Source organism: Panthera tigris, chromosome C2, assembly GCF_018350195.1.
Source record: "Panthera tigris isolate Pti1 chromosome C2, P.tigris_Pti1_mat1.1, whole genome shotgun sequence".
Lineage (NCBI taxonomy): Eukaryota > Metazoa > Chordata > Mammalia > Carnivora > Felidae > Panthera > Panthera tigris.
In genome coordinates this window covers 150,534,205-150,649,364 of record NC_056668.1, presented here as the reverse complement: position 1 = coordinate 150,649,364, position 115,160 = coordinate 150,534,205, and the positions used below count along the sequence as shown (strand labels likewise).

The 115,160-nt window shown below is 44.1% G+C and overlaps 1 protein-coding gene across 1 annotated transcript; it reads right to left on the bottom strand.

The window, feature by feature from the left end:
* Positions 1-262: 262 nt before the first annotated feature.
* On the bottom strand, positions 263-94,553 carry SCN11A (sodium voltage-gated channel alpha subunit 11). Its single transcript, XM_042999271.1, has 27 exons — positions 94,254-94,553; positions 85,143-85,453; positions 81,926-82,044; positions 79,773-79,874; positions 71,895-72,023; positions 70,492-70,595; positions 66,434-66,607; positions 65,417-65,480; positions 60,033-60,174; positions 59,270-59,467; positions 58,262-58,435; positions 55,058-55,187; positions 53,736-53,974; positions 49,449-49,631; positions 46,661-47,029; positions 44,089-44,520; positions 34,175-34,288; positions 33,329-33,443; positions 31,175-31,329; positions 28,068-28,241; positions 22,509-22,610; positions 21,774-22,043; positions 21,035-21,088; positions 18,125-18,262; positions 10,102-10,206; positions 4,817-5,087; positions 263-1,896 (listed from the first exon to the last, which is right to left on the bottom strand). The coding sequence occupies exons 2-27, from the start codon at positions 85,413-85,415 to the stop codon at positions 866-868; spliced, it is 5,361 nt and encodes a 1,786-aa protein (XP_042855205.1). The 5' UTR covers positions 85,416-85,453; positions 94,254-94,553; the 3' UTR covers positions 263-865.
* Positions 94,554-115,160: the final 20,607 nt, after the last annotated feature.

The window sequence follows — 115,160 nt, the reverse complement described above, 5'->3', positions numbered from 1 at the left end:
ATGTCGGTAGCCTGAAATCAGGCCTGATGGGAGAGTTCACCGCAGAAATCAGTACATGTTACAAATCGTGGCCCTTTTTTTTTTTTCCGGAAGAGCCAGTTGCTATACATTTATCAGCAGATGACTGGCTTCCATCGAAATTCGAAGCAAAGCACCACTTTTAAATGACTCCTTAGACAACGGCCAAACAAGATGTTTTTTCAGTGTGCCATCTGAATGAAAGGCCAACTAAAAGTCTCATTTGTTTATTTATTTTTTCGAAATGTATATAACGGAGATTGCAGCTGGTGAAAGATAGGGTGGGAACTGAGAAGTCAAGATCGTGCCTTAGGTTCAAAACAAAACCAAAATACTAATGGCTGGTAAAAAAAAAAATATCGGCAATAGGTTATTTATTTATTGGCAGGCTTTGAATTTTTACTCAGCATGCAAAGGAGTTATATGGGATAAGCCACATACTTGCATTGGGGAAAACACGGAACGAAGGTATTGAACAATGTGCTTAGAAACAATATGGAAAAACACCATCTACAGTTTTAATGCGGTTTTTGTTTTGTTTATTCTTTTGTTTCTCCATGATTTGAACTGTGTTTCAATCCTAACATTGGTGTGTCCTCTACAGCCCTTCTAGTGTCTTCCTGGCTAAGATACTGCCAGTGGTTCATAGTCAGGCAGCCTTATCGTCTATCTCTGTAAGAACCGTTTGAAATAAACATTGACGTATCACTTCTTTTAGGCAGAAAAAGAAATGGGATGGCTATTTTGGGGAGCCAGTTGCTCGTTCACACACCGAGCTGTGGACCCCTGGAGCTGAGAGGCCGGAGGCAAGGTGGTGAGGCTGTGAGGTAAGGGTGGAGGTAGGGGCTCAGTCGTAGTGGACCTTGCCCTCGGCCACCCCGGAGCTGGAGAGGTCTCCATTGCAGAGTGTCTGGAGTGGTGAACGAGGCCCGTCTTCTAAGGCACACATGGACATCTTCAGCTTGTATTTTCGAAAGGCCTTTTGGATAACAGCAGCACATCTTTCCTCTTCCTTCCTCTTGGTGGTGGTGACTATGGGTTCATACAACTTCTTGGAAGGGTTGGCCTCCATGAACTTCTCCTCCATCATTGCTTTCATACTGTCCAGGCCGCTGGAGTCACCAAGTACCCTGGTGGTGAACGCGAAGAGAATATCCAGGCAGTGGAGGCGATCTCCACTCACCATGGGCAAGTCCATCATTAGGAACTGAAATCTGTTTGGCTTTGCCACCCGTAAAGGCTCAGGAAGGGCATCGGCAAAGTCAGAAAGGGCAGGATACTTGATAAACTGTGTTGCTTCTGGGTCAAACTTTTCCCAGACTTCATAGAATATTTCAAAGTCATCTTCACCCAAAGGGTCCTCGCTTTCTTCAGTGGCAGTATTGAAGTTCTCTAAGATCACAGCAATGTACATGTTGACAACAATGAGGAAGGAAATGATGATGTAACTAACAAAGTAGGCTATGGCTATGGCAGGGAGGTGACGGCTGTCTAAGTTGGGGTTGCATGAATCGTTTGATTGCAGCATGGGCCTGAGGAGGGCATCCCAGCCTGCCGAGGTGGTGATCTGGAAGAGACAGAGTATGCTGCCAACAAAAGTCTTGAAGTTGAATATGTCATCAATTCCAAACCCTTCCTTCACTTTGCAAAAGCAGTTCATACCAAAAATGGCATAGATAAACATAACCAGAAAAAGCAGAAGACCGATGTTGAATAGAGAGGGAAGGGACATCATCAGAGCAAAAAGGAGGGTTCTAATTCCTCGTGCTGCCCGAACAAGTCTCAGGATCCGACCAATCCGAGCCAAGCGCACAACTCTGAAGAGCGTTGGAGGGAAGGGAATGTGCTGCTGGTTCTCCAAGGCAGAAACCATGGCACCTTAGGAGAAGGAGATAGGTCGATTAATTTCCAGCAGGCACACTGCTTTCAGATCCAGCTTGTCGCTCCTGCCTTGGAATCTTAGCGTGACCGACTTTTCTCGGTACTTTGCAATTTACGCACCGCACACTTACCAATATCAGGGCAATATCTACCTGTGCCTTAACTTGGAAAATAGTTTCCAAGCACCGTACAACTTTAAGATGGGACTTTGGATGCAATAGGAGATGATCTAAAATATTGAAGGCACCCAAGGAATGGAAAGAGAATGCAGTTTATAAAAGGCTATTTTGTGAGTTATCTCATACACTCGAAGTACATTTTCTGTGCCGGGTATTGAAAGTCATTCACGGGATAAATAGTTTTCCATATTTGTTGGAAATGGAAGTGGAAAACAGATGGAAAACAGATAAACTAAGGATGGAGTCCTTCAGATTAGAGAGCAGGGAGAAATGTCTGTTACTGAAGGTTGGCTTGAACCTGAGCTGTCATCAGAAACTGTGGAAACCCTAACCCCAAAACTCCTTAAAAAGGCCAGTTCCTATTTGTGTAGGGGAATGTGAGCACAGCCTGCTACAGGTGATGACAGGGCTGGAGGGAGAAGGTGTTGGGAGGCTCAAATCTGGGCGGAAGCTGCCATGGGCGTCTCATCTTTGTCAATATGCTCATCCCAAGGAAGGACTCCTGGGGTCTGCTCAAAAAGCTTGAGGGACTGGAGATACTTTCCGTATTGCTGTAGACACCCCCCAAAAGAGCATCTCGAGCAGAGGTTTCCGCAAACAGCTGAATATTTGCCCTAAAATGTCATCCTGTTCTCTCATCGCCTGCTCTGCAAGGAAATGATACAGGATTTGAAACAGCTCACATTTTGGCCTAAATATTATAGAGCGGCTGGGACCTGCTTACCCTGTGTAGATATGGCCTTGGTCTTGCTCTGGGGGGTCCTCTGAGGTCATTAGGGGTGGTGGGCAGCCCGAATTGTCTGCTATCGCCTAATGACTAAAGAGAAGTGGTGGATAATCTACTTCACCAACTGCCCTGTTGTGCCAATGAAGTTAAATTCACATGTTAATTTTGCAGCCAACGCTGGTAGATGTGGAATTTATTAAGTTCCAATTTAGCAACAACTGGAGGAGGTCCACCCTTTAAGGCCACCTCCTCCACGAATATTTCTCTGACTAATCGAGCCAACAGTAATCCGTCCTTTATCTGAGCTCAATTCCGTGTACCATGAGATTTGGTGTGCAGCTCATTTCTCGGTTTCTGACTCTTTAAGGTGAGTCTCAATACGTCACCTGCCTCGTTAACTCCTAGAGAGATTCACTTTGCCTCACACTCATTTTGTATTTATCTAAAAGCTTAGGAAAGAGCTTGAGAAAGCATAGAAGCTTAGTGTTGGGTGGGATATCTATCTACTGGCAAAGGCAGATAAAATGCTGCCCACATCGGCGAGTGGGATTTGGCTCAGCGCATGCATTTTCTCATCCACTGGAGCAAAATGCGATACAGTGCTCTGCTGGGGTCTGTTCAAATTGCCTAGCGGTTGTTCCAAGGACAGAAGTAAGAGATATTCCCACAAACTACACAATGGCTGGCACTGCCTGGAAGGAGCTCAGTAAGGGGTGGGATAAATGAGCTGCTCTCTACATATTGGAGGACGGGCTCTTCAAGTTCTCCGAGGGCTGTGCCAGACCCATCCTTACCACAGTTTTCTGGGTTTGCTGTTGCTGTCAGTTTCACCGGGACTTGGGATTGGAATTGATTGACGAAGATAAGCGATCCATTTCACTGTAGGCGTGTGGAAGGATCTATTGCTAAACTTTATCTACATAAGTTTCATGGCTTAGAAGCCAGAACAGACTATCATCTGTACCGTTTTCTCGTTCTTGGAAACATCGGCATTGCTGCCGTAGTGATAGGAACCAAAATATTTTGATCTCGCATATCTGTTTAACGCATCCTTTCTGAAGGAGCACAAAAGCTCCCACTTGTGAAATCAGTTTTCATTATCTTCATTGCTTTTTGAACTACGAGAATGGCCTCTGGGTGGTTGCACACAATTATAAAGAGTCAAATTATCGGTTTAGTTAAAAGCAAACTGCAAAAACCCAGAGTGTTAACTCTCACGGTTTAGCCATGAAGAATTTAATTTCAAAGTTGATGTGTGTGTGTATGTATGTGTGTTATAAAAGGTATACAGCAACAGCTCTTTTTTTTCTGTATTCTTCTTCCATAAATCTTATAGGTAATCCTGCTTATGTTAAGAAAAATATACTGATTATAGAGTAAGGCTGGTTGGTGAATGGGGTCCAAGCAGTAGAGACAAGCATCGTTCATGCTGTGGTTTAGGTTAACGTGGGATTCAGAATAAAGAGAAAGCTCTGTTTATCTTTAGGACACACTCTTGGAAGCCCAATTTGGAAGCCATGGAGGCCCTGTATAGGAGGTGAGAGAGGGCCTAGGAATGTCCCAGGGATACAGTAATTGTGATCTGATATCCACATGGATTTTGAACTAAGGAAAACGTGGGAACTAAGTGCCAAATCCTTCGAACTAAAAGATGCTGACGAGAGCTTATAGTTGCACAGGAAAGGTAGAGCTTTGGCTCAACTATGTGACTGTACCAGGTACCCCCACAGACACTTTAAGGTCATCTTAACTTTGTCTCTCTCCACTGAATAAATGGATCCGCACATTTATTGGACTCTCTATTTCACTCATGTAAACAGTCAAGAGAATGAAAATTGCTCCGTATCTCCTAGCAACTTCCCAGGAGAGAATGGCATCACTACACCTATTTTTTCAGAATCCACGTTAAGCCTAATTTGTTGCGTTGCGGATAGTCTGGACACGCTACCAAATGATAAGATTTACTTCTAGCTCTCAGATGAAGGCCCCTCTGGCTTCTGATTTTACTTACTAACAATAGAGAGAACCACGATCACACAGTCGAATAAGTTCCAGCCATTGGTGAAGTAGTATTGCCTCAAAGCAAAGATTTTGATGAGACACTCAATTGTAAAGATGACCACAAAGGCCAGGTTGAGATCCTCAAGGATGGCTTTTGTATCTTCGGGATGGTTATTTGATTCAGCCATCATGATAACCATGTTGAGGAAAATGAGGATGATGATGATGACGTCAAAGACCTGGTTTGTGACCAGGTCGAACGCGAGACCCTGGCATTTATTCTGAGAGGGGGAAAAGAAAATAAATCTTAGATCATTTTGCATTGTAAGAACGAAGTCACGTACATAAGGAAGACACACACGACAGAATTTGTCCTCCCTTACAATTAAAGCAGTTTCTTGAAAAATGAACACCCTTTTTAAACAAGAAATTCTTGCATATACATGTTCATTTAAATTTAATTACATGACTGCTTTTAAGCTGTAGGCTTACAGCTTTAATTCCATTTTAAAACACAAAAAATTAAAAATTCTTAGTAACAGCATAACTTTGATATGATGGATGATGTTTTGCTGAAATAGAACAGCTCATGTTGGATTTAATGACAAAAAGATGACCTTTGGTCTCTATACCTCATCTGTTTCTTTACTTTGACTTCAATAACACCTGCTCACATAAGTATGCTGGACAAAATGGAATTCACATCCCCAAGGCTCCGTTCATTAATTCAGAATAGTCAGACCTTGTACTTAACCCAAACCCTGTATGCGAGCAGTTCTTGAATGCCAATTTTCCACATGTGGCTCACTTGAAAATAAGGCTACGTAAATGGTATTGTGAGGCAATGATTACTAAAAACAGAAATGGAAAAATGATTTCATTTTATTACTGATGGTGAACTTGCACAGTTGACTGGTACACAGATGGCCATCCGATGCACAGTTGCTCTGGTACAGGTTCTATCTAGCTCAAGTTTGCACACCTAACCCACCACACGCAGCGATATGACTCAACTATTCCACTATATTTTCCGTAATCTAACGGCTGTGAAGCACTACTTTGCTCTTAGTGGAAAGCTATTCTTAAACACAAACTCAGACACTAATTATGCTTGACTATAAATTGATTGTTTTATAATATATGTATATGTTAAGGTATTTTATATTATCATCCAATCAAAATATACACACGCCAGTCTACTTGGAAAACTCCTAAACCCCTAAGAATCATCGTTAGAACGCTAGCATCCGTTACGGTAATCAGGCAAAAGATGATGGTGGCTTGTGGTGGTAATAGTGGAGAGAGATATAAGCATTTAGGTCGAAGAGCTAAGAGGGAAGTAAATGCAGAAGGAGAGTTTTCATGGCGGTGGCTGCGGGAAAATGATAAGCTGAGGCTATCATCTCAGGCTGGTGGAACCGGGCCAGCCACAGAGCAGACAATGCGGAATTTCGGAGGGAGATGATAAGATCTGTCCTGAAAACACTGAGTTTGAGGCACCAGTGAGGCATCCGAGGGCCCTGGGCAGGTAACGGTATGGGTACGGAGCTCAGGTGCAGAGCTGGAACGCAGATGTGGAGTTCAAGGGCACCAGTGCCGACATGACTTAAAACCATGAGAGTGAACGGTATCAGTCAGGAAGGGCGAGAGCAACGAGAAGAGGGGTTAGGGACAGCACTGGAGGGATACTACACGTAAGTTGGTGTCTTCCAAATTTTGTCCCCGAATCATTAAAGGAGTCTGGAGGAGAAACTTGAAAGTCAATTGCATTTGCTATGGGAGAATGCATCTGGGAAGTCAGAAAGGAACTGGAGAAAAGGTACTTTTAAGGGCGCTGTCCGGGGAAGCCCAGTGAGTGGCAAGAATTAAGAGTGAGGGAGGGTAAGCCTAGGCCTAAGAGTTCAACTCTGACAAACAGAGGAGATCAAGAATACAAGGTAGCTAAGTTGGCAGATATAAAAAAGCATTTGCATGTACAAAAAAGCATTAGAATGTACAGTGAATCCTGCACCTCGGTATCATTTTTAAACCGGTAATGGAGCCCCCCTACCCCCGCCCCCCGCCACTGTGTGGATGGTTCAGGAAGAATCAGAAATGACTCCAGATCCCTTCCTCTACTGTTAAAAAGAAAATGCATCACTGCTCAGGTAAAAACAGTTAGATTTTCCCCCCATGCAATTGTTATTCATCTGTTCCAAAGATAATATTTAGATTTTAGAGATTAAAAAAAGTCAGTAGGAGGGGCGCCTGGGTGGCTCAGTCGGTTGAGGGCCAGACTTCAGCACGGGTCATGATTTCACAGTTTGTGGGTTCGAGCCCCACGTCGGGCTCTGTGCTGACAGCTCGGAGCCTGGAGCCTGCTTCGGATTCTGTGTCTCCCCCGCTCTCTGCCCCTCCCCCACTTGTGCTCTGTCTGTCTCTCTCGCTCTCAAAAATAAATAAGCATTAAAAAAAATTTTTTTTAATGTCAGTAGGGAGGTCAAGTTGCAAGTTAAGTGCTAACAGCTGATGTAAAGTCTTAAATTCAGGGACATCGGGGAGTATGTATTTACCTCTTGCAAGACTGCTGTCTGGAACATAGAAGTTAACGTAAACGTGATGCGTTAACTGGGGAAATGATACTCGGTTGTTGGAATCGCTCGGTGTGAAGCTATGACTGGTAAGCTGCAGCTACACAGGGGGTTACGGGGTGACACCTACCCGCAGACAATCCATGGGACACAAACGCCATAAGACATGGTTCAAGCACGGAGGTGGCAGCTTCCCTGGGGTAAAGTAGCTCGTGCCCACCGGAAGCTCAGCGCTTGCAGCCTAGCATGCCCAGGGCAGCAGAAAGGCCTAGAAGCTGCATCTGTGCCCTTGCAACATCTGTCTGGCTGTGTGCTGCCTTGCTTGCTTCGTACCCTTTACGAGGTCGACGGGTAAATACGTGGGAACATATTGTGTCTCTTGAGTCTTCCAGTTAATTTCAAACCTAGGACCAACCAGTCCCGAATCAGCGGTTGCACAACACCCACGGGCGAATAAAAATTCTCTCTGTCTTTTTTGTTGGCTCGAGGTCAAATGACAACCTCCTCAAATATAGTTATATCATTAACCTCCCGGTGAAAAATTCTTCCTGGTATAAATTCTAAACCCTTTGCCCGAACACTCACAGGTATTTTTAGCGCAACGCAAATATTTAATCCTAGTGGGGTGGACTCTGTGTGGACCCTCGAACATAACCTCTCACTCAGCCAATGGTTACGGACAATACACGCTGTGCCACGCTCTATTCTGCGTCACGGGAATAGCAGTAAACGAAACATACCTTTGATAATTTGGGGTCTCGTGTTCGAGTGAAAGTCTCTATGTCCTCTACATGCTGCAGATATCAAGCCCCTCTTCCATATTGCCTTCCTGAACTTTTCAGCCCCCTCCCTACCTTGAAACTCACTTGTCAGAGCTGCTAACTATGGCTAGCCATCCCTTTTTAATCTGGTGTGCCCCAATTCCAGAGCCTCAATCAAGCTGCAAGCCTGAGACAGCCCCAGACTACCTGAGAAAGCACGATTCACAGAGAGCAGGGGTCAGATCTGGCCCGCAGTTGGCTTTTGTGTCGCCCGGGAGCTCAGAATGGGTGTCACATTTTTTTTAATGTTTGGGGGAAAACTCACGAGAAAAATAAAATGTCAGCATGTGAAAATTAAAGAAATCCAAGTTTCAGTGTCTATAAATCAAGTTGCCCTAGAACACAGCCATGCTTTATGACCATTAGTTCAATACTGTCTACGGCTGCCTTTGTGCTAATGCCAGAGTGGAGACCACACGGCCCGCAAAGCCTGAAATATTTACTATCTGACCCTTTGCGGAAAAAAGTGTGTCAACTCCCGACACAGAAACTTCGTGGTAAATGCTGGTGAGGCGGAAGCCGGTAGGCATGGCCTAGACTTCACACCAGAAAAGACCGGTCAAGGATAGTATAAATACATTTTAAACTGGTCAAGATTTAGTCAAAACTACAGGGAGAAATCACCTCACACTTGTCACGGTGGGCGGAATTAACAACGTAAGAAACAACAGGTGTTGGTAAGGACGTGGGGAAAAAGGAACCCTCTTGCCCTGTTGGTGTGAATGCAAACCGGGGCAGCCATTGTGGAAAACACTATGGAGTTCCTCAAACACTTAAAAGCAGAACTACCTTAAGGTCCCACAATCGCACTCCTAGATATTTGCCCAAAGAACATAAAAATACTAATTTGGGGGGATACATCCACCCTGATATTTATAACAGCCTATCTACAATAGCCAAATTATGGGAACAGTCCCAAGTGCCCATCAACTAATGAAGGGGCAAAGATGGATATACACAATGGAATATCACTCAGCCATAAAAAGAATGAAATTTTGCTACTTGCAACAACATGGAGGGAGCTAGGGCCAAGTGAAATAAGTCAGTCAGAGAAAGACAAACACCACAGGATCACACTTGCGTGGGGAATTTAAGAAACAAAACCAACGAGCAAAGAGAGGAAAAAGAAAGAGAGAGAGAGAGAGAGAGAGAGAGAGACAAACCAAGAAACAGACTCTTAACTGCAGAGAACACACTGAGGATTACCAGGGGGAGCTGTGTAGGGGGAGGGGTGAAATATAAGTGATGAAGATTAAGGAGTGCACTTGTTGTGGGGCACCTGGGTGGCTCAGTCAGTTAAGTGTCCACCTCTTGATTTCGGCTCAGGTCACCGTCTCACGGTTCGTGAGTTTGAGCCCCGCGTTGGGTTCTGCAATGATAGTGTGGAGCCTGCTTGGGATTCTCTCTCTCCCCCTCTCTCTCTCTGCCCCTCCCCCACTTGTGTTCTCTCTCTCTCTCTCTCTCTCTCTCTCTCAAGAAATAAACGTACAAAAAAAAAAGGGGGGGAGTGCACTTGTCGCGATCATCACCAAGTGATGTACGGAAGTGTTGAATCACTATACTCTACACCTGAAACTAATATAACACTGTGCGTTAACTACACTGGAATTTAAAATTAAAAAAGAAAAAAAGATTTAAACTGTTAAGTTCACATCATTGCAATGAGCATATACTAAACACCTATTGTGCGCTTACCAAAAAGCAAATGAAAGGTTTTTTGCCCAAGTTCTTACTATTGAATTTGAATGTCTCATTTCCTTAAAGACACTAGTGTATCTGGGTTTTTATGGAGTTCTTAGATAATGTGTGTAAACTTAGAAAATAAAGGAGAATGGCACAGTAGACATCTGAGCTCAAGACTGCTTAATAGATCTATGTGTTTAGAACAAATCAATTGCTCTCACCAGAGGCCTCGGAATGGGCTTTTGAGGTTTTTTGGATCCTAATTTTTTCATTGCATTATAGTATTTCTTCTGTTCTTCTGTCATAAAAATATCTTCACCACCTAAGTATATGGAGAAGATGAGAGCTAATTATCATTAACAGTATTTTTTTTTTTTTTGGAAACAAGTTCTAAATTTTCAGAAACAGTTTCAAAGTTCTACTACATTCCATCCTAAAATTCCAGTGGGAAGCAAAAGAGGCGGGACTCTAGGGGAAGGCTGAAAGGTAACAGGGTTTAAATTAAGGAACGAGGAAATAATGTTACTTTTATCAGCTATATTTTACTTTTTAGAATGTGAACAAAGATTACTTACTCTTTGCAAACAGCCATGGAATCTTTACAAGAACTGAATATATTTCAGGTTTCATAAATCAAACACAGGGCAACAAAAATCTAGTAACAAACATTTAAACAAAAACTCTCACGAAGTGGCAATTAAAATTCTCCCGAATAAGTGTATAAATGCATCCATTAATAGGATTTCATAAGATTTGTTCCGACCAATTCTCAGAAAACAATAACAACTAGAGAGCTTTAAATGTCACTCTTGAGCAAGAAAGAATAGAAATATGAACAAGAATTTCTGCTTCTGGAAAATTTGGGAGGGAGTAAAATATCTAGAAATGCTGGGTAAATCAGAACAAATTCTTTTGAAACGTACAGCTAAACTGGCACAAAAGACAGGAAAATCTCCAGGGTCTGAAAATCAATAGTGATCAAAAAAGACAGAGAGTAGGAAACTAGCTTGAAGCCATTGTGGGCCAAGAGCATTTGCTAATCTCTGTAAAAACTAGAATCTTGGGACTTAATAAGTATAAGGGAGTCATGAGGGAAAAAAGGCAGTGGGCTTATGCCAAGATGCCTCCATGAATCTGGGACTCCCCAAGTGCTACCAATGAAAGGGTGAAGAAGAAATCAGAATCTGTCTGTTGGTGGAGGAAGATAAGTAGGAAACTTAGTTCGGACTCTGGGTAAAAATCCAGTCTTCCCTGATAATTTGTGAATCCAGGCCTGCCTTGATGACAGTGTGGGATTTGAATTTTCACCACTACCAGTGTGGACCAAAAATATACAGCCTTATGGCAGTGTTTTCAACAATGGTGCTGGGGAAACTGGTTATCCCCAATTTTCCCAGCACTAAGAATAAAGGTAAATCCTTACTTAACACCACACACACACAAAAAAATAGCTCAAAAAAGATCAAAGACATAAAGGTAAGATCTAAAACAACAAAACTCTTAGAAGAAAACATAGGACAAAAACTTCACAACGTTAGATTTGGCAATGATTTCTTGCATGTGATGTGAAAGGCACAGAGAACAAAATTAAAAAGAGACAAATTGGACTTCATGAAAATTTTTAAATTTTGTACATTAAAAGACATTATCAGTGGAGCCAAAAGGCAACTCACAGAATGGGGGGAAATATATATATATTTTATGTATGTATATATCATATACATATTTTTCTATGATTTTATTTTTAAGTAATATTTATACCCAACATGGGGCTCAAACTCAAACCCGAGACCAAGAGTCGCATGCTTCACTGACTCAGCCAGCCAGGTGCCCCTTATATATCAGAAATCATGTATCTGATAAGGGATTAATCAGAATATATGGAAAACTCCTAAAACTTAAAAACAAAAAAACCAAACAGCCAATGTCAGAGAAATTACTATCCGTGTTCTCTTCTAGAATTTTATAGTTTTAAGTCTCACATTTAGGTTTTTGATCCATTTTGAGTTTATTTTGGGGTATGGTGTTAGAAAGTGGTTCAGTTTCATTCTTTTACGCGTAGCTGTCCTGTTTTCCCAACGCCACTTATTGAAGAGACTGTTTTTCACCCATTGTATATTCTTGCCTCCTTTGTCACAGATTAATTCACCAGATAAGCATGTATTTATTTCTGGGCTCTCCATCCTGTTCCATTGGTCTGTGTGTCTATTTGTGCCCCAGTGCCATGCTGCTTTGATTACTACAGCTTTGTAGCATATTTTAAAATCTGAAATTGCAATACTTCCAGCTTTGTTCTTCTTTCTCAAGATTGCTTTGACTCTTCAGGGTCTTTTGTGGTTCCACACAAGGTTTCGTGTTATTTGTTCTTGTTCTGTGAAAAATGCTGTTGGTATTTTGATGGGGATTGCATTGAATCCATAGATTGCTTTGGGTAGTATGGACATTTTAACAATATTAATTCTTCCAGTCCATGAGCATGGAATATCTTTCCATTTGTATCATCTTCGATTTCTTTCATCAATGTTTGTAGGTTTCAGAGTATAGGTCTTTCACCTCTGTGATTAAATTTATTCCTAGGCATTTTATTCTTTTAAGTGTAATTGTAAATGGAGTTGTTTCCTTAGTTTCTCTTTCTGTTACTTCATTATTAGTGTATTAAAATGCTACCAATTGGTGGGTATTAATTTTGTGTCCTGCACAATTACTGAACTTATCTATTACTTCTGGTAGTTTTTTGGTAGAGTCTTTAGGATTTTGTTTGTATCATTTCATGTCATCTACAAATAGTGGCAATTTAACTTCTTTAACAATATGGATGACTCATTCCTTTTCTCTTGTCTCACTGCCATGGCTGGAACTTCCAGTATTATGTTGAATAAAAGTGCCAAGAGTGAACATCTTTGTCTTCTTCCTGATCTTAGAGGAAAAGCTCTCAGTTTCCCCTCCACTGAGTATGATGTTAGCTGTGGGCTTTTCGTATATGGCCTTTAATATGTTGAGGTATTTCCTTCTAAATCCCCTTTGTTAAGAGTTTTTATCATGAATGAGTGTAATATTTTTGTCAATATTTTTCTAGATGTCTCCTGAGGCAAGGAGAAAAAAAAAGCAAAGATAAATTATCAGGAGTACATCAAAATAAAAACTTTTGCACAGTGAAGAAAACCATCAACAAAACAAAAAGGCAACCTACTAAATGGGAGAAGACCTTTGCAAATGATTTATCCAGTAAGGGTAAATATCCAAAATATATAAAGAGCTTATACAACTCAACAACCCAATTAAAAAATGGACAGGGGACCTGAATAGACACTTTTCCAAAGAGGACATACAGATGGCCAACAGACACATGAAAAAGGGCTCAACATCACTGTTGGGATCTTGATGCAAATCAAAATCACAGTGAGATATCACCTCACACCTGTCAGAATGACTAAAATACAAAGGATAAGAAAGAACGAGCGTTGACAAGAATGTGGAGAAAAAGGAGCCCTCATGCACGTTGGTAGGAATGCAAAATGGTGCAGCCACTGTGGAAAACAGTACGGAGGTTCCCCAAAACATTAAAAATAGAAATAGCATATGATCCAATAATTCTACTCCTGGGTATTTACCAAGGGAAAATAAAAACGCTAACTTAAAAAGATGCACACACCTCTATGTTTATTGTAGCATTATTTATAATAGCCAAGACATGGAAGAAACCTAAGCATCTATTGATAGACGAATGGATAAGGAAGATGTACTACAGGGGCGGATGCCTGGGTGGCTCAGTCGGTTAAGCATCTGAATCTGGCTCAGGTCATGATCTCACGGTTCATGAATCCGAGCCCCACATCGGGCTCTCTGCTGTCAGTGCAGAACCCGCTTTGGATCCTCTGTCTCCCTCTCTCCCTCTCTGCCCATGCTGGGCGCTCTCTCTCTCTCTCTCTTCCTCTCTCCCTCAAAAATAAATAGACATTAAAAAAAAGGGAAGATGTGGCACACAGGTGTGCAATATTATGCGACCATTAAAAAAGGAGGAGTTTGTGCCATTTGTGACCACCTGGGTGGGTCTCGAGCGTATTATGCTAAGTAAAATAAGTCAAACTGAGAAAGACGAATACCACATGATTTCACGCCTACGCGGAATCTAAAAACCAAACGGATAAACAAACAGGAAGCAGAATCAGACCTAGAACACAGAGAACAAAGTGATGATTGCCAGAGGGAAGGGGGGGGGTGGGCAAAAGGGGGGAAGGGGAGTGGGAGATACAGGCTTCCCGTTATGGAGGGAATAAGTCCTGGGAACAAAAGGCACGGCATATGGAATAGAGGCAGTGATACTGTAATAATGTTGAAGAGTGACAGATGGCAGTCACACCGTGGTGAGCACACCGTAACGTATAACCTTGGCAAATCACTATGTGCTATACCTGAAAGTAATGTGATATTATGTGTCCACTCTACTCTAAATAAATAAATAAATAAATAAATAAATAAATAAATAAAACAATAAAACAATCCAATTCAGAAACTGGCAAAGGACTCGACTAGCCATTTGTCTAAAGAAGCCCTATAAATAGGCAACAGGCCTATGAAAAAAAAATGCTCACCACCGCAAGTCAGAGATATCTGCACGCGATGTTCACAGCAGCTCTGGTCACGAAAGCTAAAATGTGGAAGCAACCCAGGTTGCCTCACCGTCCATCAAGAGCTGAGTGGCTGGGCAAAATGCGGCATATATACGCGGGGGAATATTCTTCAGCCTTAAAAAAGGAGATTCTGACATATGCTACAGCGCGGACGAACCTTGAGGACACGATGCTGAGGGAAATAAGTCCATCCCAAATGGACAAATGCCATATAATTCCACTTACACGAGGTACTCAGAGCAGCCAAATTCAGAGCAAAAGGAAGTAGAACGGTAGTTGCCAAGGGCTGGGGGAGGGGGAAGGAAAATGGGGAGGCAGGGTTGAACAGGTACATAGTTTCGGTTTTACAAGATGAAAAGAGTTGTGGGGATGGGTAGGGGTGATGATTGCACAACATTATGAATGTACTTAATACCCCTGAACTGTACATGGAAAATGGTTAAGGTGGTATATTTTATGTTATGTATATTGTACCACTGTAAAAAAAATAAATAAATACATTTTTTTTGTAAAAAAAAAAAAAATGCAGCCCTAGAAGTTAACCAGATTGTCTCAGGATGCCTGGCAGATATGCGTCTTCAGTAATCATATGCATCATGACAGTATGTATTAGTGCTGTTATTCTGAGACTGTCCTGTGTGTGTGTTGGGGTATAAAGCAAAAATGAGTAATCATGGAAAATGTTAATTCTATCATTTCCTGTGCCCGTGAGAATCGGTTTTCTCAGCATGGGAAAGAAGAGATTCAAGTTATTATCAGAGAAGAGGTTACGTGAAAACCTTACAGTTCTCAACTTGAATGACCAGTATTCCTATTTCTACGTACATTTCCTTGAAGTTCTAAATGTGAATAGCTCTGGCCACTGAAAAATCCTAGAAGCAATGGCAATGAGCGTTCCAGGTTGTGATCTTGGGGTACCACCTCCCCACCCCACCCCCTGCAAAAAAAAAAAAAAAAAAAAAAAAAAAAACAGAACTCCTTAGAGAAATGGCTGATTCTTGATCTGGCACAGGAGTGATACCACTTAGCCCTGGAACATCTTGTCATTCCAGATGGCAAGGAAGCTGTCAAACGGGAGGACCTGATTTTAATCCTGATTTGAAAAGAAACAAACTTTAAGATCACTTGATCAAAGGATGAAAGATAAATATTTTAAGAAAATGAAAGACTCAAAGAAATCTGAATGTTGACTGGGTACTTGACAAGTTTAAAGATTTCATGTTAAACTTTTTAGGTGTGATCATGGACTGTGTTTATGTTTAAAAAGAGATATGTCTTGAAATATCGGTGGATGAAATGATGTGCTGTCATTTGCTCTGTTGAAAAACCTGGTGGCAGGATTGGATAAGGGGAGAGATGCCATAAAGATGTTTTTTTTTTTTAATTTTTAAAAATGCTTTATTCACTTTTGAGTGAGAAAGAGAGACAGAGCATGAGCAGGGGGAGGGGCAGAGAGAGAGAGAAAGAAATAGAACCTGAAGCAGGTTCCAGGCTCTGAGCTGTCCGCACAGAGCCCGACGCAGGGCTCGAACTCACGAACAGTGAGATCATGACGTGAGCCGAAGTCGAACGCCTAACCGAATGAGCCACCCAAGCGCCCCCATAAAGAAGCTCTTAAATCAATAAACATGTTGGGTGATGGGTAGTGTAGGTTCATTTTAGTAGACTCTTGTGCATGTTGGAAATCTTCTATAATAAAAAGTAAAGATAAAACGAAATGCCATGGCCTGATCAAAACAGTGATTTCAAATGTAAGCTGAAATCTAAAATCACAAGGCCTTGACATCCAAATTGTAAGTATTGACTGCAGTCAAGCCGCATATAACAGAGGTGACTCCACACCACACACCTCCAAGTAATAGCAGCAGTAAACTTACAGAAGGACAATGAGTGACTTTCCCCGAAGTCACTAAAGGCTAATCAGGGGCACCTGGGAGGCTCAGTCAGTTAAACGTCTGACTTCGGCTCAGGTCATGATCTCACGCACGGTTCGTGGGTTCGAGCCCCGCGTCAGGCTCTGTGCCGACAGCTCGGAGCCTGGAGCCTGCTTCGGATTCTGGGTCTCCCTCTCTCTCTGCCCCTCCCTTGCTCTCTCTCTCTCTCTCACTCTCTCTCAAAAATAAACATTAAAAAAATATTTTTAATAAGTAACAAAGCTAATCAGTATCAGTCTACATTTTGGATAGATTACAAGAGTTGAAGAAAAGTTGAAAAGAACCATAAAAACAGTTAGAAAACCAAAGGTGAATATTTAGTTACCTGATTTTAGGATTTGGGGATTCAGTTCCTACATGTAAGAGAAGAAGCCAAAAAAGGACAAGATTGGAGTTCGGCCCCATAAAAATACTAAATGCCTACAAATCAAAAATGTCATTACAGAAATATAAGAAGCAAGTCACAAATTGGACTTAATATATAAAAACATAAGAAAAAATGACAATTTCCATTTGGAAAAGAGACAAAGGGAGAAATATAACCATCAATCTGAAAAAATATATAAGCTCACAAATGATTAAATAAATGAATATAAAACAATGAGATAACACCTTTACCCATCAAGCTGGAAACGAAAAATTATAAAAATACGAATGATGAGAACAGAGCAAACAGGCATTTTTATATCTTGCAATCCTGTTGCAAGGAGCGCCGAGCACAGCATTTCTGAAAGGTTATTTGACAATATATGTTTAATGCCTTAAATTCTAGAAACTTATCCTGAGAAAATAATCACAGATACAGAGAGAATTTCAAGAATGTTCACGATTGTTTCAGAAGAGCAAGAAATTTAGAAATGACCTCAATGTCCAAAAAAGAAGGGAATGATTAAGATAAATTACTATCTATCTATAATATGAGATGCAATTCAGCCCTGAAAATTCTCACAATAGGGATGATTTCATCACATGGGCTCAGTACTAATGGGCAAGGGGGGTGCTACAAAATTAAAAATATTCTGTCATCTCAACCATGTACAAGGAATACATATTTAGTGAGAAAGTAACTGACGAGGCTTACTCTAAAACTGTTATCATCTAGTGACCACCTTAGTGGCGATTAAATTTTTTTAGTCTTCTTTTATTTTCCACATTCACTAAACATCCCTTATAGATTACAGAATCAGAAAAAAAGAATACACATCTGTTTATTACAATGCATGACGAAAAAAATCTCCCTAAAAAAACCCTGCCTCTTTCCCAACCAACTTGTTTCCAAGTAAGTTCACAAAATCTGCCGAGACTCGCGTGCTGGGAGCCAGGACACAAGTTTGCTGGAAAAGGAGAGTTCTTCTTTTTATCTTGGATTACAAGGTACACTTGAAAGGTTACTTAAATATGACTGTAGAGTCATAAATACTAATCCTAGTACGTGTTTTTCTGTTGGGGTTCAACAATGTCCTCTGTGTAAGGGGGTAGAGTGGAGAATAAAAGCAGCGATTTAATAGAAACCAGCTATCCTCAATCTCTTTTCAGCCATATCTCCAAGAATCTTCTCCAGGTGGCTTTGTTCCCATGCAGATGATGCTTTGCACCACAATCTACATCAGCATTGTGTTCCTTCCAAGCCCTTTGGGGAAGACGTAAAACCACCAAATCAGAACAACCCCCATACTTATCTTTTTCTGCTGTTGGTTGAAGTTGTCGATAATAACACCGATGAAGAGATTCAGAGTAAAGAATGAGCCAAAGATGATAAAAGCCACGAAGAAAAGGTAGTTTTGTGGGTTCTCCTCAAACCCTGGCTGTAGTTCTTTCTGTTAGGGAGTTTTTTAAACAAGAAAAGAAAACAATTACCGGAGAAAATTAGAAGCCATCTTAACTACCTTATCTAAAAGACCACAGTGTCTCTCGGCAGGAGCTTTAGCTCCCCAGCCTCTGCCAACCAGCCATGGCTCGTGCAGGGAAACCCTCTTTAAGCTTCCCCTTGAGGGGCTTAAGTGGTACCATGCAATGGGGTGGGCATGTGAAAAGAGGCGTAGGCTTTTTCTCCTAAGCAACAGAGAATCATGAAAGGGTTGTAAGATTGGGGAATGGCATGACCACATGTGTCCTTTGAGAAGGTCTCTAGAATGTCTATATGGACACATAACTGGAAGGAGCCAGACTGGAGATAAGGCCACTGGAGAAGGTGACTACCAACACTTGAACAGCTACATCCTTCATATAGAGCCCACTGTTGTATTTAGTCTGTGCTTGTGCCCTGTCACTCTCGAATTCCCAGTGCCTGGCGTACTTTGTGACACGTAGATTCTCAATACACCTTGGATGGATGGATGGATGGATGGATGGATGGATGGATGGATGGATGAGTGAATTAATAATCAAGCTCTAGAGCAGACGCAAAAATGGACCACAACTAAGTTCCCCCAACTCAAGGTGTGACCAAAAGCATCCAAAATCCCCTTTGTCCAAGTTCTTCACATTGTCATTGGCTTTATGCAGTTTGGGAACAGGTGACAGGAAGATTTCTCTTTTCTTTCTCCAGATGACATGCGAAGATATATCTATGAGTGTTGATAGCTCTGTCACTTGTTGAATGTTTTTATGATGTTTGTTATTTAATACCCACCACACAGACTAATGTAATGAAGGTAATATTTGAAAATATTTTTGTCTTTTGCCTTGAAGAGTACCTGGCCTTGGTCCCAATTGGCTTGAGATGTCCATTTGTTTGAACTAAGGGTAGCCATTAGTACAAAAACTATATAATGGAAAGAATCATTGCTTGAGATGTCCATTTGTTTGAACTAAGGGTAGCCATTAGTACAAAAACTATATAATGGAAAGAATCATTGCTTGAGATGTCCATTTGTTTGAACTAAGGGTAACCATTAGTACAAAAACTATATAATGGAAAGAATCACCACTCAGCATCTGACATTTAAAATAAGGTTATAATGCAGGCTAACCATCCTGCAAAGGGAGGTTCAACTAGGGAAAGTAAATGATAAAAGCTCACCTCTCTTGTACCCAGAAAAAGCAGTAGAGCGACAGAGAACATCAGAGTCATGAGATGTGTATCCTGATTCTCCCTCCACGGGTTTGGAGAGGGGACTTGGGATTCAGTAAATTGAAAGGAACACGAAGGGGGGAAAGAGGGTAGTTTTGCTCAACTTCTGTATTTTTCTAAAAGGAAGCTGCTGCTGGGAAGGCCTGGGATACATTGTGCAGGCAGGATGACTGAAGAGGTTAGAGTGGCATACTTGGACAGAAAGAGTCTCTCAGACTTTTCAGTTTTCATGAGGCTGGGACATGGAGTTGATAGTCATGGGCCCGCCCTGACGGGCTTTTGGTAAGTGATGGGAGTAGCCTGCTGGGCCAGGGAGCCAAGTAGAGGACATGACAGAGAGTCAGTGTTTAAGGCCAGGAAGAGTTAAGGGGGGAGAAAGGCCCATGTTTTCACCGATATTTGAGCCCCGCAAGATTCTCTGTGACTACGCAGACAAGGGTATCGTCATGCTAGGTGCCAGCACATACCAGCTATAATGTCCCAGGACCAGCATCAGGATAGACATCCCTCCACCCACCGCCACCCACCTATCATTCGCTCAGGGAACATACGTGAGTCACACTTCCTGCAGACTTCTGCATCAGATTCCCTCCCCATCCCCCATCTCCACCTCAAGGCAAATGGATGCCTAAGGTAAACTAGGGTGAAGGTCATATACTCAAAAGACAAAAATTAAGCACATCAATACTTTAAAATCCTGCGTTTGTTATAATTTACTACTGTACCACTTCTCATACCCCCAGTGCTGCCTCTACCAGCTCACATGTATTGAACATCTACTATGTGCCAGGCATCAATTCTGCAGACTCTCAAACAGAACAACATGTGTGTGACAACAGGAAAAAAATTAATGCTGGCTCCATTCTTGATTCAACCATTTGCTTACTCCATGGCTTTGGGCAGCATTCTTCCCTTCTACTCCTCAGTTTTCCCTACTGCGAAATAGAAATGGCCTAGATGGCTGAGTACCCTTCCAACTTTGGGAATCCATGATTTTACTTCTTACTTAACTAGAATTTAACAGGTGGCAATCGCCAGAAGCCCGTTTAGTCTCTGGGGAGACTGTAGCCATGGGAAGCCTCTCTTATCAGACGCAGTCCATCTGTAAGGTCTTCCCACAGCCCTTGGCTGGCACCCTTTGAAATCTGGCTTCTGCCTGTATACCCATTTGGAAAAGAAGTGAGACAGGAAAATCAAGGCATTCTGTGATTCTGTTGCTTCTGGCTCCAAAGCATCCCAACTCCCCTTTGTCCAAGTTCTCCTCCGTGAAAGGTTGTTCCTTGGTCACTATGGAGAAACAGGAACGGGCTTTGGAGCAGAATGGAATGGAATGCTCAACAGAAGATGAATGGAAACTTTTTTTTTTTGATCCCTATTTCATAGTGTTTGTCCCAAGGAAAACAGGGCAAGAACGCTAGCCAGTGGAACTAGGACGTGGGAAGTTCTAGACCGTGTAGTGATGACATCCCTGATGTGACCCTGGCACTCTCTATAACATGGCAGAACACGAGCTCACCCCTCTGGAATCGACAGCTGCATACATGATATCCATCCAGCCCTTAAATGTTGCCTGTAACAAAAGCAGAGAAACAAGAACACAGAGACTTGCCATCTGCAGATAAGTGCCGTAAAACAGCAAGCGAGGCCCAGTGGGCAGATGCGTCTAAGACGATGCCCCACCCTTCCAGGACGGAATGGCCAGGTGAAAGAGAATTCCTTTCCTTTACAAAGGAATTCAGACTATGGGTGTCTTGTGGGGTTTTTTTTTTTTCTTCTTCATTTATACAAAATAAAGAGTTTTTTTTTTTTTTTTAAAGACATTCCTGCCTTAAAAATTTCTGGAGAAGCTGTGTTAAAGCTGCTGGAAAGAGCCTGGCCGAGGCTTCCCTCGTGCCTCATGTTTGTGCTGTTCAAGCCCTGGCAACCGTGGTTTGACCAGAGGACTGACTTCCAACCAAGAAGTGCTGCTTAGCAACTGAGTCTCCGCCCCTGTTTGGCTCTGGAGCGTAAGGCGCAATACGGGACAGCATGAGAGATGTACAGGGCCTTGCGTGGAGGTTGAGGCTCAGGAAACAAGAAAGTTGGAGACACTCGGTGGGGGGCAGTTCCAGAGGGCACTGGCTTCCACATGAGGAACTGGGAGTCGATTCTACCAGCTCAATGCAGTCACTGTGTTTTTCATTAACCCGAGAAACGATTTATGCTTCTTTAAAGGTTTCGCTCCTCAGGGTGAAAAATATACCAACGGCACTTACCACTTGCAAGAGGGCAAGGTAAGCCATTCCCACATTGTCAAAGTTGACCGGCGGGGTGACCCAAGAGAAATTTCCACTTTCGCATTGACTTTGGTTTGCGACGACGCTGTAATTTATAACTGAGTTTGTATCTGATACATTAATGCATCTTCCAAATTTTCCAGAGAAGAAGTTTACTCCCAGGATACAAAATATGAGCCAGAAAATGAGGCAGACAAGCAAAACATTCAGAATGGCAGGTATAGCACCTATGAGAGCATTGACGACCACCTTAAAAAAGAAAACGGAAGAAAAACGTAACAGATGTGTAGGATTCACCAAGCTCTGGATCTCAGGATGGGCCTGATGTGCAGGACTGGACCTCTTAGGGTCTGTCTTTACTTTCTACCCTCAAACTCCCAACCCCGCATCCTAGGACAAGCCCTGCTCTCGGCTCCCTATGGACCCGTTTCTCTTGTCACTGAGGATCACTTGAGAAGTGTCCTCTGATGACAGTGTCACAGACCTATGGGACACCTGCCCTAGGATTGAAGGAAAGCCGGAACCCATCTTGCCTACCACAGAATGCACGCCACATCCTAAATTTTTCATCTCTCAAATTCTAAACAGCGCGTTAGGTAGGAAGGAGTCCAGAAACAGCTTGACAATTTAAGGGAAGCCCAGCCCAAGAAGAACGATTGGTGTTTCCACCTCTCCCTGACAGCTGACCTTCCTCCCATTTGCTGAAGAACGTACCTTCATTCCTTCAAACTGGGACAGTGCGCGCAGGGGCCTCAGTGCTCGTAGAGTCCTGAAGGACTTCAAGCTCTTTAGGTCAATGAGACTGGTCACAGAGACCTGGTGGGAAGAGAAGCGATAGGTAGTGTACCTGACTTGGCTCCCAGGGAAGCCAGTGGGGGGCTGGTAGCCCTCATTCCGAGAGGCAGACACAGGGTGTCCTCAGTGGATTATCCAGAAACAGAAGCCAGCCAGCCTTCTAGAAGTTGGAAGGCAAGTGAAGAGGCTATTTTTGCTCCAGTCTGCCAAAGCTACAACCCATGCAGGTGAGGGCAATGCACTTACATGATTTGTTTAATGAAAGACAAAGAAAAGTGAGAAACTGTTAAAGGAAACCAAAGGACATGACAATGATGTGTCACTTAGGGTCCTGAATTGGATCCTGGACTAGGGGGAGGTGAGGGAAGGTGACACAGGTGGATAGAAAGAATTAAACGTAAAGGACCTTATTGAAACGATTGACAAAATTAGAAAGTGTGTATGGATCTTACTACTGAGTCATGTTAAATTTCCTAACTTTGATAATTGTGCTGTGACCACGTGAAACAATTTCATTGTTCTCAGGAAACACACACTGGAATGTTTAGGGGTAACGAGGTGTGGTGCCTGCAACCTAATCTCAAGCAGTTTAGCAAGAAAAATGAAGCGAAAAGGACAAAGCAGATGGGGTGAAATGTTAACAACTGGTGAATCTGGGGAAAGAGTGTAAGGGGTTCTTTAGGTTGTTTCTTGCAACGTTTCCGTAACATCCTCAAATATCCGTTTCAATATCAAAATTAAAAGCTACAATGAAATAATAAATTGCTAGTATTTCCCCTCACTCAGTTAAATTTGGGGGGGAATTCAATCCAATTTTCTCTCCCAACATACTTCTTCCCAATGAGTCAGGACTAAGGACTGGAAAGCTCTATAAACACACTAAATTGAAACTTAAATATAATGGGCTTAAGTTGCACACCACCATTTGCGGATTCCAGTCACTGTCATCGATTATGCAGAGGCTCAGCTTGCAAGACGGGTTGCCCAGCGGGACAGGAAGTGAGTTATCCTACAACTGACTGTGCTGACATTAGAGTTCACTATTATCTAAAACCATTCCCCACTAATCCTGTCAATCTCATCGTAGTAGTAAAATACTGGCAAATTCAGAGGAATTAAGTGAGTTGGTATGGTAGAATGGCAAAATTTTTAGATGGGTAATTCAGCTTTTAAAAAATTATCGATTCAGAATGCTCTTATTTATAAAGGTTTCCTAAAATAGGCTGTTTGCTTGTAATGGCACTGCCCGTCGGGAGAGTTATTTCAGCAGCTTTTCCACAAATACTCCTTCTACCTGGTTCCTGGCGAGAGGGAAAAGAAGAGCACAGCTTAACAGTTCTTCTGGCTTTACCCAGTAGCTGTTATCATGGGTGGGGAAGAAGGGTCCCTAGAGGGACATTGTCCACCTTTTCACCTGGAATCCGATCCCCAGTCTCCGTTCCACTAGATTCAGAAGCACTGATGAGACACGCAGACATAAAAATACCCGTATTCTTTCCCACTCCACAGTCTTCTGCTGCTTTTTATCTTATCTTTTTTTCCTATCTAACTTGCATTTATCAGTCTGCACCGTGTGAACAGTCACCATTTTGATACATACCTTTTTTTCCTTGTGGTTTATTCTTTTAACTGTTGTAAAATATTACAGTATATAAATATTCATATTTTATGGATCCATTCCCCCTTGGTGAGTATCTAGGTTATTTCAACTTCTTTGCTGCTATGAACAACACACTGGACAGCTGTATGCATTTTTCCTGCCTACGTACTCAAGAATTTTCCTTACGTGTATAACTAGAAGTAGTATTTCTGGATAGTAAATTACAAATTGGGCTCATTTGTAATTTTACTTAATAGTGCAAAATTTTTCTGGGGCACCTGGGTGGCTTAGTTGGTTAAGTGTCTGACTTTTGATTTCAGCTCAGGTCATGATCCCAGGGTTACAGGATCGAGCCCCCCATCAGGCTCGGTGCTGAGTGTGGAGCCTGCTTGGGATTCTCTCTCTCCTTCTGTCCCTCTGTCCTGCTCTCTCTCTCTCTCTCAAAATAAACAAATAAACATTTTTTAAAAATACTGCAAAAATTTCCCTGAAATTTTATTACATTAGTAGCAGTGATTACAGATTCCATTTTCTTATATCTTTCTAAGTATTAGAGATTATCCAACTTTAAAATTTTTGTCAGTCTGACGAGTAACACAGTTTCTCATTTTAACATGTACTTCTGTGCTAATTGGTGATGTAGCTAGTATGTATTTCTTCATATATTTATTACAACTTGAGTTCCTTACGTGAATTACCTGTTTGCATCCTTCTCCCATTCTTACATTGGGTTGTCTTTCTCTTGTTGAGCTGTAGGGAGTTTTTTATACTATGGATAATAATTTTCTGTTATGTATATGGCAAATACTGTCTCCAGGCCCTAGCCTGTCTTTATAATTACAATTCTATTGAATAAAAAAAAACAGAGGTTTTACATTTTGGGATAGTTGAATTCAATTATGTTCTTGTGGTTGTGTTTGTATTTTTCTTTTTACATACATTTTTTTTTAAGTCCGACCATTTATTTTGAGAGACAGAGTGCATGCAAGCAGGGGAGGGGAAGAGAGAGAGGGAGAGAAAATCCCAAGCAGGCTTCTTGCTGTCAGTGCAGAACCCAGTGCAGGTCTCCAACTCACAAACTGTGAGATCATTACCTGAGTCGAAATCCAGAGTTGGATGTTTAACCGACTGAGCCACCCAGGCGCCCCTCTATTTTTCTACTTCAAAATTATAAAGATCATTTTACACAATGCTGATTAACAAGCAGTGTAAAAGGATTATTCACAGACATTCTCTTATTTAATCTGCACAATAATTTTCTGAATTAAGTACATTTTATATCACCTACCATGTTACAGACAAGGAAACCCAAAGCCCAGAGGATTAACAACTTACTTCAAGTGGAATTGGCATTCACACCCTAGCCTATGGGATGCCAAAGCTAATAACAGCAATAGTGGACCACACTTATCCAGTGCCTTGTCTGGGATTTATAAAGCATATAATTATAAGATTATTTCTTTCCTTGTTCTACTCATTTTTGTTCCGTTCATTTTGTTATCAAGGTTATACTTGTCTCATTAAGTAAAGTTTGTAAGCTTCCTCTCTTTTCTTATTCTTTGTAACAATTTGAATAAGGTTGGGGGTAACTGCCTATCTTAGTTCAGGCTGCTGTAACAGAATATCATAGCCTGGGTTGCTTATAAATAATGGAAATTTATTTCTCACAGTCTGGAGCTGGGAAGTCCAAGATCAAGGTGTCAGCAGAGTCACTGTCTGGTGAGAGGCCACATCCTGGCTCACATATTGCTTTCTTCTCCCTGTGTCTTCCCGTGACAGAAGGGGTGAGGAAGCTCTGTGGGGTTCTCTTTTATAGCAGCTGTAGTTCCATTCATGAGGGCTCTTCCCTCATAACCTCTGCTCGTAACCTAATAAACCCCTCTAAATAGGAACACATTGAGGATTACGTTTCAACATATGAATTTTAGGGGATGCAAACATTCAGTATATAGCACTACTCCTTGAAAGTTTGATACAACTTGCCTGTAAGACCATCTCGGCCTGGTGCCTTTTTTTGACAGTGTGTATTGAACTACTGTTTTGGTATTTTAAATGGTTATTGTTAGATTTATGTTTTCTATTTTGTTTCTGGTCAAATTTTGGCACTTGGTAAAAAGTCTATACTCTCATTTTTATTAATGTGAAGATTTATGTCAAAAGAAGGAAGCACTTTGCTTAAGGTTGCACAGAAAAAGCACAGACAAGAGAGCTTTAGGATCAGTTTCCTGAGTTGAGGTCAGTGGACCACAGGTCCCTAGAATGTAGATGCCAATCATTTGTCCACTGTCTTATGGGTTCTTCACTATAATATAAGAAGACAATGGATTCAGAATGATTTGCACCCTGGGAAGTGACAGGGTTGACAGACGTGGATATATTTATTTCCTTTTATCATTCCTGCTGGAGCTCCCATAGCACTGCTGCCTTTCTAAAATGCCTGAAACACATGGCTACTTGTGTCCACCAATCATTTTTTTAATTTTTATTTAAACTCTGGTTAGTTAACATACAGTGCAATACTGGTTTCAGGAGTAGAATTCAGTGATTCATCACTTACATACAACACCCAGTGCTCATCCCAACAAGTCCCCTCCTTAATGCCCACCACCCATCTAGCCCATCTCCCTACCCACCTCCCCTCCAGCAACACTCAGTTTGTTCTTTATTGTTAAGAGTCTCTTACGGTTTATTTCCCTCTTTCCCTTTTACCCCCTTCCCATGTTTATCTGTTTCTTAAATCCCACGTATGAGTAAAACCATATGGCTTTTGTCTTTCTCAGTGTGACTTATCTCGCTTAGCATAATACACTCTGGTTCTATCTACATTGTTTCAAATGGCAAGATTTCATTCATTTTGATGGCTGAGTAATAGTCCACTATGTACATATATACCACATCTTCTTTATCCATTCATGAGTCGATGGACGCTTGGGTGTGCCCACCAACATTAGCAACATTATGGTTCTTCAAATAGGTATGCTGACCACGTGGGTTATGCACATGTCGTGTCTGCTTCTTTAAATAGTAGGGACAAAGTCTAACTAGTTAGCTCATGGTAGAAAGGATATCAATGTTAAAATCAAGGGCTTTAGAGTGAAGCTTACTGGGTTTTTGAGTTTCACCTCCACCATTTCTAGCCAATCTTTGACACGTTTCTTAACTTCTCTATGACTTAGTTTCTTCCTGCGTATATGAGAAAAGTAATAGTGCCTACCGTACTGAGTGGTCGTGATAGCTAAAAGAGAGAAGGCATATGAAGCATATGGCAGAATACCTGGTACAGACAAGGCATTTGATAAGTGTGATCTACTATTATTAGCTTTAGCATCGCACAGACCAAGGTGTGAGTCCCAGTTTCATCTGAAGCAAGGTGCTAACCACCTGAGCTTCAAATTTCTTTGTCCGTAATCTGGTAGGTGATGTATAACTCTGCTTAAGCCAGAGCATTGATGTGCAGATTAAATGAAAGAATGTTCTTATGTTGCTTGGCAATCAAAAGGGAGACCAGCTTAGTCTACTGGCTTCTGACCTGCTTTGAGAAGTCTTCAGAGAAAATAGAAAGTTGGAAGGAGAAGGGTAGGACACTCGATATTATTCTAGGCATACATCAGACATCAGCAGGGCTTATGGAGAGAACTGGATGAGTCATCATGGAAAGGGCTGGGGTGGTGAGAATATGAAGTGCAGTGTGAAGAATGTGACCCAGAACAGACGGGACTGCTGATGGGTAGATGACGACTATTTGCAAGTACTGTGAAGAAAAATATTTTGGAGAGGCACCCATATAAGGCACACAGGAAAGGCAGCTCCCGTATGACACCCACCCCTCCCCTCCCCCCAACCCTTGCCCGCATGGCACACAGAGATGGTAAACTTACAATTACAATGATGAAGTCAAGCCAGCACCAGACACTGGTGAAATACTTCCCAAATCCAAAGGCTACCCATTTTAGACCCATCTCCAGGATAAAAATGTAGGTGAAAATATGGTCAGTACAATTAAGTAATGCTTGGATATTGGGTCGTTTCTCAAGGTGAATATCTTCAAATACCTGAAATGATAAAGCATAGCCATGGGCCAGGTTGAATATTTGCACAGAACTGCTTGAGGACTTTACTTTTTAATTTTTCTTCCTTATTTGAATAAACTAGTATCTGTTTTGGTGACAAGGTTTTGCTCAAAAGGTATTAAGGATGAAATGTCTCAGTGGAATCAACTCCTTGAGTAAGTAAAACCACAAGAAGGAAGATCCTATTTCTAGACTTGCATTGCCACAAGAGCTCCCTAGATTCTCATCACTGACCCCTGAAATGTGAAAACATCTTCCTAACAGATCACCACACAATTTCCTGATCTTCCTGATCCTTCCAACTCTTGTCAACAATATCTTGCCAATGTTTCCAGAACCACTCAGTGAAATATTCCATCTCTCTCATCCTCCTAGTTACTTTAGTAGCCCTATTCAGTGGCTCTCCATTGCCTGTAACACCTTAGGTCCAAACACCTTAGCTCCCACTCTAAATCCTGCCAACCCTGATGCCAACGACCTACCACAAACAGCCTTACCACTTACCCCTGTGCTCACGATGGATGTGCTCATTTTTATGCGTACCAACACATGCAAAAGTTGAGGAAGCTCTGGGCTAGTGTAAATTACTTTGAACGTGAAACATTCGTTCAGTGTGATCATGAAAATGAGACGCCTTAGCTTCTGAAGAGACACTTTTTCATGCTGCATGCAAGCATTTCCCTCATTCAAAGTGCATATGTGATTCTTCGGGGTCTATATAACTAGGGTAAAAACTGAGAATGAAAAAAAATAAGGGGACCTAGTGCTGAACCTGTCAAGACATCTGGGCAAACACTGAAGGCAAGAAAGAAATCGGTCCTGCTGTTGAGTACGAAGGTAAGCCCACGGCCCCATGGCCCTAGGGAACAATAATGCAAAAGAATAAAACAGTCTGACTTTCAACTCCTAGGTGGGCTTTGACTGGAGAAGACCCTCCACTTCCTCCTGTCCCCTGTCATCTCCTCATCATTTTTGAAGTCTCAGTTTGGCTGATATTTTCCATAGGAAACTGTCCTTCTTCCACCAAGAATGAGTTAGATGCCCATTCTACATGGCCCCATGTCATCCACTGCTTCTCTGAGTGTATCACTATGGTCCTGGTCTATAATTCTTGGACCCCATCTGTCTTCCCTACTAGACTCCCTGCTCCTGGAAGTCAGGGACTTATCTGTGTGTTTGCCTCTTAAAGACAGACAAATGGGAATGGTGTGGAAGCTCAGTTCCTCTGTCATTTTGGAAGCTGAGCAGCAAGCTGGCTCAGCAGATCTGTTTGCTCTGCAGAAGAGTAGGCCAATATTAGCAACCGAGCTTTGGAGGCTCCCACATTATAATGAGGACATTTCCTTGTCCAGGAAGCTCCCATTATTACACAGTTGTCCAGACCAGAGCTTCCCAAACTCTCATGAGTCCTGAAGCATCTAGGTTCTGATTTCAGCAGGCCTGGGGTGGGCCCAAGACTGCATTTCTAACAAGTTTCCAAGTGATACTAAGGCTGCTGGTCCACACAGCACAGACAGTGGCAAGAGACCAGATGTTTCCTGTCTTCCTTTCTCTACAGATACGTTAAGTGGAACTAGACCCGAGTCCCTCTCCTATAACCCTCAACATTGTGTGTTCAGTCTTGCTTTGTCCAACCTACACTTCTCTTAACATAACAAAGATGAGAACTAGAAGGAGGGTACCATGTCTCCCTGGCCTTCTGACAACACCGTGCTTTCCCACTGAGTAACACAGGGTTTGGTAGACACCAATTATCATCGTGGAATAAATCAAGAGCCCCATTACTTGAATAAGGTAAATAGCCAGTGAAAATGTAAGCCCAGAAGACTTCAGGGGATCCTAGACCAAGGGTTCGCAACAAAAAGTAGGAGAGTTCTCTGATACGGTTTAGAAAAATTTACTTCTCTTTTTCTTGAGGAATAATTTGTACTGCAAGTAGATAATTGGAGATGGGTGCTGATCATAGGGTCTGGGGGGCCCCAGCGTGCACTCATCTGCTTTCACCTGGAGATCACACAAAGTAAAGCACTAGCCAGGAAAGCAGTGGTGACGAAGCAAGACATTTCCTTGTCCCTTCCAATGGCTAGTGACTTAATGTTCTGTGACCCCAAATCAATAAGGGAGAACCTAAGGTTCCATTCACTTACATACCAAATAGTAAGAGAGTTTAGTTATATATTATGTCCATTTTAAGGGAAAACACAAGATAGAAGGGGACGAAGGGAAAGAGAGAGAGAAACATGTAGGTAGTAAGGAAGAAGATACTATCACTCAAGGGTGGGGGGCAAAGAGAAGGCAAGGACCAAAAGGTGAGGAGAGAGAGCAGGAAGGATATATGCTATGGAGGCCAATGGATTTGGAGTTATTTCCAAACCTCACTGGGACACACCTGACACCTCAATCTAGAAGGATCTGCCATGTACATAAAGCATTATCTCTTTGTTTCTCCTCCCAAGGGAACATGAGTGGTGGAAAATACCAAGACAACATATTATATCCTCATCTGGTCCCTGTAGCCTTTCCCTCTTAATGTTTTACCTTTTGGAGAGCAGCTCTATGTTCTTCTGGAAAAGAGAGATAGAAACATTGCTGTCCAGAGGAAGAAATATGTAGGATACAGTGAAAATGTCTAGAAATTGTCCAAGAATGAGGGACAGGCCTGGGGTCAAGGGCAGGCTCCAGTAGCCACTTTAAAGTGCTGATTTGAATCACGCTTCCCCACAGGTAAAGTGTCTTTGGCTTGGGGACTTGCCAGTTGGAGCATGACTCTAGAAGTTGTGTAAAATCTTGCCCTTGAGGGGACCCAGCAGCAGAGATCCCGCTTCTGCCTTGTCTCCCCACATTCACAGTCCCATGTCAGAATGTAGCCCAGCTGCCTTGATCCCCAATGTCCCCACAAGACCGTGATAATTTACCAGTGCCCCACTGCTCAGCAGAATCACAAAGATAACAAAGCTCTCAAACCAACTGTGTTTCACTATTTGGTAGCAGGTTTTCCGCAGGTTCCACCAAATGATCCAGTGGGACTTTCTCTTGTCCGTGGCACAGCATGGGAAGCAGTGACCCAGGCCTGCAAGAAATAAGCAGTAGCATTATCATTAGTGCCTGCCTTGAACTGTATTAATAATCCTAACTCTTCATCCCTGCCTTTATGTTTATCCCTTACCTTTGCAATTTTTCCCACTGAAGAAAGAGGTGAAGTCGCTTTCCAACCCCTCAGTTCTGGGCTTGGCCATATGACTTGATTTGGCCAATAGAGCAGAGTGAAAGTCACACATGCCAGGTCCGAGCTTCGGCCTTAACAGGCCGTGCATGTTTCCACTTGCTCTCCAGGACCATTTTCATAAGAAAGGAATATTTGGGTCAGCCCACTGGTTTCAGGAGAAGGAGGATGGACATGTGGTACAGAACCAAGTGGCCCAGGTAAGCCCAGGCTAGGTTGGCCAGCTCCCAGTCATTACCACTCATATGAATAAAGCCAGCCAAAATCAGCAGAGATACCCAGCCTAGATGAGTGGAATCATGTAGATGCATGTTTACTCTTGTGTGCCACTGGGGCTGCATGGCTGTTTGTTATACTGCAATTTCTTTTGGCACTAGTAAGCTGTGTCCTAAGGACTGAGGAGAATGAGGTAAGGAGGGGCACAGGCTCTGTGAACCACCCAAACCACACAGGGGAGAATCTGATCCACTGTCGAGGTGCTTACACATAGCTGGACGTTTGCCTTCAACACACACGAGCCCTCGGCATGAATCACGTCATCCTTCTCCCCTTGTCTCCTCCGCCCATCCTCCAAGTCCTGTGGATGCTAATTTCACAGTGATCACAACATTCCACTCCCTTCCTCATCATCTTCCTAAGCAACCGTGAGGTCTCCTCAGTCTGCCCCTGCCATCCTCCATTGTTTAGAACACCAATAGGTCAATCTCCCTGAAAGGTTATTTCTTCTTTTATGCCACCCCTCCCTTCTTGAAACCAACCTTTCTTCTCCAACTCCACTGTTGACAACCTGTGCATACCTCAAAGACCAGTCCAAATGTAAGTCAGGAGAACAGTGATCTATTCCTAGCCTGACTTCTGACCCCGTGGGAAGTTGGGGGGCCGTCAAATCACCTGGAATATGTTTGAAACCATTCTTGGTGTCTTGTCTGAGACCAGTCTAGTGTCAAACTTATGGAGAAATTTTTAATTTTTAGATTCATTCATTCACTTAAGTCTCTATCTATCTATCTATCTATCTATCTATCTATCTATCTATCATCTATCTATGTTGAGCCCATAATCTAGGAAAGATTCCATTCTCACCCTAGAGATACAATATTAAGTCACTGCCTATGTTTTTAAGGACCTCGCAAGAGAGACAGACACAAATAAATTCCCCACATGAATATAGGAAATAATAAAGGCACATAGGAACGAACCACTGTAACTACTCAAGGAATCAAGAGAGACTGCATTTACTGATTGCTTATTATGTGCCAGATACTCTTCTAGGTGATTTACATTCACTCATTTAATACTAACAATAACCCTTTGCAGTAGATACTAGTATTATAGCCATCTTATAAATGAGGCACAGAGTGGCTAAGTAAATTAAGTCACACAGCTAGTAAGTGGAGAGGCCAAAATTAAGCTCAGGCAGTCTGGCTCCAGAGCCAAAGGTCCTAACTACAATGCTATCTTTCTTTCAGAGAAAAATCTTGAGGGATGGCAGGGCTCCATTCAACCCTGGTCAGGTTCCCTTTTCTACCACCTCGTCTACGTCCTGACAATGGATGTACTGGGGGTCAGAGAAAGTGGAAGACATATTGGCCCAGCGGGCTCTCTAGGAAAGTTTTCTAGAGTTTCTACCCTAGTGGTTAGGTTATATAAGTTGAGCCCACCTAAATCAAGAATTTCCTGAAATCTCCTTTGCCTGGATCTGATAATGGCCCCAAGAATTGATAGATGCCCTCCCTTCACTTTTGTCTCCAGTAGAAGTAGAAAGAAGGCATCTACAGAGCTTCCAAGAATAACAGAATTTCCTCCAAATGTTCTGCGAACTGGATGCAGGAATACTGCCACTTACCTTTGGGAAAACATCTCTCTGGTTCTTTTTTGGGAACCATTTCCGGTATCCTTGCAAAAGGATCCTGTGGATCAATGGTGCTACATTCTGAGAAAACACTGGTGGTATCAGACTTCTGCACATGAGAACAAAGGAAAAAGGGAATCATTTACCAAGACTGTCTCTCACCATGGTAGCACCTAATACCTTAGTGTGTGACATTTTAGGAATAAGGCTAGCTAGACAAAGATTCCAGGTATAGGGGTTTCTAGAAAATGTCCCTCTCATTGGGTGTTTTTAAAAAGTGCTCTGAGTAGCCCTGACATTAGGAGAGAATTTCCTAACTACTCTCCCTTGGCTGAAAAAAGACAAGGTATATGAAGATACAGTGTCTCAACATTCCCCCCTCTACAAATCATACCTCTGATACACTACCTAACTCCAAATAGGGAAGCTGGGTGATGAGGTGAAGGCTACTTTACTGAGACTAATTTTCAGCTCTCTCAATCCCTAGAAGAGTAGGCCTATGTTAGTGGCTCTCATTGATTTTTGTCTTCCAGGATACATTTTGACAATGTCTAGAGACACTTTTGATTTCACAACTGGGGGATACTATTTGCATCTAGTGGGTAGATGCCACGAATGTTGCCAAACATCCTACAGTAGACAGAAGAACCTACCACCATGAGGAATTATCGTGCCCCAAATGTCTTAGTGGAGAGGTTAAGAAACCCTGGCCTACACCTTTGCTTAAGATGGGACTCTGGCAATTGGTTCCGCATTAGTCTTGATAGCCATAGTGACTGTCTTGGAGAATGTGTATGGATAAGCCACAGGTTCCTCTTGGGAGCACCCTGGGAAAATTACCTTTCGGGGGTTCTGTGCTGACAGATAAATGTCACCTTCAGAGAACACATCGATTTCCACACTTTGAGCTCCTGGGCTGGTAGACGTCTTGGTCTCCCGAGGGAGTTCATAGGCCTGACACAGAGGAGGCCAATTAAGTACAATTAATATTTCTCCTGGACAGCTCACTTGAGATAAAACAACTTTGAATTATGATGTTTTACTCCTTTTCTTTTCACTTTTTAAAACTCTCCTGGAGAAACTCCACACAAAATAATTCTGGGAAAGCTACCATAGGAAACAGGTAATGAAACTTATCCAAAAGTCATTTAAGCAAAACTATATGGTTTTGGTACAAAATTCACCAAATAATTCAGAAGGGAATGACTAAATAATAAATTATTTAAAAAGTGGTACTGGTATAATTATCCCTGAAAAAAAATAATATAATACAGAATGCAGTAAAAATAAAATCCATAATGATTTGATGTACTAATATAAAAATAGATGAGTAGAAAATGTTAGAAGAATAATTTGGAAAATAATTTTTTTTATTCTTTGGGGTACAGAGGGTTGGCTTAGTGAAATAGAAAAGGGCATAAAGAGACAAATGAAGATGTATTACTACAGAAAAATAAAAAGTAAATTTTGTGTGACAACCTGTGGGTATATTCAAGAAAGATGTACAAAGTCATGCAGGTATATGTGATTACACCTGCAGGTATAATCAAGAAGGATGTCACGGTGTATGTAAATATTCCTGTGGCTCTGACTCTCTAAGGTCATAATTTAAGAACACTTCTCCCATTCGAACACATGCATGGACACATTACACACACACACACACACACACACACACACAAACACACACGAAACACAGGTAAATGTATCTATGGACCAGACACAGAACAGAAATATGAAGTAGTAACAATTTAAAGTGTGTAGCAGAGAGGGGCGCCTGGGGGGGTTCAGTCGGTTGGGTGTCTGACTTCGGCTCAGGACATGATCTCATGGTTTGTGAGTTCGAGCCCCGCGTCGGGCTCCGTGCTGACGGCTCGGAGCCTGGAGCCTGCTTCAGATTCTGCGTCTCCTCCTCTCTCTTCCACTCCAATGCTCATGCTCTGTCTCTCTCTGTCTCTCAGTCATAAATAAACATTAAAAAAAAATTAAAGTGTGTAGCAGAGAATGATAACTAAAAGTGCCCCATATGAGGAAGGGAACCACAGCTATGCCCAAAGCTTGAAACTGTGGACTGGGTTGAAGTTCTTGCACGTAAGAGAGAAGGCCAAAACAAGTTGTTGTCAATGCTTGGAATTACAATTATACACAGCTGCCTGTCTAGGGAGGCAGAAGGAAGGAAGGCCTCAGCAATGAGGCCTGAGTAAACGTACCCACTGGGTCTGAAATACGCCTAGTGTCACTATGAGACAGGAAGCTCAAGTTGGCAATTTAAGACTTGGTTCTGCGCTGCTTGCCCCAGAAGTATCTATTAAAGACATCACAGAACTTAGACTGCAGAGGGAGTGACAGATCCTCTCACTAAAGATGAAATTTTATTTTATTTATTTATTTTTTTCAACGTTTTTTTTTTTTTTTTTTTTTTTTATTTTTGGGACAGAGAGAGACAGAGCATGAACGGGGGAGGGGCAGAGAGAGAGGGAGACGCAGAATCGGAAACAGGCTCCAGGCTCCGAGCCGTCAGCCCAGAGCCCGACGCGGGGCTCGAACTCACGGACCGCGAGATCGTGACCTGGCTGAAGTCGGACGCTTAACCGACTGCGCCACCCAGGCGCCCCTAAAGATGAAATTTTAAACGAGGGCTCCGAGATACAGGAGGAGACAGACAAATCAGTAGCCCTGTAAATTAACTACTAGCAGGTGGATTTACCCGAGAAAAAACCGAAATCATATAATAATCTGGAAGGGTCATCAAAATGAGTGAGTTTAGGATTTGATCAAAAGTATACAGAGCTTCACTTCCTGAATGGCAATGTAAGGAGCTCCGTGGACGTGTTCTCCAGAGAAACGAGCCTCAGTGGGGGAAAATATTTTTAAGAAATCACTCAGAGTCCCTGGAAATTGTCCTCAGGGCATACAGCCAAGGAAGAAACACTTATTCAAAAAAATCTTCAGAATTCAGTAACAGCAGCAGGAGTCCATGGCGATCGAGCCATGATGTCCCCTCTCCCTCTCACCTTCCAGCTCAGTTCGATGGAAGCCTTACTTGAGGCGGCTGCGGGGAAGATGAGGCTCCCTCTACCCTCAGCCCCCAAGGAAGCGAGATGTATCTTATCAGGAGGTGGAGATCACTAGCTTTCCTTATCCTCTCCAATGCGGAGTTGACGAGGCCACGTTCCTGGCGAATGCGGCCAAGGATTTGGGCTCTCTTTTTCAAACCAGTCTCCTAGGACAGAGACTATGCCAGGCTCCCCAGCTTGAGAATACTGGAACCCTGATAAGCCTTACGCCAGCTAGTTTGGAGGGAAGAGCTTCCCTCTTTTGACAAAGAGGGAAGCTGAGAAGATGTGAGACTACTGCCCCTCCAAGCACTTGCATTAGTAGCTAAGGGCTTTTGCCTATGGTAGGAGGCATTCCAGAAGAAACGAGAACTTTGAAGCTCTCCACAAAAGAACCGACTTTATCCGACACAACGTGAGGGAGTCCAAGCCTAAGGGTATTCTTGAAAACAACGGAGATTTTGATGGTAAGCAAGGAAGAAGAGACTGGTAGCTCTTCATGAAAAGCAACAAACTCTAACTGATTTGGATGTAAATCTTAAAAATAAATAAATTAATTAAAAAACAGCAACAAACTAAACCACAGGTCAGCAAGTTCACCACAGAGAACCGAGGAAAGAGACAACTGAGAAGACTCTCCCTGGGTTGGGGGCGGAGGGGAGGGACCCGAGTGGCTCAGTCAGTTGAACATCTGACCTTGGCTCAGGTCATGATCTCACGGTTTGTGAGGTCGAGCCCCGCGTTGGGCTCTGTGCTGACAGCTCAGAGCCTGGAGCCTGCTTCAGATTCTGGGTCTCCCTCTCTCTCTGCCCCTTCCCTGCTCATGCTCTCTCTCTGTCTCTCAAAAATGAATAAACCTTAAAAAAAATATTTTTTAAAAACCAATAAAAATTCTAGAGTTGAAATGTGTAATAACAGAAATGAAAAACTCACTAAGTTGAGCAACAGTACATCTAAACTGGCAGAAGAAAGAATCAGTGGCCTTGAAGAGGGATCAGTACAGATTGTGCAATCCAAAGAGCACAGGAAAGAAAGAAGAGAGAAAACCTAAAGGAAACTCAGAGGAATGTAGGACACTATTAAGCACACCAACTACAAAGAAAGGAGAGAGAAAAAGGAGCAGAATAATGGCTGAAGACTTCCCAATTTTGACCAAAAATATTAATCGACACCTTTAAGAAGCTCAGAAAACTCAAAATAGGATAAACACAAAGGGATCCAAACATAGATATACCATAGTAAAAATGCTGAAAGCCAAGGACAGAGGAAATATTGAAAATAGCAAGAAAGAAGCCATTCATCATGTACCATGGGATTCCAACAAAATTAACAGCTGACTTCTTATTAGAAACAACGGAGACTAGAAAGCAGTGGAATGATATGCCGTGAGTGCTGAAATTAAAAAGCAAATGTGAACCAAGATTTTATTATCCAGCAAAACTATCTTTCAAAAATGAAGGTGAAATAAAGACATTCCCAGATTAACAAAAAGGAAATTCTTGGCGAGCTGACCCACCTTACAAAAAAATGCTGAAAAAGATCTTTCAGGCTGAAAGTAAGTGATCCTAAATGATAGTAAAAGTACACACAAGAGAGCAAAGAGCGGAGGTAAAGGTAAGTCTGTAATTATAAAAGATGAGAAAAATGCGTATTTCTTTTCTTCCCTTCTGATTTCAAAAGAAATCGTCTGAAACAGTTTAAAATTAACGTATTTTTGGACATGTAACATATAAAAATAAAATATATGTGATAATAATAATACCAAAGAGGCAACCAGGAGCACAGTTTTATTGTAGTAAGGATATGACACCTGAAGGTAACTCACATTCACAGAAACAAATGAAGAGAGCTAGAAATGATAAATGAGAAAATTAATAAACTCTATAAATAGATACTTGTTTTCCTTCTTTTCTCAGCTTCACTAGTAAACATATAATTATATAAAGCAACGATAAAAATGTATTGTTGTGTTTTTAACATATATGAATGCAATATGTATAATAAAAATACTACAAAAATGTGGGAGAGGGAACAGAGCTACACATGAGTCATGTTTCTGTATCTCATTAGAACTAAGTTAACTTATCAGACATCAATTCTGAAGAAGTTAGATGTATGTGGCAGCTCCTAGAGCGATCAATGAGGAAGTAACTCAAAAAATGATGTGAAAGTCATTAAAGGAATTAAGATGTTCTATTAGAAAATACATGGGGCGCCTGGGTGGCTCAGTCGGTTAAGCTGACTTCGGCCCAGGTCATGATCTCGCCGTCTGTGAGTTCGAGCCCTGCGTCGGGCTCTGTGCTGACAGCTTAGAGCCTGGAGCCTGTTTCAGATTCTGTGTCTCCCTCTCTCTGACCCTCCCCCGTTCATGCTTTGTCTCTCTCTGTCTCAAAAATAAATAAACGCTAAAAAAAAAAAAAAATACTTAAATAATGCAAAATAAGGCAATAAAGGAGGAAAAGAGGAATAAAAACACATGGAACTTATAAAAACAAAAAGTAAAATATTAGTAGATAAACTGGATCAATAATAATGTTAAATGTGAATGGGTCAAACAATCTAATAAAAAAGGTAGAAAATGTTAGACTGGATAAGAAAACAAGATCCAATTATGTACTGTCTACAGAAGAGACATTTTAGATTCAAAGATACAAACAGTTTGAAAGTAAAAGAATGGAAAAAGCTATCATACAAGCAGAAGCCAGAATAAAGCTGTAATAACTATATTAATATCATACAAAACAGACTTTGAAACAAAAAAATTTACTAGACATAAAGAGGGACATTTTATAATGACGACAAATCACTGTATCAGAAAGATATAACATTTATAAACATGTATGCACCTAACAGAAGAGCCACAAAATATATGAGGCAAAAACTGACAGAATTGAAGGGAGGAATAGACACTTCAATAATAATAGTTGGAGACTTCAATAACCCATTTTCAAAAATGAATATAACAACTAAGTAGAAGATAGAAATAGAAGACTCGAACAACATGACCTAGCCATTATACTGAAAAGACACCTGTGGAACCCTCAACTCCAAACAGCATAATATACATTCTTCTCCCATGCACACAGAACACTTCCAGGATAGACAATATGCTAGGCCATAAAACAAGCCTCAATAAATTTAAATGTATTGAAATTGTACAGACTGTGTTCTCTGATCATAATGAAATAAAATTGGAAGAACAAAAAGACACTTGAAAAATCACAACTATGTGGAAATTAAACAAAACATTCCTAAACAACCAATTTGACTTGTAGTCAAATGAAAACATCACAAAAGATATTAGACTTTAAGGCTTAAAGTATAAAAGACTTTAAGATAAATGGAAATAAAAATATTATATGCCAAAACTTGTTGGATACATGCAGCTAAAGTAGCACTTAGAGGGAAATTTATAGCTATAAATACCTACAATTAAAAACCATCTCAAATCAATAACCTAACCTTCCACCTGAAGGCACTGGGAGAGGAAGAGAAAACTAACTCAAAACAAGCATAAATAAGCATACAGTAAGTAAAACTAACTCAAAACAAGCATAAATAAGCATACAGTAAATACCTACAATCAAAAAACATCTCAAATCAATAACCTAACCTTCCACCTGAAGGCACTGGGAGAGGAAGAGAAAACTAACTGAAAACAAGCATAAATAAGCATACAGTAAATACCTACAATTAAAAAACATCTCAAATCAATAACCTAACCTTCCACCTGAAGGCACTGGGAGAGGAAGAGAAAACTAACTCAAAACAAGCATAAATAAGCATACAGAGATTCAGAAAATAATAGATATAATCAACAAAATCAAAAGTTGATTATTTTAAAAGATCAACAAAATTGACAAAACTTTAATAAGACTGACCAAGAGAAAATGAAAGATCAAATTGCTAAAATCAGGAACAAAAGGGGACATTGCTATCAACCTTATAGAAACCAAAAGGATTCCAAGGAAATATTATGATTAACTATATGTTAACAAATCAGATAACTTCAAAAAAAGGACATATTCCTAGAAATACAAAAACTACCAAAACAGCCACAAGAAGAAACAGAACATCAGAATAGCCCTGTAATTCCTATAACAAAGTAAACAGATTTAATTTGTAATTTAAAAACTTCTCACAGAGGGGCGCCTGTGTGGCTCAGTCGGTTAAGTGACTTCCGCTCAGGTCATGATCTCAGGGTTTGCGAGTCTGAGCCCCACATCGGGCTCTGTGCTGAAAGCTCAGAGCCTGGAGTCTGCTTCAGATTCTGTGTCTCCCTCTCCCTCTGCTCCTCCCCTGTTTATGCTTTGTCTCTCTCTCTCTCTCTTCCAGTTTCTGGTCTGACATGTAAGAAGGCCTGGAAGTCTCCACTCCATCCTAACGTGTGAAAAGCTAAACGAACTGGAAAACCAATAACTCTTCTTAGAGCCATAAGAGAAATAAGTCCAGGGCAAATTATTGTCCCCCAAATTGGAGAGAAAGACAGGATAATACAGAGAATCACAATTTACCAAAGCGGAAGCCCAGGAGCAAAATCCTCCGTGGGAATCAGTCCCCGAGGAGGGAAACCTAAACTGTAATTGACAAACTGCTGGAGGCTCAGTGTGGACAAATCTAAGAGATAAAAGTCCTAGGGGACCCAGTCAACAGAGGCCCCCACACGTTTGTGAGTTTTAACTCTTAGAGCTCTACCAGGTTCTCACAGTAAATACAGGAGAAAAATCCACACTTGCTTCCAGCAGGGGGAGAGTAAAAGGAACCATTTTGAAACATGCTAGAGAATTCTATTCTTAACAAGCCTTTCCCTCAAGAGAAACTAACCAGAGTCTAACCTGCTGGGGTTTTATCAGGACCTAACTGACCCGGGGGTGGGAAATACCCGACTCTAGCTCACGCTAGCCACCTGAGGAGCACTGTTCACGGTCCAGAAGCACAGGCTCACTAAAAGACTGAGACCTAATCATAGGACCACAGAGCTTCTTCATTCCCCTCAAACCTCACCAACACATTGACAAAGGCCCATTTACAGCATTTCCATCTACCCAGCACATCATGTCTGATTCTGAAGAAAAAACAGAAGGCATACTAAAAGGCAAAAAATATAGGTTGAAGAGACAGGCACGCATCAGAACCAGTCTCAATATGGCAGTGTTGTTGGAATTGTCAGACCAGGAATTTAAAACAGCTATGATTAAAATACTCAGGGCTCTAATGGACAGAGTAGACAGCATGCAAGAACACACAGGCAAATTGAGCAAGAGAGATGAAAATTCTCAGAAAGGATTTAAAAAATGCTAGAGATCTAACACATTGTAAGAGAAATAAAGAATGTCACTGATGGGCCTGTTAGGAGACTGGATACAGCTGAGGAAAGAATCTCTGAGCTTGAGGCTATCTCAGTAAACATCTCCAAACCTGAAAGACAAAGAGAAAAAAATACGGGGAAAAAAAGGAACAGAATCCTTAAGACCTGTGGGGCACCTACATAGGTGAAACATACATGTAATGGGAATACCAGAAGGAGAAGAGAGAAAAGAACAGAATATTTGAAACAATACACACAATGTTCTAGCCTCAATTATAACCGATAATATTTGGATGGACCCCAGGACATCATGCTCAAGTGAAACAAGTCAGAGAAAGACAAATACAGCATGGTATCACTTACGTGTGAAATCTAAAAAAGCCAGATTTGCAGAGACAGAGAACAGAATGGTAGTTAACAGGGGCTGGGGGGTGGGGGGTAGGGGTAGTGGGTAGCTGTTGGTCCGAAAATACAAACTTTCAGTTAGAAGATGAATAAGGATATGATGTACAGTGTTGTGATTATAATTAATAATACTATGGTATATACTTGAAAGTTGCTAAGAGAGTAAACCTTAAATATTCTTACCACAATAAAGAAATAATTATGTGACATGATGGAGGTGTTAGCTAATACTACGGTGGTAATCATATTATAAGAAGGCCCATGTTAACCTGATACCAAAACCAGGCTGACACATTATAAGGGAAAAACCTAGGGATGCAAAATCTTTAACAAAATACTAGCCAGTTGGATGCAAATATACATAAGAGGATAATAACATACCATGCTCAAATAGGGATAATCCAAGGAATGCCTAAGTGATTTAGCATCCAAAATAAATGTTAAAAATGATTATCCCAATAAATATGGGAAAAGTATTTCAGAAAAATCGATATACATTCATAATTTAAAAGAAAAATAAAACCTCCTGGCAAATGGAATGAAGGGAACTTCCTCTCCTAAGATCTTACTTAATGGGAAAAGACTTTATGTTTCTACCTAAGACCAGGAGCAAGGCAAGGAATACATTCCCATGATTCCTATTCAACATTATACCAAAGGTTCTAACCAATGGAATAAGGCAAGAAAAAAAAAAAGCCCACATAAAAAAAAGAAGTTTTTATTTACAGATGAAATACTTATATGCCTAGAAAATCCTAAGGAAACTACAAAAAAGCTATTGGAATTAATAAGTCAGTTTACCAACACTGCAGGATAGATACAAAGTCAAAACACAAAAGCCTATTTATATCCATGTACTAATACCGAACATGCAGAAACTAAAATTTTAAAAATTACATTTACAATAACATAAAAATATTAACAGATAGAGCCAATTTGATCTTTGACAAAGATACCAAGTTGATTCAGTGGGATAAGAACAGTCTTTTCAAAATACGGTACTATAATCACTCATATATACAGGAAAAAATGACTCAACTCATATCATACACAAGAATTAAGTTGAAATGGATCATAGACCTGAACCTGAGAGTTAAACCTGTAAAATTCTCAAAGAAAACATATGGGAAAATATGTCCAGTTTTGGGTTATACAAAGATTTCTTAGAATGGAATGAAAACCCATGAACCATAGGAATAATATTGATCAGTGATACTTCACCAAAATTAAAAATCTCTCCTCACTGAAAGATACTGGGAAGAAAATAAAAGATGAACCACAGGCAGTTAGAAAATATGTGCAGTGTTATACCTATCAAAGGACTTGTATCCAAATATGTAATAGACTCTTACAACTCAATAATAAGAAATAAAGATGGACAATAGATACTTTACCAATGAAGATATATTATGCAATATCATTATTTATCAGTGACATGAGACTTGAAACCACAATGAGATACCACCACAAACCCGTCAGAATGATTACAGTGATTGCTAATGGGAATGCAATATGGTACAACCACTGTGGAAAACTCAGGAATATTGAGACAGCCCAGCTGCATCCAGAATGAAGCCTGTAGTTGTTTATTTAGGGCGCTCAGCTCCCTGCCACTCCCTGACCGCCTCATCTCCCACCACTCCTCGCCTACTGGTCCCTTCAGAGACTGCGTTTGTTCTCACCACCGTCTCCTTTTCTGTGCTGTTCGGTTCACTTCCCACCTTTCAGCTAATCCAAACGTTACGCTTCTTTTAGGGCTCAACCACAGTCACTTGATTCCCCTGTCACCCTGGCCCACTCTGATCTCGCTCCCCTCTGGACTCCTCTGCCATCTCTCCACCTCCGTACGTGCGGGAGCACGATTCGAACCGGCACTAGGATGTGCACGCAAATACCGCATGGTGCTCAGAACAGGGCGGGCCACCAGTGCCCCATGGCAGCTCTACCTTCATGTGACCTCTACGTCTACGTATCAAGCTTCGTACCTGTTTTCCAGCCTCAGGTGGTGCAACGCACTGTGCATTGATTTTGCCAGAAGATTCAAAATCATCCTCTTCCTCTGCAAGTGGGGCCAACCAAGTCCGGTCATGGTCTACACTCAAGGTCTTTGGTGCAGACGTGACTACACCGAACTCCTCCCAGGTCTCCGAGCCCCTTTTCACCCCTGCGACCAGTGGAATGATGTCTTTGCTTTTGGCAGGAGGGCCTCCCGACACCTCTTTTTGCTGCGGTAACGTTTGCCTCCTGCACCACGTGTGACAAAAACGCACAAGAGTGTGGATTACAAAGCAAAAAGCCCGGTGGAACCGATCCAGGGCTAACTGGACTTTGGTTTTTTTGGCCTCTCCAACCAAGCTTCCATCCCTCTCCTCATTACTGAAGGAATTGAGCAGCAAGGCAATGAAGAGGTTGAGTACCTGGGGCGGGGCGAGGGGAGGGGAGACACAAGGGGAATAGGAAGTTTAGCAGATGGGAAGATACAGTAGGTTTCCGGAGCAACTTCTCCCCCCAAGACCCAAAACTAACTCAAATGAGAGTTCTACGTCCTTCTGGTATTTACCTATAAAAAAGTTTACCTATAAAATGAATAAGAGGAGAAAAATTGAGGAAGAGAGCAAGGTAAAAGAAAAACGGAAGGGAAATGGTGCAAACAGCCCAAGTCTGCCTTGTCTACATACAAGCAACAGATGTTGTAAACCCTGGCCACGGTAAAGCAGAGCTGTGTGGCCATGTATATTCCTTGGGGATCCGTCGAATCCTGACCTTGGTTTTCCTGGAATTGCCCACGGGGATATGGGTCTGATGTCTCATACTGCCGTGGAGTCCTCTCCTGTTGGTACAGTTTGAGAGAGGATGTGCTTTGGGCAGGCTTTTTAGGTCCTGTTGCCTGAACCACAGCAAAGTGTTGGGACTGAGCCGGAGGGGTTGGAATCGAATCTGCGAATCTGCGACTCTTCTGTTGAAGCTTGGATCAATTTAAATTCAGATCATCTCATCAGCTTCCTACTCGGGGTTTTTTTGCTGACACTTACACACCCTCCCATTCATCATCTTTACCTCCTCAAGCGCCTTTGTGGCTGTCACCCACTCAAAAATAGACTGCCTTCGGGGAGGCGTATCTCATGAGCTCGAATGGGTCTCATCACTCTCCCTCAGCTTCACCGTAAGAATTCCCACCTGTGGATCTTTGCTCAAGCTTTCCTCTCTTTGCTAAGTCCACCTTGCCTCCTTTTTTTTTTTTATAATTTTTTTTTTTTTGGAGAGAGAGAGAGTGTGTAAGCAGGGGAGGGGCAGAGAGAGAGGGGGACAGAGGATCCGAAGCACTCTCTGGGCTGACAGCAGCGAGAGTGACGTGGGGCCTGAAATCACAAACCGTGAGATCATGACCTGAGCTGAAGTTGGACACTCAACCGACTGAGCCGCCCAGGCGCCACCTCCTTGCCTCTTGAGTACCCTTCTCAAGTACTGTATCTTCCACACATCCTTTGTTAACACTCCGTTCCCACTCCCATTGGTGATACCCTGTTCCGAAACTTTTGTATCACTTATTGTCTTTCTAACAACGCTGATCTCATACATAGGATGAAGCAATGGTGTTCATGCGGATGGTTCATTATATTTGCACGATAGCCCCAACTTGATTCTCAAGACCTTGTGGTCAGATGTCCTGTGTGTCTCTTGTCTCTTCATATCTTTACTGGGTACCCAATTAGCTAATAGTGTCTATGTTTCCGGCTGCAGGCAATAGACTCAAGGTAACTTACACAACGAGAAAATGTAACACAAGACACTTGAAAATAAAACAAGGGGATGGGGTGTCTGGGTGGCTCAGTTGGTTAAGCGTCTGACTCTTGATTTCAGCTCAGGTCACGATCTCACAGTTGTGAGATCAAGCCCCGTCCCAAGCTTGGGATTCTCTCTTTCTCCCACTCTGTCCCTCCCCTGCTTGCACACATGTGCGTGTTCTCTCTCTCTCTCAAAAAATAAAATAAAATTAAAAAATAAAACATGGGGAACACGAAGATAGGTTCATTCCACCTTTTCCCTCTACCTTCCTAACAACTTTGTGTTAGGCTGGCTCTTCTCCTGCTTGGATAATGTTTGCAGCTCTGAGATGAATCAGTCTTTAATAACAAGGCCCAGGGAAAGTAAAGGGACCATTTTTTTTTTTTTTAGGTCATCCTTTTTTTTTTTTTTTTTTTAAGACCAAGAAATCTTCCTTACTAGATATCCCTTTACATCTTATTGCCCAAATTAAGTCACACATCCCTACCTCAGCCATTCATGGACAAAGAGAATACAATTATCTTAGAATAATCGCCTGTAGTAGAATAGATATTGAGGCATCCGTCAACATGAGCGCTGTGTGACAAGGAGGTTTTGTTTCATGCTTATAATAATTTCCTCAAGTCAAATTCAAATGCATATTTTAATATCATATAACATTACATGCATAATTTTATATGTAGAGTAATAATCACTAGCGAAGCATTGCAAAAGAAGGTAATGCATCCGTTTAGTCCATATATTAAAAAAAAAAAGATATAAGACACTCACCACGAGTTTTCCTATCACCATGATCAACAGAAAGACGACGACGCACAGTGGTTTACTAGTTTCTTGCATACATTCCCACATGTTTTCGATCCATTCTCCACAGAGGATGCGGAATACCACCAGAAAGGAACGGTAGAAGTCCCCCATGTGCCAGCGTCGTAAACATGGGACTGTAGGGCCACAGGATTTGGTGTTATTCCTTACAGAATTGAATTTAGAGCCAAAAAGCTGCATGCCAACAACTGAGAAAATGAAGACCACAATGGCCAGGACCACGGTCAGGTTTCCCAGGGCTCCGACGGAGTGACCAATTATCTTTATCAGTGTGTTTAAAGTCGGCCAGGATTTGGCTAGCTTGAAAACCCTTAGCTGTAGAAACAGACAATAAACAAAAGTGGAAGAAAAGCCTGTTAAAGACAAATGCCATCTGCTCAGCTATGTAGTAAATGACACGTTCCCAAAGCACAGCATTTATGATTATCAAAAATCTTTTCAAAGCCAAATCCATCCTAAACATAGTCATCAACTCCTTGTCCTACGCTAACACCCATATTTACTTTTTGTTTTAAAAATGGAAATATTTGGGGCGCCTGGGTGGCTCAGTCAGTTAAGTGTCCGACTTCGGCTCAGGTCATGATCTCACGGTTCGTTGGTTGGAGCCCCGCGTCAGGCTCTGTGCTGACAGCTCAGAGCCTGGAGCCCGCTTCGGATTCTGTGTCTCCCTCTCCCTCTGCCCTCCCCTGCTCACGCTGTCTCTCTCTCGCTCTCTCTCTCTCTCTCAAAAATAAATAAACATTTAAAAAGTTAAAAAAAATGGAAATATTCTACAGAGAACAAACTAAGGGTTGCTGGAGGGGAAGTGGGTAGGGGGATAGGCTAGATGGGTGATGGGTTTTAAGGAGGGCACTTGTTGGGATGGGCACTGGGATATATGCAAGTGATGAATCACTAAATTCTACTCCTGAAACCAATATACACTCTATGTTAACTAACTAGAATTTAAATAAATTTAAAAAAAGAAATATTTTGTTCTGATTTTTGTTAAATGATACTTTGGAGTCATGATGGTGGAATTAAGCATATGTGTCTGTTGCATAAAATGAAATGTTTTGGAATTCTATACTATAGAATACTATACGCAGAGTCAAAAAAGTCTGGCCCAAGGACCAAATCCAGCCAATGCCTGTTTTGGTATGGCCTAAGGGCTTAGAATATTTTACATTTTTAAATGGTTAGACAATAATCAAAAGAAGGGTATTTCATCACACATGAGAACTGTATGAAGTTCAAATGTCCACGCCTATAAATAAAAGTCTATTGGAACACAGTCACGCCCATTTCTTCTCGAATGTCTATGGCTACTTCTGTGCTATAACAGCAGAGTTGAATGATTTCGACACAGACCACATAGCCTATAATGCTGAAAATATTTACCATCTGGCCTTTTACAGAAAAAAAACTGCTAACTCCTGCTTTACATAATTCAGGTCACAAGTCTGAATCTCAACTGTCTAACAGTGATGAGAGTAATATGACATTTTGTACCCAGGAGAGAAAAAGCAATCAGCTACTCAAAACACACACACTTTTTCCAAAAAGAACATTTTTTCCCTGGAACCTTATAGACCCTGTAGGAGACAACGTGGCAACTACGTTCATAGGTCATTTCCTACATTAACTTCCAATGTAAACCAATGGGTTTCATTCCAAAGTACAATCCTATCAACTATTTGGGAGAAACATTTCAGGTCAGTAAGACTTATGGCCCAAGAGAAGGATCAGCGCTGTGTCCCCAGAGGGTAGATGGGGGAAATCACGGTTCTGTTCTCATATAGACAACTCCACAGAGTCCCTCCCGTCAGAGCATGGCTGTAATAAGCCTAAACAATCGTAAAGCAAATGTAACTTTGCTCACCTGAGCACCAATAAAACTTCAGGAGAACAGCCTAAAACGATACATGACTTTGGGCAGTGTGATCGCCTAACATATCCCAAGTATAAAATGTACACCTTCTGTAACTGGGGCAACTGTCTTACTCCTGGAAATCTCATCCCTGCCAAAATAAAAAGCAAATCTCTGGAAGGGGACAAAAGGCCACCTTTTCTGGCTTCCTGCTTCCCCTGTTAGATGTGGTCTCTCTGTAGCTTTCTATCCATACTTCTCATGGGGTCTGTCACGTTCTCTACTTTGCCTCACGGTCATTTCTGGCCCTGCCTTGTCTCGTCTCTAGATGCCAGACTCCTTGAAGACAGTACTTTTCCTCCCCTTTCAGCCCTCCTTCGGGTCAGCTCCTGTCAGGTGCCTCTGCAAAGGTCACCAGCATGCCTCCATGGGCAGTAGACGGAGGGCCGAGATGACAGCATGGGAATGTGGCACTGGAAGCCGTGAGGTGGAACCTCGTGCCTGTCGGTCTTCACCCCCCCTTGGTGAGCCCAGATGTGAGGGTGCCCGGCTCAGAGCTCAGGGGTGGGTGGTGGGGAAGAGATGGAGGGAGGGGTGGTACGCTAATCAAGGAGCACAATCCTGACACCAGAAGACACAACACTGCACCTGCTTGCCTAAACCATCATCTTGGGAGTGGGGAGGTAGGGGTTCAGCTGGGAGGAGACCCCCGCGGACTCCCAAGAACATGCAAAACCTGGGTGGCAGGAGGAGGGCGGTTTTGAGTCTCTGGTTAAGGCAAGAGGAGTTCAAGTTGAGTGCAAAATAGCCACTGAACTCACTCAAGACTCTCGTCAACCCTGGCAGCTAAGGCATTTCAGTAAAATACAACAGTAAGTGCCTTACCACTCTTAAGGAATGGAAAAACAGAGGGCTTTGTTTTCCTACAACCACACTGTTCATCACATCTGCAAAACTCAGAAGAGCGACGATGCTGTCAAAAATGTTCCAGCCTCGGCGGAAGTAGTTGTAGGGATCGAGCGCGATGATTTTTAGGCACATTTCTGCCATGAAAATGCCAGTGAAAACCTGCAGTGAGACAGGGAAGAATGAGAAAAGGGAGCTACTGCTCCTTGAAGATACAGTTCTAAGAATGGTCCAAGGGAATTGCAGAAGTCCGAAGAAATACAGCGCATTTTGATTTACTTGGCTCCTCTCCCCCCATTCCTCTCCCCATAGTGCCCATTCCAGTGTTCCCAAGCTCGCGGACATCGGCGTGGAGAATAAATATTATTTCCCATTCAGCTGAAAATAAGGCAGAGTGATAGAAAATGTCAAGCGATCCCTCCTCTAAGTTCCTTTAAAATGTCAACGAAAGTTCCAAAATGGGGGAGGTGGGGAGTACACGGCAGCTCTGAAAACTGAAGATAAATATCCTCCATAAAGCCGAACCCAGGAGGAGTTCACCCAACCACTTTGATCAGAAAAAGACTTCAAAGGGGCCCAGAGCAGAGACTTGAAAAAACACTGCCGGGAACAGGAAACATCTTTGAGCAACTCAATATGGACGCTTGGCCTCTATGATGAATACCATGGGCTAAACCCTGCATTGGTCATGGTTGAAAGGAGGAGAAGTGGGTTGGCGTATAATCCTAAACATTCACTCGCAGAATGCAGGGTTCCTTATTCCAGAACAAAATACCGGAGAATCAAAAAGAAAGGCAAGAGCTACAGAAAGCGCGAAACGATGTGATTTCCACGGGCACAAATATATGTTTTTGGTTTTGTCTTTGAAAATTAGATAAATACAGGCTGAAAAACACTGCAGTGTTGAATGAGCGGCAGCCAAATTCTACATCATCTATCATCTACATCTTTGCAGACGAGAAAACAAAGCATTTCTTCATAGCAAATAGCACATTTTCTCTCACACATACACAAATAAATAGATATGAGAAAACAATAGTATGAAATAATATGAAATATGAAAACTATAGCATGAAATAAGTGATAATAGTATGAAACAATAGTATGAAATAAGGTAATATAAAAAGGTTGTCAGCTATAGGACTCTACAGCTTTGGAAAAGAAAAAGAAACACCCCAGAAATGATTTTTAAACGTCCTTATTAAAAGTAACAGATGATCCATTTTTATAAATAATTTGATGACGTACTATTTATCTTTAAAAATCCCTAAAATAAAGTGACACAAGTTAAAAAAAAAAAGGGGGGGAAGGGGGGAATAAGCAAAGATAAATCCAAGATAGGCAAATAGAAATCGAGGGGGCAAGGTGCGCCTGGGTGGCTCAGTCGGTTAAGCAGCCGACCTCGGCTCAGGTCATGATCTCGCGGTCCGTGAGTTCGATCCCCGCGTCGGGCTCTGTGCTGACAGCTCAGAGCCTGGAGCCTGTTTCGGATTCTGTGTCTCCCTCTCTCTGACCCTCCCCCGTTCATGCTCTGTCTCTCTCTGTCTCAAAAATAAATAAACGTTAAAAAAAAATTAAAAAAAAAAAAAGAAATCAAGGGGGCAAAACCAAAAACCAAAAAACCCAAAGCTCGTATCAGTCTTTTCCCTTTAAATATTTCTATCTACTTCTGCCCAAAGCTGCAACCAGAGTCTGAAAGCACGCAGTGTTACCTGTTCTAGTTAATTGTGCTGGACTGATCCCTGTTCCCTTTTGAGCTCCTCCTCCCCCTCCTGTCCCCTTCAGGCTTAAGCTGTCTAGCCCTACAGCAACCCTACATGCCTTGGGACCATGGGTTTTGCAAGCCCACTCAACTGCTACTCATGGCTTTTCGGGAGCTCAACATACTCCCCTGATTTAAGCTGTCCCAAAGCCTAGAGAGTCCATTTTCAAGTCCAGTCCCACAGAACCTCCACAGGCCAGTTAAAGCCTCGCCCACCCATCGGAGGAGGGAGGCTTGGATGTGTTCCTGGGATCTCAGGGCTCCAAAGCCTCCTTCCACCGCTGCTACGGGGGCACAGATGAGGTGACTACCACCCTCGTATCGTGTGCCTAGGGAACAGGGCGCAGGGGATGGAAGCACAGGCTACGTGGCCAGCAATGCAGGTTTCGTGTCAATTTTCAGGGGCCCGGGGTGCAGCCTCTGCCTGTGAACTCAGACACCAACAATGTCCCTGGGCCTCCTTCTATACCCCTTCTGGGGAGAGTGAAGAAGAATGTCACTTAATTATCCAACTTCTGACTGCAAAATGCAGCTTCACCTCAACACCCAGAACATCTAATCAGTGGGAAATCTGAGAGGGTGGCTTTTGTCATTTCCCACACTTGGATCAGAAAATGAAGGGATGGACAGACAGGCCACCTTTGCAACTGGAAAGCCCTGTCTAGGGGCATGACTTTGGGTTCTTTGGGTTATTCTCTGGAACTAATCTAATAACTCCATCCACCAGGAGGTGATGAAGGATGGCTCTGCTGACTCCGTTGAGCTGGGAACCATGGTCTCGTGGGCACAGCTTTCTGTCTCCAAGGGAAATAACACTGTCAGCCCATGTCTGGGATACGTCAGCAGGAGATAGGTGAATACGCTGGCCTAGAGCCCAGAAGACACCAGCCTATTAGAAGGGACCGTGTGTGTTAGGCTCATCGAGCAGCATGAAATCTGATCTGACCCACACACACCCACAAGGGCACTTCCACCCAAGGGCAGTTTGGGGAAAGAAACTTAAATGCAGACTGTATGGAGAGCCACCTTGGTCCTGCACTGTGGTCCCACTGGATCCCTGCTCCTCCTGAGGGGCCCTGGAACTGAGGGTGACAGTTACCTAAACCTGATGCATGGAAGCAGCTCTGTGAACCAACTTCTGATTCAATAGGCATAGCGGGTTCCGATCAGCGTAAAATAATTAATTAAAAAACACATACGTACATATTGCCTAGAAATCCTCTGCAATGCTAAAAAATGATCATCTTTGCTAACAGGACCATAGGAAATAAGTTTCTGCTTTGTATTCCCCTCATTTTAAAAATTTTCCTTAGTTTTAAAATTTAAAAAAAGCATGTATTACTTTTTTAAGTTGGAAAAATAAAATAAAACTTTAAGAATAAATGGCTACAATTTGCAACTATGTAGATGGAACTAGCGGGTATTATGCTAGGCGAAATTAGTCAGAGAAAGACAAATATCATCTGACTTCACTCATATGAGGAATTTAAGATACAAAAAAGATGAGCATAAGGGAAGGGAAGCAAAAATAATATAAAAACAAGGAGGGGGACAAAACATAAGAGACGCTTCAATATAGAGAACAAACAGAGGGTTGCTGGAGGGGTTGTGGGAGGGGGGATGGGCTAAATGGGTAAGGGGCATTAAGGAATCTACTCCTGAAAGCATTGTTGCACCATATGCTAACTAACTTCGATGTAAATTAAAAAATAAGTAAATTTTTTTAAAAAAACAATAAATGGCTACATACTCTGGTAAGATTTTTAGCCTATTCACTCATTAGCTAATTAGGATAGAACGTTCAGCGGGTAATTTGCTATTTCTGATATTTAGGAGACTAATTAATCCTCGGGAAAAATGCCTTCTCCGGGAACAATAAATTGAGCAGTTCATGAAACGTCTGCTCTCCTACCTTAATTTTCCCAATTTAACTTGGATTAGATACATCTAACGAGAAACATACTGAAGCAGGCTCAAGTCGGGAGCCCCACCCCACCTTCATAAGCATTGTACTTCATAAGCTTTGCACATAAGCATAAGCTTTCCCTCCTGGGAAAGCAAGCCTCCCACAGCCGCCACGCCCTGACCCACCTTTCCAGGGGGAATAATAACTAGTAATGGCAGTCACATTATTTTGTGACAAATGATGCCATCAGCATCACTGGGGACCATGAGACACGTTACCAAGGGTCTCTGGACATCATTAAGGTTTTCTTGCCCCCAAGATCGTGCCAAATAGCTGACCTTTTAAGATGTCTGCTGCCTTCTGGCTTACCACTGGATGGCTAAAGAGATGCCTTGGCATACCGGAGGGCCAACACAGGGGCCGTGGAAAATTACCAAACGAGTAAAAACAAAATTCTAACAGTTGCATTTGCCCTTGACTCTACTTAAGGGGACCAGGGACCTAGGCTAGGTTAGGCCACTTACAAAATGTTTAGACTTTGAAAGAGTTATAAGTCACAGTTTGGAATATTTGGATATTTTAAAAAGCCTAAAGTTACCAAATTCCCTGTATACAACATATACTCAAAACTCTGGTCCATTTTGTAATGCTCCAAGGCCAAGAAGACAGTGTTGATTACGATGCAGATGGTGATGACCAGCTCAGTAAAGGGGTCGGTCATCACGACTCGCAGGGCCTTCTTAATGCACAGCCACTGGGGGCTGCAGTTCCACACGAGGTATCTGGACGCCACGTTTCCCCCACACGGGAGGCAAGGCTCCTGTGATTTCTCTTGCTCTGGAGAAGGAGAATGGGAGAGAAGTTGAGTAGTTAGCTATGAATCCATCTGGCCGCCGTTTGCCTGAGTGCATTCCACTCTCTTCCCCCCCTCTTCCCTACGGTCTCTCGTGAACAACGTGATCAGCCAAGAAGGGCGCTGACGGGTGCAGCCAGAAAGGTTTGCCGTATACAACTTCCCTGTGGTATAGCCATGTACATCCAGTCTTTATACTTGTGTTGAGCATCTGGGAGCTGAGCCGCACCGTTAGAGATACAGATGGGGAAGTCAACACTCACAGGCTGTGAACCCGTGAGAGAGAAGGGTATAAGCTCAAATTATGTTCATTCAAGGCAGACCACGGTGACAGCTGTACCAGAGGCACACAGAGGTACCAGGGCTCAGAGGAAGGCCAGGTATTCAGGCAGGGGCATCTTTTGTTTTGAAGCAAAAGGTACTCTATCAGCAGGTTGAATTCAGGCCACAAGGCCACTGTACCCCTGATTTCCGATTTCCCTGGCACCATTTCAAGGGACTCATACAAGCCAAATGAAGCGATGCAATAGGGCTCAAAAGTGCTAAGGACGAATCTGACCCCGTCCCTGTAAGGACTTGGGTCCTGACTTTGAACACCAACCCCTCAGTTGGGGGTCCTGGTTACCTGCTGTTGATGAGGTCCGTCAGATGATTCCAGCCTACCTACACAGGTCTTCCACTTTGCATGCCAGATTCCTAACTCTAACTTCCATGACAACCGTCACCTTCTGGAAACTTCTGTGTCGTCTCTTCTTTGGTCACTGTCATTGCCACTGCGACCCCCTGTGACTGCCTGGCCTGATCAGGGTGGGTAAGGGCGGGGGTCTTGTCTGTACTCTTGGTCCTAAATGCCAAAGCTAGCCAGTTCCCACCAATACCCAAGGGCCAACTCAGGGTGGGCCTGCTTCCGCAAGCCACTTGGCTCCCATGCTCCAAAGAGGCGCAAGAAGTCACTCTGCAGGAAGCAGAAGGGGCTACAGAGGGCTTCTGGGGGAGATGGAAAGAAGGAAAATGGAGGGACGTCACTGCAGTTGGGCTGTCCCTGGGGCCAGGAGGGCAGAGCTTACCCTGCATGGTGATGGTGAGGATGCTGACGGCACTCAGGGCCCTCTGCCTTTGGAAGGGGTCCCCGTGCTCATCACAGAAATCCACTGACAGATTCTGGGACAGCCGTTTGGTTTGCTCTAGGATGTGTGGCTGTAAGAGAAGGAAGGCACGGTAGACCTTCAAAGGGAAGGGACTGCCCCTCCTCAAAAGGTCACAAGCTACTCTGTTTGAACGCCACATGCCTGGAAAAGACTTAGTACCTTATATAGCTCTGCTCCCTTGCATCTCACGGCAGGACAAAGGTTCAGCTTTCCTGTTTCAGATTTCATAACTAAAATACAGGGTGGCATTCATACTTTTCAATGTATGCAAATTTCCCGGATCCTAACTACGGAAATGTTTCTTTCTCTGTGATTTATTCATTGTCAACAAAGAGCAAACAAAATTTTACGAAAACGAAGGAGCAATAAACGGTTCAGGACACAAAAGCAATAAAAAGTCAAAATTAGAAATAATGTTTTTGAGTGGCAGGAGTGGGGGGATAGATACATTTAGAAGGGTGGATCGGGGCCAGGTTAGAATGGCTGCCTAAATGGATTTTGAAACAGTCAGTAACTAAAAAGAACAGCCAAAATAAATATGACAAAGTCTATATCCTAAACCTCAAGCATTCTCTCAGGCCGTGCTTGGGGGCCCGACTCTCGCCTTACCTACAATTCTAAGGTCTCTGGACACGACAGTACATAAATCTTCAGCTACCTAGATGACTTATTTCCCCAAAGTTCTGACCAACCGTGGCCCCAGAGGGAACTATTTTATTTTAGTTAAGTTTATTCATTTATTTTGAGAGAGAAAGCATGAGTTGGGGAGGGGCAGAGAGAGGAGAGAGAGAGAATCCCAAGCAGGCTTCACGCTGTCAGCACAGAGCCCCATGCGGGGTTCAAACCGTGAGATCATGACCTGAGTTGAAGTCAGATGCTTAACTGACTGAGCCACCCAGGTGCCCCAGTGATAAGCTATTTTAAAGGCAACCTGTAGTCTTTCTATAGCTATTTCCTATTTTGGCCTAGGGAAAAGACACTTTTTATTAGCTGTCTGCTCTTGGTCTATTGTTTTGTGAAATGAGAAAAAAAAAACCTTCAAAATATTAAAAAATATTTGCAGGCTCTTCAATATGCTATGGTCTGACATTAGAGAAGCCTCTAAACTGAAAGATGGGTCCCTGTCCCTCCATCAGAGAAATGCACACAGCAATGGATGAGGTCTGCCCACCTACTTCTGTAAAGGCCCCCGACCTCCTTTCCCCACCTCCCCTCAGGCATGCACCCTCCCTTGCGACCACTTCACCTCTTCCTCCCATCTCAGAAAAGTGGCTCTCGCCATTATTCCCTGGCCTGTGTCTTCAACATTTTCCTCTCCTCCGATTTCTCTCTCCACAATTAAAACATGTTCAAACATCCCCCACCACACTGATAAAGATAGGGTTTTTCTCTACCCCTCATAGCTTCATATCCACTTGGCCTACAAAATATCCCTGCTAGGATGCCCCACAGGCATTTCAAGCTTGCCACACCCAAAACTGAGCTCGCCATCCTTCCCTCCCCCAGGACAAGCTCCTTTCCGGTCTCGGTAAACTACCGTCCATCAAGTTGGCTACCCAAGCAGTCAACCTGGCATCTTCCCCCTCTCTGCATCTATCTAGTCAAGTGCCAAATTTTCTCTTCTGGAAATCACTGTACCATTATTGTCTCTTCATCCTCCTGCCCTCACCACAGTTTAAGCCCCTGTCTCCTCTTACTTGGATTGCCGCCACAGCTTCTCAACTGGTTCCCTCCAGTCTCGTCCTGCTCTGGTCCGGTCTCTTCAGTGCATCTAGGATTTCAAAACTGTCGACCTGGTCAAGTCACTCTTTTGTTTAAAACCTTTCACGGGCGCCTGGGGGGCTCAGTCGGTTGAGTGTCCAACTTTGGCTCAGGTCATGATCTCATGGTTCATGAGTTCAAGCCCCGTATCGTACCAGGCTCTCTGCTGTCGGCTCAGAGCCTGGAGCTGCTTTGGATTCTGTGTCTCCCTCTCTCTCTGCCCCTCCCCTGCTCACACTCTGTCTCTTTCTCTATCTCAAAAATAAATAAATATTTAAAAAAACAAACAAACAGCTTTCAATACTGCTTAGCCCTTGGTCCCTGAGTAAAGGGTGAGCCCCTCAGCTTGGTTTGGAGGCCTTTTGTGATGACCCCATCCTACCGCTATAGCCTCTTGCCAGGCCGTCTCCAGCCTCATACACACATGCACGTGCACACACACACTCACAAGTGTTCTACGAGGTCACATTCTCCCGCTCTCCTTTGCCTCCAGGCCTTTGCGTGTGCCACTCCCTCTACCTGTGGTGCTCCATTCACTTTTTACCCAGGGATGAAACATTAATTCATCCTTTGGGCACGGATGCTTTTTTCCTCTGGGAACTCTTCTGATCCATGGCTCTTCTCCCACCCCCCACCCCCCAAGTCATAGATGCTGCCGTTGGCTGGATCTGTATGTCCCCGGGTCCTCCCTGAGGGCTTTCTCTGGCGACCTGACCACCCTCTGCCCTAATGAACACAAAGTCAGAAATGCAGGAAAATGATTGTCACCTGAATCCAGCAGTCTGGAACCAATGATGGACCAAAGTCGGTGTATAAATACTCTAGTGCCCTCACTCCACGGAGATTAAACTCCAAGTACCTTCAGTGGTAACCAGCTTAATGATGAACCTTAGTTGGCCACTTTATCTTCCATGTAACCCTTCTTCTCACTCCTCTTGGTGCTTCTTGGGATCACTTCCCAAATAATCTACCTGCACTTTAACGTCTCAGGGTTTGCTTCGCAAGGAACCCCCACTAAGACATGGCTTCTCCTCTGTTCTCCCATATGTGATCATCATGTCAGCTGTCATACTAAACAATAACTGCCTCCTTGTTCGTGGGTCTTCATCGTTAGTTGTCTGTTTCAGACATCTCACAGAGCCCTCGTACCTACCCCAGTGCCACGTGGCTGGTAAACCCTGTCAACACTTCAAATAGATGTTTGTAAAGAGATGGGTAGTTGAACAGATGCATGGATGTGGGAAAGTATGTGCAAATGGATGAATGACTGACTGAATGAATGAATCCCTTCAATTAGGCTGACAACTTGACCTGTCCCCCTAACGGTGCTATAGGATCATCAATCCCTGGGCCGAGACTTGCCTTTTTCGTGGAATCTTCATCAGAATCTGATTCTGGAGGCTGATCTTTCCCAGAGTCTCTCAAAAAAAAGGACTTTCGTTTCCTACTACCAAAGAGCTTTCTCTTCTTTGGGGAAAAAGATGATGCCTCAAGGGAATTAAGTGAACTTCTGTCAATTCCCATGGCAACGAGAGCCTTAGAAAGTGAACAAAAGCAATTAATAAACAGATTATACCTCCCCATAAAACACTGCAAATGACCTGACCTTCGTGAGCGTTCTCTCCTCCCTCCTGGAGGCGTCCACCCACTTAGATTGCTCATCGCCGACTTGGAATATGCTAGCTTTGTTATTATTTACCAGAAGGACATATCCTGTTTATTTATCCACAGAGACTGCAGCCTCAAAGGCAAGGTTAATGCTTTCGTGCCTCTATCGCTAAACCGTAGCACGGCACTCTATCGTGTCTGTGCCTGATGATGCCGGTATGAAGCACGGTGGGGCCTCCCTCTGACAAATCTCCGTGGAGGACGAGAAAGAGAACAAAACACGTTCCTGAAGTCTTAGAGTTGGAAAAATGTAAAGATGCCAAGAAACAATGAGAATGGCCTGTAAATATGACGGGAATTTCAAGAAGGGAGCGGTAATCACGGCTATTGTGTCTAGAACACCATTGTACTTTCCCCAAGCCTCGGCAAGCAAAGGCCCTGAATACAAGCATCTCCGGGTTCCCATAAACAAGCCTGGAGCCCAGCCTTAATTTACATAGATGTATATTTTATCCTCTAGCCCCGGTCTGGGGTCTGTCCTACAAGGCCCGGGTCTCAGAAGACCGAGGATTTCCTGCTCTCGAGAGCTCTGTGCCTGGACAGCTCAGTAAGAACAGCAGCAGAGCCAGTCTTCAAGGGGCTTAAATTCTCCAAAAAGCATAGTAGAGAAGGCTCTGAGCCCTGGCCTAAGGCTCAAGGCTTCGTGACCTCTGCAGTCCACCCCCTAAGCAGACCCCACTGTCTGACGCTGCGTGTCCCTACCTCCTTTTCCTCCTTCAGCAGCCGCTGGGCTTCCTGGAACATCTTCTCCTTGGCCTCGGTCTCGGCAGCTACGTTTCTGTTCTGCTCCTCGTAAGCCATGGTGACAACAGCCAGGGTTAAGTTAATCAGGTAGAAGGAGCCCAGGAAGATGACCACCACGAAGAAGAAGACTGAGAAAAGCCCTGAGGTACGCAAGGTCTGCAAAGGACACAGCACACGCTTGCGTCTGAAGCCTTGTTCCGCAGGAGGTGACCGTCACCTCAAGGAGACACAGCACAGTGGCAAGCGGCCCGCCCCCAGCACCGGTTGGCTGAGCTGCCCACAGCAGCATCATGGATAGCCTCCCGTTCCTGGGGGGCTCCTGCTGCCCATCAGTGAGGAGAGGCCGGCCCTGAACTCCCATGTGAGTCTCGGAACTTTATGATGACTTTCTCAAGGGTATTTGCATTTTAGAATTGAAAAGGCAGGAGAGAAAGGAATGCTTCCTGAAAACCCCAGCATGGGTAGCAGAACCGCAGGCTGCAGGGAATCTGGAGAGGGGCAGCATTTCTAGGAAAAGGAGGCACTTTTTTGGCGTTTCTAACGGAATAGCTGAAGTAGAACCTAACAGTACAACTGCTGAGGACGGAGAGCAGATGACAATGGCGGGGAGTGGATGGCAAGTTATGAATAAACGACAGAAATGTCGATAAGTGATGGAGGGGGAGGGAGGGAGGGGGGAGAGGGAGCGGAGGGGGAGGGGGAGGGAGGGTAATTAGATAACCTGTTGATAAAGCTTCTCCCAGGAATCTTGGGTTATCAGCCGAAACATGGACAGAAAAGACCAGCCAAAGTTGTCAAAATTGGTATAATTATAGTCGGGATTCCTTTTGGTGTGGTTGCACTGAAACTGTTCAGAACAGGCACTAGATGGAAACAAAGGAACAGAGGAGGAATTACATTCCAGGCCAGCTTCGCTCCTGCCTCCCGCCCATCCTGGCCAACGCACCTGCTCTTCTGGGGACCACGGCTCCCATTGGAAAGCCCTAGAGCTTTTGTCGAGTGACTGTGCCCCAGCTGCCAAGCTTCCCAGCCTGCACCTTACTGTGGGCACTCACTGGCTCTTTTCAACTGGATTGATTAGTAAGTTCATATTAGCAGGTTTTTTCTTTTCATTAAATGGGAGCGTTCTTTGATCGCTCTCTTGCGCCTTGTTTTTTTTTGATGGAACAAGATAGCACGGAGGCCTTTCCACATGACCATACAGGGAAATATCTCATTTCTTTTCGTGCCTTACAGCCCAATGATTTATTTAACTGCTGTGCTAATGGTGAAGATTTATGCTTCGGTTGTTAAGTCTTTTTGGTCTCACAAACATTTGGGTTTTACTTTACAAACAGTGGATATCGTGTACATGGGTCTTTGCCCACGTCATCAGAGCACACATCACTAAGTGCAACTATCAGATAATACTAAGGGTACATACTTTCTTCATTTTTGATAAGTACAGCATTTTGATCGAAGGAATACATGCATACAGTTTAAAAGCCATGTGGTACCCAAAGACTTGTAATTAAGACCTTTATCACCACTCTTTAACCACCATTTACATACCCCAAAGTCAACAACTTTCAACTCGTTTATGTCCGTACCTCTAAAGATAATGTTTATGCCGATATCTCTCAATTTTAGTCCTTGGTGATTAAGTTGCTGCTCTGGTAGATGAGGGTTAGCTCCCCAATATCCTATCCCACTACATCACCACTTACATCCCTCTTTCCAGAAAAGTACCGCGGCCTTGGTTGATGGCTCTCCCCAGTCAGATCCATTTTTTGTTGGCTCTTGTGTGTTGCTTTTTCCAAGTTGTATTTCCTCATTTTTCTGGAACAAATCTCAAGTGGCTTCTTAAGAAGACTGGGTGATCTTTGCCTATGTGAGTATACTTTTATCCTGCCTTCACAGTTGATAGTTTGGTCAGAAGTAGAATTCTGGTTTGAAAATAATTTTTCCTTAGAAATATGAAGGCATTGTGCAGTGGTTATCCTGTGTCGCTGTTGAGAATTCTGATGTCATTTTGATTTTTGTTCCTTTGTGGGTAACCTTTTTCTCTTTATTTTAAGATCTTGACTCCTAAAGGTTCTGAAATGCCACAATAATGCCCTTGGCATGGCCTTTCTTCATTCACGGTGTTGGGCACTTTATGGGACACGGAGGGACAGAGAGACGTGCATCCTCAAGCTCAGGAAAATTCTTTGTATTGTTGCATTGCTAATTTTCTCCCTTTTGTTTTTTCTGTACTCTGTTTCAGAAGTTTCTATTTAGTCCAAAGTTGGAATTTCTGGATTGATACTTATTCTCATATTTTCTGTCTCTGTCTGTTGTTGCTACTTTCTGGGGAGTATTTCCTCAACTTAATCTTTAAAAAAATTTTTTTTTAATGTATTTATTTTAGAGAGAGAGAGAGAGAGAGAGAGAGCGCGCGCACACGTGCGCACAAATGGGGGAGGGGCACAAAGATACAGAGGATCTGAATCGGGCTCTGTGCTACAGCAGAGAACCCAGTGTAGGGCTCGAACTCACAAACCATGGAATCGTGACCTGAGCCAAAGTTGGATGCTTAACCGACTAAGCCACCCAGGTGCCCGTCCTCAACTTAATCTTTTAATTCTATTATTGAGTTTTTGGAATCATGTTACAAAAAAAACCTTGTGTTCACTGTTCCTTTTTTTAATGTTTATATTAAAAATTTTAATATAATAATAAAATAAATAATAATTTAACAATTACATAAATAATATTTAAAATTTTTAATGTTTATATTTATTTTTGAGACAGAGAGAGACAGAGCATTGACTGGGGGAGGGGCAGAGAGAGAGGGAGACACAGAATCTGAAGCAGGCTCCAGGCTCCGAGCTGTCAGCACAGAGCCCGACGCGGGGCTGAACTCACAAACTGGAGATCATGACCTGAGCCGAAGTCGGACGCTCAACCGACTGAGCCACCCAGACAGCCCTGTTCCTTTTTCATAATGAGCTATTTTTGTTTTTATGTATATAATAGCTCTTTTAATTTCACTGAGGACCCTATTTGAGGTTTTAAAAGTCCTTGTTGGTTCTCTCTAAACTGTTGTTTTGTCCGCAGCTCTTATGGCCTGAATGTTTGGTTCCCCCTGAAATTTGTACCTTGCAGTTGTTATCTTCAGTGGGATACTGTTTGGAGGTGGGGCCTGTGGGTGGTGATTAGAGCAGGAGAGTGGAACCCTCATGATGGGATTTGTACCCTCATAAAAGAGATCCCAGAGAGCTCTCTCACCCCCTTTCTGCCATGCGAGGACACAGCAGAGAAGACTGCCACCTACAATCTGGAAGAGACCCCCACTAGAACCCAACCAAGCTGGTGCCCTCATCTTGAACTTCCAGCCTCCAGAGCTGTGAGAAATAAATTCCTGTTGTCGATAAGTCACTCCGTCTACTGTATTTTATTATAGCTGCCTGAACTATGACAATGATCATTTTTCCCATTTCTTTATGTCGGCCCCTTTATGCCAAAGGCTTTCTTCAGATACCCGGTAAGCCTGGGCTGTTCAGTCACATTTAATCAGAGGTCCTGACAAATTGATTGGGAGTTTGCTTGGTGGGCAGAATAGGACTCGGTGAGGGGTAGACTTGGCGTTAGGGTGACTCAGAAGGAAGACGTCCATTGTGCCCCTGTCTCAGACCTCAGCGAAACCCTACTGTTCAATTCACAAATCTTGCTCTTTCTGTCTCCTAAATGCCTTTGGAACTCGTCCATCCATTTCTCATCATCTCTACCGCACTGCACTGCTTCGTGACTCTCACCTGTATCAACGTAGTCTCCTAAGTGGCTGCCTCATCTACTCCATGCATCCATTCCCCATGTAGCAGCCACAGGGACCTTTATAAACCCCTAACCTGGTCAGGTCTTGTTTCCTTTGTGATCAAAGTAAAAACCCTAGGCACTGACGGGCTACCGGACCCTGCAGAGTTAGTTCCCGTCTCCTGCCCCTCTGCCCAACAAGCTGCTGGGTTTCTTCTTACTCCCCCTGACCACTTGCCCTCAGGCGCAAAGCCTTCCCTGTTACTTTTCTACTGAATGGACTTGTTCACACTATCTCCTCACCTACCAAAACCTCCTACTCATGCTTCAGAACCAGCTGGATGGTCTTCAGGGCACTAGGCAGCGAGGAAAGGCTGAAGACCAGGCCTGGGTCCTGGGCAGATGGAGACCTGCCTAGGAAGGTGACCTGAGACCTGCCATCTCCTTGGAAACTACTGTGCTATGATCAATGCAGAAGATCATGTACTAAGAGTTGGTCTATCAAACACCTGGGGCACCTGGGTGGCTCAGTCGGTTGGGCGTCCAACTTCGGCTCAGGTCACAATCTCGTGGTCCATGGGTTCAAGCCCCGATTGGGCTCTGTGCTGACAGCTCAGAGCCTGGAGCCTGTTTCAGATTCTGTGTCACCCTCTCCCTCTGCCCCTTCCCTGCTCACGCTCTGTCTGTCTCTGAGAAATGAATAAACCTTAAAAAACAAAATAAAAAAAAAACACAACACCTGAGCTTTGAGACTACACCTAGACTAGAGAACTAAGACCGGCATACAAGCTTAGAGAGACGAAGACACAATAAAGACCGTTTAGAAGCCAAGGCTGCGGTATCTGTGTGTCCAGGTGGCCCAACCCCCCTTGGATTTTGCCCATAGTAACTGTACCTGCCCTGCGTGGGGTCAAGGAAGCACTGTACGTTACAGTGTTTGTCTCCTCATTAAACGAAAGCACTGCAGTGTCCTGCCGGGGATCCTTTCAGAAAGCTCAATAAACTTTGTATTAGATTAAAGCCTATGGCGTCTTGTGGGCTTGGCTGAGTCTGAACCTGTGACCGTCCCACGTGGTATTGCAGGATGCTTCTCTCATGTTATAGACAGGGTTATATCCCCTGTTATTTCTCTCAGTATCTACACATCTCTCTTAAAACACTCATCATACTTTCAAAGAGTCAAACACATTTTCTCTCGTTCCTGCGAGAGGCCAGCTTCCAGAGGAATATGCTCCCTGGTTTGCACTTGCAGTCTTTGGGCTTAGCACAGAGCTTGGCATGCTGCTGGCCTTTGATACTTATCTGCTACTGGGGTGCAAATTTAGCCTATTTTATGAGAAGGATTTGTGTATTATCTTAATTTGAAATATGCTCATTAGGGGTGCCTGGGTGGCTTGGTCGGTTGGGCGTCCGACTTCGGCTCAGGTCATGATCTCACGGCCTGTGAGTTCGAGCCCCGCATTGGGCTCTGTGCTGACAGCTCAGAACCTGCAGCCTGTTTCAGATTCTGTGTCTCCCTCTCTCTCTGACCCTCCCCCGTTCATGCTCTGTCTCTCTCTGTCTCAAAAATAAATAAACGTTGAAATATGCTCATTAAATCACCCAGAATTGAATTTCTCACCACAAGAGAGCACTGAGGCCCTGGAAGAAAGAAGGGTATCCCCAAAGGGCCAGAGGGCTACGAGCGGCCTGTGAACACACATAAAACCGTGTATGAAATTAGAGGCTTTGGTGATCAACACGTGAGCACCTGAGAAAGACGTTCAAATAGCCTTGCATCAGGACCATGCCATTGAACAGAAAATAAGGATTCCATGAGGTTCTCAGTCATAACCTTCTTCCTAACCTTTGAAAGTCCTGAATACTCACTCCATAAAGTCAAAATACTACATTCTCAGTAGGTTTCTTCAGCTACTAATTCAACCTAACTTTGGGGAGGAAGGGAAGCTGCTGTAAACACTTGGAAATAATTATTATATTAATTTTTAAAATTATGTTACATTATTTTTTTATTATTTTTAAACTATATGAAATTAATTGAATTATATTAAATTCATGTTTAAATGAATATCGTAGCAATTACAGTAAGTTTATTGTTTTATTATTAATTTTAAAAATAATTGATTTTATTTTTATTAATTACAATGGTGAGTTGTTAATAACTTAATAATGCATGTCGAAACTTGCGTAGATGCATGCAATAATCGGGACTGTTTGTCAACTGCCATCACTGCCTCCACGAGTCATTAGATGAAGACCGTTTGCAACAGCACCCCAAAAGGTACACAAGTGATCTGCTTGGGAGAAAAAAGGAGAGTGTGAACCTCTTACCTTTCACCCATCCAGCTGCCACATATTCTGAATTCAGTGGAATCTTTCTTTTCAAAGCAATGGTCTGAAAAGGAAAGAATCATAAATTCAGATTTAAAAGCAAAACCTGAAAGGAAAGACAACAGCCAATGTGCCAGGTTTGCTTGAAACCAATGGTTTGGAATCCTCTAAAATGATCGAAGTGGGCAGCCAGAGAAGAAGCAGACAGTAAGCCCTCAGGAAGGAGCAAGAGAAAAGGAGGGAAAGGAAGAAGGAAGAAGGATGAGGAGGAAGCAGGGACACCACCATGCCCCCCTGGCCTCTCAGTGCATAAAACTGAACCAGAGACCAGGCCCTGGGGGAAGCTGGACACAGACGCAACCCACGAGAAGTTAAATAAACCAAGACAGACATGGAAACGGGGTAGCCATGCAAGATCCAGGACATGGGAAATTGCTGGAGGGTCGACCTCAGTGTGGAGAGGGTGCAGCAGAAAAAGAAGTGATATCGGGGCTCCTGGGTGGCTTAGTCGGTTGAGTGTCTGACTTTGGCTCAGCTCTTGGTCTCATGGTTTGTGAGTTCAAGCCCCACAGTGGTCTCTGTGCAGACAGCTCAGAGCCTGGAGCCTGCTCCAGATTCTGTGTCTCCTCTCTCTACCCTCCCCTGCTCACGCTCAGTCTCTCTCTCTCTCTCTCTCTCTCTCTCTCCCTCCATCTCCCTCTCCTTCTCCCTCTCTCTCTCTTTCTCAAATTAAAAAAAATAAATAAAGAAAAACATGACACAGAGTGGACAGATCCACAGGGGAAGGGATGGGAGCTGACACCACTTGTATGGATGTGGCTTCAGGCTTTGCCTTCTCCATGGAAACCCAAGGAATGAGGCAGTTCTCTAAGAAGCGCATCTGCCCGTGTGAGACCCCTGGAAGGATGAAATCATCCTCCCTTCTAAGACTCTGGAACGTAGATCTGTAGATAGCATGAATGGTGAGAATAAAAGTTAACCATGCACGGACCAAGGTGTGGAGGGCAGAATATTTACCGTCAAGGTTATCCATATCCTTACAGTCCTTCCTGACACATCTCTGGTTCAGATTTTCCTTAAAGAGCTGCTGACCTACCAGGGCGAAGATGCTGAGGCAAAAGAGGGTCAGGATCATCACGTCAACAAGCTTCTTCACAGAGCGCAGCAAGGCCCCAACGATGACCTTCAGACCTGGGGAGGAAAAGGACCAGGGTGGGAAGAAGCCCCCACTCACGTCTACAGCAGACACAGGCAAAGGGCGTGGAGCGAATGTCCAAGGCCTCGGGTGCCACCCGACTGCAGGCTGGGACTGTAAACTAGCCTGGCCCAGGATTCTGCTGCCCCGGGTTCTGGTTCTAACTCTGCCAGAGCAGTTACGTGCCATTGGGTGGGCACCAGTCGAGGGCTCAGCCTCTTCCTCCCGCCCTGTGTCTGTGACGGGGTTGCTCCGCAGGGCGAGTTAGAAGACCGAACAGAAACATCCCATATAGGCAACTTGATTACAGTTGTGCAGACAACGCACAGCTGGGGGTCCCGTGCAGCATTAAGGCCACAGTGAGGCCACCCTAGAGGAGGACACAGAGCTGTATTTAACGTTCAGTGGTCACTACCAACCACAAGCTCTGCAAGGTGCCATGAGACCTCGCTAAATCAGGGGGCAGGGAGCTAGAAGGAGGAGCTCTTTCTGGACTCAGATAATGAGAATATTCTAGGGCGGGGGGAACTCGGATCACTACTTCTAATAGGGGTTTTTTTAATTCAAGAAATATTTACTAAACACCTACTGTGTCCACGGCACTCTATAGGCTGCCAAGTTTCAAAATAAGGACACCATCCTTGGTAGGACGGCAAATGTTTAAAATCAGCTTTCTGGGGAGGGGAGAGGGGGTGTATGTGCAGGGAAATTCCCATCTGTAGCATTTACAGCCTTCCTTGTTTGCAGAATTGCGCAGCAGATCCCTCTTCTCCCTCCGTACAGCCCTCCCATCCAGCTGGTTTCAGGCTAAACAGCACGACGTCCCCGGATGCAGAGCTGGAAAAGGATGGGCACGTTCTCCTGCTGCGGAGCCAGAACAAGTCAGCCCCAGCCCATGACTGAGCCAGGGGCCCCGCTGTCAGCACAGGTGGAGAGATAAACAACCAGACAGGACTTACAGTGTGTGGGATGGCACAGAGTGACAACGTTTCCAGTGATCCGTGTAAACCACGACGGGTAGACTTGAGAACGGAAAGTGGCACCTAACAGGAGGCCAAAGCGGCAGCAAATGACTTTCCCACAAAGTGCAGTGCCGCATAAGGAGGAGGCTTCAGGCCAAGCTGGGACATTCACCGTGTCCCCAGCGGCAGCCAAACAAGTGGACGCTTCAACCTTACCTAAGCCCGACTCGCATCTATAACAACATGTTTGAGTCTTCTCCCAAGCAAGAAGATTTGGCTGAAAGACGGCTGGGATGCCTGAATAATTTTTACAAAGTTCCTTAAAGGATCATACCTCATGCCCTTACTTCCAGAAAGTATCCAGGGATCTCATGTGTTTCATGGGTCAAAACAGAGACTATGGTCACCTGTTTAGAGATGAAGAAGGAAACTCTACAGCTGCTAAGTGACTGCCTGATGTATATTTTACCCATAGGAAACACAAGGCACTGAGCCCCTCACTTAACTTGGGAAACCAAGGCCGACCTTGCAAAAGAGGAAGAAAAGAAGGAGAGGGGCAAATCCTACATAAAGCGTCCTTGACTGCCAGTTTACCATTACGCGGCTGTTTTTCTGAGGCTTCAAAAAATAACCAACCCACTGCCTCTTTTTGAAAGGATCCAAATTGCCTAGCGTTTTGGTGGGGGAGCTAAGCATTGATAGAAGAGACTAGAAGGGAAGGGAAGAAGAAGGGGCAAGGGAAGGACTGCAGAGAGGGAAAATTTTTTAGTGAAGAGGGTTTACAGTTAATGATGACTCCATCTGGCCAGTCACTCGGGCCAAGAACCTTGACTCACTCCTCCACACCACCTGATCCTAGAGCACAACCGTCTCTCCTCTTGGATTATGACAGTGGCCTCTTGTGCCTCTGTTCGAGTTCTCTGAGAAGCAGACACTCTGGAATGAGAACTGCATGGGATGTGTTGGGTGACATGCCTGTGAAGAAAAAGGGGAAGAGAGCACAGCTGGCAGGGAGAGCCTCGGGCCGTGACACAGCGCTGACAGCTGGGAAAGGAGAGTGGGAAGGAAGCAGGAGTGGACAAGAAGAGCCACTGCGAGAGAGTCGCAACCTGGCTGCTGAGGAGCCCCTGAACTAACGTCTCCCACTAGAGGGGGCCCATGTCCTTCAGCAATGGGCCTGCACTAGGCCCCCTGACATGCGGGAAAGCATGATCTTGGCATGGACACGGATGCAGTGGTGAATCCAGAGACGTGGCAGCTGGGATCATTATTCAGCTATGCTGCCCGCAGCAGATCTGAGTGACACATTTCCATGGCGACCACCATGTCTCCTATCTGATTTCCCTGCTTCTGCCTTTCCTTCCCTTCGCTCTATTCTCCATGCAACAGCCAGAGCAGTCCATTTAAAACCTGTCAGATTAGATGAATGGATAAATAAGACGTGGTAAATGTAAATACACACACACACACACACACACACACACACACACACACACACACAGGAATATTACTCAGCCATAAAAAAGAACAAGAGTGCCATTTGCAACAACACGGATAGACCTAGACGCTCAGTGAAATAAGTCAGATGGAGAGAGGCAAAGACCGCATGATTTCACTGACATGTGGAATCTCAAAAACAAAATAAATGAACAAACAAAACAAAATAGAAACTCATAGATACAGAGAATCGACTGGTGGTTGCCAGAGAGGGGGAAGAAGGAGGATGGGCAGAAGAAGGGGAGTGGGAGGTACAGGCTTCCAGTTTTGTAATGAGTAATCCGTGCAGAAGAAAGGCACAAAATAGGGAATAGAGGAGCCCCTGGGTGGCTGAGTTGGTTGAGCATCCAGCTTTTGATTTTGGCTCAGGTCATGGTCTCACGGTTCATAAGATCGAGCCCCGCGTTAGGCTCTCCCTTGGCAGTGGAGAGTCTGCTTGGGATTCTCTCTCTCTCTCTCTCTCTCTCTCTCTCTCTCTCTCTCTCTCTGCCCCTCCCCTGCTTGCACTCTCTCTCCCTCTCAAAATAAATAAACATTTAAAGAAAAGAATAAGGAATATAGTCAATGGTATTGTAAGAGTGCTGTATGGCGACAGATCGTAGCTATGCTTGCGATGAGCTCAGCATAGTTTATAGAGCTGTTGAATCACTATATCGTGCACCTGAAACGAACGTATCATGGTGTGTTGGCCAACTTGCATAAAAACAAAGCAAAACAAAAGCCTTGTCAGGTCATGTGACTCCTCTGCCCAAAGCTCTCCCATTTATCTCACAGCAAAGCCCAAGTCCTCCTAGTGCTTACATACCTCCCGCCTTCACTAGGGTGGTCCACCTCCACCACCTGGCCCCTCACTCTGTCTGCTCGGCGCATCTGTATCCTTTCTATTCCTCAGTCTCAGCACTCCTAGCTCTTGCCTGTGCTCAGGACACTCCTTCCCATACACCCGCTTGTGGGACTCTTCTCGCTGCCTTCAAATCCACTCCCGTACGCCCTCCCCAATGACACCTATCCTGATCACTTTATTGAAAACCACATCCTGTTTCCCTGAACCCACGGCTTCCAGTAGCCTTCCTGTTGGTTACTTTTCCTTTTTATTTTTCCATGGCACATAGCACTTTCTAACAGGGCAGGTAATTACCTATTTATTATAGTTATTGCTCAGTATCTGTCTCCCTACTCCCACTCAGAATGTAGACTCCCTGAGGGCAGGGACCTCTGTGTGTTCACTCACTGATATACCCCAAGTAGTTAGCACAGTCTCTAGACATATGAGGTGCTCAAAGACACATTTGTTGAATGATCAAACAAATGAAGAAAGCAGAATTTGTTTGGTTTTGGTTTATACGTCATCTTGGGAAACGTTTAACGTACAAGAACATTCCTCCCACTAAAAGGCAATGCTGAAAGTCAGACTGACTTACCTGAAACCACCGAAATTGCTTTCAAAGCTCTGAACACCCGAAAGGTACGTAGGGACGACAGACTGATGCCACTGGCCCTGATACTTGGTGAGTATGATACAAACCTAGAAGACAAAGCACAGGAAAAGCCTGGGCCTACTCAGTCCTGCAGCTGCGCTGTGTATCTCCACGCGGGCCACAAATAAACGTGGCCTCAGCTCTCTGTCCACCAAGGTGAAATCTGGGGCCTCACCTTCTTGGCCCCACCTTCATCTCGGGGTCTGTAGTATCATTCTCCATAGCTGGGGGCCACAGATTGCACGGGAGGCTGTTCTCGGCTAATTTTTATATTTGGACATAGATTAAGATCCCTTGGAATAGTCCGTGCAGTTGTGGCTACAGCTATCGATAAGAGAAATCAATCAAAACATGTATTGACTGACTACCGGGTTCCAGGCCCAGTGCATTTACGTAAGGTCTCACTACGTGGCCAAGCCCAGAAGGAACCCAGGCAATCTGACTCTTGAGCTCTCACCACTGCACTACGCCACCTTTCAATAGCCAAGATCACCCAACCGTTGAATTTCAAATGTCAAACTTGGGAATTAATAGCATCTACCTCAAAGGGCTTTTGCAAATACTAAACAGGAAAGCATAAGCAAAGTGCTTAAGACGATGGCTGGCACAAATTAAGTAATGTTAGGTTACTATTATTGTGCCAGTGATGGGCCGTAGCTTTTCTTGTTCTTCATTTTGCCGACCCTGTGTCATCATTCAGATGCCAAACTGATGCCCTTTCCTCCGGGAAGAACTTCAATCCTCACCTCATGTCATATACAATATACACACAATAATTAACTCAAAAGGGGCCATGGACTTAAACATAAGGGCCAGATCTAGAAAACTTCTAGAGGAAAATGAGGAAAACTCCTTGAGAGCTTGCAGTAGCCAAAGATTTTCCAGATTCCGTGGTTCCTCCTACACGTTCTGACAGCCCGATACATGCCCAGCTCCTGTCCCAGCACTCACCCTACCAGATTGCAATGGTTGTTAATTTTCTCTCTTCCCATCTGGACTGTGAGCTTCAAGAGGGTGAGAACCATGTCTGTTTGTTTTGTTTTGTTTTCATTATCACAACCCTTGTATCTTGCACAGAACTTGGCCCATCACAGGCCACTGTTTGGGGAGTGAATGGCTGGAGGAAGGAGAGCATGAATGTGGCCTAGAAATGGATTCACGTGTGGAGGCCTCTGGCCAATTGGCTGCATGATGCTGTTCAGGGCCAACCCACGCTGCACTCAGAGCTCTAGGCATTATTAGGACATGCTTAGCTACTCACATGGACCCACAGAGACCCCTGGTGGAAGCCAAGGAGCTTCTTTCCCACCCCAAGTCTCCTCAATAAACATCTCTGACATTCTTACGCTGTTGCAATGACAATGGAGTCCAGCCAGTTCCATGGATCTCGAAGAAAAGAAAACTCATCCAGAACAAAACCTCTTGCCAATATTTTTATCAAAGCTTCAAAAATATAAATCCCAGTGAAGACATACCTGCAAAGTAAATCATTCAGAACAAGAAGGAATATGGTAAGTGATGGGAAAAGCAGAGAGGCCATCTGTCTTACCTGGCCTTTATGTGGTTTTTTTACATTTCAGTGTGACGTTTAGCATTCTGATTTTCAGCAAACCCGAGTTCAGAGTGGCAAGCATCGTAAGCAAGTTCTAGTAGTCAGAATTTCTAAGCAACAGGCCCACAGATAAAGTTGTAAGCTGCTGTTCAGTGCTTAGTTCCATGGCCACATTCTTGAGAGTTGTTTTAGCAACCTGGGGCCTTGGGACGGGGGTTGTCACTGCTATTTTGTCATCACTATTCTAGAATTGTCACTTTGATGTACAGAAGGGGATGATGGCAAAGAAACAAGGAGAATAAACGAAAAGGTTAAAAGCTGGATCTTTCCATAGCCCATGTTCGTGGATCAGAAGACTTAATACGGTTAAGATGTTTGTACCACTCAAAGTGATCTACAGATTCAGTACAATCTCTATCAAAATCCCAATGACATTCTTTGCAAACATAAAAACATCCATCCTGGAATTCATACTTCGGGACCCCAAATTTTAAGGGTCCTTGAAAAGCCAAAATGATCTTGAAAAACTTGGAGGTCTCAGATTTCCTTATATCAAAACCTGTCACAAAGCTAAACTAATCAAAACAGTGTGGTGCCTGTATAAACACAGACATATAGAACACTGGAATAGAACAGAGAGCCCAGAAATAAGTCCTAACATATATGGTCATATGATTTTCCACAAAGATGCCAAGACTATTCCATGGAAAAAGGATAGCCTTTCAGCAAATAACGCTGGGAAAGCTCAATACCCACATGCAAAAAAATGAAGTTGGACCCCTACCTTATGCCATGTATAAAAATTAATTCAAAATGCATTAAATATCTAAGTGCAAGGGCAGAAACTATAAAACTTCAAGAAGAAAATATTTGTAAATCATATTACTGATGAGAGGTTAATATCTAGAATATACAAAGAACTCCCACAACTTAACAACCAAAAAAATCACACCATATACAAAAACAAACTTAAAATGTCTTAAAGATCTAAATGCAAGAACCAAACCATAAAATTCCTAGATAAAAACTTGGGCGGTAAGCTTTCTGACACCGGTCTCAGGAATATTTTTTTGGTTCTGTCTCCCCAGACAAGGATAACAAAAGCAAAAATAAACAAATGGAGCTACATCAAAGTAAAAAGCTTTTGCACAGCAAAGGAAACATCAACAAAATGAAAAGGTAACCTACTAGGGGTGCCTGGGTGGCTCAGTCGGTTAAATGTCCAACTTCGGCTCAGGTCATGATCTCGCAGTTCACGAGTTTGAGCCCTTCACGCCCGTGTTTGGCTCTGTGCTGAGAGCTCAGAGCCTGGAGCCTGCTTGGGATTCTGTATCTCCCTTTCTCTGTTCCACCCCACTTGTGCTCTATCTGTCTGTCTGTCTCTCTCTCTCTTTCTCTCAGAGATAAACATTTAAAAAAAATTGAAACAGCAACCTACTAAATGGGAGAAGATTTGCAAATGATATATCACATGGGGGTTAACATCCAAAAAATATTAAAAAAAAAAAAACTCATACAACTCAATATCAAGTGAACAAATAATCTGATTAAAAATGGGCAGAAGACCTGAATAGACATACAGATTGCCAACAGGAATGTGAAAAGACATTCAACATCACTGATCATGAAGAAAATGCAAATCAGGACCACAGTGAGATATTACCTCACACCTGTCGCAGTGAATATTATCAAAAAGCCAAGAAACAAGTGCTGGCAGGGATGCAGCAAAGGGAACCCTTGTGCACTATTAACGGGAATGGAAATTGGTGCAGCCACTGTGGAAAACAATATGGAGGTTCCTTCAAAAATTAAAAATAGAAGTACCATATGATCCAGCAATTCCACTTCTTTTTTTTTTTAATTTTTTTTTCAACCTTTTTTATTTATTTTTGGGACAGAGAGAGACAGAGCATGAACGGGGGAGGGGCAGAGAGAGAGGGAGACACAGAATCGGAAACAGGCTCCAGGCTCCGAGCCGTCAGCCCAGAGCCTGACGCGGGGCTCGAACTCACGGACCGCGAGATCGTGACCTGGCTGAAGTCGGATGCTTAACCGACTGCGCCACCCAGGCGCCCCCAGCAATTCCACTTCTGAGTATTTATCCAAGGAAAGTGAAAACACTAATTTGAAAAGATACACACACTGCCATGTTCATTGTAACATTACTTACAATAGCCAACATATGGAAGGAATCTAAGTATCCATCAATGGATAAATGGGTAAAGAAAATGTGGTATATGTGCACAATGGAATATTATTCCACCATAAAAAAGAATGAAATCTTGCCCTTCATGAAAACAAAGATAGACTAGAGGGTATCATGCTAAGTAAAATTAGACACAGAAAGACAGATACTGTATGATTTCACTTCTATGTAGAAACTAAAGAGCGAAACAAAACAAAACAGACTTCTAGACACAGAGAACAAACTGATGGTTGCCAGAGGGGAGGGGGTTGGGAGATGGATGAAATAGGTGAAGGGGATTAAGAGGTACAATCTTTCAGTTATAAAATAAAGAAGTCATGAGGATGTAATGTACACCATGGGGACTACAGTCAATAACACTGTAAAACTTTGTATGGTGACTGGACTTATGGTGATCATCCCATAATGTATATAAACTTTGAATCACTATACACCTGAAACTAATACAGTATTGATGTCATTACATTTCCATAAGAAGATTTTAATTAAAAAACTAAATTTAAAAAGAAACAGCACAAATCAAGTAACCTAATTTAAAAATGGCTAAATGACTTGAATTAGACGTTTCTCCAAAGATGACATCCAGATGGCCAACCAAGCACACGACAAGATGCTCAATACCACTAATCATCAGGGAAATGCACACCAAAACCACAGTGAAATATCACCTCATACCCATTAGGATGGCTGCTTTCAAAAAAAAAAAAAAAGCCTCAGAACATAACAAGTGTTGGTAAGGATGCAGAAAAACAGAAATTCTCGTGCAGTACTGTAAAATGATGCAAACAGCCATGGAAAACACTACGAAGGCTCTTCAAAAGAATTAAAAATAGAATTACCATGTGATCCAGCAATCCCACTTGTGGGCATGCACACAGAAGAACTGAAGCAAGACTTCAAAGAAATAATTGTACATGCACGTTCACAGCAGCATTATTCACAATAGCCCACCATAACCCTTAATGTCCACTGATGGATAAACAGATCAATGGGGTACATACCAAAAAATATTATTCAGCCTTAAAAAGGAAGGAAACCCTGACCCAGGCTACAACGTGGATGAACCTTGAAGTCATTCTGCTAAGGGAAATAAACCAGGTGCAAAAAGATAAATACTGTATTATTCCACTTAAGTGAGGCGCCTAGAGCAGTCAAATACATAGCAACCAAAGGTAGAATGGTGGTTGCCAGGGACTGGAGGGGAGTTAGTGTTTAATAGGCACCGAGTTTCAGTTTTGCGAAATGAAAAGAGTTCTGGAGCCGGATGGTGATAATTGGTTGCACAACTATGTGACTGTAATGTGTATTTTACCACAATTAAAACAGTCTGTTAAAAATGCTGGGTCTGTCCGTGCGCACGTGGGCACACGCACACCAACAGGTTCCACTTTGGGGACAGAAACAATCAATTCAAACAATCTGTTGGTTCACAGTAAAAGAAATGGACCTTTTCTGGTAGAACATCCAACCGTTGGCAGCCCACAAAGCTAAAGAGCTAAGATCTTGGAAACTTGAAAAATCCAAAGTAGCCAAATCCAAGGGCAGAAATGGTTATGAGCTGCTCTCTGCTTCAGCCCTTTTTTTCTAAGCTGATCACCTTTTAGGTGACAAAAGAACATAGCAGATTAATTCATGTCTGCCCTGAAATACCGTTTTAAAAAAACAGGCATAATTACAAAGTTAAGGGTATTTTGGGAAAAGCTGTAATTGCAGATTTGTGGGATTTTGCAAATCTCCATCTAGGTCTCAGGCAAATGAGACAGCAGCCCTTGACTGCCATTTCTACCTAACCACCTGGTCTCCCACCTCCCACTCCCAATATTGCCTGGCCAATAGAGGGACAGGCAGACCCACCATGCTATCTGATATGGAGTACAGCCATGCCCACCACAAGGAACAGGGCTTGGGAGCTCCATGACAGAGAGATCCCAACCCACCAGGCAAATGAGGCCCTCTGGAGCGTGTCACTGTCAGTTCAAGCACGGTTAGGGTATCCAATCAGGGCCATGGGTGGTGTCCAGGTAGGTTAAGAGAACACCATCGCCTGATCCCAGGGCACTTTGGCATTCATTCTCTGAGAGCTATAGACTTGGAATCAATTTCCCATTTAAAAGTTTTCTAACCAAAGGACACTGACAAAATTAGAGAAACTCTCCCCCCATGGGCCTAATAACTCAGTCACATGCCTTCTTTTGTAAAAACATTTTCAACCTCCTCCTCCCACCCTCACTTTTATGCATCCATTGTCAGTACAAATGCCACCAGGAGACAGCAGCAGCTTCCCTACAGCCTAGACAAGGGTTTTTTCATATCTTTGCCTTATGGGTCTTTTAGTAGTGAAAATGACCTTTGAGCAGATTAGCATCCAATTGGGCCACTGCTTTCCATTAATAGGAAAAAGAAGACTCATTGCATCTCACTAGAAGAGCCGAGCAGGCTCAGCTACACTTTGACTACAAAGGCTTCCAGAGACACTGCAGTAAATAATGAGCAACTCCTCCACTCTCAATTAGCTCCTCACATGGAATAGCCAACTATCTAAAGGGGAGACCATTTTCCCCAGTAATATTGCCCAGGATCACTTCTATTCTCAGCAGTATCCATGCCCCTTGCTTCAAGGCATAGCCCCAAGCTCACTGTCCTTAACTAGACCCAAGTCCCACTTAACGACAGAGAAGGAGCAATCACTAAAAAGTAATGCAAAGAAGTAAATCTAACAGAAAAACAGTAGAGATTTAAAATGAAATACTAAATATGCCTGATTAACAAAAAAGAAGGTAGGAATGGAAGAACGATAGAAGAGGAAAGGAACAAAAAACAGATGAGAGCAACAGAAAACCAATAGAAAAACAGCAGACCTGAATTTAAGCATATTCATAATTACATTAAATGCAAATGAAATAAATATACCATCAAAAGGCAGAGATTAGAAAATACACTGCATAAAAAACAAAAGCCAACTATGTGCTCTTTACAAGAGATACACTATAAATACAAAAACACAAAAGGGTTGAGAGTAAAAGGATGGAAAAAGATATACCATGCAAACAATGAGCCTAAGAAAACTGGAGCAGCTGTATTAACCTCAGACAAAACAAATACTAAAAGGAATATTACTAAAGACAAAGAAGGGCATTTCATGCTGATAAAAGAATGCATACATCAGAAAGATATAATAACCATAAATCTGTATGTGCCTAATAATAGTGCTGCAAAAATATATAAAGCAAAATTTGCCAAAAATGAAGGGATAATAGACCAACTCACAATCATAGATGGAGATTTCAAGCCTCTCCTCAGTAATTCATAGAAGTACTAATTGAAATGGCAAAAGGATAAAATATATAAATGACACTATCAACCACCTTAACCTAATAGGACTATTTACAGACAATCATATCAAACTGCAGAATCCACATTTTTTCATGTACACATGAAACATTCCCCATAGAGCCATAAAATAAGTTTCTCCTAATTTCAAAAGATTGAAAACTTACAGAGTATATCCCTTCCACAGAATTAAATTGGAAATCATTAACAATAAGGCAACTAGAAAAATATAAAATATTTGGAAAAAAACACACTTCTAAATAACACATGGGACAAAGAAGTAATCATAAGAAGTAGGGAATGTTTACCCAAAAGGTAATAAAAACACAACATATCAAAATATGTGGGATGAAGCTTTCTTTAGCAGTGCGTAGTGGAAATTTATAGCTTTATACAATTGTACAAGAAAAGAAGAATGGTCTAAAACCAACTATTTAAGTTTCTACCTTAAGAAGCTAGAAATAGAAGAGCAAATTAAGGATGAAATTAATAAAGACTTTGAAGCCTTCATATATTGCAGGAATGTAAAACAGTTCACTTTGGAGAAGTTTGGCCATTTCTTACAAAGTTACTCACTCATATACTTCACATATATGTCACAGCAATTCCACTCCTACGTATTTATCCAAGGGAAACGCAAACATATATCTACAAAAAGACTTTTACTTACCTACTTAATTAATTCAATTTTTAGAGAGAGAAAAAGAAAGAGCATGAGCAGGGTAGAGGGCAGAGGGAGAGACAGCATCTTAAGCAGGTTCCTCACCCAGCACAGAACTCAACATGGGGCTCTGTCTCACGACCCTGGGATCATGACCTGACCCCAAATCAAGAGTCAGATGCTCAACCGACTGAGCCACCCAAGTGATCCCCATAAACAGACTTTTATACAGAAATGTTCTTAGCAGCTTTATTCATAATGGCCAAAACTAGAAAGAACCCACATGTCCATTAACAGGTGAATGGGAAAACAAATTGTGATATGCTCATACAAAGGAATACAACTCAACACCAAGGAGGGGAAAAGCTAGTGATACAAACAACAGCACAGGTGCATCTCAAAACATGCTAAGTGGAAGAAGCCAGATAGGAAAGTATGGTATCATATACATTATATGAGTCCATTTATATTAAATTCTAGAAAAGGCAATACTGGTCTAGAGCGACAGAAGGCAGATCAGTATTTGTCTGGGGTTGCGGGTGGGGGTCAAGGGATTGACTGCCAAGTGGAAATTTTAGAGTGTCTGGAATGTTCTGTACGTTCTGTATGTTGACTGTGATGGTTCCTATCACACAGTTAAGCTAAATATGGGATAAAAATATGTGAATAAAATAAGTGATTTCTTATTATTCTCTCAATTATTCAATATATTCCTGAAAGACTAAAGCAGCAAATATGTTCAATTAGAAAAACTAGGACAACATTCTCTTTGATAAGAGAATATTTATCAAAATACAGAACTTTCTAAGTTGAAAAATTAACTTGCATTACTGAATAGCCAACTAAAAATTACGAAAAGTTAATATTTTAATTATAGGAAGAACTCACTCAAACTCACCAGGGAAAAAGCAAAAATGATACATGGGAAATGGAAATATTGTTAACTCCATAAATTAACAACTATCCCAAACCTTTTGGAAAACATTTTGTCCCCATATGTTTTTCAAGCATTGCAATGTACTTTTGATCTAGTAAACCCATTTCTAAGACTCTACCCTAAGAAAAGTAATCATTTTTGAAAAGTAGCTTTATGCAAAAAAGATGCTTGCTGCAGTGATATTTATAGGAGTAAGATACTAGAACGGTTAAGTAAATTATGGTTTATTCACCTGATAGAATGTTATATTAGCATAAAAGCAGATTCCTATAAAGCCTCTATAAACACAAAGAAAACCTCTTAAAAGCTAGACATAAAAGTTGTAAGTGCGCTGCTTATTATTTTGGAGGTCTTTAAAAATAATTGTTAAAAATATGTGTACCAAACTAAAATGGACCCTTCCGACATTTGCACTGGGAAGTTGGGACCATGGGCGACTTTGTCTTTCTCTGTATAGCTGAACTCTGATCTAATCACAGGTCGTTTAGGCGTATTTGTTCCAAACCTTAGGTCGGGTGAGCGCGGGACAAACACTTACTCGGCATTGTCGGTATATATGTTGCTGTTGTCCTTCCCACAGGCGGTGGCCATGAACACGCAGTTGATGATGACGGTGCAGATGATGAACATGCTGAACAATGTAACCGCTGTCTGTTAAGGCAGGTACACTTCAGGGTGGCCCGGGTCATCCGTCACGGTGGAGGCTGCGGGCATACCTCCAGGCCCCATTGGCTGCAGGTGCAACCTGTCTGCGGACGGTGCGTGTTGGCGGGCGACCGCCCACACCTGTCCCCTCCCCTGAAGAACGGTCCTCAGCCAAAAGGCAGCCCCTTCACCTGGAGGGCTACAACTCCCTCCCTCATGTCCGACTGACTGAGACGTAGAAAAAAGCTGGCCCTCGCTTCCAGGTGGGCTTCCTCTGTGACGTCATCGGTGCTCCAGAGCTCCTGGTGGACTCCAGCCGATGTGGGCTCAGCTGAGACCCTATCCTTGTTTGTTCCTCTTTCTCTCCATCCTGCTTCCCTCTTTCCTTCTCCAGAGGGCAACTCCTCTACTAAGTCATCATTTGGTATTAAATAATTAAATAATAAAGATGGGCGGGGGGGGGGGCGCCTGGGTGGCTCAGTCGGTTCGGAGTCCGACTTCGGCTCCGGTCATGATCTCGCGGCTCGTGGGTTCGAGCCCCACGTCGGGCTCTGTGCTGACAGCTCGGGGCCTGGAGCCTGCTTCGGATTCTGGGTCTCCCCCTCTCTCTGCCCCTCCCCTGCTCACGCTCTGTCTCTCTGTGTCTCTCAATAATAAATAAACGTTAAAAAATTTTAAAAATAATAATAATACTAAAGATGGGGATTAAATAAGAATCCCCATCTCAGATTCTGCTTCTAGGGAAGCCAACCTGAACAGTTGTTCCTTCCCATCCCCCCAGTACTTCAATACATGTACCAGTCCATGTCTTTCTGACCTCCCCCAGTCTAAAACTGCCTGGCATCTTCCACCACCCCCTGCACACAGCAGGAATGCTCAATAATCCCCTCCTGTCTTTATCCTTAAGACTGAGGTTGCAAACTCAAAGCCTTAAGAGTCTCGGGAGTCCTTTATTTTATTTTATTTTATTTTTTAATTTTTTTTTCAACGTTTATTTATTTTGGGGACAGAGAGAGACAGAGCATGAACGGGGGAGGGGCAGAGAGAGAGGGAGACACAGAATCGGAAACAGGCTCCAGGCTCTGAGCCGTCAGCCCAGAGCCTGACGCGGGGCTCGAACTCACGGACCGCGAGATCGTGACCTGGCTGAAGTCGGACGCCCAACCGACTGCGCCACCCAGGCGCCCCTCGGGAGTCCTTTAAATGGGTAAAATGGGCCACAGAGAGGGGTGGAGAGGTGGTGAAGCAGAGATTGCATGGACCCTCTAAAACAGGCAGTGGTTCCTCACTACACCGATTTTTGCCAGCTAGGACTATAGGCTGAGCCTTGAGAGAGGTTCCGTTTTTCAAAAGAAGCCAGAAATCTGGACTTTCCACATTACAGAGTGTTTCCATAAAGCTTTAAATTCTGTCTAGGTCCGGGGTGCCTGGGTGGCTCAGTCGGTTAAGCGTCCGACTTCAGCTCAGGTCACGATCTCGCGGTCTGTGAGTTCGAGCCCCGTGTCGGGCCCTGGGCTGATGGCTCAGAGCCTGGAGCCTGCTTCCGATTCTGTGTCTCCCTCTCTCTCTGCCCCTCCCCCATTCATGCTCTCTCTCTGTCTCAAAAATAAATAAAATGTTAAAAAAAATTTTTTTTTTTAAATAAAAATAAATTCTGTCTAGGTCTAACACAACACCGTTAGCAGCTAAATACAGAGACAGGTAGATGGTTTGCTACCTTTGTCTGGGCCCCAACTTAGATGTTCCTTTCTCCAGGAAGTCCCCCTGGATGCCTCCAAAGCACAGCGGTGCCTCTCCACACTACCGCTCCCAAACTGCCCGACCCACTGAAGAAATTGCCCTACTTTTGGCCCGTCTCCTTCTGAGGCCACAGGATCCCAGGGCAGGGCCAAGCCTTGTTCACACGCAGTAAAAGCACAGCCCCCGCCATGCAGCCACAGGCACTCTGCCATTATTGGTTCCAAGAATCAGCTCCTTCCCCTCAGTCTGGGGCTCTGGCACTTTTCACATGACCTGGACTTGGCAGAAGATGCAACGAAAGGATATGAATGGACTGAGATCCTAATGGCTAAACTTCGGATTGGATTGAAAGGCCCAAATATGAACAAGGCACGATTGGCACTGAAGCGATAGATGGTCCTCTTTTTGTTCAACACCATAAACGTCTGCGAAGACAAGCAAACAAATGCCACAAGAATTACATGCAGTGACGGAACAATATTTATCGCGAGTTAGTTCATTCAGAGGAAATTCAGTGGGACCGCGGACTGAGGCGTGGCTTGGCTTATCATGATCATGACAGTTTCTGATTGGGCTACTGTCACTCTGTAGCCTGAGGCACTTTCCAACCAGCCCACGCTGTGACTCTGGACACCAGCAAAACCCTTCGTCTTGTATCTCCGTCTAGAGAGATAAGAACTAGGAGGGAACTTGAAGAGATGGGGAGTAGTATTGAACATTCACATTCAGCAGATTATTTTAAATTATTTTGATTACGAATAAGAGCTTCGTAACAAAGGTTAGAACAGTCAGGGACCCGGGGAGTCTGTGTTGCTGTACCTGAGCAGTTCTACGCGAGATAGTCTGCCGATCAATTCCAACCTTGAGGATCTTCAACAGAAAAAGTCATCAAGCTTCCCAGACTTGCTCTCCCATTCTCCCCACTGATGTATGAGCAAATCTGCCTCCGGTTCCCAACTGGTGGGGGAGGCCCTACAGAAGGCGTCTGGAAATACATGTGGGTGTTTTTGGCTGTCTGTCACAACGACTGGAGGCCCTACTGGTCTTTAGTGGGTAGGTTTAGGGATGCCGAACCCCGGACAGATCTGCTAAGTGGTACACTGTCCCATCCAAAATGCCCACTGGGCTCCACTGAAGACAACACCAGACGTGTGCCCAATTCTTCCTGGGACCTAGGAATGAAGCAGTGCCTGCAGAAGAACCCATCACTCACAGGGTCTCACATCAACCCCCCGAAACCTCCTTCTTTCCATTTAGCTATAATCTGGCTGTCCCCTTACATGTCCCCAAGGCTGTTGGTTACAAAAGCCTTCACAGAATGAGGGTCATTCCTGTTTCCCCATGTCTCTGCTCCTTTCAGATCTGCAAAAGTACTACTTGGCATGTAATCCAGTATGTTCTTATACAGGAAAGACAGGCCTTGTCGCCAAGGCCCAATATAGCAGGGTGGGTGCTGCCTTGGCTGAGGTACCAGAACTTCAGCCACTGCCAACCATCAACCTCCCTTTGCTGAGTTGCTGGAACTTACTTGTCTGCTGGCCATCTGGCGGCAGGAAAAAATGGGGCAGGATATTTTCTGTTGCCTCCATAACAAAAGGAAATGGGCCACAGGCTTCTCTGAAAGCTATGAGCTCAGGAGCCCAAGACCCACTTTAGGGATTCTGGGCCCTTCCTTCGGCTAGAAAGACAATTTTAGGGCAGAGAGCAAACCCCTCCTTGAGGCAGGTCACCCCAGATTAATAGGTGGCATGATATGGCTCTGTCTCTGTGCCCCTTGATATTTTATTAATGCCATCTCTCCCTGCTTTAAATATTTCAGCTAATGGTGTATTTAACTATACTCACCAGGGTTTAAATTATTAAAATGATAGGTACCCGCTCCTTCTGTCTTCTTGCTGACATATCTCCACCCCTCTCTCTGTAGCTCTTCAAAATGGAAGTTTCAAAAGACAGGAAGTGGCCTTAGACTATCGAAAGAGCCCTTGGGTTTAGGGCCCAGCTTCATCCCTTACTGGTTGCTTGACCTGTCATAATCCACTTCCCCATCCAGTCTTTGGATTCTCATTTATGAGGTGGAGGGCTAACTATCACATATACCTCACATGACTGCTGAGAGTACCAGCCATGCGGGGTCATGGGTGTGCAGAGCTCTAAAAAAGTATCGTGTCTTCTAATTTAAAGGGAGAGCCCAAGCTGAGAAGAGATAGATAGTCCTAGAACATTCAGCCAGGCTGGAACAGAACCTGTCCTCCCAGGACTGTCTGCAGCATACCAAGCTGCCACCTGCTCCAGCCTTGAAGCAGAAGACCTCCAGAAATTAATTCGCATTTAACAACTCTGCCTCCAAGAAGCCCCTGGGATTCTGGGGCATAAGAAGAAGGAGAAATAGTGGGGTGTTTTCGTTCCTTCATCTCTCTTCTTCTTTCTTGTCTTTCCCACTCACACCCCACTTTCCTCTATACACACAGTTCCCATTTGGTCTGGTAACCCTAAGTCTGTCCCAATGCAAGGTAACATACCAGGCAATATTTCTCTGGAGAGATCAATTTCTCATGGTTGCCAGCAGAGAATGGTCTCAGCATCTCATATTTCTAGGACTTCTACCCAAACTTCCTTCCTCTCTGCCCTCAGTCTGGTGAGGTGGGTTTTCCATTCTCTGCTGGATCACACAATGGGATTATTATGGCAAGGTCTTCTGAGCTTTTCCAGATGGTCTGCAGAGGACCGTCCTCACTGTCCCAGGCTTCCAAGCAGCCATCAGAGGAGCCCAGAGCTCACATTTCCTCACTTAGGAGCCCCTTTAAAGAACTTTTACTAGAATTTCCCTGCAACAACTATATTCAGGTAGGTTAAATAGTAAGCTTATCACATATCAGCATGGGATTTATGCAAAATCTCCACCTGCCCACTTGATTACCATATTCTTGAACATCACTTATTGAACTTCTCTTATGCATCATGTTGGCGTATGGTTCCAACCTCCAGAATTCTCATTTAATAGCCTAAAAAGCCTATAGCTGGGGAGTTTTTCAAGGAAAACTTACTACTGAATTGGATGTTCCTGGACAGTGATATTCATCTGTCATATCAGTATAATGCTTTACAGTTTATAAGTGCTTCCGTGGCCTGTCCGTGTTGTAGGAAGCATGCTTTATTCCCATTTTACAGATTAGAAGAATGAGGATTAGGGATTTATCCAAAGTCAAAAAGCCAGTCACTTAAATGGCCTACACCTAATTTTTCTGACTGCTAGTCCAGTCCTCTTTCCTGACACCATTTATATTTTCTCTGTTTTCCTTTTAACCTTCCTGCTGCCCCCTGGACCTTCTCTTCTTCGCCAAGACATTCATTACAGAGAGAAAATGAAGACTGAAAGAGGGTCTCAGGACTATGGAGGCAATGACAAGTGGTGATAGCAAAGGAGGACAGACACCCCTGCAAACCCCAAGATCAATGTTTGGAGGTTCTTGTGACACCGGTTATAACTGCATGGCTAGAACACCCCAGAACCCCAGCCAACTACCTTATGATTTCTGTAGAACGGGTCCAAGTCTTCCAGGGGCCTTGCTATCAGCTCATGGGGAATGTTGCCATAGAGTTTGGGCAACTTCCTGGAGACCTTTAGGTCAAGCTGAGGCCGAGGCTGGGGTTCTGCTGGTGTCTGGTCTTTGCACTTCTTTTTCTCCTTTTGGATGGCAATCCGCTTCTCAATTGTAGCCAGGGTGTCCGAAGTGAAGGGACGGAAATTTCGTTCATCTGGAAAGATCACCGGGTAGCACCTGTCATCCATTTTCATCCTCGGGACAGAGATAAGCAGCAGATCCTCAGAGAGCTCTGGAAGATAGAAATCACACAGCCTGCCCTGGAATTCTGCTCCTTAGGGGTGATGTCATGGGGAGCTATAAGATTGGGTGAGGTGAGGGGGCTTGGGAGCTCACTGATTGTGGGGCAGGCCAGCAGAGGTGACCACCATTGTGGATACAGCAGGAATTCTGGGCGCAGGGAAGACCAAAGCAGGCCATCATTCCCGGAGGACCTAGATATAAGTGGAAAGTTAAGTTCAGGAACAGTGGGCAGAAGAAGCCCAGTCTCTAAAATTGAGACCCAAGCACTGAGCAACACAGTAAGACTAAACCAGCTAAACTACTGAAATGGGGCCTGCAGATGGTGACTAAGTGGCCATAGTGTGAACAGGAGAGGAAAAAATAGGGAATCAAGTGGGACATAAGTATGAGCTGCAAAATCAAAACTATTAAGTGCACACATCTTCTCACATTTGGTCAGCAAAGTTCTTAAAATATGATGAAATGAAACAAAAAGGCCATAAACACAGGCAAGAACATTTACACTAACACCTCTGATTCCATGCCAACTTTCTTACTTCTGAAACCCAGACCTGGCAGAAGTAAGGATCCAAGAAAGCAGAAATGATTTGCCAACACTAACGGGGTCACTCTACCATGGGATAATAGCTGTACTGGCCCCCATCCCTGACAACCCTTCTACAAGGACTTTCTCTATAGCTTCAAGTTTAAAAGTAGGCTCTGAAAGGGGCACCTGGGCGGCTCAGTTGGTTAAGCGTCCAACTTCAGCTCAGGTCATGATCTCACAGTTGGTGAGTTTGAGCCCCGCATTGGGCTCTGTGCTGACAGCTCAGAGCCTGGAGCCTGCTTGGGATTCTGTGTCTCCCTCTCTCTCTGCCCCTCCCCTGATCACTTGCGCTCTCGTTCTCTCGCTCTCTCTCAAAAATAAGTAAACATTTAAAGAAACAAAAAAGTAGGCTATGAGACAAGGCAGTAGGGCTCATGTTAAATGCCTTTACTTCCCATACCATGCATCGTCTTCCTTTCTTTTTTACCTGAATACCAATCTACAATTGACTTCCAAGGCACTCCAGAGAATTACAAGTAATCCAGCATAGCACTGGTTTGTTCATTCAGCAACCACATGCGTGGTGTCTGCTCTAAGAACAGTGGTAGGCACTAATGGAAAAACACAACAGTCCCTCCTCCTAGTCCTACAAGTTATGCTCTCCTGGTGTAAGTGGAGAAGACAGATAAAAGGCAGGAAATTATAAGAGTAAGACAGATGCTGTTATAGGGAGAAAGAGAGGGTACTATGTCTGCGCATGGGATAGGCATCGAACCAGTCTTGGGGAATCAGGGATGGTCTCCCAAAGCTTTAATGTCTCAGCTGAAACCTGAAGGAGATATAAGACATAGATAAGCAAAAAGGAGGACATTAGAGTATGGTAGGGGAAACAAGCAGCATATGCAGTGACCCGTGGGTGAAAAAGAACATGATGTCCATCAACAAGTTCTATCTGCCATTGTAAAATGGCCAGATAAGGCCCCAGTCAGCATCGAGAGAGCATGTGGGACCCTAGAATCCTAGTGAAAACCATGGACCTCACCCTGACGGTAATGGAGGGTTGCTAAAGAGTGAGTTGCTACTGTTGTTGTTGTTGTTGTTGTTACAGAGGAGTAACACTGTCAGGGTTTCAAAAAAAAATCCCTCTTACTGATGAGAATAGATAGGACTTGGGACAGGGGCTGAAAGAGGTGAGGAGGTAGAACTGAAGAAATTGTTGCAATGATCGTAACCGTTGAGGATGACCTAATGGAGTGGTTAGATTTGAGAGTCACTTTCGAAATAGCCATGGTGAGGGAGAGATTCGAGGGACAGGAAGGAGCTGAGGTTCCCGGCTTGGGCACCAATGGCTTGGTCAGAGGTGCCACTCACTCAGACAGAGAGCACTAGGGAAGGAAGAAGCTTTGGGGGAATAAATTGAGTTTAAAACAGGTAAAGCTGAAGCTGTTTATGAACCTGTAAGTAGAGAGAGCCAGGAGGCATTTGAATACAGGGCAATCATAGCTTACACGTTAGCCTCTGAATATAGCATATAAGAAAAAAAAAAGCATAGTCAAGTTTCTCTTGGAAATCCCTCAGGAAGGCACCATACTGAAGAGACATCCCAACTCACTGGTCAACGAGGTCAACATGGCCAGTTTTTCTTCTAGTGCCGGAACCAGTCACCCTTCAGTTATCCACAAACAGAGTGGTCAGGTTGTGTTCAAGGGCCATGATAAAGGCAACATATGTGTCTTTAAACACACTAAGGGTAATGCAGTGCCCATAGTGTGAGTCATATGTCAACTGAAATGACATATGGAACCTAGATTCACTGCATTCTGTCCCATCCATTCAGCATTAAGCTCTTTATGGATATGCCTGGATGATGGAATTGGCCACACAACTTAAATTACTCTCTCTCCCTTCCCACCCCTCCAATCCTCTTCTCTTCCATTCCACTTCCTTCTCTCTCATAAACATATATTATCGAATTTGTATAAATAAAGTGGGACTATGTGAGACTCTACTGTATTTGGTTCTGGAGCTCATGAAAGACATTTGAGACAGGGATGAAGTCCTCTGCAGTCAACAGCCTATGGATGCTAGTTGATCCTGGAAAACAGATGAGCCTAGAAAGACCCTAGATGGCAAAAGCTTACACTAAGTTACAGCAAGGAATCCAGTACAGGACTGCTACCATAATAAGGAGACTATTAAAGAAGAAACTGTACACTCTGACCCTGTTGTTCTGACCCTAAGCATATTTCACCTAGGTTCTAGCAGAAAAGAGACTTAATGGAAATAAGTAACACAAAATAAAAACTGCACACATTAAAATTTTTTATAGATATATGCATGAAAAGATGCCCAACATCACTCATCATCAGGGAAATGCAAATCAAAACCACAATGAGATAGCACCTCACACTTGTCAGAATGGCTAAAATGAACAACTCAGGAAACAACAGATGTTGGCGAGGATGCTGAGAAAGGGGAAACCTTTTGCACTGCTGTTGGGAATGCAAGCTGGTGCAGCCACTCTGGAAAACAGTATGGAGGTTCCTCAAAAAATTAAAAATAGAGCTACCCTACGAACCAGCAATTGTAATACTAGGAATTTACCCAAAGGATACAAAAATGCTGATTCAAAGGGGCACATGCACCCCAGTGTTTATAGCAGCACTATTGACAATAGCCAAAATATGGAAACAGTCCAAACATCCATCAACTGATGAATGGATAAAGAAGATGTGGTATATACATATAATATACAATGGAATACCACTTGGCGATGAAAAAGAATGAATTCTTGACATTTGCAGCAACATGGACGGAACTAGAGTGTATTATGCTAACCAAAATAAGCCAGTCAGAGAAAGACAGATATCATATGATTTCATTCATATGTGGAATTTGAGAAAACAACAGATGAACATAAAGGGAAAAAAAATAAGATGAAAACAGGGAGGGGTGCAAACCATAAGAGCCTCTTAAATACAGAGAACAAACTGAGGGTTGTTGTAGGGGAGGCGGGTGGGGGGATGGGTTAAATGGGTGATGGGCATTAAGGAGGGCACTTTTTGGGATGAGCACTGGGTGTCACACGTAAGAGATGAATCACTGGGTTCTATTCCTGACACAAGACTACACTGTATGCTAACTAACTTGAATTTGAATTAAAAATGAATAAATAAATAAAATTTGTTATAGACACGGAAATAACTAAAGAACCACATGTTAAAGGTACCATTGAAAACTACAAAAATTGACCCAGGAACAAGAGGACTTTAGGGGACCCTGGGTGGCTCAGTCGGTTAAGTGTCTGACTCTTGATTTCAGCTCAGGTCATGTTCTCACAGTCATCAGATGAAGCCCAACATTGGGTTCTGTGTTGAGGGTGCATACTGCTTAAGATTCTCTTTCCCTCTCCCTCTGCCCCCTTTCCCCACTCATGCTCTCTCTCTCTCTCAAATAAAAAATAAAAATAAAAAAAATAAAAAAGAGGACTTTATAAAAATTATCAATTCAAATCTGAAAAAATAAGTCACACACAGAAAAATTGTCTTATAATTGAAAAACATTGATGAATCAAATATTTTTAATAAAAGTAGACTCAGGAAAATTGGACTGTGGAAATAAAGCCTGTGCATGCAAAATTAGCTCAATTAATAAATTAATAAAATCAGTATGCATAATTGGTAACATTTGGAACAATTCAAATCTTCATTGTGAAATTTATACCCCAGATACTTGAGAATTTTTCTATATAGCAAGTAGACTGCATTGCATGGAAAAATTGGTTGAAAAATTGGCTACAGTGCAATCTTTCTCAAGCTTTACTAATAATCAAATATGACGGCAAGGTTTGCAGACACTGAGTGATTCTTTACAAAAAAAAAAAATTATTTGGGTATATGCTTCCAAATAATGAAAACAGAATCTCAAAAATGGTGGGCACATGAATTCCAAAACATAGTGTACCAAACCCAAGAGTGCAGTAAAAAAAAATTCCAGGATAACTGCACTACGATCAGCTTAAAAAGCAATTGATCTAAGAAGAACTAGAAGTCAGAGAGCCCTAAGAAAAACCTTTCAAGTATAAGTTAAGTTCTCTGTCACAAGGAAAATGATTAAGCAAGTGGTTTCTTAATAGGTAAAAAAGAAAGGTAACTAGAAATTCCATCAAAACAACAGCTCTTCAGAAAGTCAGATTTTACGTATGAAGCTGACTAAATGGCTTGAGCAGCTGACAGAAGGGGAAAAAAAGTCCACTTGACCTTGACACTTAGGACACTCTCCTTCATGAAACAGAAGGTCAGTGACATCAGAGTCCATTCGCATCTCTTTGGGTCCAAATAAGATACCAAATATTGGTTTTAGAGACTAGAAGCTACAAATTCATTATATCATAAAAGTTATACACCAGTTTTTTATTTTAACAATCATCCTATAGATAAAGCAGAATTAATTACAATTACAGAATAGAATTCAAATGACATAAATGTTATAAAATTGTATTGCAAGCTCGAGTTGGAGAGCAAAGATGAAGGGATGCTCAGAGCTACAGTTTCCTCATCCTAAGCACCTGAAGAATCAAGACATCCTACAGAAGGTCTGTGGATCAAGCAATACAAGTATAAGTCTATCCCTGAAAATTACGCAGGTAATCCAGTGCAAGAGCAAATTAAAAACATGCTAAGTAGCAGAAACTGAAGGAATCCTGGGTACGGAAGAAGGATTACCGTCAGTACACTAAATTCCTCATCTTGCACAGGGACAATTCAATAACTGTTACTTAAACTTGATAACTCAAGAAATAAAAGCATTAACAGGATCAGTTCGAGTTAGCCAGACAACAACCAGAACACTGAAACACTGAAGGGATTCAAAGTGGGACGGAGGAGATAGGCAAGGGGGGGCGGGGCGGGGGGGGGCATTTTATTTTTCATGTGATACCTTTCCCAGCATTTCTTCCTTCTGAGTTGTTGGAATTACGTACACCTAAGTGTCACTTTTACAGATTTGCTAAAAGACTAAAAATCCTTCCAGGCCTCCAAACATCCTCGGATTTAAAACAGAGAGTCACAATATCAGGTACAATGACAGGCTCTAAACTAACTCGAGTCCTAAAGGAAGCAAGCAGAGTCTCAAGTTGAAGTCCAAAGCAGGAGGCCAGCGCCATGTGAATTGTGATGTGATAGGGAAACCACAGAGACCAGGAGCCCCCATCCACCCCCCCAGAAGGCTCTGCCAGACCTCCCTGAGGGGATGCCCTAGACCGGCTGGAGGGCTCCCCGTCAGAGGGGGCTCTGTCCCTGCTCCTCTAAGGACTGGCCCTCAGCAGGCTCACAGGCCCACAGGCCCACGCTTGCCAGATAAAAAACAAGCTCCCATCCAGGGAAACAGGGCTGAAGCTTCATTCCCTAAGCAGAGAGCTTAAATTACTCAGGGAATTCACTTGCAGTTAAGATCAGGTCGCTCCGGGCTTTGTGTCCAATCTACAAGCCTTACAGAGACGTTAGATCTGAACTCCGATTGCTCGCTCATTCATGCTCTGGGCACGGGCAATGCAAAATGATTTAAAACACCATCCCAGGCCCCAAGGGTCTTACAGTGGGGGTGGGCACCTGGGTGAGTCAGGGACCGAGGATGAAACCACACAGTGAATACGGCTGCACTAGCGGGGAACCCGAGGTGCTGTGGGAGCCCAGAGGACAACGTGGTTATGAAGAATCGGAAATCACTGAGCTGGGAGGATGGAGGGAGGTGTGAGCATGTGTGAAAACACTGAGGGTAGCAAACGGCTTTTTTCCCCTATTTATGACTCTACCAGTCATTATAAAAGTTGAGTAACCTCATTGTGCTGCACATCTGCAATTTGCACTCCAAGCCTCTCCCTGTCCTTCTCCTCCTTGCTCTGTGCCTGTGCAGCTGATCCACGTGGACCCCTCAGTGGGAGCCCCTGAATTCTGGCTTCTGGTTCCATTTGGCCAGTGGGAGGCACCAGCAAGAGACCCAGAGAATGGTGGAGAGTGAGGTCAGGGTTTTCCTTCCCAGCTCTCTCCCCAGTGGCGGCCATGCGCCACGGCTCCTGCCCGGTGGCCCATCCACACGGCTCTCTCCGGTTCTGTAACACCTCCCTCCCCCGGCCCCTTCAGATGTGGGTGTAATGGCACCCCATTCTCACCACACCTGAGAACTGCACCCTCACCGGTTGCTGTTACTGAGCTCTGCCTGTACCTTTTAAAAAAAAAAAAATGTCCCTTTAATAAAATACCCTCGAAATGCCCAGTTTGAATGTGCCATCTGCTTCCTGCCAGGGCTCTGGCTGATGGCATCATCCATTAAATAAAATTTAGAAAACAAGAAAAGGAAACGATCGCCCACAAACCAAAGCCACCTAGCACATGCAAGTTTTAACATTTTGGTATATTTCTGTTCCGCGGTCTTTTTTCCATATATTTACACTGCTGGCATTGTCATGCATAGGCAATTTTATCTCGTGAACTTTTCAATTAATGGGATATTGTGAACATTTTTGCAAAGATAGGTATCACTTAATGGCATCTACCCTGTTCCAGGTAAAATTTTAAGTGTGCTAACACACATTATCTCCTTTAAGCCTCAGAACAATCTCATGAGATAAATATTAACCTTGAGGGGTTTCTGAAAGGAAATGTTCATCTGAAATGAAGGTGAATTATTTGTGGCCTTCTCTTAAGAGGCAGGGGTTTTAACCTTGTACCTTCCTTGGCTAGAGTTTCTCTCCAGCTTTCTCTGTTAGTAGGAGAAAGGACAAACCGACTCTCACACTTGACCCTAACCAGTAGGGGAGGTCATTGGGCAAGTCACCAAAGGTTTGCAACCCAAAGCCTTTCGATGTGGATCTGGTCCACACAACCTGAGATGCAACACTGCGCTTAATAAAAGCTATACACTATGGGCCAAGCACTGGGTCAAATGCTTTAGATGGATCATCTCTCATAATCTCTCCTAACTTCCCAGGAAATCTACAAGGTAGATATTGTCATATCGCCCCCATTCTACAGAAGAAAGCACGAGGACGTAAAGGAATTGGGAGGCTTGCCTAAGATCACATACGGAAGTGCCAGAGAATCTCAATCCCAAGTAATCACCACTGTGCAATCCACCTACCTGCCTAGTTCTTCATAGTCCAAGCTAAGACAACCCAAGAAGGTGAGAGAAGGGAGTCAGGAGGAGAAAGCCACACAGCTTCCAGCTGGGCTGGGTGGGGTCTGTGACATCCTCACTGTGTGACGTGCTTCCCAGGACATCAGCCTCACTGCCACAGCCTCACACGTCACTCCCTCGGGCACCCCACCACCCCCACCGTGACACTGTCTCATCCACCCAAGCCAGACAGCCCGATGGTAACGTACCCTGTAAGACGCCCCTTTGTCCGTTTTGGGTGGTGGTCTGAACAACAAGATTTTAACTCTGGTGACACACAAACCATGTCCATTAACACAGGTTACAAATAAATAATGGCCCCTTCCTCCTTCCTAGATCCCACAAGAAGATCAGAAAACAAACGAACATGAATAGACTCTCATTGATCTCAATCCAAAATCAATCCCAGGTTGATGAGCTTACTACCTCTTCAGGAAAAAAAAAAAAAATTTTAAGTACACATTAATTTCTGATTAAGCTAATTGGCCACAGGGAACTCAGAAACTATTTGGAGGGTCTGCATTGCAGTCTCGGGATAGAAGACTTGAGCACATCTTTTCTAGAAAAACCCATTTCCTGACATGAAGTCCGGTGTTGCAAGCACCTATCAGGCCAGGCAGCCATCTTCTGTCCCCCTGGCCCCATGTCTTCTCAGAGCACTTGAATGGAGGAGAAGCACCCGATGGACCCCATCACCCGAGCCGTGTATCTTGTACCTGGTCCCTGACTCTGATCTGAGTAGGACATGGTTACAAGAGGCCTGTACTCCATCCTGATGGAAAACACAGAGCAAGTTCCGTAGTGACAGGTCTAGTCTCGAAAGCCCAGAAGAACAGGGATGCCACCGGCCCAGAGGACTTACCTGCCTTGGGAAGGCGGCTTCGGACAGCAGCCCCTCTCAAAGCTCTCCACGGAGCAAGTCTCACAGAGCCTGAGCCTCTGCTCCTGGCAGTTGGAGGCCTTCTGGGAGGGGCAGCTCGGAAGCTGGGTGGAGAGTGTTGAGGAAGGCAAATGGGAACACAGCCAAAGTGATTTTAAAGAATCGTGTAGGAAACCCTGTAACCGGAGAAGTGACTGAGATGGTACTTACATTTATACTTTGGAAGCATCTGCCTTTAATCAGCGCTTAATCTAACCCTGCAGAGAGCATCATTAATAAAGAAACAGGTTGTTTTTTTTCTTTGGCCTCGTCCAAGTGGGTGAGAGAACAGTGAAGAGTCTAGCTGAAAAGCCACGCCGCTCAGCCTGGAGGCCACCCGACCCAGGCGCTCCGGCCTCTTGCCCCCCGGAACCTGCCAAGGCCCACGATGTGAAATGGTTCATAAGGCTCCCAGACGGCTGCTCCTCCCTTCTTTTCTCTCGGGCCATCAACACTGAGGGTTCAGACCTGTGAAAAGACATGCTTTACCTAGGTGGTTGTCACAAGGGACGCCAAGCACATCCCTTGGCCACCAAAGCGATGCTACAAGGATCTGTCATCCAACCCCAAACTCCCCCAACTCGGCTTTTGTTTTATTAATTCTTGGGGAAAACTTAGATCTCTTTGGGAAGTGTTGCACCATAAGCTATTTTCGGCCGCTGTCCCCTTCCAGAGGCTAGCTGACAACCAGCTGAGATAAACGATACAAGATGTTTATACGGGGGCAGGAGGCAGGAAGTAGGTGTTTAAAGGAGTGTTGGATTGCAATTACAGGCAGATTTCGGTCCTGCCAGAAGTGGCACTGAACACTAGTCAAAAGAACTGGGCATAAATCCCAGCTCTACCGCTAAAGCTGCATGATATTGGATGAAGCACTCAGTTGCCCTGAGCCTTAATTTTCTTCGCATAAAATGGGATCATTCTTTCAAACCTCCTTAGCCTTAAGAAGCAAATATGATAATAGCTACAAAAACACTGTGCAAACACCGGATATGAGTATCTTCATTTTTAAGAGGGAAAAGGCCTAGTTGCTTTTCTCCCCTTACTGACTCGACACCTAAATCCCACGCAGCCACACTGAAGTCACAGACATGGGATTAGTGCTGGGCTTGGCACAATGTATATGCCCTGACTTTTTAAAGCAGTGATCAGAAATTCTAAACCTCTGTCTGATTTCAGGGCGATTCTCAGAATAAGAGAAGACCAGTGAATAGGAAAAGGACGTAGAGGGGCGCCTGGGTGGCTCAGTCGGTTAAGCATCCGACTTCAGCTCAGGTCATGATCTCCCAAGTTCATGAGTTCAAGCCCCACATGGGGCTCTGTGCTGACAGCTCAGAGCCTGGAGCCTGCTTTGGATTCTGTGTCTCCCTCTCTCTGCCTCTACTCCACTCATGCTCTCTCTCTGTCCCTCTCTCTCTCTCTCAAAAATAAATAAACATTAAAAACTTTAAAAAAAAAAAAGGACCTAGAGCTAATAAATAAGCATTTTTTTTTTACATGGTTAAAAATGTGTGTGTCTGAAGAGGTTAAAGGAGGCATCTAAATCCATTATCTTAAAAGGCCCTGGCTTTTTTTTTAAATACAAACTCTTGGCAAATATTATTTTCCTAAGCTATTAAGTCATTTTCTGACTTCCCACTCTGAAGTCTCAGAGAACATCCTAGCTTCTGTCTTCAAGGTAAATGCAAATGATTCCAAATGTAACAGGCCACAGAAGCAGCATGGGGTTTGCATTCAGGACGTTCCCCAGACTCGCCTCTCCTGCGGAGCACTTGGGGAAAGCGGATGTGCACCTGAAGGCTGGAGCAGAGCCCCTGTGTTGAGTGTGCATTATAAGGGGATGCTAACATCAGCACATGGGCAGGATGCCCCCACGTCTGCTGTATCCCTGGAGCACTGTCACCTCCCTTGGGTGCTAGCAGGGAGCAAGATCCTGACGGTCTCAGTCTTTCCATCTGATAGGCTGACCAGCTTTGACATCAGTGGCCAAGTAGGGATCATCGGCTTTAGCAGCAGCCACACACCCATCTGTTTATTTAGCAAAGATGACATTGAGCCTCTATTACTGCAGAACGCCTGGAAATACCAAAACAGGACCTGAGTCCTTGAGGAGCATGCAGCCTCCTGCACGGGAAAGAAAGATGTACGAAGAACTAAAAACAAGACAGAGGGCTTCAAGAAGCTGCAAGCAAGATGCAAACAGAGGCCTTCACAGAAGGGAGCAGAGAGCCTTGGGAAGGCTTCCAAGAGGAGGTGGGAATTTGAGCTGAGGCTGAGAAGATGAATGAGAACTCAATATGCAGAGCAGGTAGGGTGGACCTTCCAGGAAAAGCCTGAGCAAGGACACACAGGCCGGCAAGGACAGGACATGTGTAGAGAACCTCAGGTTGTTCCATGAGGATGAAGTGGTGACACAGAAAAGGATACAGAAGAGGAGGAGGCTTTGCGTGGCCTTGAATACCACTTGACTACCACCCGGGAGTTTGAACTTGAACTTGTATGGAGTCACAGGCATGGCGCCGGCACAGCCGTAAGCTTCTGATGATGTATAACCACCAAGTCTTCTGTTTCCCTAATGTGCACCACCACCGATATCTCACCGACAGTAAGACATCCGTGCAAATAAACAATGTTCACGGATAATGCCGAGGGTTCGACGATTGCCACGGCAGGTGTGGGCAGCCGAAGTGAACGGAACGTGTGCGGGAAAACTTGGGAGGGAGCAAACCAACCCAGGGGAACTGGCTGTGACCTATTTAGCTGAAATCAGAGGTAGTCCGAGGAAATGTAGCAGTGGGTACCAAAAGCAGCCGCTCTAGTCAGAGACGGCCTAAAAGCTGGTTCCTATATATTCTTCCCTTCCCCGATGCCACACGGTCAGCCAAAGGCTCGTACAAGCATGTAGGGACTGAGCTAAGGCTTCAATGTCCAGCTCGTGAGGTCTCGTGCAACACAGAAGTGAAGACTGCCCCATCACCTAACCCCTACCGTTCATTGCTGGAGCCTGCATTTAGCATTTCGTCCACAGAGCTTCCACTGTCTGATATGCATGCTGACATGATGCGTATTTCTGATATGTAACCGTGAGGACTCTTTGGGTTGCAGCTAACAAAATCCTAACCCTAGCGTTTAGTATAAGCAGAAAAGGGATTTTATTGGCAGGGATCAGGGGTGTCGCACAGAATCCAAGGGAAGAATGGCTGTGGCCCCTGACGGAAAAGCCGAAGTCCAGCAGGAAACTTAGGAAGCTCTGTCTCTCCTCATCTCCTGTTCCTGTTGCTGTTCCCCAGCCCCTGTGCTCCCTTTTCTGCTGTACATGAGTTTTCTGTGATCCTAGTTGACCCGGCAGAAAATGGCATCCTAACCTCTGCGTTTAAATGTGGAGCCTTTCCATTCTGGGATGCAAAATCCCTGGGGAAGGATCTGAATGGCCCCACACGGCTCCGAGGCCTGACTCTGAACCGATCAACAGAGGTCAGGGTGCTGGAGGTTGGCCACTCCCACTGCCAACCCGAATGGATCCAGGGGGAGCAGCTCCTGGAGAACCCCAAATGGGGACAGCACCAACATCACCATGTTTTAAGGATCAAATGAGGCAACATGTGTGAACTTCTCTCTGTACAGTCCTACATGGTATACAAAGAAACAACTTTATTGTTCTTGGGGAACCACAAGACCTGGCCTGGAATCCTGCCTTGTTGTGCCACCTAAAAGCCATGTGATCTCTTTTTCAACGTTCTCGAAATCTTGGTTTCTTCGTCCAGAAGCGGCACTGATAACGCCTGCTGTATGCAGCATTTGTGAGACTTAACTGATCAGGGGCTACCGCTTTTGTGAACTGCAAAGTACAAGCTGAAATGAACACAGGCTCCTTGCGGTAAGAGTCAGCGTTCCCATGTGTGGTCGCCCACTGGCTACCGCGTCTTTACCATCCCACCCCCATAGATACAAATACACACAAGCTCCAAAGTCTTTATGGCCACCGCAGCCCCTACCACTTTTAATCTCCAGCAAGTAGTAGCTACAGTGTATTGCTAACTTATTTGTGTAGGAGGGAGAGGGGAAGAGGTAGAGGGAGGGAGCGAAGGACGGAGGGAGGGGGGAAACAAGGCAGGCAGACAGGCATGCCGCCAGCCTGAGGCTGGGATAGGTGGCCAAGTCTATAAGGAAGCCCAGGGAAGGGACTGGCTGGAAGTCAAAAAGGATATAATTAACTTAAGAATCGCAATAAACTTGTAGCCACACTTAATAGGTTTCAAATATTTTCTCAATTTACCCTGGCTTCATTCTTCTCGGTGGTTTGCCCGTGTGGAGGAGGAAGGGAAGGAAAGGAATACAAGCAAGGAAAAGTCTTAAAGGGACAGCACCCCCAAGCGTGTAAAGGAGAGGGACGGTCTAGGCTTTGAACAAACACGCAGCATCAGACCTCTGCACAGCTCTCCTTCAGAGAATAGACAGAGGAGGGGGGGGTTGAGCTGTAGTGACAGGAAGAAACACATCTACCTATGAAGCTGTCTTGCCCCAACTGCCTCCCCGGCCCGCCTCCCCCACCCCCTCCCCAGCAGCCCTTAATCCCCTAGGGGTTGAAGGTGGTCTCAGGACTGCAGTTCAGCAGGTTTGCCTCAGGATGTCCCCCCCCTTCCCCCCATTGTTTTGTCATTTCAGCGTCTTCTCTGCTTTTCCCTGACTGGGCAGAAAGTGGATGTTGGTATTTCTGGAGCAAATGTAAAGCCATCTGGAAATGAATTCACCACGTGCAACAGAAGAGAAACAAGGTCTTCTGAGGTTCAAGTTCAGACACAGAAGGGGGGTCCCAGGAGAAGCCGGAAGACGTTCCTCCTCTGCCTCCCCTGGCCTCGGGTTAAGTGCTTCACGCCAAAGCCTAAACTTGATGCTATTCGGTCTCTTTAAAACCCTCGGCACAGTAGCTCCTCTGGCCACTGCTGTAAAACGTGGCCCGACCCAGACCTCTAGGAGGGCTGGAGCCTGTGGCCGTCGGTGGCCATTGGCGGCCATCTAGAGAACGCAGCCTTTTAACTGTAGCACCGATGTCAGCGGTCTGTCCCTCCAAAGTCTCCTGGACCCACCCCGGCTGTCCCTCGCTTCTGGCTCTGGGGAAATCTCTCTCGGCCTTCCCCAGCCCCCCTGGGCCCTCAAGTCTTTGTATTCACTTCAATATCCTGCCATCTTTCCCCTCAAGAATGAGGCACATTTCTCTCCATGCCTTGAGCATAACGGTTTCAAAGATGCCCCCTCAATTTTTTTACCCGCATGCCCTCGGGTCTCACCTGCCATCTCAAGCGATTTATCTGAGCATTTCTTTCGAGCAAATAATATGCTCTCTGCAAAAGAAATGTGGTAAAGAAACAAGTCTTTACCCTCACTGGATTGCCTACTTTGGAATTAAAGGTAATACTGTCTTATTTTGTTTGCCATCGGTTTTACGTTTAACTTTAGAAATCAAAATGGATGCCGTAAATCCTCATGTTTTTGAGGCCTCGTTTTTAAGACAGTTCAGTCTTAAATGACACCATGAAGCGAGTACGGGTGTAGACGTTCCTAGATGCCTGGGGAGTCAGACCACTGGGGTGCAGCTTCTCCCCCTCTGCTCCTCTCCACTCTCTGGAATTATCTGTGCCCTGACCAGTCCAACCTGTCAGCACCTCAACCCCTCGAGGCCAGTGAGACCACTCTCCCACAGCACCCAGCATGAATTTCCTTCTGAGAAGGGGCCGGCCCAGTGGGTCGGTGGGCCCTGACCTTGGGACCTTCTGTGTGTCCCCAGGGGCCTAGGACCTTGCTCAAGACGAAGGGCCTTCCTGGGTGCTCCCTCAGCCCCTCTGAAGGCCCAGGATTCCCCACCTCCCCATCCCTGGGCCCATCCTCCACTATCAAGGGGCCTGGCAGACCTCAAGGTGAGGACAGGGCTGCTACCAGAGTCCCCGTAGTGGGGCTGAGGGTCTCACAGCGTCAGTGACTCAAAGCTATCGCCCCTGCCGCACCAATTCTGTTAATTATCGCCCCAGGCTCAAGTCCAGAACACAAGTGTCTGATGAGGCTCCCTGAGAGCCCAGGTATGCATTCACACACACACACACACACCACAGACACTCATCCACACAACCCAGCAAACAGAGACGTGACAGTAAATAACACCAAGAAAACCTAAAACTTCGTTGGGGCCATTACCTGATTTCTTCTATAAGAGTGTGCTCCCCACACCCCCAAACACCAGGAGGCTAAGAAAGGGAGGCTCACAGGCCAGGTGATCCCAAAGAGGAGACAAACTAGCAAGCAGGCAGACAAAGGGCCGCCCTGAGCAGCCCTGGCTTGGTTAAGGCTCACCTCCCTGACCTTTACTTACCTCCCTTGTGCCAGCTGGAGGCTCACATTCAAAGCCACACCTGTGCTCCTGCCAGTCCCCTGCCCACGCTGCCCTCCCCGCTACCTCCTCCTGGAATCCACACCAACATTCAGAACTTAGGTGACGCCCTCTCCTCTAGGGAGCTTTTCTCATAGCAAGGTCGCACTTTGCTGACACTGACTGCCCCCCCCCCTTCCTCCTCTGACCATTCCCTGTTGGATGAGCCTCGTCACCCTATTTGAAGGCTGGTCCAGGGCAAAGGCTGCGTCCTCTTCCCTTGCATCTCTCAGCACCCCGCTCTCTGGGTGCCCATGAATTAGCATTCAAGCTCCCTATTAAATGGGATGAGGGAAGCTAGATGAGGGATGGCTCAGCTGCTTCCAGAAAGACCCTTGTGCTTCAGAGCTCGAGGAAAGCAGGAGGAGGGCGGGAGAGAGGGAGAGGGAGGGAAGGAAAGGCTCACTAAAAGCTTCTCGAATACACAGAAGAGCTGAGCATCAGAACAAAGACTCATTTAAAAGGGCAAAGGAAACACTAGATGGCTGTTAATGGTGAACTGAATATGATAAATTATTGCTTAAATCACTCGGTTTCACTCCTTGTTGTTATGCACAGTTAATTGGAGGGAACGCTGAGCCTGCCGAACGGGGTGGGAGACGGCAGCAATCTCAGGCTTGCAGCTTCTCTAGGACCGCAAAGCCATCACGCAGGGGTGACAAGCATGGGGCCAACCTCACTCCCTAGCCCCCTGCGGTGGCCAGGTCCCCTTACCCACACTCTGGTCCCCAGCGGCTGTAGCTGTTTGCAGCCAAGTCTCCTAAGGGAGAGAGAATCAGAGGGGTGAGCTGAGTGGCAGGAGGTCACCTTATGATCCCCCAGGCTCTGAACACCAACCTTGCCCCACGGGGCCCTACTCAGATGTCTCTCACCCTAAAGAAAGCCAGGTGGCTTCAACAGCAGATTCAATCTCTGTTCAAAAACTTGGATTTTGACTGTTATTTCTTATGTTTCTATTCTATTTCCTATATATATCCTGAGTTCCTACCAAATTATAAAGCGCTTAGTGGGGGAGAGGGTTAAGGAGACCCAGAAATAAGTAAGCTGCAGCGTCTGCCTTCACTCAGCTGAGAGAACAGACATGGAACTCGCTGGCTGCATAGAAAAAAAAAAATCTCTCTAACATTTAATTTAAGACAAAGGATCTGTTAGAGTCTGGGATTTTATTGACAATCCTGTGGCCGAAGGAAGAAGAAGCAGGCAAAGCTAGCCTGATAACAACATCAGCAAAGAAAGAGGTTTCAAAACATTTAGAACTGTTATAAGACTAGATTTTCACAAGTAATGTTTACATGGCAATTAATTAGCAAGGCTTGGAGAGTTACAGTTACCTGATATTTACCTGATATGGGAGATGACATTCAAGTGTTGAAGTCTACCCATCTACAAGATAGTTTAACAAATACTATCAAGAGACATTTTTATGGTTACAGAAATAAAAAACAAGGGTTATAAGACATAGCACAAGTAGAAGGTTGAAGACCCTGCCCCTTTTCCTAAACGTGGACTTAAATTTATATTTAATCTTATGTTTAAAGACTGTTCTCAACCTTCAGTTTTATCACAGGAAAAACTTTTTAATTGCTGTACTCCTTTCATGAAGCTTTTGTGTAAATACATGTTATCTCAGGAGAAAAAGCTTTTTCACAGGACTATTAATTAGAGGTTCACAGACTCTCCTTACAGTCAGGAGTCAGTACTGGGAGAAAAAAAATAATTAATATATATATATATACACATATATATTAATTATTTTTATAATGATAAAATTACATGTATACATAAAATTTTATAATTATAAAATTATATAAAATACATGTATATATAAAATATATATGTATATATGTATACGTGTATATATATACAATATATACGTGTATATATATACATATATATACATATATATAATACACATATATATATAATACATGTGTGTGTATATATATATATAGAGAGAGAGAGAGAGAGAGAGAGTTAGATACCTTGAAAATTTCTTGTATTTGAAACAACTAATATACTGGATAAAACATTAAAAGATGAAAAATTAAAATATTTAAAAAGCTCGAAGGACTCTATAGATAAAGACAAAACAGAAACCCTTGGATGGAAAAGAGTGTTGGAACCAGCCTTTACCTAAAGGATCTCTGCCAAGCCTTAGAGACCTTATGTGTCCAATAGACGGCTGCACAGTGTGTGGGGCAGGACAGAAAGCCTAGGGCTTATCTAAAGTGGGATATGTCAGAACAGTCCACTGTATAAGGTGGAAGCCTCAAAGCACTTACACCCACAATGCACAGTAAACAAGAAATAAAATCTGCCTCCAGAAGGAGTCTGGCAGAAGCAAACACAAATCCTTTCAGGAGAAAGTCCACTGTGATCCAGGGCCTCAAGCAATTCCCACAATAATGTTTTAATAAAACTCAGCAGTTCACAATCAAAATCACAAAACATGGAAGGAAATAAGTCACCAAGAGCGAGAACCAGTCAAAGCAACAGACAACACAAAGATTTCAGGTTGTAGAATTATCTGACAGGAAATTTAGGAACTGATTTTAAAAAGCTTAAAAATATGAGGGAGCAAGAGACTGTAAATAATGATCTTTGCAAATTTTAAAATGAAACGAAAAATATCTAGAAAGTAAAGCATTTACTAACTGCAATTAGAAATGCAATATACAAGTAAAGCAGCAGATTAGACACACATAAAGAGAAAAATTTTAAACTGGAAGATAAATATGAGAAAATTAGAACAAAGTGCAGCACAGGATGTAAAATTAGTAAGAGGGGCTAGGAGATATGGAAGATAGATTAAGCCTAACATAAGTTCATATTGAAGTTCCAAAAGGAAAAAATAGAATAAAGAAAAGAATGTTCAAAGTATAATTGGCAGAAATTCCCAGAACTGTTAGAAAACATCAATCTTTAAGTCCAAGGAGCTCAATAAATCCAAAGAAGGGAAAAAAATTTTAATAAAAAAAAAAAATTTCAGAACCTCCAAAGTAACTACATTCTAAAAGCTTCCATGGAGAAAAGGCAGATCATGTACCAACGGATGGTGATGTAATTGACGGTTAACAACTCAACAGCAAAAAAATAATCCGGGAAGGAACCGAATAAAACATCCAATGGAATGGGAGAGAGAAAAAAAAAGTAAACCTGAAATTCCATGTTGACAAAACTATCTTTTGAGAACAACAGTGAAATACAGACAATTTTGGACAAAAACTAGGAAAGGTTTCTCAACAAAAGATCCTCACTAAAAATATACTGTAGTAGGATTCTCACACAGTCGTGACACCAAGACTTTTCTGTCCAGGAAGCAACTTTATTCCTGCCGGCCCCGCTCAGGCTCAGTTGGGTTCCTACCGGAAGAACTGAGCCCCACAGGCCACATAGCCTCTTTTATATACATTTTCTATTTCTTTGTCTCCCATATATGGTAACACACAAACATGCAGTCTGATCAAGTGGCCTCATGTTACAAGGTCCTGAGGGCTGTTGTCACTGAAGCTATAGCCAGGTTGCCTTGAGTTGTTTGTTTGTTTCTTTGTTTGTTTCCTCTCCTTAGGGAGGGAACTCTGCCACAATCCCTCAAGCTAAAGAAAAATTTTCCCAGATGGAAAGTCTGAGACACATGAAACGATATTGAGTAAAAATATGTTTTTAAAAAAAATTTTTAATGTGTATTTCTGAGACAAAGAGAGACAGAACATGAGCGGGGGAGGGGCAGAGAGAGAGAGAGAGAGAGAGAGACAGAATCTGAAGCAGGCTCCAGGCTCCGAGCTGTCAGCACAGAGCCTGACGCGGGGCTCGAACTCACAGACCGCGAGATCATGACCTGAGCCGAAGTCGGCCGCTCAAGCAACTGAGCCACCCAGGCGCCCCAAGTAAAAATATGTTAATATGTGGGTAAAGCTAAACAAACACTGACTTTAAAAATTAATAATAATAACAGTAACATTAATAATAATGCTTAATTTGAGGGGTGAAAGGTAGGCTAGAAATAAAATACTGGATCACAGGGAGAAGGATCAAAGCATGCTCAGATCCTTGGATTGTCTAACTCAGTAGGATTAAAATGTTGATTAACTTTAAACTAGCGAAGGCATGTTAAAATAACTTGCTAAGAAATAGACACGGAGGGGCGCCTGGCTGGCTCAGTCAGAGGGGTGTGCAATTCGGGGCTGTGGGTTCAAGCCTCATGTTGGGTTTAGAGAGTACTTAAATTTTTTTTTTTAATGTTTATTTATTTTTGAGACAGAGACAGAGCATGAACAGGGGAGGGTGAGAGAGAGAGGGAGACACAGAATCTGAAACAGGCTCCAGGCTCTGAGCCGTCAGCACAGAGCCCGACGCGGGGCTCGAACTCACAGACCGTGAGATCATGACCTGAGCCGAAGTCGGACGCTTAACCGACTGAGCCACCCTGGCGCCCCTACTTAAATAAAACTTAAAAAAAAAAAAAAAAAGAAAGAAATAGATACAGAGTATATAACTTCTAAACAAGTTGACAAAAAAATTATAATAAAAAAAAGAAGAAGAAAACAAGGAGGAGATTGTTGGGCATTCCGCTAGGAGAAATAAGCCAGTCGGAAAAAGACTGCACCTACATGAGGTACTCCGAGTACTGACTTCATACAGAAAGTAGAAGGGCGGTTGCCAGGGGCTAGAGGGAGGGGAGAACAGGGGATTGTTGTTCAACGGATATAGAGTTTCAGTTTTGCAAGGTGAGAAGAGTTCCGGGGATTCGGTCTCATGACCATGCGAATGTGTTTGACGCTCGAACTATACCCTTAAAACGGCTGACGGTAAATTTTATGTCATGTGGATCTTACCACAAGTTTTTTAAAAAGAAAAAAGAACGGAGATTTTCTTTCTTAACAAATGAGAAAACGGTGCAGTGTAAGAAGAAAACAATAACGTAGTAGAAATGTATCTTGGTATATCAGTAATTACTGTAAAAGTGAACAGGGCTCTCCAGTTTCAAACAATGTTGTAATATTAGATTTAAAATTAAAACTCCGGGTGTAGGATCGTTTTGAGACATGATTAAAACATAAGGAAACAGAAATACCGAAAGTCAACCAACAAAACACACATACCGTGACAAACCAAGTTTCCATAGTTATATGAGTATTGTTTCTCGCTTTTTACACACTCGAAGCATCCACTCACACCCCACATTAGACGTTTCTGCGTGCAGGGGACATTACTGAAGGTCTTGGGAGATGGTGACAGGGCCTGCACATTGCAGATATACAAACCTTTTCAAACCAAAGTTTGAACAGTTCTTTGGTCACCCCTCAAAGTCCCATGCCTCAAGTGACCTCACTGGCTTAGTCCTTCTCCCTCCACCCACCCCTCTGGCAACCAGGGTCTCCAATCCTCCCTGGTCTTTGTTCTGAGCAACTCAGTTTTCTCCCGTCCCTCTGTCCAAACTCAGAGGAGCCTTCGTCCTCAGAAGGTCGTGATGTATCACTACATGCAGAACTAGAAGTGGTCGGAGAAATAATTTAATATCCAATACGGCTCACAAAGTGTAGATCATTCGAGAGCAGTGGTTCCTAACTAGGGTTGAGAAGCAAACCCTCTGAAAGCCTCCCTTCAAAACCTCTCAATCAGATGTCTTATGGTGAATTTGGATCCACATGCATTTCTGCTAAAAAAAAAAAAAAAAAAAAGGAAAAAGAAAATGACATGAACAAAATTATTGTTGCTGAGTACACAGTGATTACTCCAAACAAAACGAAACGGAACAGTAGGTTTCTGCTTCACAACGAATTTCCACCAGGCTAGTCCAGCGCTCATAGTTTGTCCGAAATGTTATGGTGTCTTCCCTGGCCATCGCTTCTCGGCCTCTTGGCCAAGATCGAGTGCGGTTTCCTCCCTGGCCATCGCTTCTCGGCTTCTGTTCCTCTTCCCCTCCATCCGCCCGGCACACAAGCACTCCTGAGACCACAGCTGCTCAGAAGGCTTGGAGGACCCCCACCCATTAGCTACTGAATTAGAGTTGCACAACCTTGAACACGTCACTTAAGCCCTCTGTGCCTCAGTTTCCTCCTCTGTGAATTACAGAAAACAATAAGTCACATGAGGCATGAGGCTGATAGGAGAAGGAACACTTAGTGTTTGAAAAGCCTTTCAAACATTGCCTGACACATCATAAGCACTCGACAAATGTCAGCTGTTACCACTGTTTGTTATTTTATTTTATTTTTTGCTCTGTCTTGCTTTGCTACAACTGTCCACCCTGCAGATAAAGCTGTGCACTGTGGCCCTACCCTCACTGACGCTTCTTGACTCATTTCATGCTGTGACTCAAACTGGACCATCTCCATTGCCCCCAAACATGCCTATGAGTTCCTATCCCTGCACTTTAGATCACTCTGTAATTTCCACTTGGAATGCATGCTTTTTCTCCCTACATATTGGTTAATAGGCAGATGGGCCATTTTCTTAAAGGTGTAACTCAGGGGCGCCTGGGTGGCTCAGTCGGTTAAGCGTCCGACTTCGGCTCAGGTCATGATCTCGCGGTCCGTGGGTTCGAGCCCTGCGTCGGGCTCTGTGCTGACAGCTCAGAGCCTGGAGCCTGTTTCAGATTCTGTGTCTCCTTCTCTCTGTGACCCTCCCCCATTCATGCTCTGTCTCTCTCTGTCTCAAAAATAAATAAACGTTAAAAAAAATAAAATTAAAAAAAAAGGTGTAACTCAAATATTACTTTCTCTCCAGACGTTCCTCTTGTTTCTACCATCCTGTGTCAGATTTGTATCACCTCCAAACGGGAATATTTGCATAGTCAAACAACCCTCATCCTCTCTCCACCAATGTCACCATCCTAGATGCTTCCAGAAAATTCTCTTCTCCTGAGACGAACATTCTCTGATTACCTGGGATGTGCCAAGCACCGCTAGAACCTTCTACAATACCTCATTACTTGTCACAAGCACCCTCACGAAGTGGGTATTACCATGCTTATTTTACAGACAAGAAAACTGCTACTCAGAGCCAAGGTCACAGAGCTAGTGGTGGAGGGGCCAGAATTTCGAACCAGGTCTGTTTCCTCAATTCCACAAGTATGGTCTCTGAGCTGCGTTTGCAATGTTTGCCATTTCTGTTTACCACCTAACTACTAACTTACTATTTTTATTTAAATCAAGCCAAATTTTAGTCTTAAATATGTTCTTCTGAGAAAATCTGAATGTTACTACTATCCATTAAAAACTAACAACACTTGCCATAGATAGAAAGTAATCCTGAATAACAATACCGGGAAGGTACCATTAGGCCTCGCCTGCCCCTCCAGCCTTGAATCCCTTCATTCTTCCCCTGCCCTTTCCACTCTGGTCACAACAGTTTGCTTTCTGTTCTCAGTGCTTGCTATGCCTCCTGAAGCCACAGGGTATTTGCACGTGCTGTTCCCCCACTCAGAACACTCTTCCCCACTCTCTTAGCTTACTTTTAAACTCCTTCAGGCCTTGGGGCACCTGGGTGATGCAATCAGCTAAGCGTCCGACTCTTGATTTCGGCTCAGGCCATGATCTCATGGTTGGTGAGATTGAGCCCTGCGTCAGGCTCTGTGCTGACAGGGCTAAACCTGCTTGGGATTCTCTCTCCCACTCTCTCTGCCCCTCCCCCACTTTGCACAAGCTCGCTCGCTCTCTCTCTCTCTCTCTCTCAATAAACTTAAAAGAAGCTATGAAAAAAATTCCTTCCGACCTTCCAGATACCAGTGTAAAATATTTCCCTGGGAAAACCTTCCCAGACCTCCCTGAGTGAACTGAATCCCCCTACTCTCAGGTCTCAGAGCACTGCTGGTCTCTCCTCAGCATTTCTGCCAGCAACACTTTTCTTTTCTTTTCTGTTTTTAAATTTTTTTTAATGTTTGTTCATTTCTGAGAGACAGAGAGAGACAAAGCATGAGCAGGGGAGGGGCAGAGAGACAGGGAGACACGGAATCCAAAACAGGCTCCAGGCTCTGAGCTGTGAGCACAGAGCCCGACCTCACTACCCGTGAGATCACGACCTGAGCCCAAGTCGGACACTCAAACCGACTGAGCCACCGAGGCGCCCCATCCACCACACTTTTCCGTTTGTCCGCTAACATTGGTCTTTCCCGCCGGCTCATGTAAATTCCACCAGGGGCATGCACGCTGTTGGTTTTGCTCACCACTGCATTTCCAGAATCAAGCATAGGCACTTAATGGTATTTGCTGAACGAATGACTCGCTGAACGAATGAACGATTCCTGGATTTTGGAGATAGCAAGTAGTAAAGTCCTGCAATTCCTTGTGGGTGTAGCAGGGAAGTCTTCTGTTCCCTGCTCAGCTTCTGCGTCTCTGATTGGACGGTGAGGCGTGGATTTGCCTGACAAGCCTGCAGGGTGGTCCTCTGAAGCTTCTGGATCTCCCCGTCTCCACTGCCGACCTCTAATGCGTGCCCTCATCCTCTGGCACCTGGACCATCATAACACGCCCCTCCGGTCCCTGTCTTCTTCAACCGATTCGCCACACAGTCAAAAATTCATAGATGAGCAGACCGTCTCTTAGCTGAAAAACCCTCAGTCCCCAAGATGTCCTCAAAACCCCCCGGCAAACATGTAAGGCCCTCTTCAGCGCGGCCCCAACCTCACATCCAGCCTCTGTGAAGAATGGGAGAAAGAAGGGGCTCATTTCCAGGGGCAAAGTGGGTTTTAAAACATCTTTCCGGGGAGGGAAGTTCATGGGCGAGCAGCACAGCAAAAGACCCGGAACCACCGCACGCAGCCGTGGCACAGCGATCTCCCTGCAGGGACTCAGGCACGTCCCTACCCGTGGACTCTCCAAGTCCGTACCAGGATCCGTAACAGATCGTAAACTGAATGCCACTGGAAAGGCAGGATGACAAGGAGAAATGCGTGAGAGGCTGCTCTAACTGTAACCGGGCTGCGAGGGCATCCGAGCCCAGGAGAGATCTGGGGGCTTTTCGAGTTTCCAGTAGGTGCTGGTGTCCAGCAGGGAAGAGCTCACGGTAGAGTCAGGCCAGACGCGGATTTTGGCCCTGAGCTTTGCTGCATGAGGAGCATTTCATTTATTAATAAAACAGTTGTGACTGCTATCCTGGGCAGCCTCTTCCCAGCATCAGGATTCCAGGGAAGCCAAATTAGTACCCGGAAGTTCACTCACTGAGTGGAAGTGAGCCGGAGGGGACCAGACAGTTGTAGACATATTTTTGTTTGTTTGTTTCATAACCAAGACTACACAGGGCCTGGGATGTTCGATGTAGTGGGGAACTGGCACGCCTAAAACCCAGAGTGAGGGACTCAAGAATGCCAGGCGCCGTGGGGCGCCCGGGTGGCTCAGTCGGTTGGGCGTCCGACTTCAGCCAGGTCACGATCTCGCGGTCCGTGAGTTCGAGCCCCGCGTCGGGCTCTGGGCTGATGGCTCAGAGCCTGGAGCCTGCTTCCGATTCTGTGTCTCCCTCTCTCTCTGCCCCTCCCCCGTTCATGCTCTGTCTCTCTCTGTCTCAAAAATAAATAAACGTTAAAAAAAAAAAATTAAAAAAAAAGAATGCCAGACGCCATGCCTCCCTCCCTAGGCTGCAGCTGAATAAACCTTGACGTTGCTTTTCTCCCATCTACCTTCGTCTACCCTCTCTGTGGGTACATGTCTGTCATTACCATGTCACCGTTTCTAAGGCTACAGTTTATTTGATGTGGCTCCTTATCTTCGTCATTCGGAAAAACCGGAATCTCAAATCACCCATGGGTTTACAAGCCTTCTCTGGCATTGGGCTTCCCATCTACTAGCCAAATTCTTAGTACCCAGGGATGTCGCTTCCTGACCTGAGGGACAAATGCAAGGGTGCAACTGTCTCGCCTTGCACCTTAATTATATTTCCAAGAAGTGGTTCAGAAAAAAAGAGACCTGGAAAATGGCTTCAAGTCGGCTCCAGTATGAATCAGAGCTCTGTCTGCTGAGGAGAACTGAAAACCAAGGGCAGCCAGTGCCCGCCCCCCAGCCCCAGCCCAATGGGGCTGTCTTTTTTTTTTTTTAATTTTTTTTAACGTTTATTTATTTTTGAGACAGAGAGAGACAGAGCATGAACAGGGGAGGAGCACAGAGAGAGGGAGACACAGAATCTGAAACAGGCTCCAAGCTCTGAGCTGTCAGCACAGAGCGTGACACGGGGCTCGAACTCACAGACTGTGAGATCATGACCTGAACCGAAGTCGGACGCTTAACCGATGAGCCACCCAGGTGCCCCTATGGGGCTGTCTTTAGGGATCAGTCTCGAGTCTCTCTTTCTGCACCCTCATCCACGGTCTTGGAAAAGGGCAGCAGGCCATCCGACTTATGGCAGGCTTTTGAGGTTCAAGTGCCAGAGTGGCCATCCTAGGGCAAAGATGAGGCTAGCTACAGGTCAAACAACAGGAACATTCCAGTTCAAAACATGCGAGGGATGGGGAGTGACCTCACTCAACCTCAGACTTTCCAATGAGTGGGATGAATCTGACACAGAGTGCAAAGTGAGACACGACTGACTCAGAACTATGGGAACGAGTATAAGACAAACGTAGGGACTGGGGTCAACATCAGGCCCTATTTAGAGCTGTGATGAAGGACAAAAAACTGAGGAGGAAACAGTAGCCCTGACACCTGGTCTGTTGGGATCACACCTGGAGCAGCCCAGGATGCAGAATTCCTGGAACTTTTAATGAGTATAAAGGGCATTTTCCACAGAGCAAGAGGAAATGAGCTTTACTCCCAGCAAAGTGCACAGATCGTCCTGGCCCGCTAAGCATCGCTGTTCCTAATGGTTTAATGGGCCCTGGTGAAACAGTAGGTGAGCCCCTGACTTAAATGGAAAAGTCTGAGTTTATAGAATACAGCCCCACAGAGCTAATGAAGCAGGGTGGGGAGCTACTTTCAAGTCGCTACTCCTGCGTGAACCTAAAGGGACATAAATAAAAGAACCCTATGGACGGTTCTGCTGGAATAAGCCGAAAGAACGGTTTCGTTTATTAAGGGAAGGAGATTTCTGTGAAAGTAGGCAATCAGCAGAAATACTGCGTGAGAGCTACAACAGCAAAGCATTATGTGGTTACCTGAAATGTGTCGTGCTACATAATAAAGGTGGTTGATGGCTTAGGAAAGGGGTGACGGCAGGAGGGGGAAGCCGGGAAGGAGGGCCCTGGCCCAGGGTCGGGAGCCTGGGCTGTCATGTAACATCTACCTGTTGATCGTAATCTTGGGGGGCCCCATTCTGGGCCTTGGCTTCTACATCTGTGAAGTGCTGTAATAATAATAGCAACCAACACTTGGTTCCCTCCAGATGGCAGATGCACGTTCCAAGCACCTTGTATGCAGTTATTTCGTTTAATTGTCACAACGATGTCATGAGGTACGAGAAGAAGATTTCTGATTTCTCTGAAAAACAAATCAGGAAGCCTGACAATGTTGGGCACCAGTCCAACATAGCAGAAAAAAGCCAGTAGAAGCTGGGCTTTTTTAAGTGAGACCATCAGCCACACCATCACACTCCTATCATACTGTTTATTTTCTTTATGGTGCCTGGATGGTTCTTGCAGCAGGTGGGCTTGTGGCTCCTGGGTTCAAGGTCTCGATGATCCCGCCCTCTACTCCTGAGAGTTGGTGTTCTTTGCTCCGCGTCACCCCGCCCAGAGTGATCAGGCCGCTCATTTCTCAACACTCAGGCCTCAGACAGAGGGTGCTGGGTGTTGGGCCCCCCCATTCAAGGACTCCAAGGTAGCAGGCACTGGGGACAGAGGGCGGGCACTACGCTGCCCTGTAAAGTGGTGTTTCAATGGACACTGGGTCCTCTGCAGCCTGCCTACCCCTGAGCCAGAAGCTTGAGTCTCATTTGAATGGGGAAAGAAAGTAGTAGAGGAAAGAACAAGGACATTCTGAAACCCCCAGGCACTGTGCCAGGATGAATGAGGACCCTCCTATCCTAGAGGCAAGACAAGATGTGACACTAAGGCAAGTTATTCAACCTCTCTATGCGTCGGCTTTCCTCAACTATGAATTAATAATAGTCCCTACCTCATACGGAGGCTGTGAGCAGCACAGTAAGAACCCCTATAGGTTGCCAAAAACTCTGGTCCCAGTCCTTTGGCCATCATAAGAGAACTGCGGGTTCATAAAACAATGATCTATCTCTATTTAAAAAAAAAACAAAAGCAAAAACATTTTTCTGCTTAAGCTAGCTTGTTTTGGGTTTCACCCACCAGGAAGTTAGAAACCGAACCTACTTAGAGATGAGCTTACACATTATAAATCCTTCAAGTCTGTGTGCTTCTTCCATTACTCTCTTTCTAAATGGTCCTCTGGTGCAGGTCAAGGTCAGTTCACTGGTTTGTTCCCAGGACTAGAATGGGGTAAAATGAAATCCTGCTCATCACATTTCTAATTCCTTTTAGTCCAATCGCTTTGGGAAGGTTTCCAGAGCAGTCACCATTCCCCAACCTCAACCACCAGACCAAAGGAGGAATCCTGGAGCAGTCTTGCTCTATGACCTTGGTCATATGGTCCTTTTCACTAGGAGCTCTCTCTAACCACATTTCTCCAGTTGGGTTTACTCATTCTTCATCTGAGGCCCCTGCCCTGGGGCAGGTGCTCTATTCAGAAACTACCTGTTCAGAGCTGCCCAACGCCTGCTCCTTCCTGGCCCTTCAACACTGCCTTCCATCAAATTCTGCTCCCCCTGGCTTCTCATGATTGCTATTTCAGCTTAAATAGGAAAGAGTTGGTTTCTGTTGCTTGCAACTCAAGAACCTTGGCTTCAATACGATACCTCACCTGTGAGGGAAAGAGAATAGATGGGGAAAGGGAGCTGTTTATATAGAGTTGTCAAGAAAGGCCTTTCTAAGGAGGCAAAATTTCTGATGATCCTTCAACAAAGTGTGTGAACAAGGCAGGCAAGGGGTTGGGAAGGAGCATTCTAGGAAGGCAACAGCAAATGCAAAGACCTTGAGGTGGGAACATCATCAAGGAGTAGCAAGGAGGTCAGTGTGGCTAGAGCCAAGTAAGTGAACAAGCGAGTGGAAGGAGTCGAGGGCAGAGAGCTAGGCAGGAGCTGGATCCTGAAGCGTCTCTAGGCTGCAGTGAGGGGTTGTGGTTTTATGATATGGTAAGAGCCCCTAAAGGGCTTGAACAGAGTGACCTATTGTGATTTAAAAACCAAACATCTTTCTGGGTGGTTGTCTTGAGAACTTCCCATGGAAGACAAGGGTAGAAACAGAAAGGCCAGTGAGGACACTATTTCAGGAGTCCACAAACACACACTATTTCAGGAGGTGACTGTGGCTTGGGTGCAAGTCAGGGTAGTGGAGGTGGGGAAGAGTGGACATACTTGTGATAAGGTTTTAAGGAAAAGGTGCCTTAAAAAAACGTGTTGATGTGGGGTGGGAGGGGAAGAAAAGAATCCAGTTTTACTCTTGGATTTTGGACTGAGCCACAGAGTAGACGGAGTTGCCATCTGCTGGGATGGTGGAAACCATGGGAGAGAGAGGCTTGTCATTGTATTCGTCATCTAGCTCCATAACAATGACCACAAAATTTAGTGGCTTACAGCAACAATAAACTGTCACTATCTCACTGTTTCTGTGAGTGGCCACAGAATTCAGGAGTGGCCAGCTGGGTGCTTCTGACTCAGGCTCTTTCATGAGGCTGCAAGCAAGCTGTTGACTGGGGCTGCAGCCCCTGTAAGTCCTCTTTGGGGTCGGAGGATGTGCTTTGCAAGCGGCTCACTCACTGGCCGGCGGGCTGTGCTTGCCATCGGTAGGCAACTTCCGTTACTCACTACCTAGACCTCTCTCCAATCTCCTTAGTGTCCTTACAACACGACAGCTGCCTTACTCCAGGCAAGTGATGTAAGACCTCTTATGACCTAGCCTCAGCAGTCATACTCTGTTATTCCCACAGGTCAGCCCTATTCAGTGTGAGAGGGGCATGAGCCCAGGGGGCAGAACTTACTAGGAGCCATCTTGGTGACTGGCTCCCACACCGTCCACACTGATGCTAGAACACAATGCAGACAGAGCAGTCAGGGTGTTGAGGGGCCCACCTGGCAAAAGGGACCTGGAGAATAGGATTAGAGCAGATTTTAGAGGTACAAATGAGAAAACGGGAGTGATTCCAGACGTGTAAAAGTGGACTTGAGTGGGGCGCGATGTTCCCCGTTAAGAGGCGAGCTGGGCTAGAGAGACACAAAGCCCTATTTGTCGAAAGGCTTGTGGATTCCTGCTTGGGGTTCAGAACACACGGAGGGGCCCCCAAGAGTTAATGAATCATCATACAGGGAGGTGACCGTATCCGCTGAAGGAAGAGGAAACCTGGAGCTGAAGATATAAAAGAAATCGACTAAGGCTAGTGGTCAGTGTTGAGATGCAAGCATCCCCACCCTACAAACACACACCCCTCTCTTCTTTTACAGGAGTCACTGTTACCTTACAGGTCTGGCTAAAGGCACAGGTATGCCTGGGACCCATATCCCTGGTTTATGCCTTCTGCCACAGGTGACCCAGGTGACAGGATCTCTCCCAGTGCCCGAAACTTCTCAAAGACTCCACCAAGGAATGTGGGTCGAATACTGAGGAAGGTATTAATCTCCCTGAGACACTCTGAGACCAAGAGTTGGCTCCTAAGAGCAGGCAGCAC

Excerpts from the sequence above, each read along its gene's own strand:
- SCN11A (XM_042999271.1), bottom strand. The coding sequence starts at position 85,415 with ATGAAAATGGATGACAGGTGCTACCCGGTGATCTTTCCAGATGAACGA. Across the intron at positions 65,481-66,433 it reads GGATATGGATAACCTTGACG|ACCATTGCTTTGAAAAGAAA; the intron begins GTAAATATTCTG and ends TTTCCTTTTCAG. Across the intron at positions 47,030-49,448 it reads TTTTCCATTCCTTAAGAGTG|CTAAGGGTTTTCAAGCTAGC; the intron begins GTAAGGCACTTA and ends CTGTTTCTACAG.